The 121896-nt window shown below is 47.1% G+C and overlaps 1 protein-coding gene and 1 long non-coding RNA gene across 3 annotated transcripts; both read left to right on the top strand.

The window, feature by feature from the left end:
- The first annotated feature begins 36606 nt into the window (after window positions 1-36606).
- RBM20 (RNA binding motif protein 20) lies at window positions 36607-95665 on the top strand. Its single transcript, XM_042907803.1, has 14 exons — window positions 36607-36706; window positions 44110-45218; window positions 46631-46692; window positions 48926-49020; window positions 49594-49691; window positions 61929-62072; window positions 64175-64306; window positions 70245-70324; window positions 72110-72803; window positions 78649-78750; window positions 79858-80518; window positions 82087-82221; window positions 90061-90182; window positions 94875-95665. The coding sequence occupies exons 1-14, from the start codon at window positions 36607-36609 to the stop codon at window positions 94983-94985; spliced, it is 3645 nt and encodes a 1214-aa protein (XP_042763737.1). The 3' UTR covers window positions 94986-95665.
- Window positions 95666-101644: 5979 nt separating this feature from the next.
- Window positions 101645-116057, top strand: LOC122202546. Of its 2 annotated transcripts, none has more exons than XR_006194722.1 (3): window positions 101645-101766; window positions 105765-105876; window positions 116045-116057. It is a non-coding gene; the product is annotated as an uncharacterized LOC122202546 (long non-coding RNA). The 2 variants fall into 2 exon arrangements; XR_006194721.1 differs by lacking the exon at window positions 116045-116057 and adding an exon at window positions 108701-108751.
- The last annotated feature ends 5839 nt before the right edge of the window (window positions 116058-121896 follow it).

The raw sequence follows: 121896 nt of genomic DNA on the forward strand, positions 1-121896 counted from the left end.
AGAGCATGAACGGGGGAGGGGCAGAGAGAGAGGGAGACACAGAATCGGAAGCAGGCACCAGGCTCTGAGCCATCAGCACAGAGCCCGATGCGGGGCTCGAACTGACGGACTGTGAGATCGCGACCTGAGCCGAAGTCGGCCGCTTAATCGACTGAGCCACCCAGGCGCCCCATAAAAAGTATTTCTGAATGGTTTGTGCTAAAATGGTGAATTTTATGTTGCATGAATTTTGGCAGAAACTTTTTTTTAGAAGCCTTATGAGATAAATAAAAACTTTCATATACATGATCTCAATTCTCTCAACTCCAGTGGGGAAAAAGAAGACAGATTTTACAGATTATTTTTTTTTTTTTAACGTTTATTTATTTTTGAGACCGAGAGAGACAGAGCATGAACAGGGGAGGGGCAGAGAGAGAGGGAGACAGAAAATCCGAAACAGGCTCCAGGCTCCAGGCTCTGAGCCGTCAGCACAGAGCCCGACGCGGGGCTCGAACTCACGGACTGTGAGATCATGACCTGAGCCGAAGTCGGACACTTAACCGACCAAGCCACCCAGGCGCCCCCAGATTTTACAGATTATTAAACCAAGGCGCGGAGAAGTTAAATGGCTTGTGTTCATGAACCGACTGGCGACTGGGTCAGCTTTACTCCAGAACTCATCTTCCCACCTTCCACAGCCTGCCGAGCTGTGGTTTACACACAGACTCACTCACTCACTCACTCACTCACTCACTCACATTCAACGCCTGCATTGTCCCTTTGTTTTACCTTTGTTAGGTTTTCCTTCTTGGAAGGAATCCGTTTCTCTTCACCAGAGAGATTTGTCAGTGTGATCCCTGGCAGGAGCTCCAGAGCCCTTTTCATTAGGAGGAAATAGAGCAGATCGATTAAGGACACAGAAGTAGGATTTCCTGGGTTTGAAATGCAGCTACTCTACTTGCCCGCTGTGTGACTTTGGGCAAGTTACTTCACCTCTCGGAGCCTCAGAAACTCACCCATAAAGAGGAAATGCAAGTCGAAATACGACGGGCGTTAAATGAAGTGGTACCTGTCAGTCCTTTAGGATAGTGCCTGGCACACAGTAGGCTTGCAGGTTGCCCATGGTCCTAATGCGCCTCACTTGGGGCCTCAGGATGGCATCTGAGACCCTCAGAATTTGGAGGGGGATGTGCTGGGAGGCTGTAGTTTCACCAGCACTTAGCTGATGCTTATTATTGGGTTGGTGGGGATGGCTACCAGGGTGGCGAGAAGATAAGGGTGACTGGATCTATAAAGCAAAAGGACTTGGAGGAAAGTTATTACCTTAGGACGAGTGTGGTCCTAGACCAGCAGCAGCGTCACCTGGGAACTCGAGAGAATGCAAATTCTTGACCTTGCTCCTCCAGACTTATTGAATGGGAAACCTGGGGGGCGGGGTGGGGGGGCTAGATGCTAGGCGTTTTGTGTTTAACTCGCCCTCCTGGTGATCTGCATACTGAAGTTTGAGAACCAAGCCTTAGAATTAAAGAGCCGGTGCCTAGGGGCGCCTGGGTGGCTCAGTGGGTTAAGTGTCTGACTTCAGCTCAGGTCATGATCTCCTGGTTTTGGAGTTCGAGCCCTGCATCAGGCTCTGTGCTGACAGCTCAGAGCCTGGAGCCTGCTTCGGATTCTGTGTCACGATCTCCCTCTGCCCCTGCCCTGCTTGTGCTCGCTCTCTCTCTCTCTCTCTCTCTCTCTCAAAAATAAATAAACTTAAAAACAAATGTTAAAAAAAAAAAGGAGCCAGTGCCTTATTTCCTATCAGATAAGTTTAGAGGTACATGTAGCAATTGGAGAAGAAATCTAAAGACCCATTCACCTGTGCCAAGAAGGGAAAAGAAAGGAATCCATGGATATGGGGGCTCAGTTATATTTCTATATTTCTGAAATATATTTCTATATTTCAAAGGCATTGAGTCCATCCTGGTCCTTTGCTTGTCCTGTGGTGAGCCAGCATGTGGACCAGAGGAGCGGATGGCAAGGGCGCTCTACACGGTGGCCTCCACCCCACCTTTCCCTAGCGTCAGCAGGAGCCCAGGGTGAGATGTTCTTTCTGCTCCTTGAAAGCCCCCATGCCCCCTCCTGACTGGACCAGCATCCTTCTCCCTCACCCTCTGTCTCATCCTTGTTTGGGTCAGTGTTGTGAGCACACACTTGAATGCCTTCTTGTCCTTGCTTCTCTGGACAAGCCCAACTGGTGACTGCAGAACATCTCGAAATAGAGTCACATTTTTCTGACAGTGTCCCGCACCCAGTTTGGCATCCAGTGGCAATAACCCCATCTAGTGGCAGTGGAGCCACCAGACTGCCCACGAGTGTAGCTTCTAGTGGGTGGAATCAGCTGCTGTTTCTGTTACGGAACAAACATCACAGTGCTTCCTATGGAAGATTAAGACCCTTCTAACACAGGACCAGCAGGAAAGGGGCAATAAAGGAAAGGAACGTTATTTACTTTAGCTCTGTATAAATTATTTCAGCTTCTTCCTGCTTCCCTGAAGCTATCACATCACCTTTTTTTTTTTTTTTTTTTTTTACTTTTGTGGGGTATCATGGTATCTTACCTATTGTTTTCTTTTTCTTCCAATGTTCTTACCCACCACCACCCCCAAATTTCTGGACAGAGATTTTTTTCCTGAGATTTTCACTTCTACTTTTTTTAAGGCTGAATATTTATTGCTTCCTTTTTTTTATACCTTCTCCCTCTCTCAGAAAGCCTCTCTGTCCTTTGCCCCCTTACCCCATTTGAGATATTCTCAGACTCCTCTGGAATGTGAGAGAACATCTTATCTTGAGAAGGTAGGGGTTTACCTGCAGCCTGGGAAGGGGTTAGCTCTGAGGTTATGTGGGCGGGAGGGCCAGTATCAGCCGTCTGTGGGCTGGCTGGGTGAACCCCAAACCACTGACAGTTGGTGTTGGAACTCAAAGCCTTGGGTGTCCTCAGATTCTGGTTCATCCCAAATGAGCAGTTGGTGATAGGTGAAAATGTTCCTTTTTCAAACTCATTCCTTAAGGCTGTAAAAATAGCAATAGAGTTCCTGTTTATGGAGGGTCCGTTAGGTTCTAGCTAGATGATTGGTTCTCAGACTTTTAGCAGGCATCAGAGCCCCTAGAGGGGCTTGTTCAGACACAGATTTCTGGGTTCGCCTGAGAGTTTCTGACTCAGTAAATATGGGGTGAAGCCCCAGAAGTTTCTATCCTACCAGGTTTTCAGGGGCTGCTGATGCTCCTGGTCCGGGAACCCCGCTCTGAGAGGCCCTGCCATAGATCATCCAGCAGGTGCTCAAGGGGTTGACTTCATTCTCACAAGAACCCTGCAAATCAGGGATGATTACCCCGTTTTACTGACAAGGAGACAAAGGCTATGAGAGAGAACAACTTTATGCAAGTCTTGCATAGCAAGAACAGAACTGGGATTTGACTCTAAGCCCTGTAGCCACTGCCCATCATCAGCCACAGTGTCCACCAGATCTCCTATGTTACATGGGCTGAAGAGGTGCTCCAGGCACTTTTCCAGGCTTGTCTAAATGTGAGACTGGAGGAGCCATTGCTCCCTTAGCCCAGCCCCCTACTGTTCAGGGTGGGGGGCCGGGCGGTGGTTCCTCTGGCTGAGATCTAGACTCACAAGCAAGTGCTCTGTCTACTGCCCCACATAACCTAATCCTCCTATTCAAATGTTTGAGATTCTCCTTTGAGAAGGACCTTGATACTGCTCTGGGGTGGGGGAGGGGGAAGGAGGCCGTGGCAGAGAACTGTATGGATGGCATAAAACAGCCCACAATACCCCATGGCAGTCCTAACTAATCCTGTTTGCCGTCGTCCTTCCCTCACTGTGTTCCCAGAGTGCTATGCTAATGCTTGCAGGCTGCATCACCTAGGCTCCTTCTGGGTTTGACCAATGCAAGGCACTGTGGGAGATTGGAGGGGGAGAAAAGGAAATGCCAGGGTATTTCTGCCCCTCATTCTCCTTGGCTGGTGGTGTCTTTGGCGGTAGCTGACCTTCTTCCAGGGTTCTGCCCACCCCCTCTTCCCCCCCACCATGTTTTGTTTGCCTTCTCACCTATATAGCAAACTCCCTGGATTAAATTCTTTTTGTTCAAATACTTGGATTGTTTTCTCTTTTCTTAATTGGGTCTTGACTAATAGTGCCCCCTTGCCCCCACACGCAGGTAGTCACTACTCTGTTCTAACGTAACATACGCCACTCTTTGTTATGATCTATTTGCACATGTGTCTTCAATAGCTGGGACCTCTCAAGAGTAGGTGTCATAATCCCATTCAGTCCCAAGTCCCTAGAGCCTCCCCAGTAGCTATCACTTGTGACATGCTCGGTTAGTGTTTGATGAATGAATGAAGGAGGAGATGTGGCAGGGTCTGAACACACATGAGAAAATCAGAGTATGCCACGTTCAAAATTTGTGCAACAGTCAAGATTCACCATGTGGAAATGGTGATGTATGCTGTCCCTCCCTCCAATTTAAAAGAGTAATAATAAGCCTCATGTTTATAGGCCAGAAGACAGATTTTTTTAAAAAATTTTTTAAAGATTGTATTTTTAAATAATCTCTATACCCTGTGTGGGGCTCGAACTTAACAAGCCCGAGATCAAGAGTCACATGCTCTACGGACTGAGCCAACCGGGCGCCCCTGGAGTACAGATTTTTAAAACCTAAATTTGAGGCTGTGCATTGGTTATTTACTGCTGTGTTTGCCACTGTGTCACAGGCCTCCCAGAATTTAGTGGCTTACAAGAACTCATGGTTCTATGGGCTAGTATTCGGGTTGGCTTTAGCAGGTCTAACCGGGCTCACTCGTCACTGCATTTGACAGTGGTTGCACTGTGACTGCCTGGTCCTGGATGGCCTCACTCACTTGTCTAGGACCTCAGAAGAAGTGGCTGACACAGCAGGTCCTTTCTTCCGCTCTTCACGTGGAGTCCCATCCTCAAGGAGGCCTGCCTGGGCTTGTTTGAAAGGCAGCAGTGTTCTGAGAGGGAGAGGAGGGAAACTCAGGCCTCTTGACGTGAAGGCTTGGAAATTATGCAGCATCACTTCCTGTGCCTTCTGTTCCAAAGCGAGTCACTGACTCAGCCCAGATTCAAGAGATAGGGAAATAACTCCACCTCTTAATGGGAGGGGCTTGAGAGAATTTGTGGCCATGTTTAGTCTACCACACAGTAGTCTTAATAGAAAACATCCTTTATGAGAATATTCAGTACAAATGTACCTTAAGTAGCCTCCTGGAGTAGATTTAAAAGGTGTCCCAACAACTCAAGCCCACAAACAGAACTACGCATGATCACTGATTTTCTTAGTTCTTTGCGTGACCACCAGATGGCGGCATTGCTCAGTGGACCTGGAGCATTTCGAGGCCGGCACCAAATTCTGCCTGGATATGCTCTTAAGGCGGAGCAAATTCAGTGATTTTTGCCTCCGTGGATCAGGGCTGGGCAGCGCTGACTATAGGGGAGGACTGAGATGAGGCCTGCGATGGGTGTTGGCTGCCCCTCTGGAAAAGAGAACAACAGTCCTTTCTCTGTTATTCTTATAAAGGGAGGATCAGTGAAGCCCCTTCACCTCCTGGAATAGGAATTGGAGTCAGATGCTGTAAATGTCATCCCATCACAATGGACACAATCACAAAGAGACATTGTAATAAAGCAACCTCTGCAGGCTCATGAACTGCCTGTCAAAATCATGGTGTATTGATTTCATTACATTGTTGCAAATAATTTTTTAATGTTTATTTTTATTTATTTTGAGAGAGAGTGGGAGAGAGCAGGGGAACGGGCAGAGAGAGAACCCCAAGGTTCGACACCGCCAGCACAGAGCCCAATGCAGGGCTTGAACTCACAAGCTGTGAGATTATGACCTGCGCCAAATCAAGAGTCAGATGCTTAATCAACTGACCCACCCACACTCCCCTGCAAATAATTCTCTACCTTCTGCTCCATTGTAGTTGTTTGTAAATTTACTTATTCATTCTTTTTAAATGTTTATTCATTTTTGAGAGACAGAAGGTGAGTGGGGGAGGGGCAGAGAGAGAGGGAGACAGAGAGTCAGAAGCAGAGTCAGAAGTCGAATGCTTAACCGACCGAGCCACCCAGGCGCCCTGAGTTGTTTGTAAACTTAAAAATGAAAGCATATGCAAACACTGATGACGTCTGATTGAGATCTGTAGTCTAGCTCATCATGTTGTGCTCAGGTCCCAGTTTTGACAAGGTAATACAGTTACATAAGATGGCTGAGTCTGCACGTATACAATATGCAGAGGGAGATCACCTACTAGACCAGCTGATTGGCTGTGCAGAGGACAGTGCATTCACGTCCCTCCTTCCCCTCTGGACTCAGAGACCTATTGCCCCAAGATGCCTGACATTCCAGACTCTGCCTTCACCGAGCTCTTCCCATTTGGTATCTCAGTGGTGTCTTCCATCCCTTCTCTCTAGCTCATGGGAGGGCACTTTCTATTCCCATTTTGTGGATAAGAAAACTGCCTCTGAGGAGTCAAGGGATTTGGCCAAGGTCATAAGTAAGTGGTGGACCCACTGCTAGCCTTGACTTTCAGCCTTGGTCTCCCTTGCTGGTTCCTAAATATACCAAAAATAAAAAAAATTGTTTTTCAAGTGAAGTAATAAAACGTGTTTTTTAGTTGCCATGTGTGAACTCTAAGCCATTATGTCACATGTTTTCGTTTATTGGCTTGCTCTATTAAATTGCAGCCTATAATATTCATGCAGCATTCGAGGGAAAGAAATGAAACTTTCTCTCATGAGTGAGTGGATAAAGTGGTGTTAACTTTCTCCCCATCAATGAGAAAACAGTAGGTACCAGTTGGCTTAGTAGTTCTGTGACAGAAAGGCATTTCCTGAGATTGAATCCATGCCAAAAGGAGACTCTGTGATGTTTTGCTGAGCCAAACAATGTGGGAACTTTTCAGCCAAAATGCAAGTTAAAACTGTGAAAAATATAACCAGGATTCAGCACGCCTTTCAGTTTCCGCCACACCAATGAAGGCAGTAAGCCCCAGGGGAAGGAGCCCAAGGGGAAGGAGCTCCAAGGGAAGAAGGCTGGACAACAGGACCTGCCAACCTCAGAGAGCTCGCAGTCCAGCTGTCAAGGCAAAGACCAGCATGCAGGAGGCCACCAGAGAACAACACAGGACACGCATGATTTTATGCCGGGCTGTGCGCCATGGACGTTTCTGGAACCAAGGGCTACCAAGGCCTGGATCACTCAGTGGAGGCATCAGGGAGAATGCACAGGACTTGGGCTGGTTGTAGAGATGGAGAGGGATAGCTCTCCATTTTTTAAAATGTTTATTTATTTTGAGAGGGGTGGGGGGGGAGAGAGAGAGAGAATGAGTGGTGGTGGGGAGAGAGAATCCCAAGCCGTCTCCACGCCATCAGTGCAGAGACCGATGTGGGGCTTGATCTCACGAACCATGAGATCATGCGCTGGGCCAAAATTAAGAGTTAGACGTTCAACCGACTGAGCCACCCAAGCGCCCCAACTCTGTGTTGACTCTTAACATTGCAGTGAAACACTGGGCTCTTAAAATCAACTCTTATAATCACTTACTAGCGGTGTGGTCTGGAATAATTATTTGTATCTTCTGAGCCTCAGTTTGTGTATGTGGTGTGGTAAAATACCCAGAGCATAACACTTACCATTTTATTTATTTTTATTTGTTATTTGAAAAAGTTTTTTTAATGTTTGTTTATTTTTGAGAGAGAGAGACACAGTGCAAGTGGGGGAGGGGCAGAGAGAGAGGGAGACACAGAATCCGAAGGAAGCAGGCTCCAGGCTCTGAGCTGTCAGCACAGAGCCCTGTGTGGGGTTCACGAACCGTGAGATCATGACCTGAGCCGAAGTCAGATGCTTAACCAACAGAGCCACCCAGGCACCCCACCACTTACCATTTTAAAGTACACAGTTCAGTGTCATCAGGTACATTACGAAGGGCATGCCCCGTCACCACCCTCTAGTTCCAGAACAATTTTGTTGCCCACACAGAAGACCCCGTGCCCACTGAGCAGTTGCTCCTTCCTCCCCCAGTCCCTGATCTGCTTTCTGTCCTGATAAGTTTGTCCATTATGGATATTTCATACGCCTGGAATCATCAGTATGTGGCTTTCTGTGTCTGGCTTCTTTTTCTCCACACAGAGTTTGTTTTCAAGGGTCATACCTGTTGCTTAGCCTCAGTGTTGCTTTCTGGAAACTTCCTATGTTAAAGGCACTGTGGGCCGTGGCTAGAACAATAAAACATTGTTCATGCTGGATACAGAAAAGAGCACCCAAGCCCGGGGGTGAAAGGCGCGTGGTGTTCTTGGGGAAATGCAGGTGGTCCGTGGCTGATGGGTGAGGCCTGTAGGGAGACAGGCTGGGAGATGAACCCAGCTCGGGTAGATGCCTTTCTGAGAAGTCTGGATGCAGTGACAGGTCATTGAAGGTTTTGAGCAGAGGACGGAAGTGCCCCACCTGCTGTTCAGGAAGCCGCTCTGTGGAATTCTGGAGCTTTATTTGGGGTGGGGAGTGATGTAAGGGGTAGAAGAATAATTGAGGCAAAAGTGCTGACCGGGGCATCGGCAGTGGGAATAGTAGAGTGGATGAATTTACCCTTGCCCTTCAAAGTGGAGACAGACTCAAAAGACTGAGGCCCTGTATGGATGGGGGCTGTGGTTGGGGGGAGGGGAGCTGCGGGAAAGGAGGAGGGGAAGATGGGCCCAGAGGGATCCAGTCCAGCCGTCCTGTTCAGCCTGTCTCCTCTCTGCTTTGTTCTGCATTGGGCTGGTTGTATCCTGAGGGGCTGCTAAGCAGTAAAGCCAATTTAATGACACTGTAAGGGACAGCTTTGTGGGTCTCCCTGTCAGAGCCCAGCTAACAGCTTATTCCCAGTCTTCTCAGCTTGCCCTGGTCCTTCACGCCATCCATTCAGGGATATTTCTGTCTCCAGCCTTTGTGCAAACTTCCTTCAGGAGCTTTGGACATTTCAGAGACTAAGCAGACTGTCCCTTATCCCTGGTCCACGCTGCAACAGGACTTGAGACCACCGTGCCTGTTTGCATTTTGCAAATGAGCTACTTAGAGCTCGAAAGGTTGCCTGTGATGATATTGCAAGTAAATGGTGGGGCTGAGACTTGAACGCAGGTCCTCTGCTTCAAGAGAAGCAGCATCTTCTCTCACTGACTGTGCGTGTTCCCGCCTTTGCGCTTCCTGCTGCTGAGGAGTGGGTCACTGCCTGCAGTCATTCCGATTTTACCCCGATGCACACTACCCAGTTTTACCCCTTTCTGACAGTTTGCTCAGACAAGGCTGAGGAGGGTTGGCGTGGGGCGACCATCATCCTCAGAGGGTCGCATTCCTCGGTGTACCTCAGGCAAGTGAGCTAAGAGGTGGGGAAATGACTCAGGAGTGCAGCTAATGGCCCCTCCAGTGGCCAAGGGAGAAGTAGCTTGAGCCTAAGAAGGAATCGTGGGCCGCAGTTCTGTTTGTCTCTTCCTCACCACCAGCGTTTTCTTGTCAGGACTGAACGGAGCTCCTGTTGGTTTTGTGTGTGCAGCTATGGGGGGCTGTGCTGGCCACATTCCCAGGAATTGCATTCTTGCTGAGAAGCCAGAATGTGTGTGGCATCACTCCAGCTGAACTGTGTGAGCAGCCCCCTCCCCCCCGAGTTGCTGCTCTGCACAAAGGAATAGGTCCTTTTGTTTCTGGAAAAGTCAGTGGGCCATTAAGGGGCCAGTTAATCTCCAAAAAAATCCTCATTCACATGGGGTGAACAAGGAGGGAGAAGACAAATAGTTTTCACAGGGTAGTCAAGTCCCAAATCCCTGACAGAACTCACTTGAATAAAAAATGGGTTTTTAAATTTATTTTTGAGAGGGTGGGGAGGGGCAGAGAGAGAAAATCCTAAGCGGGCTCTGCACTGTCAGCCCAGAACCTCATGCAGGGCTTGAACTCATGAACCGTGAGATCATGACCTGAGCCGAAACCAAGAGTTGAATGCTTAACCAACTGAGCCATCCAGGCGCCCCCAGAATTCACTTTTTAATCACCAGACTCCTTTGATTTCTTCATGAACTCTCAGAACATTACTACATGAGCCATCATATCTGTAAAGTCAAGTACGTACACATATGCACATGCACACACACACACACACACACGAAGAGCGCTCATCTTAAAACCATCTAGCCAAATGTTGCTGCAGCAGCTACCACATTTGCCGGGGCCAGAGAAGCAGGAAGTGTCAAAAGTGTCTACCGACTAGTAGAGTTTGGAAAGATATGAGCGATAAGAAAACATTTATTGTGCACTTACTGTGTGACAAGCACTGTGCTATAGTGGACGGAAGGATGTATAAGACTTAGATTTAGGCCTTGTGCCAAAGGAACTTACTCGTTGGGAAGATGTCTGAAAACATCTGGGGACATGAAAAAAGGCAATAACTATCCTGTGGCCAATATCATGCTTACTAAGGAAACTTTAGAAGCATTGCCAATTAGATCAGAAATAAGAAAAAGGATACTAGATATCACCACTGCTGTTCAACATTGTGCTGGTGGACCAAGCCAATGCAACAAGATAAGAAAAACAAATGAAAGGTGAGGATGGAAAATAAGAGACAAAGCTCTTGTTATATGAAGATTATTTGATGGTATACCTTCAAAACTCAAGAATTTTCTAAAGTATTATATATAATAAAAGAGGTAAACATAGTTGCAGAGTACAGCATCAACATACAAAAAACAATAGCATTTCTGTGTAACAACAGTAACCTATAGAAAAAAAGATATTGTTCATAATAGCAACTAAACTGTATGGTACTTAGGAATAAATGAAATAAAACATAGATAAGGCTTTGACGGAGAAATTCATAAAATGTTATTAGAGTATATAATAAATGGGCAATGATGTGTTCACAGATGGGAGAGCTTATTAGCATAAAAGCATCTCATTGAATACAATTCTAATCAAAATTCCAATAGGATTTCTCTTGAAACTACACCAACCATTTCTGAAATTCATTTGGAATAGTAGGGCACATAAATAGATCTGATACTTTTGGCAAAATAATTTTAAGAAGAACAAGGAGATCAATAAAACAAATTAGAGAGCAGAAAAACAGACCTAAGACACCCCGTGAAATTTTGGCATGGGTAGTGGTGTTTTATACACCACTGCGAAAGGCTGAGTCCTCAGTGACTCATGCCAAGACAGTTGGCTTTCCATAGAAAAATATTAGATCCTTATCTCATAGCATAAATAAAGATAAATTTCAGCTAGCCCTAAATGTGAAAATCAAAACTTGGACCCGATTAGAAGATAGTTCAAGAGAATACCTTTTGACCCTTGGGGTTAAAAAAGAATTCTTTAGAAAAGATACTTCCCCCCAAAAACCCCAATAACTCAGAAGGTTGACAAATTTGAAAAGGCTGGCCAATCTATGTTAAAGTACTACGATTTATGGATCTGTACTGTGAGAATATGGCTTAGAAGTACACACGTAGATGTTGCTTCTGGACAGAATGGGAGGGTGGAGGATGAGACATTGATCTTCAGTGTTAAAATGCAGGAAATGTTAACATTGGTTGATCCTAGATGGTGGGAATATGACAGATTGCTACATTTATGCATATTTTTTTTTTTTTATAAATTTAAAATTTTTTTTTTTCAACGTTTTTTATTTATTTTTGGGACAGAGAGAGACAGAGCATGAACGGGGGAGGGGCAGAGAGAGAGGGAGACACAGAATCGGAAACAGGCTCCAGGCTCCGAGCCATCAGCCCAGAGCCTGACGCGGGGCTCGAACTCACGGACCGCGAGATCGTGACCTGGCTGAAGTCGGACGCTTAACCGACTGCGCCACCCAGGCTCCCCAATATGCATATTTTTGTATTTAAATTTTTTTTCCCCAAGAAAACACAAAGAATGCTCGCTTCAGCAGCACGTGTATACTACAAAAAGAAAGCACAGAGCAACTACCGACCCAGATCAGCATGCAGGGTGGAAGCTACAGTTGTATCCAGGAAATTGCCTGGCCTCAAAAGTCTGATTCTGGTCCTGGCAGTGGCATCACCAAGCTGTGTCCATGGGTGAGAACCTTCCCTCTTGGGGGCTTTGCACCCTGGAAAACAGGAGGATTGAACGGATTGTCAGCTGAGGTCTTCTCTCTTGGTAGCTCTCACATTTTCTCCTCTCTCCGTGGGAGAGGTTACCGTGGCTGGAGGAGCAGAGAAGAAAGAATGCATGGGGAAGAGCCCTCACATAAGCATAAATTCCATACGAGTGCATGGAAGTGATTATTATTACATTCAGTTTGTGCTTGCCCGACCTCTTGGCTCCTAGACCCTGCCTGATGTCTGTAAAGCCCTAGACTTTTCTGTTTTCCTTGGCAGAGGATGGATCTGGGTGCCCTGATAAGTGTGCTCCCTGCCAAGTGGCAGAGATCTTAATTAGCTGGGACTGAGTAGGAGCGGCATGCTGCTGACGTTCATGTACCTGCTTAATTGGTCTCCATTATTCTCCATTATTGCTCCGAAGTCGTAGCCTGAAAAGGAGCCAAGAAATATACCCTGTATGGTATGGTGGGGGGTGGGGAGGGGGGAGGAAGTGTGTCCGGGGTGTTTAGGGACATACCAGTGTCTTGGTCAAGATGGTTGTCTGTGGGCTGGTAGTTTAGAAACAGGAGCCTTGGAATCCTGCCTCACCTATGGATAATGCAGGCCTGTCCTGCCTGAGTTTCCTCATCTGTGAAATGGGTCGACCTGATGAGACCAGAGTGATGTAGAGGATCATTTCCTTTTCGTCTGCAGAGAGAGGGCTTTGAAACAAAAAGAAGGGAGGTGGTGCTGCAGTTTTTCACCATTTGTAATTACAGTTATCGCTGCTCTCAATCCAAGCAGGGAGTGCAACCAAGACCTCAGTCAGTCTTAAATAATGTGTGTGTGTGTGTGTACAGATGCTTCCGACTTTACATGATATCCCTGTAAAACAGGTCTGGGTGCTAAAGGACAAGAAAATCAGAGTTGAAAGGCAGGAAACCCTTTCATGGCCCCTCTTTGCCATAGGGATGAATTTTAAGACTCGACTGAGAATTTAAGTTGAGAGGCAGTTGCAACACACACACTCCCTCTGTTCCTCTTGGCCTTCCCACCGCATGTACTAAAGACATTTTCTTTCTACTGCAGCCTAACTCCTATCTTTTCCTCTCTCTTCTCTGTTTCTCCCCCTCTTCCTTACATCTGAGCATGTCCTCTTTGCATCTTCTGGGTTCTTTCCCGGCAAGGTGGTTTGAGAAATAAGGGGCCTTCAGAGGCTCCATTCTGTGGTCACCATAGTGGTTTTTAGGTTATGCCCGAAGACGAATCCACGAAGGCTCTCTGTGACCTGAACCATTCCCGTGAAAGCAGCCAAGCTTTTTGAAGTGCACGGTTCCCAAAGTTACTGGCTGGGATTTGACTGTGCAGCTTTTAAACTCTATCACGAGCTTGCTGACATCCAGGAAGAGAGTGTTCTCATGTAAGAGCGTTCGTTGAAGTGACGGTGTTTGCATAGCAAAGTTGAGAGTGAGAGGGATCGGGGAAGAGCAGACAGTGCCCGGAGGCAAATGTGACGTTCCTATGTTTTCAGTGACTAGTGTTGAAAATCTTATGCTTTATGGCAGTTGTTTTTATCTGCTAGACGATTGTATAAAGGATTAGCAGTAAATGAAATTGCTCTCTAAATATTTATTTGTATTAAGATGAAATTGGTTTCTTTAAAACTGTGCAGGGGCGCAGAGTTAAGCATCTAGTTTCAGCTCAAGTCATGATCTCATGGTTTGTGGGTTCGAGCCCCATGTCAGACTCTGCTGACAGTGTGGAGCCTGCGTGGGATTCTCCCTCTCTCTCTCTCTGTCCCTTCCTTGCTTGTGCTCTCTCTCTCTCTCTCTCTTTCTCTCTCTCTCAAAATAAGTAAATAAACTTTTTAAAAAATACCAAAAACTCTGTGCAGGTTTATTTCTTAAGCTGCTGCTGCTGTCTGTGCTTCTCCGTCTTTACTGTCTCTGCCCATCCCCCCCAGGTTGGGTGATGCTTCCTCCCGATTTCCTTGGTCTGGGGCCGTGGCTGCTCCCCCCGTGTGTTGCCGTTTCCCAAAGCGTGATGCATGATTTGTGGTTTAGCGGCATTGTTTTTGGCGAGCATCTCATTGGGAAGCCACCCTCAAGTCCAGGCTTGATTATGTGTCCTGTTTTTCTAATCCCTGCTCTTGTGCCATCTGAATTGTATCATGGCATCAATATTAAGGGAGAGACTTGAAAAAGCCCTGTTAATTACAGGCACCCACACTTTTCTGGCCACCAGCGTGTCCTTCTGAAATAGGCAGAATAGTTAGGTCCAGGGGATGCAGACTGAGTTCTGGGGCTATCTCAGTGCAACAGACAACACTGGGAAATCTTCCAGATGAATTTGTGACATATGGAGGGAGTGTATGGGGAGAAGTGAGTTATAAATAGAATTTGCTTTTTTTTTTTTTGAAAAGTCAAAGTAAAAATAATTTGCTGGATGAAATCACTATGGCCTTGGATAAATCAATCAACTTCATTAGACTTTAGTTGCTTCATCCGTAAACTGGGTATAGTAAGAATTTACTTGTCTGTAAACAGAAGGCTGCATGAGATGGTCTCTGGAGAACTCATTCATGGGTTTTTGATTTGCTGAACATTGAGCTGAGGTAGAAAGGTCTGGACGTGAAGTGTTGGTGAACAGGAGAAGTATGTGATTGTTGTTATTTTTTCAATCATTTCCCATTGTAAAATATTGCGCGCGCGAGCGCACACACACACACACACGTGTTAAAGCATGTATACAGAGTTTAACAAATAAGGCAAACACTTGTGTAACTATCATGGGTCAATAAATGGGATCCTCCTGGCTCCCAGAAGCCTCTGAATGTCCCTGATGCAGCCCAGCCTCCTTCCTCACACTTTGATGATAACTTCCTTGCTTTTGTCTGTAGCTTTACCACCTCTGTTTCCCTCTATTAGGAAAGTCACACACTCTTCCTACTCTAAGAATTACAGTATTTGTACTTAAAGTTTGTCCAAACTTTCATTTCCCACAGGGTAATACCAGGTCTTTGGAACACTCTAAGAACACTTACCCCTCCAACCTTGTTTTCTCTCATTACTGTGTGTCTTAATTCTGTGTATCTTAAGGAACATCAAATAGTTTGTCCTACCCAGTCAACATTTGTTGATTGAGTTCATGCATTCCTCACTGTCCTTACTCTTTGTTCCTTTTCGTGTTGCGAGTTTTCCATCTGGGATCACTTTCCACCTGCCTGACAGACAACCTGTAGAATTTCTTTTGCTGGTCGGGAGCCTTCTCAGGTTCCGTATGCTCGGGAGGTCCTGAAAACGCCATCATTGTGGAAGGATGGTTTTAGCAGTTGTATTTGTTTTCTGTGGCTGCTGCAACGAACTCGGTGACTTAAAACAACACACATTTATTCTCACACAGTCCTGGAGGCCAGAAGCTCGAAATTCGCTTCCCTGGGCTAACATCCAAGTGTCAGCAGAGCTTTGAACCCCCATCCCCATCCCCCACCCCCACTCGAGTCTCTAGGGGAGTGTCATTTCCTTGCCTTTCCAGCCTCCAGAGCCACATTTCTTGCCTACCTTGGTTCACGGCTCCTTCCTCCATCTTCAAAGCCAGCACTGTAATATCTTCACATTTCTGTCTTCTTCTCTCACACCACCTTCTCCTCTGTGTCACGTCTTCCTCTGCCTCTCTCTTGTGATGACACTTGTGGCTGCCCTTCATGCCCACCCACGTAATGCAGGATAATCTGCCCAACTGGAGATCCTTAACTTAATCATGCTACAAAGGCTTTTTTGCCATATAAGGTAACATTACAGGTTCCGGGAATGATGTCCCGGCTGTCTTTGGGGGCCATTATTTATCTCTGCATGGGTATATATGACATTATAGGTTGGTCATTATTTTGTTTCAGCATATTAAATATATGATCCAACTGTCTTTTGGCTTCCATTTTTGATGCTGAGACATCATTTCTCAGCCTTACCATCGTTTGTTTTAAGGTAATCTATATTATTTCTTTAAGATTATACTCTTGCCTCTCTCTCAAAATAAATAAGTACACTTAAAAAAGATTTTACTCTTACTTTTGATCACTGTGATGTGTCGAGGTGTGCATTCCTTTATACTTATTCTTTTTAGTCTTCTCCGGGTCTTTCGAATTCGTGGTGTTTTTCAGTAGCTCTGGAAAAATCCTCAGTTTATCTCCTCAGTGTTATCTCAGTCCTGTCCTAACTCTCCTCCTCTTCAGAGACCCCCTTCAGCCCCCACCCTGTGAAATGTGTGTTGGACCTTTTTACTGTGTCTTCCACATCGTAAATCCACTCTCCTGCACTGTCCACATCTTTGCTTTTCTGTGCTGTATTCAGGAAAGATTCCTCTGATCTAACCTCTGGTTTCTAATTCTCTCTTCTATTGTTTTTAATCTGCTGCCAGGCACTTCTGTGGCGGTTTTAATTCGTTACTGAGTTTTTCCTCTCTAGAAGTTCCATTTGATTCTCTTCCAGATCTCCTGGGTCATTTTTTACCGTTTTTTTTTTTTCTTTTTTCTATTTTTTTTTCATTTTTTTAAACATTTATTCATTTATGAGAGACCGAGAGCACAAGCAGGGTAGAGGCAGAGCCAGAGGGAGACACAGAATCCGAAGCAGGCTCCAGGCTCGGTGAGCTGTGAGATCATGACCTGAGCCAAAGTCAGACACTTAACCGACTGAGCCACCCAGGCGCCCCAATTTTTTACAGTTTTTTTCCCTTCCCTGCTGATATTTACAAACTTGTCATTTCCTTTTTGCATGTGGTAAGCGTATATAAACTTAATAAGTCTGTACCTGAAGCCTGTCCAGGTATGTTTCTGTGCTCAGTTATTTATACTGGTTCCTCCTCATGCTGCTTATTCCCTATGCATCTGGTTATCTTTAACTGTTTGGCTCGTTATTGCCCTTAAAAAAAGTATTTGTGGGGGCGCCTGGGTGGCTCAGTCTGTTGAGCGTCCGACTTCGGCTCAGGTCACGATCTCGCGGTCCGCGGGTTTGTGCCCCGCGTCGGGCTTGTGCCCCGCGTCGGGCTCTGGGCTGATGGCTCAGAGCCTGGAGCCTGCTTCCGATTCTGTGTTTCCTCTCTCTCTGCCCCTCCCCCGTTCATGCTGTGTCTCTCTCTGTCTGAAAAATAAATAAACGTTAAAAAAAAAAAATTAAAAAAAAAAAGTATTTGTGGAGATTCCTTGAGGCTTGGAATATAAATGTACTTTCTGCCTTCTGGCTGCCTTTTAGGGGCACAAGTTGGGGACCACTTTAAACCAGACTCATTTCTGCTGTGTGTTCCTGGGGTGAAATGTGCGTGAGGGTGGGTCTGTGGTCACATCTTCTCAAGAGTATTTTGTCTCCCTTACTTTTCCTTCTGCTCTGCCGAGGTACAGAGCAGCCTTCTTCCTGGGCCCATGGGGTTGGAGAGGAACAGGAAGTGTGACGGATTAGTTCTGGTCTGTCTGGTTCCCCCGAGACTGCAGCCCTTCAGAGCCCAGCTTACTGCAGGGAAAGGTATCCTGTAAGTCTTTACATTGAATGCGCTCCGCACCTCGTCTTCCGTCACCTGTACCCCTCCAGCGTCTTCAAGGCAAAAACAACCGTGGCGCTCAAATAATCGTCTGGCCTCTTTGGGTTCAAACTCCTTTCCAGAATTGACCTGGCAGGACTGCGCTGTCCTTTCAACTCCTCATTGCCCTTCAGGTGATTTATCCAGAGTTGTTTTCGGCCAGAGGATTTATCCGAATAACCCACTACCTAACCTGCCTCATGAGAAACAGTTCTTACACTTTTACTCTATAAAACTACGCGTTTGTGTTTAACAGCTATGATATTTGCGTGTAGGAACTTTACAGTGCAAAAAAAATCAAGGGAATATAGGCCCACAAGTTTTTATTTGTTCTAATAGATTAGTAGTAACCATTTGGAAGACTGATCTGGTGTAGACTTTGGGGGTAAAAAGGTGTGAGACTTTTTTTTTTTAATATTTATTTATTTTGAGAAAGCACATGTGAGCATGCCAACAGGGGAAGGGCAGAGAGAGGGAGAGAGAGAATCCCAAGCAGGCTCTGTACTAGCAGTGGGGAACCCTGTGCGGGGCTTGAACCCATGACCTGTGAAATCATGACCTGAACCAAACTCCAACGCTTAACGACTAAGCCACCCAGGTGCCCCCAGGGTGTGAGACTTGCGATGGATGAAACTGAAGAGCCCATCTTGCTTGATGCGCCACTGTTCCTTCCTCAAAAGGGGTAATAACTTCAGTTGGTTGGCTAATGACTTGCATCCTTGCCTTGAAAAAATAACCACCAAAGGAAAACCACTCTTAGCTGGTTTCCCAACAACCTTAGCCGGGTCCTGGGCTGCCCTGTGGTGGCCAAGGTCCAGCCGCTTCAAGTTAGGGCCAGCTGTGAGGGCAGCTGGCTTTGATTCAGGCGGTAAGACAGCATTAGTCAGCAGCCTCTTCTCTCATGGCCTGAGGCTATAGCACGCCAATGTGTGTCTGTGACAATGAAGGCAGATTCCTGACTCTGGCCATGGATAAGTGGATGCACTTGGGCCAGGTTTGTGAGTCCAGTCTTTGGCCCACCCTCACCATCACGATACTAGTTGGCCTTGGATCCAGTTTTTAAAACTTTAGATCCTGAATATCAAGAATGAGTTTTTGATCCTTGGTTCTTCTATCCCAAATATGGATAGAAACCTCTGAAATTATAATCAACATGAGGAAAACCGTGTAAGTCATTTGTTGATTCAGAAAACATTTAATGGACTTCTAGTCTGTGGAATGCACTGTGCTGGTTATTGTAGAGTCCTTGCCATCAGAATGATTATAATCTTGTCCTGTGCAGACAGAGCTGAAGGGCCTAAGAGAGAAACTGAGATTTAGCGGGGCCCCGGGGCTGTGAACTGTGATGTTTGTCATTCCATTGATTTGGCTGATCTGCCTGGTGTTCTTTTCCCTCCATATACCTCAGTGAGTGTCCCTCCCAGATCTGGGCTTACATCAGTGAGAGCGACCTTCCCATCTCGGGGAGGACCATCTTTTGGTCAGGATACAAAGGTGGCTGTGCTTCTCTGTTTAAGACTTGGCAAAAGACAAAGAGGAGAAAGCCTGAAGTTGGGAACCAGGCCTACTGCTTATCACGAGGCTTCATGCAGTCATGGCCAAAGAAACAAAACTTAATTCATGATTTATACATCAGAGTAGATATAATTTCCTATAAATCATTTCAGAATGGATATTGGAGTTTGGTTAATAAAACGTGGCTGTTCTCCTTGCCAGTTCTCTCAAAACTCATTGTCCTGTAATGTTCCTACATAAGCGAGGTTGGTGCATTTATTTTATTTTATTTTTTTAATGATTATGTATTTTTGAGAGAGAGACAGAGACAGAGCGCGAGTGGGGGAGGGGCAGAGAGCGAGGGAGACACAGAATCCAAAGCAGGCTTGAACCCATGAACCATGAGATCATGACCTGAGCCAAAGTCAGACGCTTAACTGACTGAGCCACCCAGGCGCCCCAAGGTTGGTACGTTTATTAACTAATGGCAGTAAGAGAGCAGTTAGAGTTTTAGCAAACAATTGCCATGTGTGCCTTAAAGAGGAAACCAGCTTAAAATCACATTTGTTTCCTTAGCAGGAATTGGAGGCTACACTGCTGAAGTTTCTCCAAGCTGCCCTCTCTTCTTTGGCAAGCTTCCAACCGCCTTGACTCTGGGAAGTCTTTCTTAGTTTGATTCTGAGCAGATTCTACCTGCTCCTATTTTTGCTTTCTATTTGCTTATTATTTTCTTTTCATTGTGAATGCTCTTTTTCCATGCTCAGCTCCTCTGATAGGGCGACTTTTGTACTCAGCTTGTAATGACAGTTCAATAACGTGTGACATGTGGTATGTCTTCCAATTTTTATACCTTTATGCTCTTCTGGTGTTCAGCCATGGGGATCATGTTTTGCTGAATGTAATACTCTTGTCATTCACATTGTAATTGAAGTTAATAGCAAAACGAAGTTGTGGCAGACTGGTTCCTCCCCCTCCTCCTCCCATTCCAGAGATGGCGTCAGAAAGCACTCACAGAGTATGCAGAGTATTAAAATACCAACAACTGTTTAAACTTAAGATCCCATCCTATCATTTGCTTTTGTATATGCACATGGAGGGAAAATGATCATGTGTTGGAGAGGGTCTAATGTTATGTGTGAGGGTATTTTGATCTTTTGCAAAAGCAGAGGACAAGGACAGTGCAAGAGCTGGGCCCAGCCCTGTTGACAGACTGATGGAGGTGATGAAAGGCAACTGGTGTTCTGGGAAGAGAATCAGGACCAGGTTGGGTTTCCACTGCCCTGCTTCTACCTACATGCTTCCACAACCCCCAGAATCCCAAATGCCCTAAATGGGACGCAGGCTTACATATCGTCTTGGTCCGTGGGAAGATACGTTGCAGCTATCTTGAGTAGCTGGTGTCCTCTGATCCCAAAGTGATGGAGTAGACTCTACCATAAGTCGTTTATTGAACAATATTGACTTGAGCTTCTGTTTGTACCAGATACTGTTTTAGGTGTTGGATGTACAACAATAAAAGAGGCAGACAAGCTCTTTGCTCTCATGGAGCTTATATTCCAGGGGCGGGGCAGGCAATAAAGCATGAGACAAACAAGGTAATTTCAGGTAGTGATAAAGGTAGGATCAGGGGACAGGGAGTCACCATATGTTCTTTAGGTTCCCATGGGTCTATGGTGACCTTGTTGGGAGGGTGACAGTAGCACAGAGACCTGAGGTTGAGAAGGTGTCAGTCACTGAAAATCTGAAGCAATGCTGTTTGGTAGAACTTTCTGAATGCTGGAGATACTGAGTACTTTGCTATCCAGTAGGGTAGCCGTTGGTCCCATATAGTTATTAAATACTTGAAATGTGGCTAGTATGACTAAGGAATTCGTTTTTGAATTGCATTTAATATTAATAACTTAAATTGAAAAGGTACAGATGGCTAATAGCTACCCTGTTGCACAGTGCAAGTCCGGAGGAAGGACTTTCAGGCAGAGGGAACAGATTGTGCAGAGGTCCTGAGGATACAGTCACCCTGAGAACCCAGCATGGAATTTATCTCTGGAAGCTATGTTCAGTCTCTAAAGAGCAAATCTGGGAAACTTAAAAATACTTCCTGCTTCTGTTTTGGGGGCCCCTGGAGGACCTACCAAGGAACAACAGTTACCCAGAAGGGAATTAAAACCCCTGCTCAACAAAGAACCAGCTTCCTTTTCTAGGAAGGGCTCATTCCCACATTGTGTGACTCACAACTCTTGACTGGTTTCCTCTGCTAACGGGTTGTGGCTGGCCTTTGTCTATGCAGGATATAGCCATTACTAGGCCAAGCTTGTTCTTTCTGGGAACGAATCCTGTCTTTGTTCTCTCCTTGCATCTTACTGTGACAAGAGACTGAAACTTCTACCGTTGCTCTATCAAGGGGTCACTCGCTGCCTTCCATCCCTCTGAGAGGCCTGAAACCCCCTTTATTTCTGGCTTAACTTTTCTTTGACCCCCCCCCCCCCCCCCCATTGCTAAAGATGGCATAGTCAGCCCTGGTTATAAGGGGAAAGTGGTGGTTGAAAGATAGTTTCAGCCCATCCGGTGTGGGCAGAGATTGGCTCCCGCAAGATTCACAGCTGAGAAACACAGATGAGGTGGCCACTGTTGGCTCAGTGTCCTGAAGGTCAGAGGAGGCCCAGCGACACAGCCTGTAATCCTGGGCTAACCCGGACTGTTCATTGGTTAGCACTCGTCTTGAATTTGCATATCCAAAAGACAACACAACTACTTAGCACTGCCCTGAAAAGTATATAAAACTGAGCCACGGAGATGGAAATGTTAAATTAGAGACCAAAGCCCATTTCTGGGGTTGTTCGGTGACCCTGCCTTTTCCCCTCTGTCCACCTGACGACAGGTAACGCAGCTCCTCCTCCCCGCCCCCAGACCGGCAGCGGTTTGGGGGGCAGGCAAGGGAAGTGTAGAGGCTGTTGACTTTGAACTGTGATGTGCACCAAAAAACTGGCTTGATGTTAATGACTTTGATCTCTCTGGTGAGAAGTCTGAGGTCATAGCTTTGTTTATCGCTGAACAACATGCTGGCGTCTTCTGCCTGCTTTGTACATGGTGCCTTCCTGGAATACAGGTGTGAAAACCCATCTGAGTCATGTGCTTTGGCTTTCACAAGAGGATGAACATGGCCCTGCCTTGCGTAGATGCCTCATTTCCCATATATCTTGCCTTTACTTTTGGCATATGGCTCTCCAGGTGAGACATGCCTGCTGTGGCAAAGGGGCTGTGTTAACAACAACAAAAGGGGCCTCGTTTGAAGGTCCTTATAAGCTAGATGGGGCATCATCAGCCCAACTGAATTCATTTTTCCCTAAAAAAATTACTTCTAAACAATAAACATGTTTGTTAAATACTGGAACATTTACAAAAGGAGAAACAAGTTACCCACGTTTTGCTATCTAAACACGACTGTCCCTGTTAACATTAAAACTAAAATTTTTTTTTAATGTTTATTTAGCTTTGAGAGAGATACAGTCGAGCAAGGGGGGAGCAGAGAGAGAGGGAGTCACAGATTCTGAAGCAGGCTCCAGGCTCCCAGCTGTCAGCACAGAGCCTGATGCAGGGCTTGAACTCACAAACTGTGAGATCATGATCTGGGACAAAGTCAGACGCTCAACCAACTGAGCCACCCAGGTGCCCCATTTTGATGTGCTCTGTAATCATGTTTTGTTTTGTTTTTTTTCTACCTAAGGGTTATTTTGCCTTTTACATGTTTGTAACCGTAATATAGAAACAATTTTGTGTGCTGATTTTTAATTTAACATTAGAAAGTGAATAGTAAGCATCACTTTTTTTTTTAATTTTTTTTAACGTTTATTTATTTTTGAGACAGAGAGAAACAGAGCATGAACAGGGGAGGGGCAGAGAGAGAGGGAGACACAGAATCTGAAACGGGCTCCAGGCTCTGAGCAGTCAGCACAGAGCCCGACGCGGGGCTTGAACTCACGGACCGCGAGATCATGACCTGAGCCGAAGTCAGACGCTTAACCGACCGAGCCACCCAGGCGCCCCAGTAAGCATCACTTTTAATGGCCACCTGGCATACCCTTAAGTTCCTGCGTACTTGGCCCTGGAGTGTTTTGAACCACCAGGACTTGGTGGCTGGCTGGAGGTGACACAGGGAGCTGGTGAGCAAGCCAGGCACAGACCCCACGCTTCCAGTTCCAGCTGAGTGTTCCTTATACTCACTGGTTCTCAACCTTTCTCTGCCCTCATTCCTCACACATCAGCTGGCTATGTATCCCTGCCTCTTGGGTCTCTTGCTATGTTATTGTGTATGACTTCCTCCCCACCTTCCACTGAGGATCACTCTGCCACCTGCTTTGGGGCATCTCCCCAGGGGTGGAGGCCAAATGATCCCTTTCCATCATGTCACTTCAAGAAACAGTATCATAAGGAATAGTTTTATTTATTTGGGCCAGATTTGCCTCCTGCTTCTTCCAGCCCAAGTTCCACCCTGGCCCCTTCCCATGACCTTGCATTGATACTAGCTCTGTAGCAGGAGAAAGAATGGCCAAAGGAAACAGGGACAGGTTTGGGTGTCCAGCAGATGGTCCTGGGCTGTGGTGCTCTGCTGCTGTCACTGCGGACGGGTGACATGGCTCCCACCCCCTGCCCCCTACTTCTCAGAGTTCTTCCTTCCCTTTCAGGACTGGCTACACGGGCACGTGTTCACATGAGGGCCCTTTTATTAGAAGGGTTCTACACTTAATTTAATGCTCTGCTGTTGCCATCTTGAAATTCTTAATGATTTTTGAATGGTGACACTGCATTTTCATTTCGCACTAGGCCCCACATACTATGTAGCCAGTCCTGCTCTTATTAGACGTGAACACACACTTACCTGCAGCACTGATCTTATTTCACTCTGTTGTGTACACTGGCTCACCTCATACCTTGGGGGATGTTTTAGTGGAAGGACCAGCCTTTGGAATCAAGTAGATTGTTTCAAATGACCACATATTGACTTTGGGATGTTGGGTTAGTGACCCATTTGGAGCCTCATTGTTCTCATCTGTAAAGTCAGCATAGCGATCTTAAGTTTTTAAGATTTCTGATGATCCAGGGGCACCTGGGGGGCTCAGTCGGTTGGGCGTCCGACTTCAGCTCAGGTCACGATCTCACAGTCTGTGAGTTCGAGCCCCGCATCGGCCTCTGTGACAGAGCCTGGAGCCTGCTTCGGATTCTGTGTCTGCCTCTCTCTCTCTGCCCCTCCCCTGCTCATGCTCTGTCTCTCTCTGTCTCAAAAATCAATAAAAACATTGAAAAAAATTAAAAAGAAAAAGACTGCTGATGATCCAGAGAGTATGTGGGATGGGTAGCACAGTACCTTGTGCATCCACACTCAGTATCAACTTATGTTCCTCCCTCCCTCCTCGTCTGGCAGTGTTGGTATACAGTAAGTGCTCGCCATGCACCTATTACATTGCAGTTTGTGATGGTCATTTTGTGACTCTTCATTTCCAAATGGGGCCAGGCTTTGTGTCCTAATCTCTGGGTAATCACACAATTAGAAGGGCTCATTCTAAGTACTGACTTTTCTCCTCCTTAGGTTTGGGGAGATGTGCATAGTGGAGTGCTTTTCAGTAAACTCTTTTTTTTTTTTTTTTTTTTTTTTTAACGTTTATTTGTTTTGAGAGAGAGCATGAGCAGGGAAGGTGCAGAGAGAGAGGGAGAGAGAATCCCAAGCAGGCTCCATGCTGTCAGTGCAGAGCCTGACCTGGGGCTTGAACTCACAAACTGTGAGATCGTGACCTGAGCCTAAATCAAGAGTTGGACACTTAACCGACTGAGTTCCTATCCTAAGAAAGTCCTGAGCATAGTGAGATAAGACAGAGACGGAGGAAGGGGCAAAAATGTGCAGTTGCTGATTGGAGTTGAGCCTGTGCCTTGCAGAAACCTGGTGTATCATGGGAGGGACCCACAGCCGGAGCAGAAATGCAGCTGCGGCCAGGCTGGCTGGTTCCTGTAGGTCAGGATCTGGGACTGGCGCCTTTGGGTGTCTGTGACTGAGTCAGCGGCAGAGAGCCAGGCAAGCTTAGGGCAGCCTGTGGGCTTTGGCTATATTAGGAAGAAAGAACCCTTGGGCTCTCCCTGGAGCTCGCTGGGCAGGTGGGCAGTGCACAGGCCTCTGGTGGTCAGCTGGAAATGGGCTGTTTGGACAGACATGACCGGCTTTCACTTCGACTTTTGAGCGGGCTGCAGGAAGGTCACGCGCTGAAGTCCTAGCAGAGAGAAGCTTTCCTGAAGCCAGTGACCCCTCCCCACCACCCCTGCCTTTATGGGTCAAAGTAAAATAGGAGACCCCAGTGAGCTTTAGTCCTTCCTTCTTCTGTAAGCTCTTTGGGGGAGGTTTTACCTAGTAAAAAACGTGCTCTCCTGAATAGTTTTAAGAGGAGATTAGGTTGGATACTGGGCGTCACAGATGAACAGCAGACCATCCAGACAGGACAAACTGGGACGATGGCTGCTTTACATACCATGGCAGCGAGGTCTTCGTGGACAGCTGGTCTTGATTCAGAAACTCACCAAAGGTTTAGTTTTCCTTTGATTGTTTAGTATTACAACATGAGATTTGGAAACAGAAGAGGAAACAATGTGGCAGGAGAATGGTGGCTTCTGAAGAGAAAAGGGAACAAGTTCCTGAGGAATTAAACCACAATTCAAGCAAAGCCCATCCCTGGCCCCCGCAACCTCTTGGCTTTCAGTTTCTTTTCTTCTTCTTTTTTGTTCTGTATCCTGTTTTCTGTAAGACTTCTGGAAAGGCTAGTCATACAGCAGTTTCTCCACTGAAGTACTCGTGATGTCTTGGGCTGGGTAGTCCTGGTTTGTGGCTTCTGTCAGGTGCTTTGTGGGGTTTTAGCAGCATCCAGTTCTGACAGACAAAAATGCCTCCAGCACGCCCTGCAGGGGGGAATCACCACTGTGAAGAGCCTCTTCGAGCAGAAGGCGGTCCATTTGGGGTATCTGGGTGGCTCAGCCAGTTAAGCGTCTGACTTCGGCTCAGGTCATGATCTCATGGCTCATGAGTGTGAGCCCTGCATCGGGCTCTGTGCTGACGGCTCGGAGCCTGGAGCCTGCTTCAGGTTCTGTGTCTCCCTCTCTCTCTGCCCCTCCCCTGCTCACACTCTGTCTACCTCTCTCAAAAATAAATAAACATTTTTTTTTAAAGTCCATTTTTCCGCTGAAAAGCATTATTGCAGTTACCACTGGGCGGGTGATATGATGGGTCACCTCTCTCCATCTCCTGCTCCATAAAAATAAAAGCAAGAAGGGCAAGCTGTTCAGGAGGTTGGCTGGCCAGGAGTCAGTGTGCAGTGCTGTCTGATGTGGCTGCATTGCTAAATGTCCTTTTGGGCACCTTGAGGACCAGACCGTTGCCTGTGAAAACCCAGAGTAAAAAAAGAAGCAAGCAAACAAACAAACCACCGTCACTCCCACCACCACCAGGGAACCATAGGAAAGGAAACCGGGACAGGAGGGAGGCTTTGGAATTTTATTTAAAATGGCTGCACGATTTGCACAAGACCCCCTCCTTCCGAGGCGCTCTCAGGAGGCCTGTCTGTGCAGAGCTGGCTTGGGTGTTATGTGAAGAGGCTGAGAACATGTGGCATAAACATCGACTGATATTGTTTGCCATTTAACTCGGCATGTGTAATGCAGCAGGAATGGCTCCTGGCGGCATGTGACTCCCCTGCCAGCCCGGCGTGCACCGAGGCCACTCTCTCTCTGTCGCTTGCTCCCTCGCCTGCATTCCCCCTCCTCTGCCCCTTCCCAGACTCGTGAGAGTTTAAGTGGACGCTTGTCATGATTGGCAAGCAGAAAGCCGGTAGAATGTCACTGGAATTTTCTAGGGAGGCACATGCGTGACGCCCAAAATGACTCCCGGCTTCGGTGGCCTCAGGTGAGCGTTCGATGCCAGGCGCCTGGGTCTTTTTCAGAAAGGTAAGGTTGCATGACATCATCCTACCTTTCCCCCCAGCACAAGAAGGAAATCGAGGGTTTTCTTTTTACTCTCTAGTCAGGGCGGCACTTCTGACCATGTTCTTGGCGCTAAGCATCTGTGCATGAGTATGCGATTTGTCTGTATCCCCACCCCCTCCTGTTAAAAAAAAAAAAAGAATTGTAATAAATGATTCACAACGGCAGGGTAACATGTGACCTAAAACAGCTCCCCATGACCCCAGCGAAATCAGCGATCCCAACGTCAGCAAGTCTAGATGATCTTTTTACTCTGGTTACTAAACTCTTATAAAGAAAAGTTGTGTGGCCACCGGGGAAACAGATCGCGTTATCATCAGACCTGAGGGAGCGGACGTTTTCGGAATCCCGAAACCTTATGAATGATGGGATGTGTGTGTGTGTGGGGGGGGGGGTCTCGTAAGGCGGAGGTGTTTGGTGTTGATTGCTGGAATTTGTCAGCGATGGAAAATGAACGTTCGAAATGTCTTGTGTCTGCCGAGTGCCGTCAGGCTCATGACCCGGGAGGGGAGCACGGTCTTAGGATTCGGAAGCACGGGACATTTTGCCAAGAAAGAATGCTTGAAAGTTGCTTCTAAGCACCTCTGAAGGAGCCGCAATACGTGTTTCAGCAACTATTAGGTATCGTTAAGTAAAGTTAAATTTCAAAACAAAACTATTTTCATAGTCCCCAAGCGAGCAAGCAAGTGTATAAACATCTGTCGTGAGGTTCAGGGAGCACATTTGGACATGACTGTGCTGATCTGTGAGTAGGCTCACGCACAACCAAACATGACTCACCTCGTTTCTCTGTCTGATGCAATTAAAAGTCTCCTCGACACGTTTGGGACAGGAGTACTGGTTTTCTTCTGGCAAGTGTGGAAAAGCAAACCCATACTCGTAAAATGGCGTGTAAAATAGTGTGTGTGATGGATCCTACCTCATGGGAATTTTTTAACCTTCAAAAAAATGCATCATGTAGCTTTCATTGGTTTCTGCCTTATATGTGTTGGAATCTTTTTTCTTCTTCTATGTTGCACGTTCTTTGCAAAGATGTCAGAAAACTGAAGGGTAGATATTTTCACACACTTGCCCCTCCCCCGCGTGCATCCACTAACAGCTGCCACGTATGATTTTGTGGAATTTGATATTTTGAACGAAACGACTTCCTTCTTTTCCATAGTAATATAATAATCAATTTTACCATAGAGGACTGTGTACATGTCCAGCGTTGACTGCTCCTGATTAGCAATGCATGGGGTAGCAGAGGAAAGTGCCGGAGAGCAGTTTGGAGTGAAAGAAGAGTCAGCCATCGAATTTTAACCATTCTTTTTCGCCTCAGCCAAGGCGGTCCTCAGTCTCCGTGGATCTTAGCCTCAGGTTTAGTTTGTGGTGAACTGAGAAAATCCTAGAACGGCACGTGCAGACGTAACCGAGGTGGCTGCATCTGACGGCTGCTGCTTTTTGTCTCCTATCTTTTCCCTTCGGTAGCTTTCCTATGGCCACAGCTGTGTTAAATAGAGACAAAAGCCAGAAGTAACCTGCAGATAATATTCTCTGCCTTGGGTGGCACCTGTGATTTGTTGTCTGTAGTCAGAAAGGTATGTGTCTTAAGGCACCAGAAACTTCATCAACATTGGGAAATGGAAGCTTTCTCAAATACATAGTTCCATGGTGTATTTATAAAACGTTCCAACCTTAATGTTCTCATTTGCTCTAAGGAATTTAACAGAATTAAATAGTGCATGATCCCAACACACATAGGAAATGTATGCCTCATACTTCGCAATGAAACGCTGAGCATACACGTCCAAGACCTCCATTTCCATATGCTTAGAGACGGTCATAAATTCAAGTGAGTTGAATAAGTATTTGTTTAGTGCCTCTAATTTGCCCGGCATGGAGCCAGGCAGACACTCAGGAATTTGAAAGATTTTAGGACGTGGATGAGGTCTTCAAGGTGTTTAAAATTTAGAAAGCTAGGGTCACCCGTGGCAGTCATCATCTGGCTGTCTACAGCAGAAACTATATGCGTACTGTGGAGAAAGTCTTGCCACAAAAAATATTTATCAAACCATGTGAGAGATGCTTCAGTGTATAGCTAAGAAAAATCGGTTGATTGCCCACTGTGTTTGTGGGCTTATAAAAAGTTCAGTGTTTATTCTTAAGTATAATTGAAAACAAATGGTCATGCTGCTTGTGGTGACAAAAATGGCTTGTGTGGCTCAAAATAATGAAGAACAGATTGATTCTATTCCTTTATAGACTGGCAAGCCTCAGACTTTGCCTCACAATAGTTCTCCTGGGGAGCTATTAAAAATCCCAGTGTCAGGGCACCTGGGTGACTCAGTTGATTCATTGTCTGACTTTGGTTCAGGTCATGATCTCAGGGTTTGTGGGTTTGAGCCCCACATTTGGGCTCTGTGCTGTCAGCCTGTCAGTGTAGACCCTGCTTCAGATCCTCTGTCCCCCTCTCTTTGCCCCCACCTCTGCTTGTGCTGTCTCAAAAGTAAACACTAAAAAAAATCCCAATGTCTAGGGTGAATCAGAATCTATGGAGATATGATCCAAGCATTAGTGTTTTAAAAACACCCCAAGTGATTTCAGTGCCACCACGTTTGAAGTTTAACAATAAAGATGATTTGTCAAACACTTTTTGTTAGCATAGGGTGAGTTTGGAAGGTGGACTTTCTCCTGATATTTCTCATAATGTTGCTTGACTGAAGAATTTTTGGCATTCTGGAGTCTGATCCTTCTATTTTCTGCATTGGTGAACTCAGAGTGAATGGAACTTGCTTTTTTCCTATTCGGCAACCGATAACGTGACGCTAAGCCAGTCAACGAACTAATTAGATTGCCGGAGGTTTTATGAACCCAGAGTGTTTTGATTCCGGGAGGCCAAATATTGTTGAACGTGTCGACTGACTCTCTTAAAGGAAGGTAGGAAGAGTAGTGGCAAGTGCCCTGGATGTTACTCTTGCAGTGTCTGAAACCCCTGTGAAAAAGGGGGCCCCTTGTTGGTGTATTGGGTGCCTAGGAGATAGAAGAGGCTTGTTGTTTTTTTAAAAATTTTTTTTCTTAATGTTTGATTTATTTTTGACAGCAAGAGAGACAGAGCACGAGCAGGGGAGGGGCAGAGAGGGAGACACAGAATCCCAAACAGGCTCCAAGCTCTGAGCTGTCAGCACAGAGCCTGATGCAGGGCTCAAACTCACAGACCACGAGATCATGACCTGAGCCGAAGTCAGACGCTTAACCGCCTGAGCCACCCAGGCGCCCCAGGTGTGGCTTGTTAAAAATACAGTTGTTACCGAATGCTTTGTACCTCACCATTGATTCTTGGAGTTGTAAGGTAGATTCAAGATAGTCTAGTCCAGTGGTTCTCAAAGTACAGCATCAGTATCGCTTGGACTTGTTAGAAATGTAGGGGCGCCTGGGTGGCTCAGTCGGTTGAGCGTCGGACTTCAGCTCAGGTCACGGTCTCGTGGTCTGTGAGTTCGAGCCCCGCGTCGGGCTCTGTGCTGATGGCTTGGAGCCTGGAGCCTGCTTCCGATTCTGTGTCTCCCTCTCTCTCTGTCCCTCCCCCATTCATGCTCTGTCTCTCTCTGTCTCAAAAATACATAAACGTTAAAAAAAAAAATTAAAAAAAAAAAAAGAAATGCAAGTAAATTCTCAGGCCCCTGCCCGGACCTCCTGAGACAGCAGCTGGGGGTGAGTCCAGCATCTGTGTTAGAAGAAGCTCTCCCAGTGCCCACCTAACTCTTGAAAACCACTGCCCTCATTTCACCTTGTCATTTTACAGACAGGTTTGTTTAGTGCAGATTAAATGCCTCTCTCTGAAGTCACCCAGAGCTGGGGGAGGGGGAAAGGCTAGAAACTCCGATCTCCCAGGACAGAAATCTATACTGTACCATGACCAGATGAATTTGACTTTTCCTTGTGCCATCAACGACAGCTTTAAGAAAACACCCACCATCCTAAAATCATAAGGCATAAAGGGACCTTAAAAATGTTTCATCTGACCCTCCCATTTCACAGATGAGAAAACTAAGGTCTACAGGGTGAAATGACCACAATCAGATGTACAGTCATTGGGGGCAAAGCCTGTTTAAGAAGTAGGTCTACTTACGAGCCAAACAGTGCTACCCCACCCAAACTACCCCACACTGCCTCTTCAGCTTCATATAGACTTCTAGTATTTGGTTTAAGTCACATTGGTTAAAATGTCCAGGCTAATAGACAACTCTGGGAAGAGAACAGCTGTATTGATTGAGAATTTTAATTTTTAAAAATTATTCTGAAATTTTATCTTGATTTAAAATTGCCTTGGGAGGGGGTGGCGCCTGGGCGGCTCAGTCACATTATGCCTCTGACTCTGTCTCAGCTCAGGTCTTGATCTCAGGGTTGGGAATTCAAGTTCCGGGTTGAGCTCCATGCCGGGCATGAAACCTATTTAAAAAAATTATAACAATAAAATAAATAGAATAAAATTGGCTTGCATTTTATAACCATCCTTGTACATTTACCAGAAAAATCTCAGTGATATAAATTACCGAAAATAAAGGTACGAGAACACAGGGGCCATTCCCAGAGCATGTGTTTTATCTCAGAATCATGTAGATTAGACACTTACATCTTCTCAGATCACACACTAAAATCGCATTTTCTTCAGGTTCAGTTAAAAGGAAAAACTGTCTATTTGTTGAATATTTTAGAATTTGGTACTCTATGTGGTTGTGGTATGTACATAATTCTGATGGTGGTCAGAGACTGAATCGAATCCATGTTGTCCACAGAGCTTCATCTTTAAAGCCTCGTAGCAACGCATATGTGACACATTTAGCCAGGAAGCCAAATTGAGAATATGATACACAACTACTAAGTCCACACACATACACAGGGAACAGTTGTGTACTTGTACAGAAGTGTTTCATGGTTCCACACACCAACCATGTACCAGGTACTGTAACATGAAATAGAACACATAATTCCTGCCTTCGAACTAATCACGGGGCAGCGAGGACACCAGATGAGCCATTGAATGGACGATTATGAGAGAGGGTGGTAGGAGCTAGAAGAGAGTATAGTTGAGGCTACCGGAGCAGCTGGGCATTCTGGGGAATCACAGAAGGGACATCAGCACACACTGGATGGGGGCAGGAGTCAGAGAAGGCTGCCTGGAGGAGGCGCCCTCTGAGCAGCATGTTGAAGGACCCTGAGGGGGAATAGGCAGAGGTTTTCCGGGGAGAGGGAACAATATATGCGAAGGCATTCATGTTTGTTTGCATTGTTGTCCTTCAGGAGGGCAATTTTGGCCTATAAACCCCTAAATGCTTCATTTGCATGTATGAACGTTAACATTTGGTGCCTTGGGGAACTTGTGTAGCAGTTTTTAAATATACATTTCAAACAGCTTGCTTTTCCATCTCAAAAGACTGAGGTTTTCCAGAAGAGTTTGTTGGTTGAGAGGTTACCCTATTTTATGTTACTGAGAAAACAAAGATCTCTCCTAACCCCAGAAGTCAATCCAACTCCCTTAATTTTAGCCTGCACAAAACCAGTGAAATTCTGCCCAACATGAATTTTCTGAAAAATTGTGTCTCAGGCAAACCCAACTCCAGCCCTGAAAGAGATTTGAGCTGAATTTCACTGTAAAAGGCTCCTTTGGTCTGTGGAATGCCTTTGTAGAGAACATCTTATAATGAGGCACTTTTGGTATTTGGATCACTGAATCTTCATGGACAGAGTCAAGAGAGCCTCTTCTTGTGCTAAACTGCCCAGGAGAACAGGGATAGAAGAAATTAAGTTATTTCATGCTGATTGGCCTGCAACACATATTATCTGAGCCACGTATATGACAATAGTTGCTTAAAAGGTATTTCCGGTAGCTTATAATCGCTTAATTTGTGAGACGTAACAATAATAAAGTGTAGTATTTTGCATTTATTGTATATCAATTACATACTATATGATGTTACTAACATCATATAGTATATACAAATAACGATCTAGTATTAAATAATGTTTATTTATAATATTTATGATATTATGATTTAATATTATTTGATTCTGTCATCAGCATCAGCTTGCTTTACAGAGTGCTTGCATATCATGTTTGTTCTTTATAGCAACTTAGCAGGGCAGAATTATTATCTTGACAGATGAGGAAATTAAACCTGAGAGTTCTCAGATTTCAAAGGTGGAGGAGATCTTGGAGGTCCTTTCATCCAGCTTTTCTCATTCTACATAAAAAGGGAAACTGACTGGCCTCCAGTCCCACAGGGACCAAGCAGCTGCTGTGGTACCTGGGTCTTCCAATTTCCAGTTCAGCATTTTTTTTTTTTTTTTTTTTTTTTTTTTTACTTCACCATACACCGCCTGCAGGCCCTACTGTGTTAAAAGAAACTTGAGAGAATGTGCATTTCTTTCTTTAGGAGAAACACTGCTGAACCCCGTCCTACACGCTGGTTTATGAGCACACACAGGTATAGATAAGTCTCTTATTTTTATACTTTCTTCTATGTTTAGAGAGAGACAGACAGATGAATAAATAAACAGACGCACCACATGTGGATGTCACTAGGGAGGTAGAGGTGGAATTAGACTGGGCAGAGTCTCAAAGGGGACTTCCTCTTTATCTGTATAGTTTTGGGTTTTTTTTTTTTTTAATAAAAAGTATCTGAGGCAAAAAAAAAATTACCATCATCATAGCATTTGTTAATTTGAGGTGATGGGCAGGCAATGAACTTGTAAAGATTTGTTATATTCTTCATATTTTTAAGGTTTTAAAGTTGAAAAGAAAGCCAAATGTGAATATTAAAAATAAATTACGACCTACAGGACTATCATTTTATAAAGGGTATTTTATTTTACTTATTTATTTTAAGGTTTTTTTTGTTTGTTTGTTTTTGAGAGAGAGTGAGAGCAGGGAGGGGCAGAGAGAAAGACAGAGGATCCGAAGCATCCTCTGTGCTGACAGCAGCGAGCCCGATGTGGGGCTCGAACTCATGAACCATGAGATCGCGACCTGAGCCGAAGTGGGATGCTCAACCGACTGAGCCACCCAGGTGCCCCAAGGATATTTTAAAGAAAGAAAACTGGCACAGAAGAAGGAGCAGAAAAAGAAACGAATACGTGGTTCTTGGTGGATGAGTTGACATTCATTCTGTCTCTGCTCTAAGTCTTTCCTGTTATGACATTAGCAGAATATTTCTTCTTTGCTCTGCATTTGCTACATCATCGGTTCCCTTGTGCACATTTTGAGCACTTCTAGGAACTCCAGCAGGAAAGTCAGGCCTCTCTTGTGAGTTATGGAACCGCTAGTGGCCCCTTGGTGACTGCACGTCCCTGGTTCTGAGAATCTTCTTCTGATGAAAGTGGAACAGAATACAGTGGTACAGAAAACGGTTCATTTAATAACACCAAATGTGTTATTTAAAATAACATCGTAAATCATTAACCAAACTTATTGTGGCAGTCATTTTACATATCTGCATTTGTCGTACCATTATTTGCACACCTGAAACTTACACGATGTTAATATCAATAAAGCTGGTGGGGCACCTGAGTGGCTCAGTCAAAAGGGCATGCGACTCTTTATCTCAAGGTTGCGAGTTCGAGCTCCACACCGGGTGCAGAGATTACTTGACTAAAAAACTTAAAATTATATATCGATAAAGCCGGAAAAAATAAAATAAAATACTGTGACAAATTGGGAGAAAAACCACAGAATAGAGGAAAATTCTTTATATTTTAGTACCTTTAAACAAACAAACCAAGACCCCTGTAAAACAAATCACATCCAAAGAAACAGAGCCAGGAATGTGGTTTTAGAAGCGCCCTTTAATGAATGTGTAGGCAGAGGGTAGAATCCTGGCCTGAAGTAATACCCTGCTCCGCATCCCTTATTTACTGGATGCCTTCGTGCATTCCGGAAGACCTTTTTTGGTCTCAGTCTTTGTAATGTAAACCAGAAATGGTCATATCTGACTTTCCTTCCCATTTGGTCATCCTGGAAATCAGATAGCTAATGAGGTGAAAGAAAACACTGATTAACAACCTAACTAAAAAAACATGGAACAGGAGAGAGATGGTAGGATTATTATCGCTGTTACGAATGCCTCCCAGACGCGCCACGCTGTTACAAATCACTCTATGGTAATGTCATGGCTAAAGCCCACACGTGGGATAACGCCAGCATTGACCCAGTAATCTTGATATTACTCACAGAGGCCTCGCTAAGTGATAATCCAGTAGTTCTGTCGTTACCAAGAAGAGCACTATCAAAAAATGTAAGACCTCCTTCTCACAAAGGAGAAGACTAGAAGCCCCATTAGCCCTGAGGAATGAGGAGACACGGGGTCCAGTCCCGCTCTTCTCTAGCCAGCTCTGTGACTTGGGGTGATCACATGTCACACCAACTTCACTGGGTTTCACTTCTTTCCTCTGTAGGATGAGTGCATTAAACAGAAACGGTCTCTAAGGCCTCTTCTTGCTCCTAACATTTGTGACAGTTAGCTAGAGTTTGAACCTTAGCTCCAATATTACCTGGTATCATCATTTTTGTCTTTGTAACCTGGCCTTTAGGGACTGTTCCCGGTGGTTCATGTCCTGACCTAGCTTGTAAGTGTTACAATAGAGTCAAGAATTTACGATTTGAAGTTCGGCTCCCAGGAGACAATGGAAGGGCAGGACTCAGCAGTGCCCCGGCCCTAAGCATTGCCCTTTATTTGATTTGGCCACACAGTGAAGGTGTGACCAAACCTGGAAAACATTCTCTCACCTGGTCATGAGCTCTCTTGCCTGGATTATATTTTATATCTTAGCACATGAGAAGAAATGACACATTCATTGCTTGGCCAGGAAAGGGAACTGTGTGGAAGTGGAAATGAATTTAAATCCCTGCTGGGTTATCTTGGAAGATACTGTGCTTAACTGAAAATGTGTCCATTCAGGTTGGCTTAGGCACTGCTGTGCTCTGGGCTGTGGTTCCTGGCTTCTGCTTCCGGGTGGCTGAACATTACCAGGGCGAAGCTCGCAGTGAGTCCACACACATCCATACGGCTGAACTTCAGTTGCGTCCGTCTTTGTTTTTAATCCACAGCCCTTTACGTCTGTTGCCGACTACTTACCAGTTTACCCAGCAGCTGTTGTTAGCTCTCTCTGTTCTCCCCAAGTCCCAATCCACACTCCTGCTTCTTCTCTCAGCGGGTGTCCACCCTTGTTTTTACTTCCCTCCTCTCCATATTTACATCTCTCTGAGTTTTCCTCTTCCATCTCTATCTGTCTGCCCTGGCAGAGCTCACCTGCCATGTGCACTGATGATGCCGGTGATGGCAACGGTGATGGAGATATTATTAGTGATGGTAATGGCAATCATAATGGTGATGGTAATGGTGATGGTAATATTGATAATGGTGATGGTAATATTGATAATGGTGATGGTAATGGTGATGACAGTAGGGGGTCGTAATGGTGACGGCAATGGCAGTAGCGACCGTGATGGTAATAGTGATGCCCAGGGCTATGACGATGGTAGAAAGACTAGTAGCAGTAACGGTCACTGATACATTGTTTAGTGAATGCTTACTGTATGCTAGGAACTACGAAGAACAATTTAGGCACAACTCTCAGGACAAGCCCGTTGCTCAGGCGTAGCCATCCCAGCTTTAACAATGAGGACCTTGAGGGTGAGAGAGGATTAAGTATTTGCCCCTAGCCCCCAGTTTACAAGTCGCAAACTGGAATTCCAACCCATTTTGACACAAACTCTGAAACCTGTGCCCTCAGCCTCTGGGCAGTGCTCCTTCCCATCCCTGCCTCCTCCAGAATGCAGAGCACAATCATATTGATATGGCTGCTACTCCATAAATATGGCTGAACTGATTTTAACTCATCCCACCCCGAATCCTAGTGGCAATGAGATGATCTGCAAGGACTTGAGTGACAATATTACTTCCTCTGTAGAGGAATGTTTTCAGAAAGGGAAGGGTGTGTTGTGATCACACAGAGAATGTTCTCTTTCCAATAATGTTCTGGACATCTGTACAGCACCTAACAGTTTGCAGAGGGGTCTGGCAACTCTTTACTTAATCCCATGTCAATCCTCATAACGTAAACAAGAAAAGATTGTGACTTCTCTTTTTAGAGTTGAGGAAACCGAGGCTGGAGTCTGTTGTCCACTGTGACCCAGCTGACAAGCCTCACGTTATGTCTAGAACTCACGATGCCTGATTCCTACCCCCGTGTCCCACAAGGCAGTCCACAGCCCAATTGGCACTCACTCTATACCCTCCTTTGCTCCACATGAATGAAGACTAAGAACCATTGTATTTTTAATAATGATTCTTTTCTCCTAACAGGATAATTAATGCCTTTTATAAAGCCAGCTCTTAGTGTAGCAGAAATGGCCCATTAGGTGCTGGGAAACAAAATGGTGTTTCAGTCAGCTAGAAACTGTCCCCTGGTGAGGGTCACGGCATTATATCCCCTGCTCACAGGAGCACCTGTGTGGCCGGAGCTGGATCTGTGTACCTATAAAAGGTTGTTGTGTATCCCGTGCCCTTGTGGGGACTTTACTCGTGCACCCCATTCACACCCTGGCCTACTGACCATGGTACAGGCTCCTATTCCACCAAGAAGGGAGGAGCATTCTGTGTCTCAAACTTCCAAGAAGCAGGTGTCTCTGGTCGGAAGATAATCGCACCAAAGTGGCTGCCCAAGTTTCCCCTGCAGTGACCCTGGAGCTCCAACTGCTGGGGCCTTATGGTCAGTCCACTGTGTAGAGGAAACTGGAGAGTGACAGGGAACTCTTGAGTCAACGTGGTGCCATGGAGGGGAACCATCTGGATTAAAAACAGACGTTCAGGTAGGTTGGCTTTCTTATTACATTACTTTTATTAAGCAAATAAAGGAAATGCATTGATTCTTGTACAGAAATGGCCAAGCAGATGCAGGGGATACTGGCTCCAAGAATCCCTATGAGGTCATTCAGGAGCTGCCCGTGCCGCTGTTCCCGGGCCAGTGTCTTTGGGTCGGCTTTATTCTCAGGCAGGTTTTCCTTAAGTGGTGCCTTAAATTCAACCAGTATAGCAACTCAGTCATGGCAGGACCAAAGAGTGCCTGTCTTCCAGAAGTTCCAACAAAATGTCAGGGAGTGTCCATCCTTGAGCCAGTCATTATGGCCAGGGGCTCTGATTGCCCGGGTTTGTGTCACATTGGGTAGAGATTACCGTCCCATTTTGTAGATGAGAAAATTCTGAGTGTCAGAAAAATCGAGCGATGTTCCCCCATCATACAACCCATACAACCAGTAAGAGGCAGGTGGAAGCCTGAGTCTCCGACCACAGTTCACCCTACAGCTACCTTTCACCAACAGTGGATGCATCTTTGCATCTGTAGCTAGATCAGTTAGTCCAGAATGTTTGTCTTTGTTCAGAGTTCGGGGACAGCCCTTGAGACAGCCTTTTCTTTCACTTACTACATTTCTCTAAGACGTCTGAGGCTTGAACCACTTCCTCTTGTGCCTTACTGTTTTTGTGCTTAGGCGGTTTCAGAATACTCAACACCCTCTGTGTTGCTCTGTCTCCCCTGCGATCTCAGGAACGTTGTCTTTGTTCATCTCTGGATCCCCACCACCTAGCTTCATTGCCTGGCACATAACAGACACTCCATCCATGTGGGCTGTATGAACAAACACATAAATGCCCCATTGGCCCCTTTGAAGGACTCTTTCTGAGCAGAGGCCCAACAGCCCCTTGCCCGCGTCTTGGTTGCTCTCCCTTACTTTCAGAACCGGATGGATTATGTCACAAAAATCTTGCTGAATTTTCAGGACCGTCCCTGACTTGAACCGAGGAACGGCCCTGCCTCACTCCTTGTGCACAAATACTAATCCATCATTGCATCCTGCTTGGGACTCAGAATAACATATGAAAGAGCTTTGGGACAAATAATGAGCATTTTCAAACCGAGACAGCTGTTTTGCTCTCCCAGTGAACACAATATGTTGCCCATCCTTTCAACACTACGGAATTAAACCATTAGAAACAGTTTTCATCTGGTTCTCCTAAATATCCTGGCATTTAAAGGCAACTAGTTTTCCTTTATGTTGTATTTTATTTTTACAACTCTTGAGAGAAATGCTGCTTTAATTTAAAAAAGCTGTCTAAGTGAGCCTGGAGCCCACGTTTTTGATGTAATTATGCACCGAGGATTCTTCCTAACAGTGAATGGCTCAGAAAGGCAACCTCGTCCCTGGGGGCAGTTAGCCTTGCAGAGGCCTGGGTGAGTCACAGTGGCTGTGCTGAGTGATAGGCGGTTCCAGCTCTGTGCCAGATGCCCAGACTACATAACTCCCCGTGTGGCACTCCCTGCTCCCTGGTCCGTGGTTCAACTCCTTGGCTGCAAACTGTATCACTGTACAGGTTTAGGGGAAGAAATGTGGCAGATGCAGAGAACCTTGCCCCCACCCCCTCCCTTGCTATCCCCTGTGCAGGGCTTATGGGGGTTCTAGAAGGGGCCTGTAGCTTTATGTCTCCCTGGTGCTCAGGGAGTGCCTTGCTTATCAAAGGTAGTCAGTATCTCTCTGAACAGGGCAGGGAGATAAACGTGGGTGGAGATGATAATTTGGTGAAATAGATAGTTCTGGGACTTATTTAGGGCTTTCAGAGGTAAGGCTTTTCTGTCAAGCACTAGAAGCTGGTTTGGATGATCTGGGTTCTCACTAAGGTCTTACTGCTACCCAGCTAGTTGGCTTTGGGCAGATCACTTTCTGTCTTTGTTCTGGGGGTGAGAGGATGATTTGATCCTTAAGAGTCTGCAATTCAAAGCTTAACGCAACTGGGTAAAGAAAGCTGACTTTGAAAAGGAAGAGATCTCTGGGCTTTTCTGGCTCCCGGCAAGAATTGCCACAGAGTCTTGGGATGGACACCTAGTCAGATGGTCTGTGCTTCCTAGGACCCCGGGGGAGGTGGTCATGAGTTTGTTCATTACCAGTAAGATCCAGCCAATACCCCCCACCCCCACCACTGCCTCTCTGAGTGGAAGCTTCTCTTACATCTAATTTTCCTGCTGGATTATATTAGTTTCCTGTTGCTTCTGTAACATATTACCACACAATTAGTGGCTTACAGCAACACAACTTTCATATCTTACAGTCCTGGAGGTCAGAAATCCAAAGTCGGTCTCACTGGGCCAAAGTTAAGGTAACAGTAAGGCTGATTCCTTCTGGAGGCTTTAGGGGAAATTCATTTCCTTGCCTTATGGCCCCTTCCTCCATCTTCAGAGCCAGCAGTGTGGCATCTTCTTTGGTCTCTCACCTCTGCTTCTGTCCTCGTATCTTCTCTCCCGGACTCTGATCCCCCTGCCTCCATTTTATAAGGACTCTTGTGATTACATTGGGCCCAGGATAATCTCTCCATCTCATCACCCTTAACTTAATCACATCTGCAAAGTCCACTTTACCATGTAAGGTGCTGGCCGTGGGGCTTGATCCTATGACCTTGGGATCGTGACCTGAGTGAATTCGGAAGTCTGAGGCTCAACTGACTGAGCCACGCAAACACCCCCATAAGCAATTATTTTTAACACAAAGCCAGGTGTGCTAAGTGATGTAACAGTGACAGACTCAGATAGCAGGAATATAAGAAGGTGACATTAGTTCCAGCCATCACATGGCCCAATTTTCGGCTTAGAAATATGATTGTTATAGGTACCTGAATTTTAGGTTATTAACTTTTGTAGGCTAAGGATTTTAGGGCTTTATTTTCTGCTTTCTTTTAATTTTTTTTAATGTTTATTTATTTTTGACAGACAGAGACAAGAGCGCAAGCAGGATGGAGGCAGAGAGAGAGGGACAGACAGAATCTGAAGCAAACTCCAGGCTCTGGGCTGTCAGCACAGAGCCAGACGTGGGGCTCTAACTCACTAACTGTGAGATCATGACCTGAGCCGAAGTCAGAAGCTTAACCGACTGAGTCACCCAGGCACCCCTCTTTCTTTCTTTTAAATAGGATGGTGTGTCTTTTCCTTTTTAAGCCTCTTTAGTTCAAAAGAGGTATCTGGCTCTGATGATTCATGCGAAATCGCTTTTGCTTAAGGCTGGTTAAGGTTGGAGACAATCTGAATTTGCTAGACACAGCAGATGTTGGGAAGAAAATCAAGTGAGACTTCTCATTTCATGTTGCATCTGAATGGGTAACTTCTGTAACCTGGGCCGTACTACAGAAGAGCACTTGTTTCTTGTGGCTGACCTACAAATACCCAGCAAGGTTGGCTTTCCTGGTTGGAAAGACCATTCTTCCTCGTGTGTTCTTTCCGAGGCAAAGGGGCATCTCCTGTGAGAGCTCCCTGCAGCCCGGAACACAGTTTTAGAAAATACAGCTGACTTCTCTGGGAAAAACAAAACCAACCTTGTCTTACCCTGGTCATGGAAACTAAATTGGCACCTCATTATCGCCTTGTTAGCAGGGACTGGCTGTGTTGTGGACAAACCTGGTAGGAACTGTTGGCCCTGTGTGGGCAGGGTTTTGAGTTAAGCTTAATTGCTCTTCTAAAGCTCAGCTACTTAATACAACACGAGTAGAAATCTATCATCAGACTCTTGACCACCCTCCTTTCCCTTCGTAGTCTCACCTTCGCAGACCATTAGCGCCTCCCCACCTCTGCGGCTGCCATGATTTGTACCTGGGCCACACTGGGGCCATCAAGGCTTGGCTGCACCCAGCACAACTACCCAGAGGAGGAAAGGTCTGTAATCACCTTTAACCGTGACTCCCCCAGGCCTCCAATATCTTCCAATGCAGTCAACCTGTTCTGTCCTGGGAGCACAGTAGGGCTGCCGGCTGGGTGAAGATGATGTCTCCTTAATGACTGATAGAAGTTCTCGATTTCTCACAGAATGGGAAAGAGTAATCCGGAATCATTTTTATCTGGCTCTGACATGTATTTTGCACTTGTATTTGAATGTTGGTGTGCCTGATGTTCTGAGAACTCACTTCAGACAGAGCCATGGAGCAGCCCATGAGCAGAGGGTGTCCTCAGGGATAGCTGAAGAACTGCATCCCTGACCACGTCTGCCCCTTCTTTTCTTTTCAAAGCCTGGCTGGGGTTTGAATCCCACGCCTGTATTCACCAACAGTTGAGTGTTCACGGGAAGGTCACCTAATCTCTCTTGGCTTTAGATTGTTGCTTTGCAAATTTGGGGTGAACATTTTCTACCCCGGAGGACTGATGGAGATATCGAATGGGATGACAGGCTGAGCATTGATCACACAGGAGTATTGCGTGCAGTAAATGTTAGGCTCTCTCCTGCTCCCTTTCCTCCCTACCACCTCCACACCTCCTCCCTGCGCCCCACCTTTCTCTCAGAGCAGTGCAAAGTGCTGGCCTCAGCAGAAGCTCTCTTTCCTCGCAATGTCTCCAAAGTGGGAGGGTTGTGACATGACACACACTTTTCACATCTCCCCTTTTTTCCTCACCGTGCCCACTCCCAGACTCTTTTCCTTGTTCCATCAGACTTCTGTATAGAACCCATGACAGTGCGGACCTTGTCTGAAGTGTCCCTGCCTTGCAGTTTCTTCCCCATACTGAATGTATGACTGGGTTCTCCATGGTAATCCCAGTTTCAAATGCACAGTCCTGTTCTTCCCATTTTAACAAGTCCTGGGAATTCTAGTTCATCCACATCCCAAACACATTTCCCTGATTACCCACTACCCAGAAGGGGAGCTGAAGACACAGAAAATGTGGTCTTACAAAAGGGCCCTGACCATGGTAACCACACATCCAATCTTATATTGGTCAAGAAAACACCATAACCAACCAACAGAGTTCCCATAACCAACCAATAGAGTTGCCATGAGAGGCACATGTCAGACAGAGCACCCCCACAATAAGCTTCTGTGAGAGCCTGGCACTGCTGACGACTTCAAGTTCAGATTCTTCGCTTGCAATTTTTGTGTTATTCCTCATGCCAGTTGGGTTTGAGAGTGGGTTGAAGGGACCTTGATTCTTGTTTTTGGATGTGAAATGAGGATCAGGATGAAAATGTGTTTGGCACAAAAATGCACATGATATACTCTGGATGCAAGTTTATAGCCTGCTTTTTCTTTCACTTCACATGTAGACTATATGGATTTACTCCTGTCGCTAATTTTTTGTTGTTGTTGTAAACAGTGACTTGACCAAATTCACAACCGTGTCTACCGTTGGCAAGATGGTGTGGGGCTTGAATGGAGAGAACAGATACCAAGGGGGATTTAGTGGGCTGGAATGTTTTCTATCTTAACCTTGGTGTTGGGTGTACTTTTTTGAATGGTCTTAAATATTACAGAGTAAAGTAGAAATTTACTATAGTAAATGGTTCCTTAACATCTTGTTATATAGGTATAGCATAATGTACTTTGTTTAAACCCTCCCATCACCCCCATTATCAGATATTTGTAATTTTCAACTTTGGACTCTTGAATAATGTAGTATTATTAAACATCTTTGGGCATCAAGTTATGTCTGCATTTTAGCTCATTTTCTTAGGATAGTTTTACAGAATTGAATTATTGGGTCAAAGAGTATGTTGTAATGAGTAGATATGACCAGACTATCTTTTAACAAAGTCACACAGATCTAGACTATCGATACCATTGTGTCCACTCCACCTTATCTTTCCAGTCCTGAATGATACTAAAAAAAAAAAAAATGCTATTTTTCTAGGCAAAAATTTTTTTTTCTGATGGTGATAGCTTGTATCTCTGATTAGCAGTGAGGTTGACCATTCTGTCATAAAATAATTTTCCATCAGAGCTTTAAAAACGTTGACATGTATGCATGAGTACAGGCTTTTTGCAGACTCATATATAGGTGGGCCCTGGGTTTTATATGAGACGGGGGGACCACAGATGAGCAAAGAAAGAGCCCCTTGCTCCCTGGGTGAAAACTAGCTGTGCATCTAGACTTTTTGTGTTTCTGCAGTGCCGCCAAGCTCCTGGACAAGAACCCGTTCTCGGTCAGTAACCCGAACCCTCTGCTTCCTTCGCCTGCCAGTCTCCAGCTGGCCCAGCTACAAGCCCAGCTCACCCTCCACCGGCTGAAGCTGGCACAGACAGCTGTCACCAACAATACCGCAGCCGCCACGGTCCTGAACCAAGTCCTCTCCAAAGTGGCCATGTCCCAGCCTCTCTTCAACCAGCTCAGGCATCCGTCTGTGATCAGCGCCCCCCAGAGCCATACGGGGGTGCCTCAACATGCTGCGGCCGTGCCCAGCGCCCGGTTTCCCTCGAATGCCATTGCCTTCTCACCCCCCGGCCAGACGCGAGGCCCGGTACCCTCTGTGAGCCAACCCCCCAATGCCGTGGTGATGCATCCTTTCAGTGGAGTCCTGCCTCAGACCCCTGCCCAGCCAGCAGTCATCCTGGGCATTGGCAAGACTGGGCCTGCCCCTGCTGCGGCGGGATTCTATGAGTATGGCAAAGCCAACTCCAGCCAGGCATATGGCTCTGAAACAGACAGTCAGCCCAGCTTCCTGCCAGCCACGGCCTCTACCACGGGCAATGTGACCTATGAAGGGCACTACAGCCACTCAGGGCAAGATGGCCAAGCTGCCTTTCCCAAGGACTTCTACGGACCCAACTCCCAAGGGTCGCATGTGGCAGGTGGATTTGCGGCCGAGCAGGCCGGGGGCATGAAAGGCGAGGTAGGTCCACTGCTGCAGGGTCCAAACAGCCAATGGGAGACCCCCCATGGATTCTCTGGCCAAAGCAAGCCCGATCTTACAGCAGGCCCTAGCCTGTGGCCTCCACCCCCCAGCCAGCCCTATGAGCTCTATGACCCCGAGGAGCCCACCCCAGACAGGACCCCTCCTTCTTTTGGGGGTCGGCTAAACAACAGCAAACAGGGTTTCAGCGGTGCCCGGAGGCGGGCCAAGGAGGAGCAGGCGATGCTGTCCGTGCGGCCCCTGCAGGCTCATGAGCTGAATGACTTTCACGGTGTGGCTCCCCTTCACCTCCCACACATCTGTAGCATCTGCGACAAGAAGGTGTTTGATTTGAAGGTGAGTCCTGCGAGATAGCCTGGGAGCCACCGCTGGAGCCTGGGGGTGCTCCCCGCCACAACCCTGCTCTTTGCTACTCAAGAGCGAGGAACTGTCACCGTCGGGGACTAGGTAGCAGCATTTTGCCATCAGTTCCCTTGATTAAAGTTATAGGGGTTAGAACCAAAGTTCATTTCAGAAATGTATCAGGGCCAGTCCCTTGCTTTAAGGCAAGGAAGAGATTCTTTCCCATGTTTATGGATGAGAAAGCTGTGGCTGAGTCGGGGATCAGGTGACCCCACCTGGGTGACAGAGAAGGGACTCAAGGCCTGGTCTCCTGCCTCCTTGAGGAGGACTCTTCCTGCGAGGTATGCCCAGAGTACATTGTACTGAGTATGGAAGGGGAGGAAAACGCTGGAAGAATTTTGGATGAGGGTAAGAGAGCACCTCTCAGGTGAGATCTGGACACATTTTGTAGAGTGCCTCAGCTTCCCATCTGCAAGACGGAGATGGGGCCTCATCGTACCTTCCCAGTGGTTGTAATACGCTTTGGGCCCCTTAAGCAAAGGTTCATTATAGTATAAATCCATGCCCCCACCCCCCGCCAAAACGTGTTAGTGATGCAGTGAAATACTCCAGAGCAATAATGATTCGGACAGCTAACATATATTAAATCCTTTCCATATGTCAACAGTAATCCTGGGAGGTAGATACTATTATTATTCTCATGTTGCAGATGAGAAAACCGAGGCCCAGAGAGAGGAAAGGACTTGCCCAGGGCCCCATAGCTAGAGAGTGGCAGAGTGGAGATTCCAACACGGGTCTCGCTCTCCCAGAACCGGTGCCACTTGAGCACTGGGCTGTGCTGCCTCTCTTCTCTCATCCCATCTGCAGAGCATAGTGATTCCCATGTAATGGAAGTCACACCACAGTGTGTCCTTCACCTCTGCTTGGGTCACGTTGTGCAGGTGCATCCCTGTCACCCACGGGGAGGGGGCTGGCTGACACTGGGAGGCGATGGTGGATTTCGTCTCATAAGCCTTTCTTAAGGCTTTGCAGCTCAGATTTTCCCAACCAGACGTAGAAATGGGTGGGGTCTCTCTGGGGGAGGAGGGAGGGAGTGGGAGGTGGGAGGTGCCATGGGACTAAGGGTGCCCGGAGAGAGGAGGAGAGAACCCGACTTGGGATTCCGGGCTTCTGTCCACGATGAGCGAGGGATATGCGGGTCTGGCCGATGGAGTGAGGGCTAGATGGGAAGGCAGGTATGGAGAGGAGCCAGGAGGGAGAGGAGGAGCAGAGGGAGATGTGTTTGCAGGGTTGGTCCAGTTTCTGGGCTCTGAGCCTCCTGCCTGATGGGGAAGCCTGCACTCATCCCTTACCTTCTCATGGACTCAGTTTCTGCTTCAGTCATTTTTCCTTTCCTTCCGGTCTAGGACTGGGAGCTTCATGTGAAAGGGAAACTACACGCTCAGAAATGCCTGGTCTTCTCTGAAAAGTAAGTGCTGGCCGAGAGAACAGGTCCGTGCGTGTGTTCAGCAGGTAATCACTGAGCACCTACTGTGTGTCACATTCTGTTTTAGGTGCTGGGGAAACAGAGAACAAAACAGGAAAATGACCCTGTCCTCAAGGAGCTTATACTTAACGGTGGGGGTTGGGGGGCGGGAAGCAGATGATAAAGAAAATAAGCAAGTGAATTATATAGCATCCCTGGTGGTAAATCCTAAGCAGAAAACAGCGTCAGGGCAGGGGCAGGAAGCATGTGTGTATACACATGTGCACTTGCAGGGGCTGGTCCTTGCATTTTATTTTATTGCTTTTTTTAAAAGTTTATTTATTTTGAGAGAGAGAGGAGGGCAGGGGCAGAGAGAGAGGGAGAGAATCCCAAGCAGGCTCCCCACTGTCAGTGCGGGGCTTGATCCCACGAACCATGAGATCATGACCTGAGCTGAGATCAAGAGTCGGACGCTTAACCAGCTGAGCCACCCAGGAGCCCCTGGTCTTTAAATAGGGTGGCCGAGGCAAGGCCTCAGTGAGGATACCTCAGGAGGTGGGGAATGAGCCCCTGGCCGTCTGGCGGACATGTACCCCCAGCAGAGGGAACAGCAAGTTGGAAACTTGATGTGGCTTTGGGATGCTCAGGCAGCAGCAGTGTGACCAGAGCAGAGTACTGGAGTGAGGAGCCAGAGACGTGCCAGGGCCTGGTCCTGAGCTCCTGGGCTTGTTGTGAGGACTTTTGTTTTGCTTTGAGAGTGAGGGCTGAACAAAGGAGTGGTGCCCTCTGGCTCCAGTGAGTGGGGCCTTGGCTGCTGGGCTGAGAATAGACAGGAGCGGGTTGTGGGCAGACCAGTAAGCAGGGGGCTGTGGTAACGCGGGCAGAGAAGAGGTCACATGACCTAGGGTGTGACCAACCGGCTGGAGTGAAGTGATCTGAAATGAGCACATTCCAAAGGCTCCCCTTTCTTATTCACAATAACCAGTGGGTGGAAGTAACCCAAATGTCCACCGACAGATGAATAGGTAAACAATGTGTTATATCCCTACGCTGGAATATCATTCAGCCTGAGGAAAGGGACTTCTGACACATGAAGCGACACATGGCTGAACCTTGAGGACATTGTCGTCCATGAGGTAAGCCAGTCACAAACGGACACGTACTGGATGATTCCGCTTACAGGAGTTGCTGCAAGAGTCAGAAAGTAGAATGGTGGCAGCCAGGGGCTCAGGCAAGGGAAGAGGGGTGTTTGTTTTCTAATGGGGGCAGTTTCCGGTTTGCAAGACGAAGAATCCTGGACTTGGACGGTGGGGACGGCTGCACAACAGTATGAATGTGCTTCATGCCTCTGAACTGTACACTTAGAAATGGTTATGATGGCAAATTTTAGGTATATTTGATTGCAACTCAAAAACTAATTTCATAAGGGTCTCCCTTTTCCGGCTCCCTCTTTTTTTGTTGCGGTAAAGGTCACGTAAGACTCACCATTTTAACCAACTTAGGGTACAGTTCAGTGGTATTTAGCAGAGTCACAAGGTTGTGCAGATATCACCACTATGTGGTTCCCGAACATTTTCATTACCCCCGAACCCCATACCCATTAAGTGCTCATTCCCTTTCCCCCTCCCTTGTAGACTGGCAACCACTAATCTGCTTTCTGTCCCTATGGATTTGCCTCTTCTGGACACTTTGTGCAAATGGAACCATTTAATAATAGGGCCTTTGATTGCTGGCTTTTTTCACTTAGCAAAATATTTTCAGGGTTCATCTATGTTGTGGTATTTACCACATTTTTATGGCTGAATAATATCCCATTATATGTATATTACCACATTGTGGTTATCCATTCATCTTTTGATCTATATTTAGGTTGTTTTTTCACCTTTTGGCTATTGTGAATAGTGCTAATATGAACATTCATGTACAAGTGTTTGAACATTTTTTTTAAGTTCATTTATTTTGAGAGAGAGAGAGAAAGAGAGAGCATGGGAAGGGCAGAGAGAGAGAGAAGAAGAGGATTCTAAGCCACTGAAGGGCTTAATCTCATGAACTGTGAGATCATGACCTGATCAGAGATCAGGAGTCAGATGCTTAACCGACTGAGCCATCCAGGTGACCCTGAACATTTATTTTTAACTATTTTGGGCCTTTGGCTGGGAGTGGAATTTCTGGGTCCTATGGTAATTCTTCGTTTAACTTATTGAGTTACTGGTTCCCCTTTTCCACCTCTCTCCAGTGCTGGCATCCGGTGTATACTCGGTTCAGCAGAGGGAACGCTGGGTGCCTCTCCCAACAGCACAGCCGTTTATAATCCTGCTGGGAACTCTGAAGGTGAGTAAGGCCCTTCAGGTCAGCCACTTGAAGCAGAAACCAACTTCCCAAAGGCTTACTATGTCACATCCTTAATAGCCAAACTTCCCTGATGTGCCGTGTGTGTGTGTGTGTGTGTGTGTGTGTGTGTGTGTGTATAGCAGACAGATCCCAAGACACTAAAATGTATTGGCCTACGCTCTAGGCTCTTAGGGACATAAAGCTTTGTTGGTTACCAACATGCCCAGGGGTAAAATCACACCAATCACTAATCAATGTATTGAGAGGAAATTTTAATTTTTTTCTTCCAATTTACATCCTAATCATGACTTTTTTTAAAAAAATAAAGTTTATTTATTTTGAGAGAGAGAGAGTACAAGTACGGGAGAGGGAGAGAGAGAGAGGATCCCAAGCAGAGTCTGCACTAACAGGGTGGGGCTTGAACTCAAGAACCACGAGATCATGACCTGAGCCGAAACCAAGAGTCGGATGCTTAACCAACTGAGCCACCCGGGTGCCCCCATCTTAATCATGATTTTTGAAGGTAAAGCAAATGACTAGGATTTCACACACTTGGTGTAATTTATCATTTAGATTATGCCTCAAACCTTGGATCATCGTATGCGGCCATTCCAGCAAGGTCATTTGCTCAGTCAAATCCTGCATTTCCTTCGGCTTCCCCGGGGACAAACGTGAGTACAGAAGCATGTTCTCCACTGTCATAGTCATCATCAAAGCATTTGTGTCACCCGCTATTCCTGGGTGTAGAGGTGCAAAGGATGCTGGGATCAAGTTGGCACAGATGCGGCTTTGTGTAGGGCAGGAAACCGGGTCCTGTGGGCAGAGGTCAATGGGTGTTTTCTTCAGTCCAGCTAGCATTGAAACACACACACACAAAACTGACATGCGTTGTTAAAATCGAAAGCACACATAGACTTTCTAGCATTCAGCATTGGTTTAAGGGGGAAAAAAGGTTTGAGCTTTTGTATGTATGTGTGTGTGTAAGACTTTTCGCGATTTTATTCACGTGGATTATTTCCTATGATGGGTAATTCTGGAAGTTGAACCAGAAAGAGAAAATGTGTTTGAAAGTAAGGACCATGCAGTGATGGGATTTGTTGGCCCCTTGGGGAAATAGTTGCTTCTGTGAAATCCTTGTTTTAGTTGTGTTTTCATTTCTCTCTCTCTACAACATGCTCTCCAGTCCCTCAAACTCAAAAGCTTCACTCCCCCTTTGCCTACTTATTGTGATAATTTCCCTTTCCTCTTGGTTTTTCTGTTTGGTCACCACATGTAGCCTCTTCCTCCAGAAGCTTCTACTCCAGAACATGTGGAGGGAGGTGGGAGAGGCAGAACCAGAACCGACTGTGGAACAAAATGTGTGGCCCAGCCCTGCCAGAGGGCGCGTGTGTGTGTGTTCGTGGCCATGCCTGGATTTCTTTCAGTTTGTGGTGCGAGCGGTTGTATCCTCTTTCTCCTCATGCGACGAGTGAGCACGAGCTCGAGTGCCATCCCCTCCATGTGTGGGGGTGTTCATGCAGAGCTTCGGAAGGGCAGGCTGAGAAGTGTAGGCGTTAGGCCCCCCCGGGGATGAGTGAGTGGGGAGGCCTGCCTGGGCGGAGATTTCTGTTTGCGTGTGTCTGGCTGTGTGTGATGTTTAACAGGAGAAGCGCCCTGAGACAGAGCTCTGGGCTGGAAGCCCACGCACGTTTTGGTGAAAGAGAATTTTGTGGTTTCCCTCTCTGCGCTCACCGCGCTGAGGGCCACGCCCAATCGGTGCAGCTTTGGGTCAGTCCCGGGAGGGTAGTAAGGCCTGTCATTTGTCTTTGACCTTGTGTCTGGACAGGGGTGTGGGCGGCTCCAGCACCACCCCCACCCCGGCGTCTGTTTCCCACTGTGGCGTGTCTGTGCCCAAAACCCTGCTCTGAGTTCTCAGCACGGAGGGGAAGGGGACTGTGACCAGATGGGCAGGCAGTGAGAGGTGGGCCAGGGATCTGGGCAGGGAAAGCGAGCCGATGTCCACTGAGCCCCTTTGTAAAGGGGAAGGGACTGAGCGGCAGAGGAGAAGCGAGAGCAGGACGACTCCTCTGCGTGTGTCCCGTGCCCCAACCCCACCCTCCGGCACTGACCAGGGAACAAGAAGCCCTTTCTTGCGGATGTGGAGCCAAGAGACCTGAGTTCAAACCCTACTCTGGAGCACACAGGCTCAGTGGCTGCGGGCAAGTCACTTCATTACGCTGAGGCTCCCTTTCAAATGGGGACAATAACTCCCCTAATAAAGACTTTTGAAAGTAAAGCAAACAGCTGTGTTCTTACCAGACTTGTGTAATTGACCGTTTTGATGATGCCTCAAATCTCGGAACACTCACACCATCCGAGTAGAGCCTCCTGATGGGTGTTCAGAGCCCAAAGGTGGGAGCGAGGCTGAGGGCAGACCAAAGCGGTCACGAGGACTGAACGTGACACGGATGGACAGTGACGTGCTAGCTGCACAGTGTGTAAGGAGCACCAATGGCTGTTACTAAGCAGCAAATCCTTTTAACCGCTCGTGGGAACCTATCCTGTCCCAGGCCACGTCGTCACGTGACTGCCCCACAGCCATGGCCGGCCCAGGGGAGAACCCCTGTGACCTTGGGCAAGTCTCAGTATGTGGTGTTTCTCCTGCACAGATCCGTCTGGTAATTCCTGTGGTCATGTCTGCTTCCTCTAGAGACATGGCCAGGCTCCCATGGAAGCACTCTTCTTCCTCATGCCACAGGCACAAGCGATCTGATGATATGTGTTGATAATGATTCACGATAATTCGTGTTAATACTCAGAAGCTCTGAGTGCAGCTTCCTCCAAACGCCTGGAGATGGGAGTTCATCCGGCTTGAGCCTGAGGAGGAGCAACACAAGGAACACTTTGCTTTCTGCACTGGCAGCCAGCAGGAGATGGGGACCTCAGGCCATTGTAGGCTGATGCTGATGACGATGGCTAACATTTATACAGTGCTTACTAATTTCTTAGCATCTTCGTTTGTATTTTCTCGTTTAATCCAGACAGCCCTGTGAGGTGGGGAAACCAAGGCACAGAGAGACTAAGTGCTTTGCTTAAAGTCTTATAGCTGATGGCTTTAATGGAAGTGCTGGGATTTGAACCCAGGTGACCTGACTCTAGGTGCCTCCCTTGTAACCATCAAGCCCTGCTGCTGCCTTTTGAGGGTTTCTGAGTTTCCTTCCTTGCTATGAGTCTCTCTTTAGCAAGCCCACTCCTCTCCCCTCTATCCGCTTCCACTCTACACGCTGCTCAGTGGGATCTGAATCTGCCTTGAGGATGGCAGTGACTTCTCGGGCCTCAGCTAGACATCGGCCATGGAGCAAGGCAAGGAGACCAGTGAGACCTGGCACCCAAATTCTGTACTGTGACAGTGTCCCCCAAGATGAGCTGTTTGGAGACATTTTCTACAGATCCAGTGAAGGGGAGAGTCATCACCTGACTGGTCTTATAAGTTCTGTGAGGTCTTGTTCGTCACATGAGCCTTCCCCAGGACATCTAGGGGACAAGAACAATGGCTGCCCCAACCAGTCCCTGTATCATCAGTGCCTGGATGGGCACATTCTTCTACCTGATTCTGGTCCGTCGAATGCGCTTGTGTCTGTCTTTAGGAGAACTGGAAATACACAAATACTGACATTTGAAGAGAAGCTGAGAAGTGAAGAGCTGATTAATTGGCTACAGAAAGATACTTTGCAAGGCTCAGTTAAGTAGCAGGGGAGTCCTTCAGAGAAATTATTGATTCTTTTTTCTGCCTACAAGTCCTGACCTCCAAAGATAAACGAATACATCAAAGGGTAATTACTCTGTTACCAAAAGACACTTTGTGAGGCTGGAGGAGTGGCCAGTGGGCTCCTTTTGCATATACATCTCTACTCTTTTTTCTGCTTGCATAATTCATACTCTTTGTGAAAATTCAAATGGATAAGAAATATTTCATGAGGACAGGGAAAATTCCTCCATTATCCGCCTCCCAACCCTCATACAAAACCCATAAAAGCTTTGATGCATTTTTCCTCCAGAAATGTTTTCTGGTTCTGTGCCGGGCTTTTTCGGTCCCATTCTACTTACAGACATCTTTTCAGAAATGCATTTGGTTGAGTAAAGCCAGAACCAGCCAGGACTCCACCATTATAATATTTGTAGAGCAAAGAGCAGTTGCTGTCTCTAAAGCTCCCTGTTTTCAAGCAGGAAAACAAATTGACCCAGGGCTTTGGGAATGAGCTTTTAGAAGGTCTCTGCACTGCTACAAAATCTAAAAGCACCCAAAAGCCCATCGACCACCTCCATCAACCCTAGGCTTGGCTGAATGTACGCTTCCGTCAGCTCCGTGGGGAGTGTGAGCCTTTCATTTCCATGTTTATTGTTGGCAGAGATGGGGCACTAAACTGACAGTTGTATGCTGGGGGGAGGGAGGGACTTGTGTCTGTCCCTGCCACCCCAGGGTCCCCAGAGAGTGGTTTTCACTTTCACTTACGCTTTGCCATTTGACAGAGCAGAGGCACTTTATCCTTGGCTGCCTGAGTCGTCATAAACAGAGTAATCAGGTTTCTGGAAGGGGCCACTGGGGCCTTCTCAGGCTGTAAATAGTTTTCTCGTGCTTGCCCAAGATGCACTTTGCTTGCTGACTGTCCACATAGAATGGCATTGCCATTTTCACAGCCACCTTGGAGTTTATTTAGTGCTGGTGCTACAGATGGGCTTCCCTAGCCTAGGAGGACAGACATCATTTTCATGTTTTCTTTCTCACTGGGACCCTGCACACTAGAAAACTTGTATAAATCAGGAAACTGAGGCACAGGGAAACATAAATGTTTGTGGAAGGCCAGAGGTTTAAGTCATAGGTTGCCCCTCAGATGGCTGGCTGTTTCTAGAACTTCTCTCTGTCTGTCCATTCTGGCCTTCCTGGTCCATGGCTCAGATCACTGTCGTCTCCTGACTTCCATCCAGAGAAACATGAAGAGCAGTAATTGATGTGGCAAATGATACCGGCCCTTCCCCCACGATTCCAGCTCTGTCATTGCTCTCCTCCCCTTGTGCATTTTCAAAGAGCAAAGAGCAAGAGGAAAACAGGACACCTGAATGGGTTTTGTTTTCTGGGTTTGTTTCCTATTCTTTTTACAAATCTTAAGTATTTTTCTTGTTGCAAAAGTAGTACAAACATGGTATAAGAAATCCAAACAGTAACAGAAATATTTAAAAAATGGAAAATCTTAGGGGCGCCTGGGTGGCTCAGTCGGTTAAGCGTCCGACTTCGGCTCAGGTCATGATCTCGCAGTGTGAGTTCGAGCCTGCTGACAGCTCAGAGCCTGGAGCCTGCTTCAGATGATATGTCTCCCTCTCTCTCTGCCCTTCCCCCGCTCATCCTCTGTCTCTCTGTCAAAAATAAATAAACATTAAAAAAAATTTCTTAATTAAAAAAAATGGAAAATCTAGCCCTATAGAGAGAATTGACAGTCTTATACTATTTATCTCTAGCTGGTGTACATGTCCATGTTTAATTTTTAAAAGTATAGGGGCACCTGGGTGACTCAGTTAAGTGTTCCAATTCTTTTTTTTTTTTTTAAGTTTATTTATTTTGAGAGAAGAGAGAACACAAGCAGGGGAGGGGCAGAGAGAGGGAGCGAGAGAATCCCAAGCAGGCTCTGTGCTATCAGCTTGGAGCCCAATGTGGGGCGTGATCCCATGAACCATGAGATCATGACCTGAGCCGAAATCAAGAGTCAGACGCTCCAGGTGCCCCAGTGTCTGACTCTTGATTTCGACTCAGGTCATGATCTCACGGTTGGTGAGGCCCAAGTTAGACTCTGCACTGGCAGCAAGGAGCCTGCTTAGAATTCTCTCCCTTTCCCTCTCTGCCTGCCCCTCATCTGCTCACGCTGTCTCTTGTCTCTCTCAAAATAAATAAACTTAAAAACGTGTTTTCAGAAGTCTGTATTTTTGTAAAAATCATTTAACGCCACATAATATTGTGCAACTTGGTTCTTTTTATTTCAACAAGCTCTCAATACATATTTTAATTGATAGCTCTATATCTTTCCATTTCTAAACGTAAAACCCTCTCTTATGCTGTAACATTACTACTGTATACATTTACCTTGATTTATCAAGTCTACTATTGATCGATTTTTCTGCGGGACCAGAGTTGTAATCACAAATCTGCCACTATTTAGTTGCCTACAGTTCGAGCGCCTTAGCTTCTCCTAAGCATCATAGGGTAGGATTCTGTGACTTTAAAGTTTACAGGGACATTGAAGTTACCTGGCAGGTGCACCACCCAAAGCCTGTAGGCAAGTCTGGCACCAGTAAAAGTAGCTAGATGTACTTCAAGTCAAAGCTGGTATGCTTTATGAAATATATGAAAGTGTCAATAAAGACATCAGCATCTACCCTCCCAAGTTAAGCCAAGGTCCATAGCTATTCAGCCCATGTCCATTTACTATCTGCATAACATGTTCAAAATCAGTACCATGAGGAATAAATATTTGCCCTGTGACTGTCTTGAGGTGTGTTTAGCACAAAACCAGAGACTGTGTGCCAGGTGAAATTAGGTCACACCTGAAAGGGATCACGCTGGACCACAGAAATTGTTTATTGAAGATCCAATCTACACTTTGTTGCCCTAGGAAGAACTTGGAGAGACTACTCTCACCCCGAAGGCCAGTTTCCCTAAGCCACATTTTTATTGCAACTTTGTGAGTTATTTGAACTGAGTCTCCTCTTTGAACTCATCTACAAAGCCTGTTCCCACCTGCATCAGAGGGTATTGAAAGGTCTCAGAATGTTCCTATACAAACTGTTTGCTGCTTTCACCTTCCCATCTGTTTATAAAAGATTGAGTGAGTTGGGAGGTCTGGGACCCAGCCGCATGAACCATTAGAAGCGGCATCTGGTTTTAAATAAGTGGCCCCAGCAAGTGAAAATGTACAGCCCAGTCCCCTGATTGCACATGGGGGCGTTCCAGGTCTGTGCCAGCCTGCATGCTAACTGAAATGTCCCCCAGCCTGGGAAAGGATTACTGTCCCTTTGGGTTAGTTGTTAGGACTTTGGTTACAACCCCCGACACCTTAGTTCTCTTGGAGATTCTACTCTAGGCTGGAAAGTTTCAAATGCACCTGTCACATACGTGCCTCCCAGGCAGAACAGTGAGTGGGATGTCAACAGAGCCCATCAACACCTCACATCAAAAATTCAAGTTGGCCAGGTCTTAAACGATATTCTCTAAACCCGTCTATTCTTCTGTCCCATAGCACAGCTTTTAAAATACATTTTTTGTAACTTTTAATAGAGTTCAGATTTACAGAAAAGTTGCAAGAAAGGTATACCTTTTGCCCAGATCCACTACTCCTTTACATTTTGGAATATGTAAAGTATGCCCTTTACATTTATTCTGTTTCTGTCTCTCTCTGTTGTCCTTATGTTCACCCATCTTTTTCTGTCCGTCCACCCATCCATCCATCCATCTAATCAATGATGTGTTTTTCCTGAACCATCGGAGACAGTGTACCTCTTCATGTCTAACTATGTCAGCATGAATTTCAACACAGGCTTTCTCTTACATAATGACAGTATAGTTGCATTTTTTTTTTCTCAGTCTAGCAGCATTGTAGCACATCCTTTCACTGTTGAGGGAAACAAAGAGACATATGTTTTAAGGAACCTGCTGGATGCCAGGCATTGCACCAAGGCAGTTTACTTACATTGTGTGCCATTTTTGTCTTCTAAAGGGTCCTGTGGAATCAATTTTTATTTTCCCTGCTTGATAGATAAGCAGACTCAGGCTTGGAAAAATTCACTTACTTGCTCAGGGTTAGTCACCGGGGAACAGACGCAGATCCAGGTCTGTCTGAGGCTCTCACTGCCATGGCACTCGTGCCAAGAGCCTTAAGGCTCAGACTCGCTGTGTGTCTGTCCTCATAGAGACACCAGGCCTGCATCTTTAGTTCATCTCAATATATCATCTCCACTCTTCTAGGAGCTGCAAACACAGAGACATTCAGGGAGCGGGAGGGCTTATCAGCAAGGCACTCACTGCTTGGAGCTGATCTTCAGCTCTATAAAGATGAGACCACCCCCCAACACAGGCATGTTTTTAAGATGAACATGGTTGGGAACGTACGCATGCTGAACAGCCGATCCCATAGAGAAGGAAGACAAAAACATTATATTCACTGGGACAGGAATTGGGGAAGACACAGGTTTTCTGTTTATGCCCATCACAGTTGGGGAAGGTTATCATTGTCCTAGGTCCTAGGCAAGCCTTTGGCAAGGCTTCTGGGAGGAGTGAAACTGTAGAACTTAGAGCCACACAAACGTGGATATTTCACATCTGGAAAGGACTCTAGACATATAGGCGGCCTCCCTCATTCCAGACCCTGGGAAGTAAGTCTGTCCCTGTCATGCACCCAACCAGTGGCCAAGCTGGGACTCGAATCCAGGTCCTCCGTCTCCCACTACATCAGGAAGCCGCAAGCTTTTTACAGTCCATCCCCTTCATCATTGACTCCTACCTACCTCAAGCAGCCACTGCCCTGCATTCCGTGTCTGGAAAAGTACTGTATCTGCCAAAGAAAGTACTTCTATTAATGAGTAATTAACTCATTAACTCATTTTTATTAATCAAAACCACAGACATACCAATCAGACTTTCTCATCAGCTTAAGATCTAACCAGGATTACCGTATTGATAGGAGAAAGAGACTCAACTCAGGTTTTTTAAATATCAAAAATCATAACACCCCCCCCCCTCCAGCCGCCCCCACTGAACTATTGTTACCCTCAAAGACCCTTAAGGAAGTATTAGAGAACCCAGGCTGGAAATCAATGTACAGCATCGTGCTGCGTGCTCAAAGGCACTCAGGGTCATCCGTGCCCCCAGTGGACAAATTTTGCTCTAACTGCCCACCTGAAGACCTCATTTTCCTTTACACTCCTCTCCCCACTCCCCTCCCTCCCTCCTTTTCTGCCTCATCATTCAAATCTGCCATAGGGCATAAGGCAAATAATAGCCACGTTTATGTAAACAGTCCCAAGAATAGATTAGAATGATTATACAAGTAACTGGACACCTTTTGTGAATCAAACATGATTTTGAACCTAATCGAGTTTAACAAAAAGGTATTTTAGATCAATGACAGAGAAGAACGTAGACCAAACTATCCTAAATCAAATATTTGTGAAAGAATATAACACATAAATGTTTCTTTTTCTGGCTGGATAGGGTCTTTCACCCGCCCTGAAGCCAGACACCATGGAAACAATTAAAATAGTTTCAAGATTTTCATTTCATGGGTCGCTTAGAAAGTGATAAACGGAAGTAATCTGGTTGAAATGAAGAAGCTGCTGGTGGTCTTTGGAGGCACTTGGCCTCTACCCTGAGCCAGCATTTTGCGAACCTATGACCCATGTACACATCGCCAGTTGAGAAGCTCCTAATTAGTATAATTAACTGTGAGAATACAAAAAGTCTCATGGTTCTTTGATATTAAGTGACAGCCAGGGAATTAATAAAATCCAGCTTCTATGTCTGATTAAAAATCTTGGGAGAAGGAGCGCCTGGGTGGCTCAGTCGGCTAAGCGTCCGACTTCAGCCAGGTCACGATCTCGCGGTCCGTGAGTTTGAGCCCCGCGTCAGGCTCTGGGCTGATGGCTCAGAGCCTGGAGCCTGTTTCCGATTCTGTGTCTCCCTCTCTCTCTGCCCCTCCCCCGTTCATGCTCTGTCTCTCTCTGTCCCAAAAATAAATAAAAAAAAAAAAAAAGTTGAAAAAAAAAATTAAAAAAAAAAAAATCTTGGGAGAAGAAAGTGCTCACGAAACGTACTTTTAAGATTTAAATGTAGGGGCACCTGGGGGGCTCAGTCAGTTAAGCATCGGGCTCTTGGTTTCCGGCTCAGGTCATGATCTCATGGTTTGTGATATTGAGCCCTGCGTCAGGCTCTGTGCTATCAGGGCAGAGCCTGCTTGGGATTCTCTCTTTCCTCTCTCTGCCCCTCCCCTGCTCACATGGTCTCTCTCTCAAAATAAATAAACATTAAACATTTTTAAATAAACAAATAAAGGTAAAATAAAATTGAAGTGTAAACCTTTTTTTTTAAATCAAGATCTTGTCTTTACATAATCATCTCTACACCCAACATGGAGCCCAAACTCACAACCCAGAGATCAAGAGTCACTTGCTCCACCACCTGAGCCTGCCAGGCACCCCGTGTGTAAACCCTCATTTGAGACCCATTCATTTAGGACCTAACAACGTCTGCAGCATGAATTCCTCTCGAGCTTGATCATTGCCCTAGATCTTGGGGGTTAGCCTTGGCAAGGCTTCTGGGAGGAGTGAAGAGGGTGAGAGGGTGCTTACTTTGCAGGAGGCACGTTCCACCACCCAGCAGCTCGGATACAAGCCTCTTGAATTGCTCTTTCAGGCTGCAGGAGATAGTGAGAGAGGTGCTGGCCTCTGTGATGGTCACTAAGCAACTGGACAGGCAAGGAGAGGGCACAGCCCAGAATGGCCCTGTGGTTCTGTGTGTCTCCCCTGTCGGTCAAGCACGACTTGGCCCAGGCCGATCACAGCAAAGTCACGTGAGGCAGAAACGTGCTCCGCCAGCCTGTTGATAAACTCAGATGACCAGCCCCTTGGCCCTGCTTCAGAGCTCGGCTGGGTCTGTGTCTTTGTGTAGACCACTCACCCTAATGAGAGGCAAAGATCCTCCTGTCATCCCTGGAGAAGAGGTCAGTCCCCGGGAGCCAGGCTCAGGCTCAAAGTCTGACATCTTACGGGGAGTTCTGTCTGCACTCCGTGGAGGCCCAGGGATGATCTGGGAACTGCCTGGGCCGCACACCAAATCCCGTTCCTCTTTGGGAAAGCGCCTGACCTCTGGACACCACAGAGGGGCAGGTCTGCAAGGGGCACTTGGGTTTCTCCAATGCAGCATTGAGCCATGAAAGGAAATTCTTATTGACTCTAATTGTCCTCAGCCCAGATGAGACAAATGACAGCTTCTTGCGAGAGAATTACCCAAGTATTAGCCTTGCTAGGGATGAGACCCACATCAAATGTAATTACATGTTGAAGTTCACTTTATGTTAGCAAATGGTGATCATGCAGATGTAGGCTATGCTATTAGAATATGTTTCAGGTTTGGAAAATTGCATCCTTCTCTTGCACACTGGATTGGCTTATGGTTACTAATTCTTGAACCTCCTGGAGACTTCCAGTCTGATTAAGGTTTGCGCAGACCAAACAGACACACTTCCTCCCTCCCGGAGCTTTGATTTGGCCCAGGTCATGGCTTCCAAACTGTGTTCTTTAGGACTGCTGGCTGGTGGTAGTGGCAGGGTGCCGGACCCCAGAGTTTGTCTACAGCAGCTGCTCTTATTTGTGAAATATATTCGGCTGCTGGAGGAAAGGATTCCACGGCTAACAAAGTTGTGAGAGCCACTGCCCTGAATCACAGGTTGTTGTCATGAATGTCTATAGATAAGGTCCCCAAAATGCTTGCTGTGCTCCTTTTTCTCTAGTCAAACAACATGAGGTATATAAGAAGTGTTAAAAACATCTTTCCCCTTATTCCCTTCCAGTTCTGTTCTTTGAAGACAACTAGTGTTGACAGGTTGATATGTATCCTGCCTGGCCTGCCTTTCTCTGTCTGTGCTGATATCCTTAACAAATTTTTCATTGTGAAAAATTTCAAACATACAGAACAATAGACACTAGAATAATTTATCCCTTGTATATTCCTTCCCCAACTCCAATAATTATTAAAACTTTATAACACTTGTCTTATCTATCTCTTTCTCATATATTCTGATTTTTTGTTTTGTTTAAAAAAAATGGCATTTTACTGCGCGTGCTGCCTGGCAGCTTGTTTTTTACTTAATCAATTTTTTTTAACGTTTATTTGTTTTTGAGAGCGAGAGAGAAAGCGTAAGTGGGAGAGAGCCAGAAAGATGGAGACAGAGGATCTGCAGCAGGATGTGGGGCTCGAACTCGCGACCCGTGAGATCATGACCTGAGCTAAAATCAAGAGTTGGTGCTTCACTGATTGAGCCCTCCAGGCACCCCACTTACTTCACCATTTTTAAAATTATTCCTTATCAGTTCATTTACCTCTGCCTTTCAGTGGCTCTGTAGTTTTCCGGTACTTGAACCATCATTTACTCAAACACTCCCCTAGTCTTGGACATCCAGGCTGTCTCCAGAATGTTTTGCCACCTTATAAGTAACAGCAATATCCTTGTGCATAGGTTTTTATATATTGGTGCATTTATTTCTGTAGGATAGATTTCCCAAAAGTGGGATGGCAAGATCATGGGCTATCTATACTTTAAGTTTCATTAAATATTGCTAAAGTATATTGTCAAGAGATCATAGCTGAACAGCTTCCCCACAGTGACACATGGATAAGCCCATGTCTTCATATCTTTGACGGCCCTGGATGTGATTGCTCATTAAACTGTTGCAAATCTTGGGGCACCTAAGGTGGCTCAGTTGGTTGAGCATCTGACTTCAGCTCAGGTCACGATCTCACGGTTTGTGGGTCCGAGCCCTGCGTTGGGGCCTGTGCTGACCACTTGCTTTGGAGCCTGGAGCCTGCTTCAAATTCTGTGTCTCCTTCTCTCTCTGCCCATCCCCCGCTGGTGCTCTGTCTCACTCGGTCTCTCAAAAATAAACAAATGTAAAAAAAAAAAATTAAACTGTTGCAAATCTTTTCTATAAAGGGGTGGCATAAAATTGATATTTTGTATGTGTCTGTCATTGGGTTCTTTTTCTGCATTAATTTTGGAAATTATATCCCTGCAATCATTATTTGGGGGAAGATGGCCATTAGGAACATCTGGAATAGAGGACCAGAGAGAAGTGTCTTTTGAAGACCAGCCTCTGCTCTTTGTTCCCATCAGTATGCACAGCGGAAAACGGGTGCTGGCCGCGTGGTGCACATCTGCAATCTCCCTGAAGGAAGCTGCACGGAAAATGATGTCATTAACCTGGGACTGCCTTTTGGAAAGGTCACTAATTACATCCTCATGAAATCTACTAATCAGGTAGGTCTGGGCACTTTCACATTGGTGTGTACCAGAGAGACCCCACATGGGTGGAGGGGAACTATATAATTTTTTTTAAAGAAGCTGGTCTTAAAGAGGTAATACACAGCTGGCCTCTTGCTGGGACAGCACAGAGGTTTTTGGTGGTGGTGGTGTTTTGTCTACCCTTGTCTCACTTTACCCTTCTTGTGATGGGTACAGGCCTTTGTGAGTTGCTTAGAGGTAAGGTGATACTTCAGAGTGAGGTACTCCTTAACACAGAAAAGCCCCCAAAATAGAAATCCATGGACACGAGTCTTTTCACTGTTATGAACCCCCTGAGCTAATGCTAGAAGCTTCTGATATCTGAGGGCCTGTATTTGGAGTGAGCCAACAGCTAACTGGGAACAGGTTTTTTTCACAGATCTTTGGTGTTAACACCAGAGGCCCTTGGGTCTCATAGCAGGAGAGTGGGTGGGAATTGATGGGTGCCTGGTAAGTCTCAAGGACAAAGAACCCTTAACCTGTGGGGATTGACTGAGAACTTGAGGGTTAATATGGTTGTCTTCACTTCTAAAGTTAAAGGAGGAGTTTATACCGAGAAATGGTCAGAAATAAGAATTTTTAAAAAATATTTTATCTTTAATATTTTTATTTTGTGAACCAGAGGAACAGACATAGAAGTCCTTTTCTTGATTAAGGCATGAACTTTAGAGATCAGAGCCACATCAGATCATCAGTGGTCTTTCTCCATCAACGTGGGCTTAGACTACTCACTTAGTCTCTTTGTTCTATTTTGGGTAAATGTACAAAATTCAGCTTGCAACATTAATGCAGTGGGAGACACTGAATTAGTATTATTCCCATTTGACAGTTGAGAGCTGGAGGTGCTAAAATGTTTGCATCAAGAGAGAGGCACTTAGAAAACTGGGTGGAAGAATCTGAAATAAAACGCTAAAGAATCTTGACTTGTTCATCTCCCACACATCTGCCATAGACTGTGACAGCAGGGAAAAGCATCTCTGAAATTCAAAAACAAATGTGGGTGAAGGATGGAGAACCAGCTTGGTTAACCCACTCAGATCAAGGAATCAGGAGTATAGGGGCTCACAGAGAGGGCTCTCTTGTCACAGACCACTTTTCCTTTCCAACATCAAGGGACCAGATCAGTGCACCAATCAGTATAGTACAAATGAAACGAATCTAAGAAACGATAATGACAGTGAACCTCTGCAGCAGCTATTGGGGTAAACCAGCAGGTCAGTCAAAACAGTCTATTTAGAAGCTCTCTGGAGACACTGATTGAATGCCAAAGCCTGGTTCTTTGTGTTTTATCAGAACAGTTAAATAAAGAGGAAAAATGCTGTGGAGATATAACTGAGGGTTTTCTTCTCTCTGTAATTCAAAAAGGCATGGCCTTCTTTCAAGCCTCGGGAGCCCTGAGTTGTTTAGTATTTTTCTTTCTTTGCAAAGAAAGTGAGAGTTCAAATACCCATGGCTGTGTCTCTGTCTTCTGCCATCATCACAACAAAATAGCACATTTTGCAGGGATCAGCCCAAGGTCACTTATACAACAGACCCACTGTCCCCCCTATTACTCCTAAGGGTACTGTGGGTTAATGGACCCTCCCATCCCAGGGGGACTCCTGTGGCATGATATAGCACAGGATGGACATACATAATTTAAGAATCATTGGTAACCATGGGGATCAGGGGAGGGGCCATCCTATAATGAACTCTTTGGGTGAAGTTAATAAATAGGTCTCTTTTGAACAGATGGGATCAAAGAGAGCTCTTATACTGGTCTTTTTTCTTTTTATTGAGGTGTGAAGTATATATTCTAAAGTATACACAAGTGTATTACTTTTCTACATGTGTACCCCTACGTAATTACCACACAGGTCAAGATAGAGAACATTTCCAGAACCTCAGAAGGTTTCCTCATGCTCCTCCCAGTCAGCACCTCACCCCTGCCCCAGAGGGGAGCTCAGCCCCAGCTTCTATCAGCATTGATTCGTTTTGCCTATTCTTCAACTTCATAGACACAGAATTATACCTGGTACTGAATTTTGTTGAAGACCATACAAGTCAACTTGAGTATATGTCCTTCCATTTTTTCCTAGGCCTTTTTAGAGATGGCTTACACAGAAGCTGCCCAGGCCATGGTCCAGTATTACCAAGAAAAATCTGCCATGATCAATGGTGAGAAGTTGCTCATTCGGATGTCCAAGAGATACAAGGAATTGCAGCTGAAGGTAAAGCATTTTCTGACTGTTCAGTCATTCAGCAAGCATCAGCCGAGCATCTCCTTGTCGGGCACTGGCCTGAGTGCTGGCGGGAAGGAGAGGACAAGGAAAGTCCTCAAATTGCCCATTGCCTTTGGGGATATCTTGTGGGAAGTCCAGCCATTATAATGTGGAATGCTTATTGAGGTGAGTACAAAATGCAAAGGGATTTTAGGGACAGGATGACTAGCTACCTGGGACCCAAGGAGGATTCTGCAGGGGAAGTCTTGAAGGATGAAAGAAGAAAGGGAAGGTGGTTGCATTTCAGAGGTGGGAGCTCTGAGTATAACCTCCTGAATAGTACTCCCTTTTCTGCACTGAAGTACGGGTCTTCAGGAATGTTCACTTCCTCTCTCACTACTGCCCTGCCTTGATCTCTTATTCTCTCCTCCATCCTCTATAATTATATCTTAAGCCCCATAGAAATCCTCCTAAGCAACACATGACTGAATTGGCCACTGTCAGAACGACTATCAGGGATGAATTCAGATAATTCCAAACAGGGCTTTTGCTTGTTTGTTTTAGCTTATTCTACATTTCTCTTTTCTTTTCTTTTCTTTTCTTTTCTTTTCTTTTCTTTTCTTTTCTTTCCTTTCCTTTCCTTTCCTTTCCTTTCCTTTCCCTTCCTTTCCTTTCCTTTCCCTTCCTTTCCTTTCCTTTCCCTTCCTTTCCTTTCCCTTCCTTTTCTTTCCCTTTCCTTTTCTTTCCTTTTCTTTTCTCTTTTCCTTTCTTCTTGCTCTATTGTGAGGTATAACATATATTCGGAAAAATGACTAATTATATATTGTATAGTTTTAAAAGTAGTAATGGTTGAAATCCCATAACTCCCACAAAACCACCACCAAAGTCAAGAAATAAGATACCGGCGGCACCCAGAAGCCCCTCTGAGTCCCTCCTCAAGCTTTACCCCTCCCTCTCCACTCTCCTGACTTGGAGGATGATCATTTCTTTGCTTTTCCTTACAGCTCTACAACCCACTTATGCCTCCCTTAAGGTGATTGTTTAGTTTTGCCTATTTTTGAACTTTACATGAATGGAATTATACTCTTTGTGTTCTTTCATTCAACATCTGCCATCCATGCTGGGTGTGTCTATTTATTTTCATCGTTATGTAAATTTCCATTGTCCGACTATAAATTTATCTATATGTTCCACTGTCTGTGGACATTTGGGCTGTTTCCAGTGTTAGGGTATCAGGGACAAGGTTACCGTGAACACTCTTGAACACGGTATCCTGGTACACGGGTACACGAGCATATAACTAGGGGCACATACATAACTGGGAGTGGAATTGCTGGATCTCAAGGCATGCTTACCCTGAACTTTGCTAGGTAATAGTAGCAAGCTCTTTTCAAAATTAGTTGTCCTAGATTTACATTCCTCCTAGTGTCAGGGTGTTCAGTGGCCTGCATTCTTGCTAACATTTTGTTATCTGGCTTTTTAAGTGTTGCCTGTCTTGGGAGAGTATAATGGTTTATCATGGTTTTATTTTTTATTTTCCGGATTACTAATTGAGGTTGAGCCCCTTTTCCTATGTTCGTTGGCTATTCCATTTGGGTCTTCTGTGGTGGAAAGTTTCTTCTAGGGTCATTTGCCCATGCTGATCTTTAGATTGTGTCTTCTTAATGGTTTCCAGGAAGGAGTTCACTTAACTGGAGCACTTAGTCCCTTTGGATTTATTGTAACTATTGCTATGTATGTATTTTTTTTTTTTTAATTTTAGAGAGAAAGAGAGAATGTGAGTGGAGGAGAGGGACAGAGGGAGAGAGACAGAGAATCTTAAGCAGGCTCTGTGCTCAGCACAGAGCCTGATGTGGAGCTCAATCCCACAGCCCTGGGGTCATGACCTGAGCAAAATCAAGAATCCAATGCCAACCAACTGAGCCACCCATGCGCCTCATATTTATATTTCAATCTACTTGTCATTTTGTGCTTTCTACTGTCCCGTTTTAATAGGGATCTTCCAGTTTGCTTCAGCTTATTCCATATTTACATAGGGTCCAGTTAGTTAAGACCCACAGCCCTTAATCAGCCTTCAAGGTTGAAGGCAGAAGACAGAGGCTCAGTGGTTGTTGCTAGGATCTGACAAGTCCACGTACGTACATGGTAATGTGTCAGCCTGTTGTCAGTTGCCAGTCTTGATTCAGCTTTGCTTGCAATTATTGCTTCTGAAGATCCTTCACCAACAATTCTAGCAGAACCTGGTTTTTGTTTGGTTGGTTGGTTGGGTTTTTTTTTTTTTTTTCTGGCGAATGCAAGCATGTTGCTTTTCTCAACAAATCAAAGGTCCTATCCCATTATGTACCCAGCCAAAGCTTCTGTTCTCCTGGATTCTCCCCTGGAGGCTAAAATTGAATTTCTGCACTGAATTCCCAGTGGATCTTTGGTGTCTAAATGAGATGTGGTTGTAAGAATCTAATTCGGATGAACAGCAGTACTCAGCTTTTTAAATTAAGGTATTGAGGCACTGCAGTACTTACTGAGGGAAATAGTTCAGGATGGTGCAGACACCATGTGTTAAAGAGATCACGTGGTCAAGGTCTGCATTCAGCAGATGTTCACCGCGTGCCCACTGGACCAGGCACCATGGTTATAGACATAGCAAGCTTGTGGAGGAGCTCACAGTCTGGTGTGAGGAAGAAAGGGAAAACAGCACCATTGACGATCATGTGACCTATTTCAGACCGGAGGGTGGTGGTGCAGCCTAGATTTTACCCCTTCCTGCTTTGAGGAGCTCGGACAAGGTGCTTTACATCTGTGAACCTTAGGTGCCGGATCAGTAAAGGACTCCACCTTGAGTTCTTCTGTTTTAAGCACTTTTTTTTCCATGTATTATGAGTCTTGCAATCACCTTCCCCTATGAGGTGTGTAGGGTGGATAATAGCAGTAACTATAACAGTACAACAATAATAAGAATAATATACCTTTAATCGAGTCCTGGTACTCTGGGTCAAGTCACGTGCCCAACACCTTATATACGTTATCTTCTGTAATCCTGACATCAGTGCTGTCAGACAGGTATTATCTCAGTTTTATAGGTAAGGAAACCAGGCTCATAGAAGTTCAGTAACTTGCACAAGATCATAGCTGCTGGAAGAGCCATGATTAAAACCTAGGACTGTTTTGGTTTTGCACAATATCTACACTTCTATATTGTGTTAGTAGGGTCTCCATTGTCCACGTGAGAAATCAGGTAATTTGCTTATGGTCACCCAGCTAGTAAGCAGCAGGTAGTATTCTAACAGGGCTTCTCAAACTTTAATGTGCATACAAGTCACTTACAGGTCTTGTTAAGATTTCTGATTCAGTAGATCTGGGGCAGGGCTGTGATTCTGCCTTTCCAACAAGCTCCCAGGAGATGTTGCAGTGTGTCTAGAACACATTAACTACCCTTTAGGAAGGATTTTCTGCTCCCAAACTGTCACAATGCCTCTAATAGAAAGCATATCAAAACCTACTTTAACTACATAGCAATGCATGATCATGGCCCCTAGGTTGACATAAGCCAGCTAGGACTTTCTCTGTAGGTGACAGAAATTTGTCTCATGTAAGCTCATCAACTAAAGTAAGGAAAGAAATTAATTTATTGGCTCATGTAAATGAAAAGTCCAGGAGTAACCCTGGCTGTGGCTGCGGGCAGAGCTGCATTTAGGGCCTAAGTGATATCATTAGGACTTGGCTTTTCTGCACTCTGCCTTCTGTTCACTTTGCTTTATTTTGGGGTCCCCCTGGATGGCCCCCAGCTCCAGCCTCTAGGTGGCGTGGTGGCTTCATTGACTTCAGCAGCTCTGGCCTCCCGTTTCCTTCAACAACAGAGCCAGAGTTTTTCCTAGTAGCTTCCTCCTAAGTGCTGAGAGGCCTTGTCTGTGCTCGAGCTAGTTTGGGACACATGTCCTTACCTGAACCAATCTCTGTGGCCAGGGAAGGCCTTGCTGTGACTGGCCAGGCCTGTGTCACCCCAGAGCAGAGGTGGAAAAGGGGAAATGGCCTACTAGGGAGGTAGACAGCAAAACACTGTATCCATATGTGTCTCTGGGCCCAAGGGGCCACCGCTTGAGGTCCCACCAGGGTTTGCAGAGGTGGGGGGAAATTTTGATTGGTCTTTTTCCTCTAACTTTACCTTTTGCTCACCAGGCAAAGTGGAGGGAGAGAAAAGAGAGATTTAAGGTATCTCTCATCTCCTGTCTTGAATATTTCCTCATGCTGATAATCATGTGTCTCTATACACTCTTTGCGGCAAAGGCTCTATTCCTCAGGGCATTTGGGTAAGAACCTTTCACATAACATGTATCCAGCAAATGCATGGAATGAATGAGGAAGAGTAAATCTGAAGGAACAATAAAAAGTGAGTTTTCCTTCCTGCAGACCCAGACAAGAAGGATAAGCTATTTTCTGGGTTGTTCCATAGAGACTTCTCCAGAATCATAGCATCTCACATGCAGAAGGGAACTTAGGATAGTTTAAACCAGTGTCTCCCAGTCATCAGGGGAATTTTCAGGTTCTCTGGAGCAGAGGTTTCCCTCTACTGAGGTTTCCCGTCAGTAGATTCGGGGTGGGATTGAGGGTCCCAGGCAGTTTGGCGGCAGAGGCCTTGGTTTCAGGGCCACTGGTCTTGCCAGCTTCCATGCCACAGAGGAGGTCTCTGGCCCTGAGAAGCAGTTGTGTGTGTTCCTGTGGTGCTCGCAGGAAAATTAAATCAGCAGACGGTGACTGATTTCATGTAAGATAATGGTGCTGAGAGCTACAGCTGATAGGAGGCTTGGTCCTCACTTGGGGAGAGTTTGCTGTGTAACCGAAGAGGGAAATTATTCTTGTGGAAATTATACAAGACTTAAGCGAGTGCATCAGTTTGGGAGCTCCTAGAAGTTCAGTGGCAAAAGCCAGTATGACTTGGTTGTATAAAGAAGGGAAAGATTACTGAGCAGGTCCTTCAAGGATGAGGAGAGTCAGATAAACTGAGAGGGTGTCCAGGCAAAAGGAGTCAGGTGAGGACGGAAGCAGACCCTGGAAAGCACAGTAATGTTGAAAACTATCAGGGCTGCTGGGACAGGGTCTCGCTATGACAAGTTAAGGGCTCATCTGGAAAGTTTCAGCATCTTCACAGGACTCTTGAGGCATGGCCTAGAAAACAGCCACAGAGGGGTCAGAGGGTGTGAAACCCTCCAACAGCTCCTTTTATGTTGGCCCAGCACCTGTGGCTTTTATCAGCCTAGTCTGCTGTGCCCTGAGGCTATTGGTGGATGCCAGATGGGCCTCATTATCTGAACTTTATAGGTGGAGAAAGGGAGCCTCCCACAGACAACGAGCCTTGACCCCAGATCACTCAGGCAGCTAGAGGCCAAGCAGAGCTGTTCTTCCTGGGTGGAGATTCTCAAGGTGAGGTACATCCCCTTGAGTATGCCAGCACTTCCCTGGAACAGCATGGGGCTTGGCCTCTCACCCTTGTCTTAAACAGAGCAAGATGTGTTGACCAGAAGCACCATGGATGGTTCCCTATGGCGTTATTGAGCCATATCAGTGTCCTCATAGAATGGATGAGAAGATATTATGTCTGAGATCTGCTTCAGAATATTCTATGGGGTGGGGAAAGGGTTCGGGTACAGATGAACTAGGTTGGTCAGAATTGTTGACAATGGAAATGGAGTCATGGGGGTTCAACATACCATTCTCTGTGCTTTTGCATATATTTAAAATGTTCTACAATAAAGAGGTACCCAAAATGTCGGGGCCCCTCCATTCAGCATTATGCTCACACTCCTCATTCCCTGGATTAAACTTCTTCTTCCTCTAAAAAGGTATTTTTTTTCCCCTTGGGTGGACCGGGCAATGGACCCAAGTCCTCTCTGTTTCCCTTTGGTATTTGCATGGCTGTCTCTGGTCTGATGATGACCTCTCTGACTTTGCCTAGAAACCCGGGAAAACGGTGGCTGCCATCATCCAGGACATGCATTCCCAGAGGGAGAGGGACATGTTCCGGGAAGCAGACAGGTGAGGCCCCAGCTCTGGGCATCATGGAGGATTCTGGGCAGCTGGGACACTCTCTTGTCTCTCATTCTTGCGGGTATTGAGTCACACTGTGCCCTGCCCTTGCCCCGTCCATCAGCCTTTCTGGGCCCTACTTTTCCACATGCCGGATGCCGTCCAGAACTGCTGCTCAGGTTAAGCCTCAGGAAAATGCAAGATGGTAGGCTTCCTCTCATCTGCACCTCCTTTGTTAGAAAGGAATATAGGAGGGATTCTGTTGATATTTGGCCCTTTGGGGCAAGGCTACCCTCTGCTAAAAAACCTTAAAGTCAGTGTGTGTGTGTGTGTGTGTGTGTGTGTGTTCTATTTAGAGCCAGCTGTTGGTTTTTCATGAGCTGAATGTAGATACAGAAACAGGAATGTAGGTGAACCCCCCAAAAGTAGTGACTTGCCCAGTCACCTACTCTGAACATTGAATGCATTCAGTTTTCCAACTCCTTTCTTCCAACTGAAATTGGGACCGTGTCAAGTTGGGGGTACAAGTTTCCCCCTGTCGCTGCCCTACGAAAACAGCCCTTGTGGAGAGCCAAGGGAGAGACCACAGGAGCCAGCACTTGGCCTGCACTTTCCATGGTTCTACCTGGGGCTGCCACAGATAGTGCTCTCACCAGGCTGGGTCCAGGCTGTTTCCCCATTGATGGTCAAGGCAGCCTGGTCCTAGGGAGCCACCTCTGGGTGTCCCCTGGTAAGTGAGGGCTGTCTGGTTTTTCTGTATTTGGAAACCAAACGAAAATTGCCCATTCTTTTAGAATAATGGGTACGTGATTAACTAGATCTGCTTAATTACCAAACAATCCCCAGAGAGAGAGGCTGGGAGTATGTGTGTGTGTGTGTGTGTGTGTGTGTGTGTGTGTGTGTGTGTGTGTGTGTCTTTGTATGTATCTAGCTGCTCAGGTTTGGGATCCCCATTTATTTGTTAGGGTTTTTTTTAAATGGTTGGTTGGGGTTTTTTTAAAGATGCGTTTAAAGGCGGATCATGCTTCCTACAGTTCTTCAGCGGAGCGTCTGGAAGAACTTACTCTGAATCTTAGGCAGGTTGAGAATCCCTTTCCTGGGATTTAGTCCCCTCATCTGAAACACAAGCAGGTCAGAGCTCTAAGGTTCCCTCCAACCCTAAAGTGCCCTCCTAGTTCTTTGGTTTTGGAATCTCTGAGCCTGCCCTCCTCACTCTTGTCCCCCCAGTAATTAGCATCTTCTACTATGCCCAAGACCTGAACAAACTGAGATGAGAAACAAACAAGAAAAATGGAGGCCAAGAGGTTGCCTTCATTACAGTAAAAGTCAGGTGGAGTTGTGGCTTTGGTCTTGTAGTCGAGACACTGGCTAATTGAACCCCAGGGTCAGGCAGCCTTGCCCACCAGGCTAGACCAGGGCAACCACCGCCTCCCCTCCCACCCCACCCCCACACATCCAGAGGGAGAGTTGCCTGTCCCCTGAGCTTAGCTTCCTTCCAAGAGGAAGAAAGATGGAGTTGAGCCTAACCAGTCCAATTATTTATCCCAGTTCCCAGAAGCAGAATGAGTAAAAGGGCAGAGACAGCCAGGACTGTACTCTGGGAAAATCCTCCTCCTTAGAAGCCAGAGGGGAGGAAAAGCTTTCTCCTGCACCACTCTCTGTATTGGCTGTGCGGTTGTGGCGAAGAGTGTATGGCCACATGGGGTTAAGTGCACAGTATGTCCACTGGGCATATCTGTGCATGGGGGCAGGGGACGTGCAGATCATAAAACACACTCCTTGGCTCCTTCACAGATACGGCCCAGAAAGGCCACGGTCTCGCAGTCCGGTGAGCCGGTCACTGTCCCCGAGGTCCCACACGCCGAGCTTCACCTCCTGCAGCTCTTCCCACAGCCCTCTGGGCCCCACCCGCACCGACTGGGGCAACAGCCGGGACTTGTGGGAGCACTCGCCCTATGCCAGAAGGGAGGAAGAGCGAGATTCGAGCCCCTGGAGGGAGAATGGAGAGGACAAGAGGGACAGGGCAGACGCGTGGCCACATGATCGAAAACACTACCCCTGGCAACTGGACAAAGCGGAGTTAGATGAGCGGCTGGAAGGAGGGCGGGGCCACCGAGAAAAGCACCCAAGGCCCGGGTCCCCCAGCCCGCTGCACTCCGCGTCGGGCTACAAAAGCCGAGAAGACAGCTACTACCGGAAGGAGCCCAAAGGCAAATCGGACAAGTATGTAAAGCAGCAGCAGGAAGCTCCCGGGAGGTCCAGGAGGAAAGAGGAGGCCAGGCTGCGGGAGAGCAGACACCCCCACCCCGAGGACTCAGGCAAGGAAGACGGGCTGGAGCCGAAGGTCACTAGGGCCCCTGAGAGCGTCAAGTCTAAGCAGAGTGAGAAAAACAGAACCAAGAGACCTGATAGAGACCAAGAAGGAGCTGATGATAGAAAAGAAAGCAGAATGGCGGGGAATGAGGTAACGATGCAATCTCTTCCCCAGGTAAGGAGAGGCAGGTTCCCGAGGACAGTAATATTAACATGATGATGATGAACATTTATTTATTAAATGAATGGAACACTCATTGGATGTTTACTCTGTGCCAGGCACTGTACTAAACACTTTGTCTCAGTCAAGTTATTTAATCTTGCCAGCAACTGTATGAGGTAATAATGGAAATAATACTATTATTGCTGTAGATAAGGAAACTGAGGCACAGAGAGCTTAAGGGAGTTGTCCAAGGACACACAGTCAGGAAATGACAGAGCGATCGGGCTCCAAATCCCTTGGTGCGTGGCTACCTTTACTAGAAGTTAGGCAGCGACATGACATGATGCAAAGGCGGTCTGTGGACCCGTGTGCCCGGAGCGGAGGCGCCCTGCGGCGTCGCGGACTCTGCTCAGGGAGATTAGATCTTTGGTCTGCTCCATTCTTTCTCCTGCCAAAAGCATCTGCCGAGCCTGGGGCTTCAATGAGAGGTGGTAAAGGAGAAGCAGCCACCACCCACTACGTGACACTGGGTGCCCAGGGCTTGGTGTGCCTCCCTAGACACTGTCCAGTGTTTTACTTCCACCGTAATAAAAATGCTCGGCAGTTGGCTGGCACCTTTCATCCAAGCGTCTGGAAGGGCTTATAACCTGCTATATAACTTCGGTTCACACAGTGAGCTGCGAGGACTCTGGGTACAAAATTTACATCCTGGCTTGGTTTATACTTCCTCCTTTCCCAAAACCACCTACATTTAAGTAGGAGTGGGATCGTGGAGGTCGGGGAGGGGGTGCTTCATAAGGAACTCAATTTAAAAAACCCTACGTGCCTGTCTCCTAGTTTGATTCAGGAGTTAGTGACAGTGACTAAGTTGAAATAAGGAGCCCAGTTCTCAAGGCCATGGACGCTGAAGAGTCACGCTTTTGTTCACTACTGCATTCACTCCTATATGCATTGGTGGGAGGCCACTTTGACAGGTAGCGTGCTAGGCACAGGGGGTCCAAAGGTGAAGGGGACATGGTCCAGGCTGTAGTGGAGACCAAGGTCTAATGGTAGAAGGAGAGCTGCCAAAAGTGATTTACGGTCGGTGGGACCCATACTGGAGTGGAGTAGCGGATGGGCTGTTCTGTGGGCGTTAACTTCTGCACCAGGAGAGGAGGAAAGCAGCACAGAGGAGGTGACATTTGGCCAGGCATGGAAAGTGGGGACAAAAGCAATTTGGGAAGCAGCGAAGGCAAAAGTGAGAAAAGAAGACTGTTTTCAAGAACCTAGAGATACTCAGCATGGCGGTGTCTTTAGGGCATATTAAAGAATAATGTTTTTAAACAGTAAAACCCTGGCTCTTGTGCAAACATAAAATGAATACATGTCAAAGATGTTATTTAACCCATTAATTAACGAGGGATCCGTAAGATGTAAAAGCTGGGTCAAAGGAGAAGCCAAAGAACAGGCAACATGGAAAGGCAATTGAGAACGCCGAAATGAATTTGCTAAGAGACATAAAGCCTTTTCCACGGGAAGCCAGCTGCATCTCCAGCAGGTAAAATTGCATCTCTAGGAACAAGAATCATTTGCACTACGATCCGTCTTCTGTAGTTTGCAGGGTTATAAAATAGTTCCAGATAACAAAAGGCCCCAACTCCTAAGGATGGGACACCCCGGAAAGGGTGTGCTGGACAGCTAACTGCCCAGCGGTCCGTGGAAAGAACACCCTGTTGTCTTTTCGCCCATCTCGAAGTCAGCCACGGTTTTTCCTGACTGGCATGGCAGGGGTTGCTCAGGAGGTGAGATTAGGCACCTGGGTGGGGTGGGTCCACAAAGGCCTTTGTGTGCCTTGCTGAGGACTTGAACTGGATCCCGAGGACCTGTGAACCAGAGGGTGTTTTTAAGAAGTGTGTCTACACTTGGAGGTATCTAAGGGGCTGGTGATGGGTCAGTGCCTCCAAAGAGTCACAGAGGGACAGAGAGCAGCAGCCCCTTGAGCCAAGGGCTCAAGCCTGGGCCTCATACACACGCCAGCAGCCCAGCGCCCTGTGTCCCCATGGCAAAGTGATGGAGCTGCCCCTTCACAAGCCTACCCACATTTCTGAGACTCTTCTTCAGTCTCGATATTGTTCCTACTATTTCACCCACCTGCTTTCATCGGTTTGCCCATTTAAGGTGACACATGCTATGGGTCATCCCCACAGCCCTGATGCAAAAAAGAGATGCCCAGAAAGCCCCATGGGTTTCCACACATTCTGTCTCTTTAATTGGTTCTGCCTCTAATAGCCCTAGAGTGGAGTCGGTGGGGACTTGGGGTCCCCAATGGATTGTTTCTGTGGGTTTGGGAGCCAGGAAGCCCCAAACCCTTTTTTTGATGGAATATCAGTAGCATAGACTTTCCCTCACTGATCTCAAAGTGTATATAACAATCTTGAAAATGACCCAAATCCTCCAGGGCTGCCACAGGAGTCAGATAACAGGCAGTGACTGAACTTGGAGATGGAAGACAGCTTGGCTGAGGACGGTGTCACGTGGCTCCTTCCTCCCCACCTTTCACTTGTTGTTCTGCTCCCCCCCAAGGTTATTCCTGGAGAGAAATCCCACAACATAAAACCACAGTGTCCCAACTCACTTGTCTTCCTTCCCTGCCAAACTCTCCTAGGTCCAACCTGTCCCCTGGTCTGTCTTTATTTTATTTAGTGTCTGTCTCCTACAGCCTCCAAACATAACCTCCACAAGGGCAGGAATTTTTGTCTGCTGTGCTCACTGCTATGTCCCCAGTCCCGAAATCAGGGCTTGACACAGAGTGGGTGCCCAGTAAGTATTTGCTGAAGGAAGAAAGGAATGACTGACCCAGACTCTGGAGACAAAGGCCTGGCTTCTGAAAACCAGGTCACTCCCTGTTCTTCTGGGCCTCAATTTTCTCATTGGTGAGATGGGTGTGATCACAGGTCTGTCATAGGGCTTTAATGAGCTTGTGCTCATTCAAAACCTCTAAGATGTCCGGAGAAAGTGCCCATGGTGGAGAGGCCAGTGTGTGTGCTGTTCAGTGTTTGTAAGTGGCCAAGTCCACACCCGAGACTCAACCTTGACCACAAGGCCATAGAAAGAAGGAAAGAGATCAAGTCACTGAGTAGGGTGAACATGGGTAGGAAACATTCCTCCACCTTACTGGAAGGGTGATCAAGGGTTATAGACCCAGATGCCTGGAGAAAGGAAGCCAGGAAGGGGACACAGACCTGGTAACAGGGGTGAAGCCAACGTGGAAAGAAGTAATCATGGCAGACCAAGGAAGGGGTACCTGTCTACTGGGGGCAGTTAGCCACTCCTCAGCTCTGTTCTATGGCTGCCATTCAGGAATGCAAGCCGGGTGCTATTAGATCCCCCATTTTTTAAAGAGCAGCACCAAAATCCACGTATCTCTGAAATTTTTCCACATTTTAGAAACTGTATAGACTAGAACATGTCTGTAGGCCAGATGGAGCCCAAGGTTCTCTAGAATGCAGCCCCCAGTATAGGCAGTCCACAGAAGGGAGAAATAGAAAAACTACTTATGCTCAGTTCAGAGCCTAGACAGAGACCTAAGCATTGCAGAGGCAGGTGTGAGCTAGTTAACCACTCCACCCCCTCCTTCCAGTCTCCATCCTTGTATTGACTAATATCCACAGAGCACCTAGCACTGGGACTACAGTTCTGAGTGAAAACTGAAATGACCCTTGATCGCAGGAGCTCATGGTCTAATGGAAAGACACACTAATCAAATAATTCCTCAGATGAGTAGAAGGGCATGAGTTAAGTGCTAAGAAGGAGATGGAGGTATATACTACTGTTAAGGTGGCAAGGAATTAGAGGCTTCCCTGGGTTAAGATGCAACTGTTGAGATTGGAAGGAATGGTGGGTTTCACTGAGTGAAAGGAAGGAGAACAGACAGAACAGCATGTGCAAAGGCCTTGTGGCTGAGGGTCAGTGTTGCAGGAACAGAGACAGCCAGGGTTAGAATGCTGAGACATAGGTCTGGTTTGTCAACGGGCCTTACCATGCAAGGTTGTAGGCGGGTTACGGATTTGTGTCTTTATCCCGAGTGCAAAGGGAAACAAATGAAATATTTAAGCAAGAAGGTGTGGTGAGGTTAGGACAGTTTTTGCCTTGTGGAGTCATCATTCTTGATTGCCTTGGGGAGAATAGACTTGGGAGGAGGCTACAGGGCAGAAGGGGGAGACCAGTTAGGAGGTGGTTTAACCGTAGGCCTAGCTCTGTGGAGGCAGAGCTCTGCTTGCAACAGTTGGGGCCCAATATCTTAGTCTGTGAGCTGGTGCGGGCAGCTGGGTGCATTGATTGCATTTATCGGCTTCCCTTAAACTGCTGCTCTCACTTGAAGTGATCCCAGGGCGAGGGGCACACTGAAGGCACTGCTCTTCCTTTGCCTGCGGGAAGAAACACCTAGATGCAAATGGTGAGGTGCTTCCGTCGGGCCAGGCTGCCCCTGCCTCTCCCAACTGGAATTGGAGGGGGCTCTGTTGTGTCCACCTAGGAGCGTGGCTGGAGGAATTTGCTTGGGGAGGGTAAGGTAGTTTATTCAGGGAGATAAAAATACAAGACCTCTCCTTTTGGTGGAAGCTATGGATTCTGATGGCTAAAAAGGCATTTGGAGCTGCTCTGCACTTAGGCTAGCTTAGAAGACCAGAGCAGAGCTTGGAATCTTCCGCTCCAAATACCAGAAAGAGCAAGGACCTGAGGATGTTAGCTCTCTTCCCCTGTCTGGTAATAACTGGTTAAACCAGTCAGCTCTGAGCTCCTGCCCCAGCTGTTTCCGTGTCAGCGCCAGAGGGGTGTGTCCGGTTGTAAGAAATCAGAACCAGAGTCACTTACTCAGAGCCAACCTCGGCCAAAATCGTCGGGAAGATGCAGCTGGCCCCTGAGAAAGTCCAGGAAGAGTCACTGATCTGGTGGCCAAAGTTTAAGTCAGGGGAGAGTATCTTCCAAAAACTTCTAAAATGAGGTTTGGCAAACTTGTTCTACAAAGCACCAGACAGCAAACGTTTTAGGCTATGTGGGCCAAGAGGCCAACGTGAAGATATTATGTAGGCACTTATGTAATCATTTAAAATGCAACTATTTAAAAATGTGAAAAGCCTTGTTAATTCACAGATTGTATAAAAGGAGCTCAGATTTGACCTGAGGATGAGTGTTCGCTGACCCTGTTTTCAAGGCTGCTCAGAGACTAATTCTCCAACCGAACACCTGCTTCTACTTGTTCGCTTTCTCAGACATGAGCACTGTCTATCATGAGGGACTGAATTTGAGGGAAGGAATAGAAGGAAGGAAGAAGGGAGGGGATTGCTAGTTTGGACTGTAGCTCTAGGAAAGAGAGAGGACAAACGAGGGGTGGAGAGGACACTGGTCGGCTGACCGCCCCCTTCCTACTCATAAGTGCCCTGGATGGGACTTCTATGGCCGCAACAGATCTTTGGGGGAGATGTCACCTTGATGATTGTTAACCCCAGGGCCAGTTCACCCTTGGTCCCTTTACTTCTCCTGTCTGTAGGTTTCATAACAATGAAAAGCACCCAGTTTGCCAGGGATTTCTGCCCCGCTAAAGACATCAGTCCATCCATTAAGACATTTCTGTGCCTCCTTTGTCTGTGTGACTTTGAGCAAGTTACTTAACCTCTCTGAGCCTTAATTTCCCGATCTGTAAAATGAAGATCATAGCACCTGCCTCCGAGGGGTTTTTGTGAGGATAAAGGAAATGGTGTCTGTGAAAACACACTTGGGGACTGTTAGCTGTGCTCAGCATCATTTTCTCTTGGCACTCCCTCTTTTCTCTGCCACTGCTCACTGTTGATTTGGTTTGTTCTGTTCTTCCTTTGGTAAGGCTGGAAAAGAGGAGCAGGAGGGCATGGAAGAAAGCACCGCATCAGTGGGCAGGCAGGAGAAAGAAACAGAATCCTCTGATGCTGAGGACACAAGGACAAAGGTAAAGTTTGCGTAGAGCCGCATGTGCATGATGGCAATTGGGCACCACGTCTCTGGAGTCCCCATCCTGCCCTGTGATGCCCCGCTCGCTGCACGGATGTGTCCAACACCCCACCTGTGATTCCACGAATGAAGCCAGAATGGTTTTGGGAGAATGGTTTTCCCTGGGATCTTTGCATAGTTTTTACTAAGGAGCTCTTTACCATATGCCTGGGCTCTGCCTCAGTCTCCAACGACTTGGCTGTGCTCGTAAGAGAAAACATGTGCCCAAAAAAGACTCGGGCTTCAGAGCCAGGCTCCCAAAATAGGTCCCTTGGGAGGGGCTGGGGGAAGAGGGGAGCTTTGGATGCACAGGCTGGGGCCCTGACTTCAGCATGCCCAGACCCTGGGACTAACAAAACATCTACTGTGCTTGCAAAGATTATTTGACTTAATTAAAGTAAAACATCCACTTACAGTGTTGGGGCTGCCTCAGCAAAAAGAAATGTGTTTGGAACGTGGCCAGCTTTGTGTCTTTCTGGTCAGGAGAGGTAGAGAGATGGGTATCACTGGCAAGGAAGTTGATCTCTGAAATCTGGCTGCTGGGGACGTGAAGAGAAGTTTCAGGAGGGGCTGAGTATGAGCCATGGCTGTGTAGGTTGCACCCTTGCTGGGAAAGGGACCTTGGGGGGATTTAGTGTGGGGGTGGGCTGGGGGGACTTTGCTACTGTTACCTTCAGTGATGGCCTACATGCAAGAAAATAGCTCCAGCAAGTTGATTTATTTAGAGTCTGTAAGTTTGTCATTCACTCATTTAAAAACTGTTTATTGAGCACCTATTACGTACCAGGGCTTGAAATTCTTTGGGCCGTTTTAAACATGGTAGAGGAAGCATTAAGGGCTTATTCCAAATGCTGTTTTGAGCCCCAACCTAGAGATGAATCAGTGATGTGGGACTTGAGTGGGTTACAGCTCCTCATTGCCCAGCAAATGTTCCCAGGCAGAAGTAAGAGTGCTCAGGATCTTTCTGGTTTTTAGGGGTCCTGTGGTCAAGGTTTGCGCCCTCTGGTTGAATACTATGACCTGCTTCTCAGTCACTCTCTGACCCTTATTCTGCATTTTTGTTCAGGAGCAAGACTGGGAGAGTGGAAGTGAGGCAGAAGGGGAGAGCTGGTACCCCACGAACATGGAGGAGTTGGTTACAGTGGACGAGGTTGGGGAGGAGGAAGATTTTATTATGGAACCAGACATCCCAGAACTGGAAGAAATTGTGCCCATTGACCAGAAGGACAAAATCTGCCCAGAAATATGTCCCTGTGTGACGTCCACCTTAGACCTGGACGTAACCAAGGATCTCACCAACGAGTGTGTGAAGCCCGTAGGTAACGGGGCTACGGAACTCAGCCTCAAGTCACCCAAGGATCTGCCTTCTGCTTCCACGAGCTGTCCCAGTGACATGGACGTGGAAATGCCTGGCCTAAATCTGGACGCTGAGCGGAAGCCAGCTGAACGTAAGACAGACCTCTCACTGGAGGGTTCAGATTGCTACGAGAAGCAGGCAAAGGGAGGGGAGAGCTCCGATGTTCATCCGGCCCCTCCACTCCAGCAAATGTCTTCCCCCAAGCCAGCAGAGGAGGGGGCCCGGCAGCCTAGCCCACCTCTCGATGACTGCAAGGCCGGGGGGCCCCCCGAAGATGGGGCCTGTGAAGGCGGTCCCCTGGAGGGGAAAGCCAGCCCCCGCACCGAAACTGACCTCCAAAGCCAGGCTCGCCAAGGAGTGTCCACCCAGGGTAACTACCTCCCTTTTCTCCTGTGCGCTTGGGTTGATGGGACCACTGCTCACCTAGGGAGGTGTGTGGGCATGTGCAGGCTGGAAGGAACATGACTAAGGTTTCAGCCAGCATTAAAGTCGGTGCAGAAAGCCAGCTTCTAAAGGCCTGGTTAAATCCTTAGCGCTTTTAGGCAAATGGTGTAAAGGAAATCAGATAGGAGGCCACATGTTTTCTGAGAAGCAAACTCAGATAGGGCAGACTTCTCTGAATTTACGGCAGCCCAGGTGGACTCTGACAACTAAAACGTAGCAAAAGCTTTGAGTTATCAGGCCAAGGGGCTTCGGGTCCTCCGGTCAGCAAGCAGCCTGTCATGGCTGCACAGTGGTGGACCACCCAGGCTGTTATTTCTGTGAGGCCCGAGTGAGGGGGCGGGAAACGCAGCCAGGGAGGCAAGAAAGCAGCCAGGAGCGGGCGGAGGTTAGGATCAAGGTGCTGCCGAGGGGTATGGCCGCTTCCCCCTGCTACCACCGCAGACCCCCTTTTTTCCACGGCCTGGTGGTGAAACAAGGCTTGTCCCAGACTGTCCTCCGCCTCCACTGCAGGTGATGTTGTATCTGTGCCCGGCGCTATGACATCATGAGAGACGGAGTTTAAAATAGGCTAAGCCCTGTCTTCTCTGCCAAGTGGAAACAAAGATCCATCAAGGGCCACGGCGGGAGGGAGGGGGGGCAGAGGAGGAGGAGGAGCCCTCAGTGTTCTCCACATGGAAATAACTAGAGCTCCATTTCGCAGAAAGCCTGTGGCACTTGGAAGGTTGAAGTAGGGGGGCCGAGAGTCGGGGACAGAAGCCGTTGAGTAAAGGCTTGAAAAGAGACATTTCCATCCAGCGCCCTGCGGCCCAAATGAGCCTGTCAGGGAGCTGGAGGCTCCGGCTTTCCTCCCTGTCAAGCTGACCTGAGCTGTTTTCCACCTGCGAGTCTCCATGGAAACTGCCACGCGCTGCCTTCTTGTTGCCAGAGAAACACTGAGGCCCGGGCTGTGTCTACAGAAGGCAGGAGCAAAGAAAGAGCAAAATGTTCACCTTGCCCTGATTGAACCCCTTTAGTTTGCCGGATAGGCCTCGACATGCACTGGTGTTAATGGCTTATTAGCTTACCCAGTGTTTGGAGTTCATATTTAATAACACTGCTGTACCAGCTTGGGGTGGAAACGGCACAGCCTCTTCTGTCAGCCTCTGTCCCTACAGACGTCAGCACAATTTTTGCCCTTCTGCCTGCAGGGATGGAGTGATTTGTGAGTTGGGGGGCAAGGTAGGGATCCTCCCAGCCCAAAGGGGCAACAGCCCATCCCCCACAGACCCAGTGCAAAGGTTTGCCAAGGGTTCGTAGGTGTGGCATTCTTTTTGGCAGCAGAGCAAACTCTTAATTACAGCATTTTGGACCTAATTAGCAGTCCTTGCCCTAGCTTCGTGTTATTAAGCCGTGCAAGGGACCATTCCTGATCACACAGTGCAAGAATAGAATTGCAGGGAATCTTTGAGGTCTGTTGTGCTTCATTAGTTCTCTGCCTTGGCTCATGTTTTGCAGAAAACTCCAGGTACATGGAAGTAAAATCTTTGGATGTGAGGTCACCGGAATACACGGAAGTGGAGCTGAAACAGCCCCTCTCTTTGCCTTCCTGGGAGCCCGAGGATGTGTTCAGTGAACTTAGCATTCCCCTAGGTAGGTGAAGTACACAGTCCTTCCTGAGAATTCAGCTCCAGGAAATGATCGCTCCACGGACACACCTAGGAGCTCCAGAGGGTTTTTTGTCATTTTGTTGTTGTGTTTAATGTCTGACGTAATGACCGAGACACGCAAGGTGCGTATCTTTAAAGTTTCTTGCAATTTCGTTCTCCCATGATAGACCAGATACCTCATGGTATCAGGCCTTGAGCAGCATTGCCCTGGGAGCCAGAGCAAGGACTTGATTTCCCTATTTGGGAATGCTTTGTTTCTGACCATACGGCTTTATTCAGGCAGGGATCAGAGGCCCCAGTGGCTGCCCAAAGTCAGCAGAAATGAACTTCTTCAGCTACTGGCTTCCCTATCCCAACCCTTCCCAAAACATTTGTTTGTTCTTTGAAGGACGAGCTTCTGTGAGGCAATGATGCTGAAGAGACTGCATTTGGGGCAGATACAATATAGTTGACGGAAGGAGCATTGAACAGAGAGAGACGTGGTCCCCTTTCCTTCCTATTCTACTTATTGGATGACTGCGTAATCTCAGACAACCCATCCCCAGGATGTATTTTGATTTTTTTTCCCCAGTCACTACAAGTCCTTCATTAACAAGTCAATAAAAGAAAGAGAGAAAGATTGGGAGGTAAAACTACTTTTCTTGGAGGCCCTTGGAGTGGAAGGTACTGTCAGAACCCACCTGGCAGTCAACCCAGCCACAGGCAGAATGGAGATTGGGGATCCAGGGGACCAGTTGGTAGGGGGCAATGAGAAGGGGGTGGCTCGGGCCTCGGGCAGGGAATGTGCAAATGCAGAGGCCTGACAGGGAATGATAGGTTGGGGTTCCTGAGCCTTAGTGTTTTCACCTATAATATGGGATTGACTTGGATCACTGGTGTTTTAATGGTGGAAGTGTTGGAGGGGGATGGGAAGGGAGGTTAATAATAAATCAGGGGCGCCTGGGTGGCCCAGTCGGGTAAGCATCCGACTTCAGCTCAGGTCATGATCTCACAGACCATGAATTCGAGCCCCGCGTCGGGCTCTGTGCTGACAGCTCAGAGCCTGGAGCCTGCTTCGGATTCTGTGTCTCCCTGTCTCTCTGTCCCTCCCCTGCTCATGCTCTGTCTCTCTCTGTCTCAAAAAAAAAATAAAAAAATAAAAAAAAATAATAAATCAACTAGGAAACATTTTCAAAGGGGAGAGTTAACTAAAGTCTCAGGGCAGAGTGAGGGCACCTGGGAGCTTCTGACGCTATCGCTAACCCAGTGACTCCCACTCCACATCATCTTTGAGTCTTTGCTTTGACTTTGAGAGGTTGGAAAGCAATGAGACAAAGGAGAAGTAGCAGCTGCTTGAGAGAGCGCTTAGGCAGGTGTCATTTGGGAAGGCGTCACAAGGAAGCACGAGAAGAATGGGTTATGTGATGACCAATGACCACATGTCTGCTTATTCAGGGAGAGGCTGGTCAGTACAGATGCTCACCCTTTCCATCAGGTTTCTCTTTTTGTTTTCATCTCCTTTTAAACATTTCTTACTGTTTTTGTCCTCCAAATGCTCCATTTTCATAGAGTACTCCTTGGTACTGAGCAGCGCTTACTAGATAACATGGCACCATGCAGAGCACTCTGGGGCAGTTGAGAAATGTAACACAAGTCTCCAAGAACTTGGAATCTGTATGACCCACACAAGCAAAAGTTAAGAATAAGTTCTGCTACCTTGTAATTCACGTCTCTTTTATTATTTTTCATTCCCAAAAGTGTGAAAGATTATTATGACAAATTTAAAAACTAAGAGCCATATAGGGGCACGTGGGTGGCTCAGTCGGTTAAGTGTCCGACTTCAGCTCAGGTCATGATCTCACAGTCCGTGAGCTCGAGCCCCGTGTCAGGCTCTGTGCTGTCAGCTCAGAGCCTGGAGCCTGCTTTGGATTCTGTGTCTCCTTCTCTCTCTGCCCTTCCCCCACTCGTGCTCTGTCTCTCTATCAAAAAATGAATAAATGTTAAAAAAAATTTTTTTAAATAAGGGCCATATAAAGTATATGTTAAATGTTGTGTCTCTTCCCTCCAGTTTTCTCCCCAGCTCCAGAGGTAGCCATGATCATACCCACGGGCTAGATCACACTATACACAGAATGTTCTACAGTTTGCTTTTTTTTTTTTTAATTGTTAATGTTTATTTATTTTTGAGAGACGGAGTGTGAGCAGGGAAGGGGCAGAGAGGGAGACACAGAATCTGAAGCAGGCTCCAGGCTCCGAGCTGTCAGCACAGAGCCTGACATGGGGCTTGAACTCAAGAACTGGGAGATCATGACCTGAGCCAAAGTCAGACGTTTAACCAACTGAGCCATCCAGGCACCCCCACCCCCTTTAATTTAATTAAAAAAAAATTTTTTTTATGAGAGAGAGTGAGAGAGTGCAAGCAGGGGAAAGGGGCAAAGGGAGAAAGAATCTTATTAAGCAGGCTCCACATTCAACACAGAGCCTAACACGGGGCTCGATCCCACGACCCCCGGCCCATGACCTGAGCAGAAATCAAGAGTCGGACACTCAACCGACTGAGCCACCCAAGCGCCCTTCCAATTTGCTTTTTTAACTTAACAGTGGGTCTTAGAGATCTCTTCACATCAGTACACAGAGAATGCATTCTTCTGAACCAGCACACATATTCCATCCTAAAAGATGTACACCATAAATTACTTATCCATTTCTCTCCTGGTGAACACTTAGGATATTGTCAGTTTCTTTTCCCATTATTAAAGTGCTATAATAGTTAAGCTTTTATTTTTATGATTTACCATGCAGGCACCATTGCTAGTGCTTACCTCATGTAACTCTCTCAAAACACCTATGAGGTACGTAATATTTTCATCCTTATTTTATAGGCTAGGAATCTCAGATGCGGAATTACAAAGGTGATGATTAGCAAAGATTGGAGCCAGGATTCAAATCCCAGTAGTTTGACTCATGGGGCCCTGCCGCCTCTATGCTCTGCTGCCTTCCAGACATGCTCTTACATTTGTGTGCATGCCTGGGTTTCTGTAGGACAGCGTCCTAGACCATGGGATTGCGGGGCGGGGGGGGTGGGGGGGTGGCATCAGATATATTTGCATTTCACATTTTCATAATTGCTGCTAAATTGCGCTCCATAAAGATTATACCAGTTTTCACTGCTGGAGTGAGGATTCTCATTCTCCGCTTCCTTACCAACATTGGATGTCATCAGTTTTTAATCTTTACCAACCTGTTAGGAAAATGGGATCTCATTCTGTTTTTAAAAACAGCTCTAATGAAATATAATTGACGTTAATGAAGTGCACATACGTAAGGTGTACAGTTGATCAGTTTTGACATATACGTACATCTGTGAGACCCTTACCACAATTAGAGAGCGAACGTATTCATCACTTCTTAAATTTGCTGGTGCTCCTTTGTAATTCCTCCCTCCCCACACCTCAGTCCCCAGGTAACTACTGATCTGCTTTCTGTCACTAAATATTAGTTTGCATTTTAGAATTTCATAGAAAGGGAATCATATGGGATACATTGTTTTTGCCTGACTTCTTTCACCCAGCATAATTATTTTGATTCATTGATAATTGTGGGGTGGATCAATGGTTGGCTTCTTTGTATTGTTGAGGAGTATTGCATTGTGGATACAGGTAAACCACATTTGTTGATTCATTCGTCTCTTGATGGGCATTTGGGTTGCTTCCAGTTTGGGCCTTTTACAGATTGTACTTTTGTCTTGAATGTAGTCTTCGGTTAGCTTTGAGACCCATTATCTTATCTCAGGGGGTCGGGGTATGGTACTATTTTCCGCATTTGACAGGAGAGGAAATGGAAGCCCAGATGCTTACCCAAGAACACACATCAGGTTCAGGTCAGAACTCGGGGCTTCTAATCTGAGACCACTCTGCCATTCTGGTTCCTCTGGCACAGGAAGCACAATGTAGGAAAGGCAATTTTTGTGCAGTGGTTAAGAGCACAAACTGTGGAAAATGACTCCCCAGGTTCAAATCCCAGCTGGCTAGGAGACAATGAGCAACCTCTTTGACTCTTTTCATTGATTTATTGACTTTCTTCATCAATAAATAAGGGTAGTAACATAGAAGCCTACTGTGTTCAGTTATTTTGAGGATGAAACGCATGAGTACTTGTAAGGTCTTAGTATCTTCCAGTAGGAGGTACTGAAGGGTTGTCTGTTGTTATTACTCGTTCATGAGGTAGTAATGGAGACCTACTGTTTCCTCTCACTCAGGCTGCATAACCCTCACCCTCCAGAATCGGTCACTACTGCAGAGACTTCTAGGGAGGCAGGGAACGACTTTCAGGCTTTGTCCCTACGGAGAGCAGGGAGGCGAAGGGGAAATGCCAGGATCCAGAGTAAAAGGGAGGTGAAGTGCCATTGCTCAGGGACTGGGGTGGGCATGGCTGGCGGGGAGAGGGCACTGCCCATGTGTTTCAGGCCAGCTTTGGGTGACCCTAGCCAGCCTGCGCCTGCCAGGGCCTGTGCTTACCAGTACCAAAGGGCATTGTCTGCAAAAACGCAAGGTCCCCCTGCACCCATCGCAGGCTTTGCTAGGATGACCGAGTTAGAATTGCCCGGGCCAGGAGCTATTATTAGAAAGCAAATGCAGCTTTAATCGTCGTTCCCTTAGTAGAGGCTGAAAAATGGGAGGACCACGTGGCTCCAGACTGGGTGGGGAGCTCACAGTTTTCTCGACGCGGTAGCGTCACTTGTGGCCCTCACATTCCAGAGGCATCCAAGACGGTGTTGGCATGTAGTGCCCGGGGCAACTCCCAGTTACTCAGGGGGGAGTCGCCAGGCATTCGGGGATCCTCCTCAGGCTTCTCCTCCCTCAGCGCGGTCTTCTCACCACCTGGTACCGCCTGCCCAGCCGCTGGGCACCAGGCAGGGGCAGGGAAGTGTTGCTGCCAACCTTTGGAGTCTGGGTTCTCCAGGCGGCCCTGGTGAAAGGTTAGAGGGCAAGAAGGCCTCTGTGGAGAAATGTGTCTGGAAACTCTCCGTTTTTGAGCACCAGGCAAAATGAGAGGTGCTACCCATAACACCCTTCGTGGGGGTATCATTTCTGTTTTACAGAGGAGGAAGCTAATCTCAGAGAGTTTAAATAATGTACCTGAGGTTACACAGTGTAAGTCAAGGAGCTAGATCTGTCTGACTCTAAATTCTATTTTCCCTCCATTATTCCGTGGCTTCCAAGCTTATTTTTGGTTTTTGGTTTTGCGTTTTGTGTTTCTGTGTTTTTTTGGCAGTGGGAGCCTTTGTTCAAATGCAGTCTCACCCAGAACCAGCCCCCCACACAGTAGCTGTGCTTCTTGTGTTGAAAGGGGCCACAGCTGCCAGCTTGGGCCCAGCTTTACACTCTGGTGGCTTCTGAGGCAGCGAAGCTCCTTCTGGGGGACCCAGAGCAGCGGTTAGAAGGTCTCTGGGGAAACTTGAAGGATGCTGGAGCCCTTACCCCCGGGGCCTGCAGTGAGACCCCAGGTTTCTATGCTGGGACCACCCAGCTGGCCCAGCCAGCGTCTGGGGCAGGACAGAGGAAGGAGCCGCTCTGATCCCAGGCCTGTGCCTGCTCCGCATGGTCTCCGGGTAGTGCTTCTTCCTTCCCAATTGCCTGTATCTCCCTGTTCTGCAGCAGCAAGGGGGGAGCCGTTCTGTGGGAACAGGGGATGAAGGCGGGCCTTGCTTCATTTATGCTCCTTCGCCACCAGCCTGTTTGTGGGGTGGAGGGGGGAGCTGGCCACCCACAGGCAGGGCAGGGGCCGCTTTTCTGTCCCTTGCAGTGAGGGCGGGAGGAAGGTGAGGAAGGGAAGGACACAGCCTCCCTCTGGGCAGAGGGCCGAGGGAGGCCCCCTCCCTGCTGGCGACTGCTGGAGGCAGGGCAGCGCTCTGCGTGGCAGTTAGAGAAAACTGGCTGAGGAGGCTGCCAAAACCAGGCCCCAAACCACAGAGGAGCAATCAGTCAAGGCAGGCCTGGGGCAGGCCTCCCGGGCTCCCCACTCCCTCCAGGCCCCCTGCTGCACACTGATAAGTGGCTCTTTTGACACGGAAAAAAAAAAATTGTAATTACAAGTCTAAGCTGCTGCTCTATGACAGGGTCTCCTGTGCGCGTAGGTCTGTCTCCGCTCTGGGAGGCCGAGGCAGGAAAGCGAAGGAAGCCCGGACTCGTGGTCACACGCAGCGCCTCAGTGGGGACCTGGCCTGTCTCCCTCTGTGCAAGAAGAAGCGGCCCTTCCCCTGGTGGGCTGCTCCCAGCCCCTGTCTCCCTTCCCCGCCCACCCCATCCTCCCACGCCGCCCCCCCCCCCAACTCCCGTGCGGGCAGCTCTCCGACCACTGCCGCCCCCAGCAGGGCAGCGGGCGCTAACCAGACGGGCGGCAGCAAAGCCCAGCCGAGGGCCAGGCACACACACCAGCGGCCCCGGTCTGGAAGCAGGATCCAGGCATTCGGAGCCACCAGCCCCGTTCCTTTAGTTCCATCACGGGTCCTGCTCTTTCACAGCCCTTATACCTGCTCTTCTGCTGGCATGTCACAATCAGGCACCTGAAGAAACTGAGGCCCCGGCCAACGGTGGCGTTCAGCTGACTCTCCCCAGGTTCCACAGGTTCTTGGAGTCTGGTCTGCGCCCTCTCAGACCTGGGCTCTTTCCACTCTGCTGACCGTGGCTTCAAGAGGAGAACCATGGGGTGCCTGGGTGGCTCAGTCAGTTGAGTGTCTGACTTCGGCTCAGGTCATGATCCCACGGTTCGCGGGGTCCATCCCTCCATCAGGCTCTCTGCTGTCAGCCTAGAGCCTGCTTTGGATCCTCTGTCTCCCTCTCCCTCTGCCCTTCCCCTGCTCACGCTCTCTCTCTCCCTCCCTCAAAAATAAATAAACACTTTTTAAAAAGTAAAAAAATAAACTCAGCAATGGGGCTAGTAATTTAAAAAAAGAAAGAGAGAGAGAGGGAGGAGAACCGTGGCCCTCAGAACACCGTGGTGAAGGCTGGAGCTTCTGCCCTCTCTTTCAGGTGAATCCTCTGGGCTGGGACACTGCCACTTAACTTCCCTGGCTATTGGGCCACTCTTTTCTTTCCTTTAAATCAAAAGGCCTCCCAGAATCCTGTGACCTCTGTTTAGCAAATCCCAAATAAAATGCTGTTGGTTAATGGCTCAGATGTAAAGACTGGAGAAGGGTGGGAAAATGTTTATGATTTTACATAACTGTTACGTGGAAAAGGGAGGAGACAGAATTGCATTTAGGGCACGGTCAAAACGGCCCCCCCCCACCCCCCTCCCCCACCAAAAGATAGTATGCAAGAAAATATTTTGATTGAAGGACTGAGTGATTTTTCCTCACTTCTGTGTGTTTTTACAATTTTCTTTAATGAATATAATTCTAAAACAAACAAAAATGAGAGCATTCTTTCAGAGTCCTGGCCACAGCAGCTACAGAGAGGGGTACAGCATGGAGAAATGACAGCCAACCAGTGAAATGCGAGAAACCTCCTTCCTCCTCCTCTCCCTGCAAGCAGGCTGGTGGTCGGAGGGCTTGGGTCTGCAGAGGCAGCCGCAGAGCGTAGAGTTGCTGAGCGTTCCAGCACGCTTGAGGGAGTTCATCCCTTCCTTCAACCACCTGTGAACGGAGTCGACACTGTTTTCCTCATGCCTGCTCGGCAGATGGGGAAACTGGGCTTGGAGAAGCTGGCCAGCCAGCCAGAGTCCACGGCAAGCGAGGGACGGAGCTTACTGCTTCCGTTTCCACTGATGGCTGGCAAGGCCACAGGGGTCTCACGTCGCCTTCCTAACCCCTGCCTGTCCATCATCCCCTGTCCTTCTGCAGGGGTGGAGTTCGTGGTGCCCAGGACTGGGTTTTACTGCAAGCTGTGTGGGCTGTTCTACACCAGCGAGGAGATGGCGAAGATAAGCCACTGTCGCAGTGCTGTTCACTACAGGAACTTACAGGTAACCAGCGCCTTCCTTGCCGAGCAACCGGGGACTCCCTGGTCTCTGTGTCTGGGAGTTTCCATTTCCTTCCACCACATGGAGAACTGCTCTTTCCTCAGGCTTGACTCCGCCAGGCTGCTGCACATGGTGGCTGCCTCCCCTGAGCTCTCGGGGCATCTGTCTCTCCTGGAGTACTCACAAGACATTCTGTTCGGGCCTGGATTTGGGGGTATCTGCCTCTCTCTCTCTGGCCTGAGTAATTCAAGCTAGCCATCACCTGGCCCATGGGTGAGGCTGAGTCCTGTTCACAAGACTTGGATGTTCTAGAGGCAGAGATTTCTCTAGGTTTCTGTTCCCCCATGCAGTATCCCTGTTTGCTAGAATAAAAATCACTGTTTTGTCCTATTTAAATCTATCCTGCAGCTCTTAATTGCAGGCATACTAGGTACAGACGCTGCTCTAGGCACTGGAGATAAAACAGCGACGACGACAACAAATCAGACAAAAATCCCTGCCCTCCTGGAGCTTCCATTCTAGTGTAGGAGATAAGCGCTAACTAAAATAAGAGTTAAAGTATAGTAACAGGGGACATATTAAAAATACTCTACATACCAGATTTCATCCAATGTAAGGTGCTGTCGGTTATAAGACACGCTCCCATTTCTCGGAGACCAACAAGAAAAAAAAAATGTTGCAATGGTGAGACTCCATCAGTTGTAAAATACATCTCAATTTCAGAGATGTGAATGTGTGGGGAAAAAACCCTCATCTTAAAATCAGAGAATTACAGGAATATGTTCTATAAGTAATACCCCTAACATGTAGCGTGTTGGAACAGCTGGGGTTTAGTAACTTAATAGAAAGCATGGTATATCAGATGCCCGGGAGAAATAGTTCATGGCACCTCATGTTTTTACTACAAGGAGTCAGACTGGTGTTTTGACACAGGAGGCCTCAACTAGGACAGACCCTCATGGTGGCAGCATGCCCTAATTCCTGAGCAGGCATTACTGTCACAATTAAATCGTTGGAGGAGCTGATCTAGCATTTCTTAGCCAGAGGTATGAAATAGAATCACCTGGACAGTGTTTTGAAAGTATGTATATACTAGGTTAGATACTTCGTAGAATTTGGGGGCAGGGGTCCAGGAATACATAATTTCAGAAAGTTCTCCGTATGAGTCTAATGTGCATTCCTAGTTAAGAAATGCAGATACAGGCCAACTCTTGTTTTATGGCTAAGGGAAACTGAGACCCGGAGAAGCTATGTGATTTATCCAAAGCCATGCAGATGGTGAGTTACTAGGCTTGGGAACAGATTGCCTGATTCTTTTTTTTTTTTTTTTTTTTTTTTAATTTTTTTTAACGTTTATTCATTTTTGGGAGACAGAGACAGAGCATGAGTGGGGAAGGAGCAGAGAGAGGAAGACACAGAATCTGAAGCAGGCTCCAGGCTCCGAGCTGTCAGCATAGAACCCGATGCGGGGCTCAAACTCACGAACTGTGAGATCGTGACCTGAGCCGAAGTCGGACTCTCAACCGACTGAGCCACCCAGGCGCCCCCTTTTTTTTCTTTTTTAAGTTTATTTATTTATATTGAGAGAGAGCAGGTGAGAGGCAGAGAGAGAGGGAGGGAGAGAATCCCAAGCAGGCTCCATGTAATCAGCACAGGGCTCAATGTGGGGCTCGAACTCACAAACCTCAAGATCATGACCTGAACCCAAGTCAAACATTTAACCGGCTGAGCCACCGAGGTGCCCCCAGGTTGCCTGATTGTTAATCACTTTCCTTTTTTTTACTCTATTAAGCTGATCTTGCAAACCGAGGCCCATAATAGCATAGCCTGTGTCACCATCTGTCATTGGCCGTGCCCAAACTCATGTCATTTAAACCTCTTGATTTCCCTCTGGGGAGCAGCTGCTCTGTGGACAAGGAAGCTATGGAGCCTGGGGCCCAAATCCTGCCCTCTCCTGGGGGAGCTCGGTGAAGGCCTGACCTGGCCAGACCAAGGATTCAGACTGGGCTCCACAGGGCCAGTTGAGGGCAGCCATCTACTCTGAAGACATCCTCCTCTTCCACTCCAACAAGATAAAATCTATAGAATGGCAGGGCTGATTGGGGTCTTGGAAATCATCTGGTCCTGATTTTCCCAAACTATGGTCCCCATACCAGCTAGCATCTTTTAAAAATGCAGCTTCCTGGACCCACCCTACTCCTGCTTATTCATTCTTTCCAGGGCTGGCCCTGAGAATACTCATTTAAAAAATCTTTCCAGCAAGTTCTGATACCTCGACTTGAGAACTTTTGATCTCATGTGGCATTCTCAGCTGGCTTATGTAGCTCTCAAGGAGGCCACACAGCTCAAGGTCATTCAGGAAATTAGGATAAGTATAGGCTTGCCAGGGCCTCTGATTCTAAATCCTGTATTCTTTTCCAGGGCAGTGGACTATACTATGTTCCAACCCCCCAGGCCACCTTACCTCCCCATAGCAGGCCAGAGCCATTCCTGCGGTCCCCAGGCACGTCAGGACCAGACATGGGCTAATAAGCCTTTTAGGCCTGCCAACTGCGGATCAGGTTTCCCTGGTACACCTGTTGGGGAGCTGGGAGCCTCCACCGCGGGCTTCCCAGATAAAGTTTCTGTCAATGGCCTTGACAGAATGTCTCTTGTCCACACAGCCTTGCCCACCCCACACTACCCCGAGTTACACGTGGGAAAAGTGAAGAATTGAGACCCGAGCAGCAGGTGCTGCTCACACCTGAGTCAGGCAACTTGTAAACTTAGCAGCACCAGGAGGCCTTGAGGTGGGGGTGAAGGATTACTCTTTGAGGTAGGAGGCAGCCTCCATTCTCTCTGTGCATTCTCTCACAGCTACTGCTGTGCCCCCACTGCTGGTCACAGCCCTGAGATAACCCACCCCGAGTGGCCTGGAACAACAGGTGGGGTCAAATGCTTGAGAGGAAAACTAGGGGCGCCTAGGTGGCTCAGTCGGTTGAGCATCCAAGTCTTGATTTTGGCTTGGGTCATGATCCCAGGGTCATGGGATTGAGCCCCAAGTAGGACTCCGTGCCGAATGTGGAGCCTACTTGGGATTCTCTCTCTCTCTCCCCCCCCCCCAAAAAAAAAAGAGAGAGAGAGAGAGAGATAAGCTAGGTGCCTGCCTGGTTGCAGGTCCAGAGCTCACAAACAGTGCATCACCCACTTGCCTTCCTGAGATGAGGTGGAGGGCAAACCAGGCCTCCATCAGCAGCCTGGCCCACAGGGACCCTTGGTCTGTCTGCCGCCCTCGCCATCGGGCTCACCCACCTCTCAGAGCCGACCAGTCTGTTCTAGAGAGAGCAGGTGGTCTTACGCACATCCCCTCATCTGACCCTCAGAATCACCCTGAGAGGAGGGAAGGCACTGTTTCTCCCACTGACCAGGTTAGCAGAGCCGAGAGCAGATGAGGGACTTACCCGGAATCAGATGCCTGATGCAACTCATGATAAAGGGCAACATTACAGAGCGTTTATTCTGTGCCAGGCACTATGCTAAGTGCTTTACGGTACTTTCCCTGGACCTCGTAGCAACCTTACGTGGTAGATACTGTTACTACCCACACTTTACAGATGTCAGAGACCTTGGGTCACTTGCCTGCTGAGAGCTAGGATTTGAACCCAGGTCATCTGATGGCAGAGCCCACACACTTGACCACTGCGCTGGACCAAACCCTGCTGACTCCTCACCCAGTGCTCTTTGCACTGCCCCCTGCTGCCCTGGCAGTCAGAGGACCCAGCTGGGGCCCTAGGCCTTTCTACTTGTGTCTCCCTGCATGGAATCTAGAATCCCAAGCGTGGCCTGACGTTTGGCTGGGGGCCAGTGATAGTGGCGAGTGTTTGGGGGGCCGTGTGAGTGTTTGGGGGGCCGTGTGAGCAGCAGAACAGGAATCCAGCAAAGGACCTCCAGGGCACTCAGCCTGCCCACCCACCCACCAGGAGACAGGTTGTTAGGAGAGGCTGCAGGGTGTCCTTCACAATCCTTGGACAATCCAAGGACATTGCTTCTCTCCTCCCGGAGGCCCATTGGTCTAGCGGGCTTCTTCTCCCTCCACCTGTCATACACACAGCCCCTGGGTGCTGAAGCTCTCCTGGAAAACAAGTAGTCTTTGTAATTCAATGAGGTGTGGGTTCTTTTATGTTTATTTATTTATTTTGAGAGAGAGAGAGAGCAAGTGAGTGTGAGCAGGGGTGACACAGAGAGCAAGAGAGAGAAAGAAAAAAATCTCAAGCAGGCCCCATGCTGTCAGTGCAGAGCCTGACATGGAGCTCAATCTCACGAACCGTGAGATCATGACCTGAGCTGAAATCAAGAGTCGGACGCTTAACCGACGGAGAGACCCAGGTGCCCCTAAATGAGTTTCTATAAGAAAAACAGAGCAGTGCTTGCACTGGATAAGGGCTTTGGAATTGTTTGTTGTTGTTAGGATCTGTGTTTGAGATGTCTTCTGCAAGAATCATGCATTACTTGTAAACTAACGCAAAGAGTTGGGGTGGGGGAGCTTAGCATGGGTCCGGTAGCCTCAGAAGGATCTGGGGAGGGTAGGGAGGGGGGTCCCACCCACTGGGAGACAAGACAGGAGAAGAGGCTAAGATACCTCCCTTTTCTCTCATTTCCTTTCTGGCCAGGTCACCGCTAACCCTCTCCCTTCCCTTCCCTGTCTTCCCGCTGCAGAAGTACTTGTCCCAGCTGGCCGAGGAGGGCCTCAAGGAGACCGAGGGGGCAGGCAGCCCAAGGCCCGAGGACAGCGGCATCGTGCCACACTTTGAGAGGAAGAAGCTCTAGGCCCCTGCAGCGACTTCAGTCGGGAGAGGACGGCCTTCTGAGACGGGGTCTTCCTGACATCCTGGATAGGAGCTAAAGCCTGGGAGGAAGGCAAACCAGGCCGCCTGAGCTTTTTCTCGGAGACTCATGAAATCGCCCCTCAAGTGTCTCCCTGGTGAGAGCTGTCACCTTGTGTGTCCAGTGGCCGAGCGCTACCCTCTCTCTCCCCGTTGATTCTTGTTTCCTTCAATTTGCTTCTCTTCTTTCCCCTCCTCCTCTCACCTTCTGTGCCAAGGGTCATTTATTTTTCATGAAACCCAACTTCTCAGGGATTTTCACAGTGTCCAAATTCTTGGTGGCCAGCCGGATCAACCAAGGAAGAGATCTCACAGAAACCCCTGGGTCAAGAACCACTTCAGGGAGCCTGGAGCATTTTCCCTGCCTGGCGTTCTGAGCAGGGGAGCCGAGTCGGGCCCTGCAGTCCCGGAGAGGGGGGCACCCTAGACCATCCGTTGGCAGAAGCTGGGAGTTTCTCCAGCGGGACCACTTTTGCGAAAAGCCCCCATTTTTAATAACTCTTTCATCCTCTCAACTATTCTAGAAGCCCATCAGATTCATGCCTTAAAATAAAGTTAATGAATTCCACAGAGGAGGAAAACCACTCTTCATTTTGGAACCTGTTAAGTTCCCCCCCCCCCCCCGCCCACCGCCCCACAAAGTTAGTTCCGTCCTCAGGATTTCAGGAGGTACCAGGGTTGGTTCTGTTCCAGACAATGAATTTGGTGTAGATTCACTTCAATAAAAAATTAAAACAGTAGTGTCTTTTCCCTTCAGCTGAGACCGTAGTTGGTGTGGGCTTGGGTCAGATGCTGGCCTCCCAGCCATGGGTCACATTGCTTGAGAGACACGTAATAAGGAAATGGTATCTGTCTTTGACTCGCTCTTGGTGCCTGCACTCTGGGCCCCAGCAGCCTCTCAGTGGGATGGTTTCTAAAATGGTCTTTGCGGGTGGGGGGCGGTGGAGAAGCTAAGGAAAGAGCAAGGCTGCAGGACTGAAGACCAGCATTTCGGGATTGCCAAGTATTTATAGGGGGGCAGGACGTCAGGGGCATTTCAGAGGACCCCATGTGCAGACTTTGATGTGGAGTGTTATGAAGAACAGAACTTTTCTTCCTGCATGGTTTTCTGATTCTAGAGGTCAGTGCCTTCAGGCCCGAGACTAGAGGGTCTGATATTCCATCGGGAGCCTTTGGGACAGAGGTGTTAGGCTTGGCCACAGCTGTAGGGAAGACCTCAAGAAGGTAAGAGGGGAGCCTTGTGCTGTTTCCACAAGCTAATAAGCTACTTCCCTGGCTCAGCCCCTAGAAGATGGTTCCTATGTTTCTATTCCTGACCACAGAGAGAGAGAGACCAGGAAGGGATTGTTTGTTTTCTATTATTTTTTGCAATTGTTATAGTAGGTGAGATTTTTTTATGGTAGATACCTATACTGCACATTCTGTCCTCTGCACTAATGGTGAAAGAATAGAAAAATCATCTGAGTTTGACACTGACATTTTATCAGTAAGTCTGAGGCACGGAGAAGAAAGAAATATAGAACATACAATGTATAAAATGATCCTGCGTAAACCTTGGGGCACATGGTCACTGGTGAGAAGAGTTGCGGGGAACCTGTCAAAGAGAACAGTGAAGGCAAGTACCCGAGGCAGACCAGCCAGCCCCTGGGCATGAGCAGTGAGAGGCTGGAGGAAGCAGGAAGCCTGACCTTGGCATTAGGCCATCTGGGGGCCTCGGAAAGGTTGGTGTCTCCAAGAGAGTGGGCTTTGAAAATGGTGGCTCAGCTCTAGCTGCCTCCACAGGTTTTTACCTGGTGTTCTGGAGACCAGCCTCCTCCATTTCTGGGAAAATCTCTGGCCCTATTTGTCTTTCCTCCCACCTGGGGGATGTCTAGGGTCAGCTCCCCGGCCTCCTCGGGAACCTTGCTGGGAAAAGCCTACCACCTCCGTCAGAGGCTGGAACTGAGCGTTTTCAGAGAAGCTGGCAGTCTTTTCTCCCAGCAAAGTGGAAGCTGACCCCACGGGCTCATCCCCGCAGCACTGTTTCCATGGAAACCAGGATAGCTGTTCAAACAGCCTCATTCCCAAGTAGCGCAATGGCTCCCTTGCTGATAGACTGACCTTCTCCATATTGCAAATCTGGCAAGAGCCCCTGGGAGGGAGAGAGGAGAGGCTCTCTGCGTTCAATCAGAACCTTCAGTTTAAAAATCATCTAAGATTCTGTATTGGTGTGTATATATATATATATACATATATATTTATTTCTATTTATTTTTATACAATTCCATTGGCATGGTCCTTTACCCACTCTATAATTTGCACTCCTTGCTCCTACATGTGTCATACACAAGGCAGTATTAAAGAAAACCAGGAAAATACTGATCTATTTTTTAAAGCTTTTCTTCAGTGTTTGTCAAACATTTCAAAGTGTCTCCCCAAAAAGCTTGTTTGAGAGCAGCTGCTACCTTGAGCAACAGATTCATTTGTACCCTGGGTTAAGATAACAAAAGGCCGATGTACTTTTCATTGTAAACACCCAAAATAAAGTATATCCAGATGTTATTCCCAAAGAATTTGGTAGATTTGATGTTGGTGTGAGAACAGCCATTACTATCCGGGTTTCCCTTTCTTGGACAAGTGTGAGGCTGTGATCTGTTAGAATGTACTTGAACTGGACCAGAGTTTGTTTTTTGAGCTTATGAGAAAAAGAAAAAGAAAAACACTAGTTAAGCTTGAACTTGTAAAGTATTGGAATTTGTTGAGTGTCTTATAAATTGTCATCGCTTTTCATGATCTGTATAATTGACCGCCATGTTTGTTTTTACAAAAAGAAAAAAAAAAAGATTTTTAATAAAGAGAATTTGAAAGCTTGTGGGTAGCTGTCGGTCATGCAGGGTTCCTTTGACATGTGGCTGGGGGAAGCTCATTGAGCACAGAGATTGGTATCTGGTCCCTCTCCGAATCCAGAATGTCTCTAAAACGTTGAGCAGAAAAGATACAACAGCTTCTACTTGGAGCTCGGAAATCAGAGATTCTTACGGGTAGACCTCCAGAAGAGTTAAGCCTGGGAGAGTGGGGAGCTGCTGTCCCTTTTGAAGTATCAGGTAGAAAAATCTCCTGGCCTCTCATAAGCCCCTCATTCCTACTGCCTAGTGCCCCGACTCTTCTAGTGGGCTGAACAACATTGTCCTGCACCAGGACAAGTCGGTTCGTTTCTGGCCATTCCTTCAGCTGATGGTTGATGCCCAGCCCGGGCACCTGTTAGCCCTGTGACTTCCTAAGTCCTGAGTTCTCAGGCATAAAGGGGGATTATAGTATAAATCACCTCTGGGTTGTTTCAGGTTTAAGGTAATTGCTGGTGAAAACACGTGGTTCACTGCGTAGCCCTGAACCTTGTTTCCTTCTGGAATGTTAAGCTCTTCCTCAGCCACGTCTTCTAGCAAAACAAGGCCAGTCTCCCGGGCCCAGTTGGCCAGTTCTTTGAATGGCCTGGAACCTTGTGTCGGGCCCTTCCCTCCTGTTGGCAGTGTTCCCAAGTCAGCGGGGAGGGGCTGGACAGTCTGGCCCTAGAGGGCAAAGTGAGTGGGGCCGCCTGTAATTAGCTAGAGCACATTGTAGATCTGAGGAAAGTTCCTGTCAAGCCTGTTGCTGCTCCCAAGCCCCACCCTCAGCCTATTGTGGCCATCCGGGAGCTGAGCTCAGGCCTCCACTTCCCAACCAGGAGGGGTGGAGAAGCATCCTTCCCTGCCACTGCTGGCTGTGCCCCAGCTGGCCAAAGCAGTGAATGGGCCTGGAGCTTGTCCTCTGCCCCAAGTTCGGGATCCAGGATGTCTGGTTATGTCCCTGGTGCCAGACCCAGCATGTCGCTCCACGAGGCATAGCTCTTGGGGCGGTGGGCGGGGCGGGGGGACTTGCACACTGTATTCTGTAAGATGGCCCTCCCTGGAGCTGTGCAGTGGAGATGTCCTGCCAGGAACTCTGTGAATTGCAGTCTTCCTGCCCTTGCCTGAGTGTTCCCATTTTCTCTCTGATATTCTTAAAGGCCCTAGAACCTGGTTCTGAGCCAGTCTACCAAGCCGGAGCCCTGATATTCAGACGCACTCTCTGTGCTTACTTCTCTTCCAAGGATCAATGCCAGACTGCCCCTGGTTCAACTCTGCCATGGCCTAGACGTTGAGGTTGCTTCTCATAGTCCCTGACTAGGCCAGGCTACTTGGGATACTGATCTTGCCCCCCCCCCCCCCACTTGGAACATCATTAGCAAGCAACTGTTGACTGTCCGCAGAGGCAGTAGGACATCTGGACTCACCCCCAACAGCCCTTCATTCTCCTTTCCCACTACAAAGGAGCCTATCCCAACCGGATTTCCAAGCAGGTCAGAACAGGAGGGACACAGGGACTGTCAAGTCCTGGTCCTTCTTTTCACAGGTAAGAAAACGCAGAGAGGAGAAGTGATTTGCCTAAGGGGACACAGCTTAGATCAAGACGAGCATCCAGATGACCCAGGTGGTCCTGCTGAGGACACCCAGGGATCTAGGTTGTTTCAGTTAGATTCTTCACAAATTTTCCAGGCCCAGCCCTAGCTTGGACTTGGATTCTCAGGGAGAACTCAAGACAAATCACTGTGTTTTATGCTTTGGGTGTATCCAAATCACCTGGGGAACTTGTTAGAAATACAGATTCCTGGCCCATCTATGGAGACTCTGTCTCCTTCGGTCATAGGAGCACGTGGATGCTTGCATTTAAGCAAGGCTGTGGGTGGTTCAATGCAGGCGGAGTCCTCTGCTCACACTTTGAAAACACTTCCCTCGAAGTCAACCAGGGACTTCCCCAGCAGCGCCTGGAATAGAAGGGGCATTTGTTTTGCTGGGGGAAGGGCAGGCAAGATGTGAATGGAGATCATTCAAGGTAGAAGAGACACCAGCGCGAAAGAGGCTTGAAGGAGGATTCTCATGGCCACGGCAGACGGAGATGGTGGCAGCTGGTGGTGGAAGGGGTGGTCACCAGACTGGGTTTGGGGCACGTGTCAGGATTTTTTCAGTTGGATTTATACCGCCTGTGCTCAGGCAAAAGTCCATTTTCCAATGGTCTCTTTGTCCTTATTAATGGCTGAGGATACTGGTTAGTAAGAAGACTCCCTGAGGGGCGCCTGGGTGGCTCAGTCGGGTGAGCGTCCGACTTCGGCCCAGGTCATGATCTCGCCGCTTGTGAGTTCAAGCCCCGCGTTGGGCTCCGTGCTGACAGCTGGGAGCCCGGAGCCTGCTTCGGATTCCGTGTCTCCCTCTCTCTCTCTGCCCCTCCCCTGCTCACACTCTGTCTCTCTCTGTCTCAAAAGTACATAAATATTGAAAAAAAAATTAGAAAAAAAGAAGAAGACCCCCTGAGATCTGCTGATAGCTCTGCCCCTCTGGACAGAGAGCTGTGCACAGTCAGCAGGCCTTTTGGGGGACTGGAGTCCCACAGGACAGGGGCATTCCCCCAGGGCCATGTCACTACCAGCGAGGTACCGTGAGGCTCGCACACTCTTTCTCCCACCATGAGAGCCACCACTAACACCAACATTAGCCCCGGAGACTAGCGAGCAGGTCTACGTGCCACACTCAGTTGTGCTCTCTTGGCCCGGTCATTGTCGTTCTCCCGTTTCACGGATGGGGCAAATGAAGCTCAGGGACCCAAAGTGGTTTGTCCTGGGGGTCAGAGAGCCAGTAAACGACGAGTTGGGGCTCAAACCCAGGTCCGTGTGACTCTCAAACCATGCTTTTAATGACTCTTCTCCACTGGCTGTCTCAGGGCTGGAGTCTTCTGTTCCCACATCTCCCTAGAGCCTCTAGAGCAGGCCCACCAGGAACAGCGGGCACGGGATGATGGGAGAGCCCGATTTAGCTGTCCTCAGGTCTTATGACTGACACCTGGGTTGCTAAATGCCTGAAACTGATCTCAACACCTGCCCTCCTTAGAAAGTAACTAAAGGCAGGCCCCACTGGCCCCCCTGCAGAAAAACAGACCAGAAGGCCCCACGCGCCGAAGGAGCAGTTTCTTCCTGTCCCCAGGCAGCGGAGCTTGCCAGGGGAGCTGGATCTAGGGGTGAGAGGGGAGCAGGGCCCAGGGGGTGGGGGGCTGCTCCAGTTCCTCCTGCTTCAGGGAGGGGAGGAGAGCACCGTGGTCTCTGTTTTCGGGTAATTTGGGGGTACAAGGGTGTGATCAAAAGGGGATTTCCCGTGGCCCCAGCATGCCGGCCTGCCTTTGCCCTTTCAACCTCTCTTTCCTGAGTGAAACTTCATTGTTTATTTACCCACCACCTCTTGCCAACAAGGAGCTGAGATGATATACAACCCAGGCCACGTGTGACCGTTTTGAACCAACAGAAAAAAACATTTTTTTTTAATATTTGTTTTTGAGAGAGAGACAGAGACAGAGCATGAGCAGGGGAGGGGCAGAGAGAGGGAGACACAGAACCTGAAGCGGGCTCCAAGCTCCGCGCTGTCCGCACAAAATCCGATGCGGGGCTTGAACTCAGGAACTGTGAGATCATGACCCGAGCCGAAGTCTGACTGAGCCACCCAGACGCCCCTACCAACAGAAAAATTTTAGGTGAGGGCTGAGAAAAGTTGAAGGCGGCAAGTACGTGAGTTGTAAGGGCTGATGGAGCCATGGTGAATACTCATGAGATTTGACTGGGAGCCTCCTGGGAGCCAAGGCAAAAGGAGGAAGCAGTGTCCAGTACTTGGCTTTCCTTGTTAGAAGAAGTGTTCCAGGTGATTTGGGGAAATTGTTCTACTCGACTCTGTATTCTAGAATTCTCTTACGGGACTGTATATGATGTGGGCAGAGACACTGAGAGCCTTGGAAAAGATCCTTAGGTAGCTGGCAGCCGTACACAGGAGAACAGACCAGTGGATGATTTCTAGTCTGTGTGAACGGGTTCCTCATGTCAGGGTGACACTTCCCAGTGTCAAAAGACCTGATCTTTGCACATGCCTGCCTAGCCCACCTGAGCCAGTTGTGCTGGCTCAAATTTGTGGGGTTTCTTTTTTTTTTTCCAAACTGTTTTTCAAATTTCTCCTGGTACTTAGCTGATCTTCCAGGAGCCAAGTCCGTAGGACAAGGAGGAGGCTGCTGCTGTCATCCCTGTCACCTGCCACCCCAGCGTTCTGGGTGGGGATCCTGCTGGTCTGGGTTCTGGGAACACCTCGCAGACATCTACTCTTTGAGGTTCTCTGCTGGGTCTGACACCACCAGGAGGAAGCCCAGCCTGACTGGGAAGCGCCGACTCCTTCAGGCTGATCCTTGGGCCTCCGCAGACCTGTCTGATGAGGACCGACCCTGGGGAGGAGGGGTTCAGGGGGCACCTCCGGTTTGCAAGACAAGAAGGGAGAGAACTTTCCAGTTCAGAGGCAGGTCCCTGGGCTGAGAATCGGGACCCTTGGGTCCCTGTGTCAGAGCCGCAGTGAATTCACTCAGGCTTGGGCAAATGTCTACCTCCTGCCACCTCCATCTGCCCCTCTGCCCATTTGACCTGTGTCTTGTGCTTGCCTGAGGTTGTTGGAGCCAAAGCGAGACACGGAGGCCTGGGGGAAACGGCTCCCCGTCGGTCACAAGGGGCGGTGGTCTGTCTGTCCCAGTACTTCCCACAGCGCCAGTGCGACAGGCCCCAGGCCTGTCTGGAGATAGGGTGCTGTTCCCGTGTGCCCCCCCCATGCCCCCCGCCCGGCTGGGGCTGCATCTGTGGGTGCTTCCTCACTCGCCACCCCGGTCTCTGCATTCTGCCCCTTGGGTGCCTCCGCCGGGCGCCTCACCTCCTAAGGCCTGCATCATCTCCGCCCACTTCCCGCCCCCACAGCCACCGTTCTGGTTCAGCCCTGCTCCCTGCCTCATCCTCCCCAAACAGGCCCTTCTCAGCTCCTTGTTTTTACACGTGGTCTTCCCCCTGGCTGGAACACCCTTCCCCCGCTTGGAAACTATGACTTTCTTTAACATGCTAGGTGAGTGTTACCTTCTTTAAGAAGCCTTCCTTGACTCTCTTTGACCTCCTTACAGATGTTACGGCTCCCCTGCTGTGTCCCAGGACACGGTCCCTCTTTCACAGGTTGTCCTTGGGATCAGTTTATGGGTGGGGTCTACACTAGCCGGTGAGTCTCCAAGGGCAGGGAATGTGTCCCACCCCCTCTGCGCCTGCCACAGAATAGGTATCAGTGACTGTTAGTTGAAGGACTAAGCAGCCCCCTTGCCCATCCTCGTCTCTGAGCCCCTGGTCTCTGTTCAGTTACCAGCTGGCTGTAGGAGCAAGATGTGTCCTTGGAGTGGTACCAAGGGGCACCTGCCCCCTGCCCTTGGCTTTGTCCATCCTGCCCTCCAGGGTTCCCACCCACCCGGGACTGGGAGGCAGCTCTGGCTGTTGGAGACACAAGCCTGGCTTAGATTGCCGAAGTTTGGCCTTTCAACAGTTGGATTCTTCTATAGCCACAGAGCTGGGCTTCCTACGCCAGCTTCATCCCTCCGTGTCCCCAGGGGTGTCCCCTCTCCAAACCTATCTGTCCTCACTGTGCGTCCCCACCTAGCCAGGCCCACCCAGTTCTCAGGGACCTTCCGCAGGCAGGGCCGGGAACAAAGCACAGTTTATGACAGTTGTGTCAACACTGGGGGGATGGCCTGGGTTCACCCTGCTCCTTGGAAACCACGCCTGCCTGCCTAGTGCCTGCACCTAATCAGTGCCTCCTGAAGACGCAGGGGCTGCAGGGAACCTCCCTACCCCCTTCTCTCCTAGCATCTAGAAAACCCTACAGGCTTAGCCCAGTGAGTGGGGATTTCACAGCCCTGGAAGAGAGAGACCTTGGTCTAGATTGATCAGGCTAGCCAGATGATTAATAATTAAACCTGACCTGTTCCAGCCACACACACACACACACACACACACACACACACACACCCTGCAGCCAGGAGTCACCCGAGAACAGGGGCTGAGAAGGAAGCCGGGAAGCTCAGTGTGGGCGGCTCCCAATGCCCTGAGGGTGAACATAGCCTTTTAAGAGTCTCAAGGCTCCTCCTTCCCACCTGCCAGAAGTCCTACGAGTCCACTGCCCAACTAAAGCCTTCCCGACTTTTCCCACGGGCTCTGAGCAGGCCTCGGGCGATTCCTAGGGTGCAGCCAGCTTTGGTGGCTCTGCCCTGGGGTGGGATTTGCAGATCAGATTGGACTTGGGCTCCACCTGTGTTGACGCTAGATTTCCGCAGCTCCATTGTGAGTTCCTCCTGAGTGGCCTCTCCCCTTTCTTATTTATGTTCCCACTGCCCAGTGCTCTGCAAAGGGCCAGGCACACCCAGCAGGCCCAGCACCAGCTTCTCATCTGACCTGGGCACAGGGGCAGCGTTCAGCTCAGAGAAGGGGGATCTAGTCAGCCAGATGCATTCCACCCTCACATCAGGGACCCCCTAAGTTCTCTGAATGTCCTTCCCCAGCCACGAGAACCCTGAGACTCCGGGTAGCTGCTGGACAACGTGGAAGCGGAGAACCCCAACACCAGAACTCAGCCAGGCAGCCAGATTCTCCACTCTGCAGATTCATCGTTTTGGCTTCTCCCTTACTTGTCCCAAGGCCCTAGGGAAGCATGATCTCCTCCCTAAAGGCCACCTTCCCAAGCCACATCTCCCCAGAGCTGAGAGGCAGCCCCATCCAGTGGCAGCCATTCTTTTAGCATATTGACCAGCCTGCTGTGGTTAGTTCTGTTTGGGTAGGTGGGGAGGAGAGGGGTCTCCAGTCTCTGTGGTGTCCTAGCCTCAGGCCAGCCAGCCTGGCCCCCCTCCCTGGGCCTCTCCCATCCCAGGAAAGCAGGCCATCACCCTGGCCCTGCCTTCTCCCCTCCTGTTGATATGGGAGAGAGGACAGAAAGGCCTTGGCTAATTGTTTAAGCACAGGTACATATGTGCGCATGTGTTTGCACCTGCGTGCATGGGTGCATGCGTGTGTACATGCATGTGAAGCTTCTGGAAAGCAATGGTCACAGATGCAGGTTCAAAATCTGAGCCTTCCCAGGATGCTCTATCATATTTACACTCCAATCCTGCCCCTTGCCGCTTGGTACACCCATCTCTGTCTAGACCCACACTGTGATCTGCCTGTTCTCTCACTCCTGGCCCAAGAGTTATTCCTCTGGGACTATTCAGAGCCTCTCTCCTTCCTTGCTGAAGAAAACTCTACCTGCCAAACATTTGCCCCTTCTTTTCTCATTAGAGCAGGGCTGGGGGAGAATCAGAGGAGTGTGGCTAGTGTGTGTGTTCTTTATAGATGGCCGAGATTGATTCCCAGAGAGAAGAAGGAAGGAGGGAGAGGGAAAGAGAATGCATTCTCTGTGGGGAAGACGTCAGGGAGGCTCTGTCTTACCCTGGTGGAGAGTAGAGATTCCAAGATGGAGAGACAAAGAGGCTTCTAGCCGGCTGTACAGTATTAGAGAGTTAGAGACCAAAAGAAATGGAAGCAGGGATTTAAGGGCATGTTACTACAGATTACATATTTGATCTCATTGTCCTTTGAGTGACCCAAATAACATATTTTGTTTAATCTAAGACAGGATCCGTTGTAAATTTCATCTTTATTTCTTGTTCAAAAAGAAGGAAAAAACACCTGCCAATTAAGTTCTAACAAAGTATTCTTAGCTAATTATTTGTTAGATGCAGCCTGACTTCAGGAATGTCAAAACGTGAAAAACTGCAAGTGTTTAAATATATGAATATGGTACTTTTACTTTAGAGTCTTCAAAATTCCACGACCTGCTGGGATTTATTCTGACTGCAGTCGCATATGTGCTTGTCCCCAGCTCCACCCCCACCCGTTCCAGGGAAGGACATTGATTCTCATCCTGGTAAGCTTCACTACATACGCCTGGCACATCGTAGGGACACATTTACTCAATTAAATTTTATGGAGCAACCACATATTCTCAGGGGGGCTGCAGTCAGAGCCTCTCCAAATGTCTTCGTAAATATTTTCACTTAAATGGCAATCTGAAAGATGGCTAGACAGGGGTGCACACACACAGGCACGCACCGCAGTCTGGAAATCTGGATTGCCAGATGACCTGATTTCAGTCCTCCTGTGTGTGTGTGTGTGTGTGTGTGTGTGTGTGTGTGTTTATGAGGGCCTTGGTGTCAGTGTACCAATTATTCCCATTATCTCAGGCTCTTGGGGAAAGCCTAGATGGGGACTCCACACACAACACGCGTTTGTGCATGCTGCGAGGAGAAGGGGGAGGTTTTGCAGTGGTTTTAAGAAAGAAACGCTCTCAAGGCACCCGGGTGGCTCAGTCAGTTAAGGGTCCAACTCTTGATTTCAGCTCACGTCATGATCTCACGGTTCATGAGTTCAAGTCCTGCATCAGGCTTCATGCTGACAGTGTGGAGCCTGCTTGGGATTTTCTCTCTCTCTGTCTCTCAAAATAAACAAACAACAACAAAAAAATGCTCTCAAGTAATTGAGAGCATGGGGACAGATCAGATTGCCTACTGAGAAGAAGGGAGGTTTTATGACAGCATCCCCGAAGACTGCCATCATTTAAGGATGCGCAAAGGAGTCTAAGAAAAAGCAGCCAGAGGGGCACCTGGGTGGCTCAGTCGGTTGAGCGTCGGACTTCGGCTCAGGTCATGATCTCACAGTCTGTGAGTTTGAGCCCCACATCCAGCTCTGTGCTGACAGCTCAGAGCCCGGAGTCTGCTTCAGATTCTGTGTCTCCCTCTCTCTCTGACCTTCCCCCGTTCATGCTCTCTCTCTGTCTCAAAAATAAATAAAGATTGAAAAAAATTTTTTTAAATAAAAAGCAGCCCAAGAATCTCCCAGGAGGAAACCTGGGAGAATATGCCATTGAGCAGACCCAAGAAAGAGGGAAGAGGTGGCCATCGAAGGTGAATAGTTGAGCTGATTATCTATAATCCTGTTAGATAGATGATAGATAGATAGATAGATAGATAGATAGATAGATTCAGTCATTCTGGGAATAAACATGTAGAAGATGCAGGGTGTTCAGTGGTAAATGTGGAGAAGGCTGGACAGGTAGAATTGCCTTTGAACCAATGCCATTTTAAAACTGCAATGACTTGTGTGCCATAATCTCTGTCGATTTATGTATGGATAGTGTAGACAGTTGTCCTCCATCCCCAGCTTCTGACACGTGGATCCCCTCTGCCTTGCTCCACCCCTTACCCCTGGGGGCCCACTAGGTTCCATTTCCTGAGTCAAGCCTGACCAAGATAGGAAACATAAACAGTCACACTCCACTGTTGTTGAAGGGGGCCACAGTAGAACACTGCCCCTGTAAACACACACACACACACACACACACACACACACACACACACACACACACAGAGTTTGACCCAACCCAAGCTTAGCTTACATGGTCCTGCCTGCTGGGCTGAATTAATGTGCTTCCAAACTGTCTGCAGGTCCTGGTGTCCTCAGGGGCTGGGCTCTTGCATGGGTGCCTTCTCCTCAGCTGTGATCCATTTTCCTGCCTGACCCTGGCCTCAGGCTCCCTCGGGAATAGGACTGTCCCGTAGCCCAGACATTTATTGTCAAACTTCTTTTACCCTATTGAACTGTACAGGGTTGTTTTGCCTGTGTAGTATCCCTTCCCTCCTCTGCAGGTGAGGGAACCGCTCCTTGTGAGACCCCATTGGCTGTGATTTGGGTGGGCTGATCTGTCCCATCCTTCTCAGGGTAAAGGGATTTTTTTTCCAATTTAATACATTATTTACTTTGAGGGTAAAGGGATTTTTTGGGGTATAATCTCCCTGCATGATCTATGAATCGGAATCCAGCAGCTCCTTTTCCTGCCATCTTTCCTACAAACCTTTACATATGGGAGTTAATATCTTCTCTGTGACTTTTGGCAGAACCGTCCAAAACAAACAAACAACAACAGCAACCGCAAAATAGGAAAACAAAATGAAACCAAAACCCACCATACTCCAATTCTGGGATTGCTATCTGTAAGTCTGTGGTTCTGTAGATCCCTGAGGGTCCTGAGATCATTTCAATGGATTCATAAGGTCAAAACTGTTTTTATAATAATATTGAGCTTTCATGTGCCTTTTTCTCCAAGTTGACATTTTCACCAAGAGTGCAAGCACAGTGTTAGACAAAATTACTGATATGTTGGCCTGAATCAATGTCGTGGCACCAAAGTGAACTTGTAGCCATTGTATCCTTCATTGCCACACATGTGCAGGGAAAACAAAGCCAGTTTCACTTAAGAAATCTCTTGATGAAGCAGTAAAAATTATTAACTTTATTAAGCCTTAACCCTTGCGTACACACGTTTCTAATATTGTGATGTGATGAAATGGAAAGTACCCATAAAGCTTGGGGGAGCCGTGAAGATACACCACTCAGACCTCCCACTAGGGGAGCATCTGCTGTTCTCTGAATCCACCGCCATGTTCTTGCCACGGCCACGCTTCTCTCCGTCTGCTCCCAGCCAGTGATCATGCATCAACACAAGTTCATTCTTGACATGGGATTCCAACACCGGGTGACTTTGGCTTGAAGACCCTTCATTGGCCCGACTGAATCTTTGTTGAACTCTACACTGCAATGTGAGACGTTTCTTCTCTCCTTCCCCCGGGTTAGACCAGTATGGTGGGCCAAAGAGTCTCCTTGCTTCTCTACCTCTTGCTCTTTTTCCTTCACAGGTGATCTCCCCATCATGCCCATCTAATCTCTCCTTGGGATCTGTTCCTGAGAAGTCCTACATGTACATAAAGCTCTTCTACTGCATAACAAAATACTACGATTGTCTCATGAAAACCACCCATGTGATCGTTTGCGCCGTGAGTTGAGCCAGTGACTTTTTTCATAGAATACCATTTTGGCTGAAAAGAATGGCTGACTGGCAGACTGTGGTTATTCAGACTTGGTATGGGGCAGACATTTCCTCAGAAATGAACGAAGTGGGCTTGCCATTTCAAGGAAAACAAATGACAGTTTTGTTGTCAACAATAAAATTTGAGCGCTGAAGCACAAATTGGAATTTTGAAAAGTCCTGTATCTTCACCATGAGCTCAATGGTTTCCCCATGCTCACAGGCTTTTCTGGTGAGATAGGGGGTGATACTAAATGATGGGATATTGTGTAATGAGATGGGTCAACATTGGAAGATTTGCAAAACTCAGTGAACCAATGCTTTTCAAATAGCCCATCCGTGATGTTTTAAAAATCATTCACGGGTAGAAGTCTTATTAAAGTGAAGGACAGATCAATGGATTTTATTTTATTTTACTTTTTTTTAGATTTTTTTTATTTTTAAGTAATCTCTTCACCCTACATGGGGCTTGAACTCACAACCCCAGGATCAAGGGTCGTGTGCTCCACTGACCCAGCCAGCCAGGCACCCCAGATCAATGAATTTTAATGTAACAGACTATGAAAAGTTTATTGATATGGCTTCAGATTCCCCATTGCTATGACTACCCTTTAGTAACTACTTCAAGGTCCTTCTAGACAGACTAAGAATCTAGACCTTCCCTTCGAGGTCCTTCTAGACAGACTAAGAATCAAATTGACATGAGACAAATTAACAGAAGAAAATCAAATGTAGTAGTATACGTACAAGGAATCCATACAAACATGGGAATTCCAAAGATAGGCAAATGAGGTATATATGTCATTCTGAACAAAAAAGAAGGAGGTAGGGGTCTGGATATCCAAAGGGAAAGAATACAATCCTTAGGAAGAATGAAAAAGAGTAAATGTTTGGTGAACAAATGTTTGCTGGGCCACTCAGAAACAATGGAAAAAAACAGAGGACTTTGACCAAACAGGGCTTGCCAGGTTCCTCTCTGGCCTATACCTAGTTCTGATCATAAAGCAGTGATCTACGGTGATAGCTCTCTTCTTGGAAAGGGTCCTCTTTCTAAATTCTCTTTAGGCCATTGTTGGAGGTAAAGAACTTTTCCGGAATCTCCTGGGTTTTGATTGCTTTTTAACTCAAGATAATCTTTATGCTAAAGTGGCCCATCCTGGGGCAGCCTGCCCTTGGCCCCCAGTACTACCATTGAATTTTGGTGTGGTATCCAAAAAGCATTACCACAATGATCTGAAAAAGTTATTAAAATATTCTTCCCTTCTCTACCCACATATCTTTGTGAGGCCAGATTTTATTCACATACTTCAACCAAAACAACATATTGCAACAAAATGAATTCAGAAGTATATAGGAAAATCCAGCTATCTTCTCTTAATCCTAAAATTAAAGAGATTTGCAAAAATGTAAAAACAATGACACTCTTCTTAGTAAATACTGTTTGTTCTGCAAAATATTATTTCCTCATAAGAATGTGTTCTTTAAATTCACATGTAATACATTTCTTATTGTTTTTTTAAATGAATTATGCATGTTTTAAAATTTTTCTCAGTTTTATTTGCTACTGTAGTTAAATATTTATAGCTAGAGTGCACATAATCAGGGACACTTAGACGGTTAAGTATCTGATTTTGGCTCAGGTCAAAACCCTGTTTTTCTCTCTCAAAAATAAATAAATGTTAAAAAAAATTTTGTTTAATGTTTATTTACTTTTTGAGGGGAGAGAGAGAGAGTGAATGTGAGCAGGGAAGGGGCAGAGAGAGACACAGAGACAGAATCTGAAGCAGGCTCCAGGTTCTGAGCTGTCAGCACAGAGCCCGGCCCAGGGCTCGAGTTCACGGGCCATGAAATCATGACCTGAGCCAAAGTCGGACACTCAACCGACTGAGCCACCCAAGCTTCCCCAAAATAAATAAATATTTAAAAAAAATTTTTTTAGAGTGCACATAATCAGAAGTTCTTTGGGGTCCTACATTATTTGAAAGAGCTACTAGAGAATGACTGTTTATAAGGTTAGACAGACAGCTGTCCTTTTGTCATCATGTGGCAAGAAGCTGCCTGAAAAGGAAGGCAAGCAGAACTGAGAAACAGAGTCAGAGTCCAGATATATAAATATTTGGACCAAATTCCTGGGTGGCATGCCTGCAACACTGAAGAAGACATTCCAATTATGAAAGGCAATGACTTGTTTGCTTTGCGTTAGCTGCAATGAGTTGGAATTATGTCACATGCAACCAAGGATACTGAACAATAGCCCCATTTGTCCGATGGGCTGGCCCAAGGCTCCCTGTCCTTGACTCCTGCCTAAACTGGATGCCCCTGGACTCTGTACTTTTTGTTGTTTTTAATTGATAAATGTTTAATTTTTAAAAACCTGTCAACTAGTCTCCTGTAATTCAACTAATCTCATATGTAGGTATATACATTTTATTGTAATGTGGGATTCTTATAATGTGGATTGGGACCTCTAAAGCCCCAGAGACCCTTAAAATGTCCCTCCTCCCCATTACTTTCTTGATCTGTCACCACTGACTTTATAATGGGCCTATATACAATATCATCTGTAATGGGACCCTCCACCCTATATATCTTGCCACCTGCCATCATCCCAGTACAAACATTCACGTGCACATGAATCACCTTAGGGATCTTACAAAATGCAATAGGCCTGAGATTGTTCATTTTTAACAGGTTCCTGGGTGCTCCCCTCTGCTTCTGGTCCATGCCTAGAGTGCTGTGTGTCAGTAAACTCATTATTCTCAGGTTTGACGCTTTCAGTTTGTACTCTTCCTTGAGTCCCAAAGGCCCAGAACATGCAGTGAGTTGTGCTTTTATTAATCCAGGAGCTTTAATTGGGCAAGCTTTGAAACTGACAAGTGGCATGAGCCACTTGGCCAATGACAACCCGGTTAACAGCCTACCATCCCTATTTTTAAAGTCAAAGTAATTGTATGCACCCAACATAAAAAGTCAAATAGTGCTAAAAGGTTTATTTTAAAAAAGGACACTTCCGGGATGACTGGGTGGCTCAGTCAGTTAAGCGTCTAACTTTGGCTCAGGTCATGATCTCACAGTTTGTGTGTTCGAGCCCTGAGCCCCGCAGCATCGGGCTCTGCACTGATAGCTCAGACCTTGGACCCTGCTTCGGGTTCTGAGTCTTCCTCTCTCTGTCCCTTCCCCTCTCTCTGTCTCTCTAAAATAAATAAACATCAAAAAAAATAAATAAAAAATAAAAAACGGCACTTTCTTGTGCCTCCCCACCTCCCACCGGCTCCCAACCACTCTCCGTTGTTTCAGCTGTTCCTTCAGATATTTCACTCCATGTTTCTAAATAATATGCATACATTCATTCTTGATAAGTGAATTTTAAACACTATTGACTTCCTTGGATGATTCGATAATTTTAGCTTGCTTACACTCTTCTGAACCTCCCTTCCTCCCATTCCAAATGGATATTTGTGTTTTTATTGTAGTTAAGTAGATATGAATCACTCGTGAGCCAAGTAGCAAACTGATCACATTCCCTTTCTTATATATATATTTTGTTAATCATTACCTCTTTCCGTTGTTGTTAGTTTCCTTCAAACTCATGGATAGGTCTTCTCATTCTATAACTAAGATTTTCCACAGGGTCAGATAATCTCTTGGTTCCTTGGGTTTTTTTGTTTTTTGCTTTTTGTGTTTTGCTTTTTTGCCTGGAGCTTCCCCCCAAGACTCTTTATCCTCTTCTGTCCCTTCATCCAGTTCAATTGGAACCACTTGCCCTCTGGACTTCCCTTACCTGTTGTCCCTGCCATCATCCTAGATGCCCTTTGGATCTCTCCTATCTTGTATCTCCTGTTTTCTGGAGCTCATACCTTTCTCTTTGTTTATTTGCTTTTGTTTTCAGCAGAACATACATTCAAATAGCTCCTAGAAAGCCTGAGAGGTAATAATTCTGGAATTTTGTGATTCTTGAAATACTTCTAACATTGGTTGGGAGTCTGGCCTAGTAGAAATTTCTGGGTTGAAAATCATTTTCTTTTTTTTTTTTTTAATTTTTTTTTAACATGTATTCATTTTTGAGAGTGAGAGAGACAGAGCACGAGTGGGGGAGGGGCAGAGAGAGAGGGAGACACAGAATCAGAAGCAGGCTCCAGGCTCCGAGCTGTCAGCTCAGAACCCAACGCAGGGCTCGAACTCATGGACTGCAAGATCATGACCTGAGCCGAAGTCGGACGCTCAACCGACTGAGCCAGCCAGGCACCCCGAAAATCATTTTCATATGGAATATCGAAAGCATGACTGCATTGTCTTCTCACTTCCAATGCTGCTTTTGCAAACTCCATGCTATTCTTATAACAGATCCTTTGTGTGTGATCTGATTTTTTTTTTTTTTTTTTACCCTCCCTGGAAGCTTTTAGTGTCTTTCTATCCTCAGAGTTTTACATGTAACTGTGCTGTACCTTGGTGTGGGCCTTTAAAAAACTTTTTTTTTTTTTTTAGATTTATTCTACTGGTTTCTTTCTGCCTGGAGACCTATGAATGTTGTACTTTGACCTCTCTGCCACCTACCCTAAGGCTATCTCTGCAACTGGGTCAGTTTTCCCAGCTGCTGAGCACTAGCCTCTCTGGCCTGTTCTGAGGGAGGGAGCTGAGCAGCAGGGAGTTGAATGACAGCCCTGTGAACCCTGTGCTGTCCATGCTGTGCCCTGTAGTTACAGAGATCAGGTCCATCAGTCAGAAAACTCCAGGGCACCTTGGATAAATAGTCTGTGTGAGTGGTCCTGCTAAAGCCATTCAGTGCACAACCTACACGCCTCTACCCGGTGATCCTGAGAGCCATGCTCCCCAAACTGTGTTCCATGGGATTCTGGTGCCGCAGGATGCTCCTCACAAAAAGGACGTCGTAGTTAAACCAGCCTGTGAAGGCTGCCTTCTCTACATGCCTCGCTTGGAGATTCTCAGTGGAAATCTGCATGCTAACGGTTCTAAAGTCTTAGAATAAAGTAACATGATTGACTTCATTTAATCTCTTCTTTCCCCAACTACTTTACCATTTGAATCATGTTAATTCAAGAAAAGTTAGTAATATGTCACAGAATACTGAACTTTAGCAAATGTCATTGCTAAACTCCATGAGAGCAGAAACTGTCAGTTTTATTTTCTGCAGTGGGCCCGGGGCCTAATACAGTGCCCGGGACATAACAGGCCCCTGAAAATGATCTGTTGAGTAAACTAACGAGTCAGTGAATGATCGATGCTTTCACAAGTCCCTGATCTCCTTCGTTCTCTCTATATTTACAAGAAGTGAGGTCCCCTTAGTGCATTTTGCCATTTTGCTAGCATTGAATTCTGTGCTGTGGTCAGTTGTCTCTTCCAAATGATAGGTTTTTCAGGATGCAGTGAGATTTTAGATATTGAAATTTGTTCCCTCTGTGCACAGGGCTGGACTAGCACAACTGTTTCCCATTAACACAGGCGCTCTGAGGCCTCCCTCCGCTCCGTGGTTTGGGCTGGAGAAGAAACACAGGCAAGCCCTTCCCAGCGGTTTTCATGTGGTTGGCAAAGAGCTAACGCCACAGCCTTGGGAAAGGAAGGGCTTACAGCTCTTCTGACTCTACTCTCTGATCCTAGGCGTTTGGGCAATAACGAAGCTCCTGATACCCTTCTCGGGAGCTGTCAGGCTCAGCCTACATGTCCTCCTTTGGAAAAGAAAGGGCACCAAGAAAGGGAGTGAAAATGTCTGGGAAATGTCAAGATTTTGAAAGTGTAGGATTTAGGGAGCTGAGGTGAGAGAGTGAGGATATCCTAATTTCTTTAAAAAAAATTTTTTTTTAATGTCTATTTATTGTTGAGAGAGAAAGAGAGAGAGACAGAATGTGAGTGGGGAGGGGCAGAGAGAGGGAGAGACAGAGACAGAGACAGAATCTGAAGCAGGCTCCAGGCTCCGAGTTGTCAGCACAGAGCCCAATGTGGGGTTCGAGCTCACAAACGACGAGATCATGATCCAGGTGCCCCAAGAGTATCCTACTTTCTATTATCTTCAAGTGCAGGAATTAGCAAACTACATCCTGAAACCAAACCCAGCCCACTCCCTGTTTTTATACTGTCCATGGGCTGAGCTTCATTGGAAAAAAAAAATTAAAAGAATAATATTTTATGAAAATTATATGAAATTCAACTTTCATTTTCAAAGAATATATACATATCTCATTACCTATCAGCATTAACAGATGAATGTTTGCAATAGATTTTGATGATAGAAGACATTGACTTTGGAAAAAGATTTTTTTTACGCTTTTTTATTTAAACAATCTCTGTACCAAACGTGGGGCTCAAACTCACGACCCCAAGATCAAGAGCCACACGCTCTACCAACTGAACCATCCAGGTGCCCCAGAAAACACTGACTTTGAAACCCAATTAGGTGAAATGTTATTCCTCAAAAACAAAATTTATTCTTCTCATTAGGAGACCTGTATTATAAAAAAATATATACTCTATTATGATTATTGTGTTTAAATGTTATTACTAAAAATCTCATTAGAAATGTGTTATCTTTGGCTTTTTAAGTACCTATACAATAGCCTCAATTTTGCCTCTTGTCTGCAAAGCCTAAACTATTTACTGTCTGACCCTTTACAGAAAAAGTTTGCTGATCTTGCTCAAGTGGATTATCTACTGCGTTGGAATGACTTAAGCTGCCATATGTGGCTGGGGAGAAGGGAGTTTAAATAGATTCATCTAGTAGTCATTCAGTCAACAAGTTCTAATGTTAGCCTCCTATGTGCTGGGCCCTGAATGTACGATTGGTGGACAAAGCTGCCATGGTCCCTGCCCTCAGGGAGCTTATAGTCCAGACTCAGAGCACTGGAAATTCACCAGCCTGCGTGTGCATGTCTGTAAGGATATGCTAAGTCAGTGACCCCTGACAGCTTTAACGTCTCAACTTGTCAGTAGGTCACCTTGGCCAGGGCACAGCTGCCCAGAAGTGCTCTGTTGAGAAGTTCTGGAAGGGTGTATAAGGAAGGCAGGATCAGGTGAACACCACGAGACTAGTGAGGGAGAAGCCAAGTCCGGGAAAGTCAACCAGGATAGGGTTGCCCTGTCATATTGGTTCAGGCAAGAGGCCAGAGAGCCAAAAGCAGAGATGGCTTCAGAGTTACTCATAGACTTAATCCTGCCTGCCTAGGTCCCAAAGAGCCTGAAGAACCCTGCAAGCTATTCTTGCAGAGAAGCCTGGCAAAGAACATGGAAAGAACATGGGCTTTGGGGCCACGTGAACCTCATCTGGAGTCCTGGTTCTGCCACTCAGTAGCAACTCTGTCATCTGAACTTGGCAAGTCACAACTTCTATGTACCAAAGTAACCTTACATGTAAAGTGAACGTAGTAATTGATCTATTTAAAAATATGTAAAGAGGAAAGTAAAAGTCCTCATCTTCACCAGTCAAATCCCCCTCCTCAGACATGCATTATTAATATTTTGGTTCAAATACTTCCAGACTTTTCCCTAGGTTTATACTGCACAGATATATATGTATACACATGCATCTATTTACAAACCAAATATTACTGTACATACTGGTCTGTAACTTGATCTATTTCTGTTCAACAATCAATCATAGGGGTGCCTGGGTGGCTCAGTCAGTTAAGCAATTGATTCTTGATCCCAGCTCAGGTCATGATCTCATGGTTTGTGGGACTGAGCCCTGTGAGGGGCCCTGAGCTGACAGAGCAGAGCCTGCTTGGGATTCTCCCTCTCCCTCTCTCTACCCCTCCCCAGCTTGCACATGCACACGTGTGGGCTCTCTCTCAAAATAAATAAACCTAAAACATCTATTATATACATCACTTTAGGTCCATACATATAAAATATGACTCTTTATACCAACTCCATAGTGCTCCTTCATATAGCTAGGTGGCAATTAACACAACCTACTGATGGAAATTTGGTCAGTTCTGATGTTTTTCTGTTATCAAACGTGCTGCAACTGACGGGGATACTTATGAATCTATGTTATTGCTTCTGTAGGAGAGAGTCTTGAAAGTAGAATTGCTGGGTCAAAAAGTACACGTGTGGAAAGTACACACATTAGATTCTAACAAATCACCTACTTCCCAGAGGTGTGCCCTTTGCACTTGGACTTGCAGTCGATAATATCACGTGCTTACACATATCCTTATAAGCACCGGGTTCCATTAATTTTTTAGTCTTTGTATTTCCTTGACAACAGTAAATTTGAACATCTTCTTATGTTTATTGGCCATCTGCCTTTCTTCTGTGAATTCTTTGTTTATATTCCTTGCCTATTTTTCTATTTGGATGTTTGAGCTGTTCTTCCCGGTAGGCATTTTTTTGTACATTAAGTGTCTGTTGGCAGAAAGAAAGGACATTGTGTTTTGCAGCTCAGTTAAATGTCTTGAATATCTTACCCAGGTCTACTATTTGGCTTTAAACTTTATGCTGTTTTTCATCATGTAGGAGTTTTAAATGTTTCAGTATTCAAACGTGTATTTTTTTTTTTTTTTCTGGTTTCTGGGTTTCCTGTCTTGCTTAAGAAGTCATCCTACCCTGATGTTACATAATTGGTCTCCTTTGTTATCTTATCATCTTTTTAAGGCTTCATTTATTTATATTCATATTGTTAATATTTTAGGAATTTCTATTTGGAGTAGATGAGGAATGTATGTTGATGATGTGTCTCTGAGGTTTTTCTTCTCTCATCACTTTGAATGCATTCAGGGACCCATAATTTTTTTGAGCCAAAAAGGCCTGTGTGCTGTGTGTTCCTATAAATGTACTCATTCCGAAGAACAATTCCACAACTTGTTAATACAAATGTTAATACTGGTTATTTCTGTGTGATGGGATTAAAGATGCTTTTAATTGTTCTGTCTTGTCATATGTATTTTCTTGTTTTTTTTTTTTTTTACAATTTTTTTTTTTTGGTAAGTAGGCTCCACACCCAATGTGGGGCTTGAACTTAAGACCCTGAGATGGAGAGTCACATGCTTTACCAACCGAGCCAGCCAGGCGCCCCTCATTTCCTCTATACCTAGCATAGAGCCCGATCAGAGGTAAAAGTGTGGGGCTTAATTGGTTAAATTTCTCCACCGGCCCCCAGTATTCATGTGGACCTAAAGACAACAGCTTGGCTCATTGAAAAGGACATTTTCCCTAGTCAGAAATTTTATTCCCTGCCCCCCCCCCCCCGCCCTTTCTCCCACAGCGGGTATGCCACACATGTTGAGAACGTGAATAAAGGCAAAACAAATTTGCATTCCAGGCTAACTCACCAATAAACATGTTTGTTAGTACCGTTGCTAAATAGTCAGTGTTCGAGAATGATTTGAGACCAAGGGGTTTACTCCCCACTATCCCAATTGTTAATTTGGATAGGGTTTCATACCTTTTCGGGAGCTTCTCCGTTCCTATTATTTGATTTGATCCTGGGCTCCAAACACTGGTATGCAGAGAACAGGTATGACTGTGCCCTCCAGAGCACTCCCGGATTATATACGTCTTTCCCAATGTCTGAACGTTCAGAATACCAAAGAGTTTTCCTTTTAAGCACCGATACTTTATTAACTTAAAACGTTTGGAAGGAGATTTTCCTAAAATAATCGTCTATAGAGCCCTGCTTTGCTAAGTCCTTGAAAGTAGCCTTTATCACACTCGGCTGCTAGGCACGATGGCCCTTAGAGCTACTGACACATGTAAATGTGTTTGCCATAGTACTAAATGGCTTGTGTGGTTTTTAAAGATCTAGTTTCTGCCCTATGGTATTTCTTTTCCCTTCCTTGCTCTCTTGGTTGCCTTCAGTGTTTTTGTCAGTCATCAGTATGTCTATCTCTAACAGACCAACCCCTGCTAATCAATTGTTTGTCATCTGTGGTATGCCAGGAAGCCAGAAAACCAAGCCATATTCTCATTATACGTAAACTAAAGAAACCCAGGCTCCAGGAGAAGATCTTCGAGGGCTTTTCTCCACGTAAAGAACATGAGATAGACTGACAGAGTAATTTCTTTTGATTACCCAGAACTGTTTGGGGATTTTTCTTCCTGGTTGGCACATTGCTAAAAGCATTGGTTGTACTTTACAGATTAGGAAACGGATGCCAATGAGACAAGGTGACTCAGTCAAGGTCACATGGTAGCTGAGTGGCAGAAAAAGTCCTAAAACCTGAGGGAGCTTCCTCACCTCCATGGCCCTGTCAGGTTCAGACTTGTACTTTTTTTTTTTTTTTTTTATAAAGCAAAAAAAATTTTTTAAGTTTGTTTTCAGAGAGTAGAGAGAGAGAGACAGAGCACATGAGTGGGGGAAGGGCAAAGAGAGCAAGGGAGAGAGAGAATCCCAAGCAGGCTCTGCACTGCTTGTGCAGAGCCCAGTGTGGGGCTTGAACCCACAAACCGTGAGATCATGACCTGAGCCGAGGTCAAGGGCCAGCCACATAATCAACTGAGCCACCCAGGGGTCCCTTGTACATGCTTTCTTTGATGAGCCAAGTGGCAGGAGCCTGGTTGGGGCAGACCTCACCATTGCCTCTTCTGTGTTTCTTGCCAGAAGTGTGGGCCCACTGCAGACCTCTGTTTCTCTGGGAGATTTAACCAAACCCACTACCCACCTGGACCCCTTTTGCTAATATGGAGCCTGGTAAATTGCTGTGTTTACATCCAGAAGGCTAGTTTATTGCTGCTCGGCACTGGAGAGGATTGTTCAATCTTATCTTCTCTGGATAGTGATGTACTGAGGGCTGCTCAGTTCTGACCTAGATTGCAAATTAGCCGCAAAACACCTAGTCCTGAGTACACATGCACACACGCACACCCATACACACACTTCTCAGGGAAATTAAGCCAACTGCAACTCACTGACACATCCTTTCCTCAACAGGCCGACTCCTTCCCAGAAGGCTGTGAGCTGGGCCAAGGCAAACTGGCAGAGCAGCAAGGTCCCGGGGCGCTGTGTTTATTGAGCCAGGACCATTTCCCGGAGCTGGATGCTTGCCTCCTGTCCCATATGCCTCAATCTCCTATCTTTCGTGCAAGGAGAAGGCTGGCTGAGAGGACCCAGAGGAGAGAGAGAGTGGGCATCGGGCTGCGGTACAAAGAATAAAGGTCAGCTTTCAAACCACTACATGTTTCAAACCCTGAGTTCAGAGAACAAAGACCCTGTAAAATGGTGGAACTGGAGTCTTTCTCTGTTAGAAATTCCACAGTGGTTGCTTTGGTTGGTGGAGGTCTAATGAACTGCTCCAGCCCCCATGGCTCTGAATCTGCCCACTGCCCTCGTCAGAAGCCTTTGATGGCTCCCAACAGTCTGGCCCCATAATGTCCAAACTATCATTCAAGACCTTTTATGGATTGGCCACGGTTTTACCGCCCTCTCAGCCCAGAATCACCCTCTTTCTGCTCTCAGCCTTTGCAGTCTTATCTGTACCCCTCCTAATACACTTATCACTTCCCACTGCACACTATACTTATTTTTATGGGTCTTATCATCCCTACTGGTCTAGTCTATGAGCTCCTTAAGGGCAGGGTCTATGCTTATCTTTGTACCCGGAGTCCTTAAAACAGTACAGGATGTCATGGGGTGTTCAATAAAATTTGTTGAATTAAACCAGGAACTCTCCTACAGGGCTGAGTTCACTCTGAGAGAAACAGGACATCCAGTGTCTCATCCACTGTCCCATGAGCAGGAAGGACACCTCCAACCCAGCTTGCATAGAGAGCATTTGAGATAGAAACCTCAAGGGCTTGTGGCCCAGCCCTTGCATTTCAGAGATAGGGAGACTCAGACCCAAGCACTGGGTTAAGAACAGTGGATGTTTTCATTTCATTTACAGCTGAGAGAGCTGAAGGATCTCCCAGCGGAAGCTACTTTCCTAAAGCCAGACAGGTAGAAGGTGGTAGAGCTGGGATTTAAACCTGGGAATGCCTGACTCCACACCCATTTTCTGTTGTGAAGGCCCCTCTCCCCCCAGCCCCTGAAAATTCGGTTTTCCTGCTGTTTCCCAGAAAAGGGCTCTGGCTAGCCAAGGCCAGGGAGGGTTCAGACACTGAGGCAGGCAGCATTTGGCTCCAGTCCAGCCTGAGCTCCGTGGCTGGAGAAGCTATTTATGAATTCTGCCCGTCCCAGGTCTGGCAGCGCAGCTACCTCAGCTGGGTCTTTTCACAGAAGACCCGTCAGGCAGGTAGCAGAACATCACACAGAGCCTTTGTCTACAGGACACAGTGTTTTCCTCTGAGAAGTTTGTGTTGGCCCCGCTGGTGGGGGCAAGGGAAGTAGAGGCCTCCAGCCTTCTGCCCGCAGGGCACTGCTCCAAGGGGGCAAAGCTTGTGGCTCCCGAAAGTGAAAAGGTCAGAGGGAAGGAAAGGGAACTTGAGAGGAACCCAAGTAGAAACTCAGGAGAGGAACAGTCCGGGTGGTACTCAGGACAGTGGATTAGGAACTGCACAAGAGTAAATCGGGTTTTACATTGCCAGGCCGCAGAGGGCAGGGGAAACAGTTCAGGCTAATAGGTCACTGGGGGCCAAATCCTGCCCCTTGCTGCTTGTGAGGTCTCAGGCAATTTTTTGATCTTTCCGAGCCTCAATTTCCTTATCTGTTGTGTGAGGGAATTATAAAAATATCTTGCTGGGTGTGGTGAGGACCAGACACCTGGGAGGGTGCCAGGCACAGTAGTCACTCAACAAATGGTGGGGTCTTTATGAAATTTTGTAAACATTCCCTCAGTTTCCAGATTTAGGAGCTAATAAAGGACGGGGCTGCAGAGAACACCCGGGTAACGGTGTCAGATGACTGTTGACTGAGAAAAGGAAACGAAATCACCATGAATAGACCCACATTTAGAGGAACTCTGTCCCAGAAACAGTTGGGGGGAAGACGATCTGCTTCTAATCAGGGAGCAGCCAAAGGAAGAACTGTGGAATTTAGAGTTGTTGACCCATAAATGTTTTAAAGTCAGCATGTGTATGTGTGCATGGGGTGTATGTGTGTGTGTGATATTTGTATGTATTGTGTGGTCTGTACATGTGTGT

Source organism: Panthera leo, chromosome D2 (genome assembly GCF_018350215.1).
Source record: "Panthera leo isolate Ple1 chromosome D2, P.leo_Ple1_pat1.1, whole genome shotgun sequence".
Taxonomy (NCBI): domain Eukaryota; kingdom Metazoa; phylum Chordata; class Mammalia; order Carnivora; family Felidae; genus Panthera; species Panthera leo.

Excerpts from the sequence above, each read along its gene's own strand:
- RBM20 (XM_042907803.1), top strand. The coding sequence starts at position 36,607 with ATGGTGATGGTAATGGTGATGACAGTAGGGGGTCGTAATGGTGACGGC. Across the intron at positions 45,219-46,630 it reads AGAAGGTGTTTGATTTGAAG|GACTGGGAGCTTCATGTGAA; the intron begins GTGAGTCCTGCG and ends CTTCCGGTCTAG. Across the intron at positions 49,021-49,593 it reads TCCTGCTGGGAACTCTGAAG|ATTATGCCTCAAACCTTGGA; the intron begins GTGAGTAAGGCC and ends TTTATCATTTAG.